This window comes from Littorina saxatilis, unplaced genomic scaffold (assembly GCF_037325665.1).
Source record: "Littorina saxatilis isolate snail1 unplaced genomic scaffold, US_GU_Lsax_2.0 scaffold_309, whole genome shotgun sequence".
NCBI lineage: Eukaryota > Metazoa > Mollusca > Gastropoda > Littorinimorpha > Littorinidae > Littorina > Littorina saxatilis.
Window position 1 is genome coordinate 20001 of NW_027127915.1, and position 107258 is coordinate 127258.

General features: G+C 42.2%; 4 protein-coding genes across 6 annotated transcripts; 1 reads left to right on the forward strand and 3 right to left on the reverse strand.

Moving 5' to 3' along the window:
• Window positions 1–3112: 3112 nt before the first annotated feature.
• Window positions 3113–46348, reverse strand: LOC138956282 (uncharacterized). Of its 2 annotated transcripts, none has more exons than XM_070327679.1 (10): window positions 46149–46348; window positions 16852–19666; window positions 15462–15830; window positions 13840–14138; window positions 12307–12460; window positions 11197–11378; window positions 9571–9631; window positions 8961–9086; window positions 8202–8326; window positions 3113–7673 (listed from the first exon to the last, which is right to left on the reverse strand). In XM_070327679.1, the coding sequence occupies exons 2-10, from the start codon at window positions 19652–19654 to the stop codon at window positions 7536–7538; spliced, it is 4257 nt and encodes a 1418-aa protein (XP_070183780.1). In that variant the 5' UTR covers window positions 19655–19666; window positions 46149–46348; the 3' UTR covers window positions 3113–7535. The 2 variants fall into 2 exon arrangements, with proteins under 2 accessions (XP_070183780.1, XP_070183779.1); XM_070327678.1 differs by lacking the exon at window positions 46149–46348 and adding an exon at window positions 31238–31322.
• A 3216-nt stretch (window positions 46349–49564) lies between these two features.
• On the forward strand, window positions 49565–75644 carry LOC138956283 (putative inhibitor of apoptosis). The gene is made up of 8 exons (XM_070327680.1): window positions 49565–49740; window positions 52550–52875; window positions 54224–54353; window positions 55634–55683; window positions 62432–62543; window positions 62888–63081; window positions 70437–70803; window positions 71128–75644. The coding sequence occupies exons 2-8, from the start codon at window positions 52591–52593 to the stop codon at window positions 71373–71375; spliced, it is 1386 nt and encodes a 461-aa protein (XP_070183781.1). The 5' UTR covers window positions 49565–49740; window positions 52550–52590; the 3' UTR covers window positions 71376–75644.
• Window positions 75645–78953: 3309 nt separating this feature from the next.
• On the reverse strand, window positions 78954–91806 carry LOC138956286 (3-oxoacyl-[acyl-carrier-protein] reductase FabG-like). 2 transcript variants are annotated; one of them, XM_070327685.1, is made up of 9 exons: window positions 91696–91806; window positions 90111–90244; window positions 88987–89079; window positions 88586–88671; window positions 85837–85930; window positions 83311–83380; window positions 82731–82767; window positions 82075–82138; window positions 78954–80795 (listed from the first exon to the last, which is right to left on the reverse strand). In XM_070327685.1, exons 1-9 carry the CDS (start codon window positions 91742–91744, stop codon window positions 80637–80639), a joined length of 786 nt encoding a protein of 261 aa, XP_070183786.1. In that variant the 5' UTR covers window positions 91745–91806; the 3' UTR covers window positions 78954–80636. The 2 variants fall into 2 exon arrangements, with proteins under 2 accessions (XP_070183786.1, XP_070183785.1); XM_070327684.1 differs by having other exon boundaries at window positions 90090–90244.
• An 8507-nt stretch (window positions 91807–100313) lies between these two features.
• Window positions 100314–102790, reverse strand: LOC138956281 (uncharacterized). The gene has a single exon (XM_070327677.1). It carries the CDS (start codon window positions 102693–102695, stop codon window positions 101133–101135), a length of 1563 nt encoding a protein of 520 aa, XP_070183778.1. The 5' UTR covers window positions 102696–102790; the 3' UTR covers window positions 100314–101132.
• Between the last annotated feature and the right edge of the window lie 4468 nt (window positions 102791–107258).

Sequence of the window (107258 nt, forward strand, 5' to 3'; positions counted from 1 at the left end):
GTGGTGTGTGTGTGTGTGTGTGGTGTGTGTGTGTGTGTGTGTGCGTCCTTTGCAGGCTCTTTGTTTCCCTTTATTGACTCGAAACAGACAGCTTAAAAATTCCGTGGCTTAATACGTACCCGTTTCACAGATTTGCTGATCATCACTATTTTATTTTTTGTTTTTTTTGTTTTGAGAATTGATTTGATCAAATCTCATAATGAAGGACTCTTGCAAGACTTATTTTCTATTATGGTTGTCCGTTTACGCTCAAACCAAGGTTACCTCTGGTATGGTCTCGCTCCTTTGAACGAAAACAGCTCTTGCAAAAAAAACCCAGTCTATTTCGTCCCCTTTATTGTGGAAAACATACACACCAAACAACGCTCCAAAGATGAATAGATGACCATTGTCTTCCTTAATGATTGATTTATTGAATACACGTAACAGCAATCACCGCAAAAGTAAATGCGTTAGAGCATTCAGCTGCTGCTTACGTAATAGCTAACACGCTCCATTAAAATGTAACGGTGAAGCCAGGTTTAAACAATCTCAAGCTAATTAACAAGTCGCGCAAGGCGAAAATACAACATTTAGTCAAGTAGCTGTCGAACTCACAGAATGAAACTGAACGCAATGCAATTTTTCATCAAGACCGTATACTCGTAGCATCGTCAGTCCACCGCTCATGCTCATGGCAAAGGCAGTGAAATTGACAAGAAGAGCGGTTTAGTAGTTGCGCTGAGAAGGATAGCACGCTTTTCTGTACCTCTCTTCGTTTTAACTTTCTGAGCGTGTTTTTAATCCAAACATATCATATCTATATGTTTTTGGAATCAGGAACCGACAAGGAATAAGATGAAAGTGTTTTTAAATCGATTTCGGAAATTTAATTTTGATCATAATTTTTATATTTTTAATTTTCAGAGATTGTTTTTAATCCAAATATAACATATGTATATGTTTTTGGAATCAGAAAATGACGAAGAATAAGATGAAATTGTTTTTGGATCGTTTAATAAAAAAATAATTTTAATTACAAGTTTCCGATTTTTAATGACCAAACTCACTCATTACTTTTTAAGCCACCAAGCTGAAATGCAATACCAAAACCCGGCCTTCGTCGAAGATTGATTTGCCAAAATTTCAATCAATTTAATTAAAAAATGAGGGTGTGACAGTGCCGCCTCAACTTTTACAAAAAGCCGGATATGACGTCATCAAAGGTATTTATCGAAAAAAAGAAAAAAAAGTCCGGGGATATCATACCCAGGAACTCTCATGTCAAATTTCATAAAGATCGGCCCAGTAGTTTAGTCTGAATCGCTCTACACACACACACACACACACACAGACACACACACACACACACACACACACACATACACCACGACCCTCGTCTCGATTCCCCCCTCTATGTTAAAACATTTAGTCAAAACTTGACTAAATGTAAACAAGTCGCGTAAGGCGAAAATACAATATTTAGTCAAGTAGCTGTCGAACTCACAGAATGAAACTGAACGCAATGCCATTTTTCAGCAAGACCGTATACTCGTAGCATCGTCAGTCCACCGCTCATGGCAAAGGCAGTGAAATTGAAATTGAGCGGGGTAGTAGTTGCGCTAAGAAGGATAGCACGCTTTTCTGTACCTCTCTTTGTTTTAACTTTCTGAGCGTGTTTTTAATCCAAACATATCATATCTATATGTTTTTGGAATCAGGAACCGACAAGGAATAAGATGAAAGTGTTTTTAAATTGATTTGGACAATTTAATTTTGATAATAATTTATATATATTTAATTTTCAGAGCTTGTTTTTAATCCGAATATAACATATTTATATGTTTTTGGAATCAGCAAATGATGGAGAATAAGATAAACGTAAATTTGGATCGTTTTATAAATTTTTATTTTTTTTTACAATTTTCAGATTTTTAATGACCAAAGTCATTAATCAATTTTTAAGCCACCAAGCTGAAATGCAATACCGAAGTCCGGGCTTCGTCGAAGATTACTTGACCAAAATTTCAACCAATTTGGTTGAAAAATGAGGGCGTGACAGTGCCGCCTCAACTTTCACGAAAAGCCGGATATGACGTCATCAAAGACATTTATCAAAAAAATGAAAAAAACGTTCGGGGATTTCATACCCAGGAACTCTCATGTCAAATTTCATAAAGATCGGTCCAGTAGTTTAGTCTGAATCGCTCTACACACACACACAGACACACAGACACACGCACATACACCACGACCCTCGTTTCGATTCCCCCTCGATGTTAAAATATTTAGTCAAAACTTGACTAAATATAAAAAGGAAACGTCCAGAAAAAAAGAGGCGAATAATAGAACGTGGTAAAAGAAAGAAAAAAGCGAAAAATCTTGTGTCCTGAATACCATTGCACATAATACTAATGTCTTAGTTTCGGGTATTTAAGTCAGTCCATGCACTAATTGGAAACATCTCTGCGCCATTGAAGCTAGTGCACAGAACTGACCAAAAATAGTCACTCCATTGGGTGTTTTTAACAAAAGACCAGAAAACGATCATTTTATAATTTTGAGGCATTGTGTATATGTTGTACGTAATTCAAGTAACAGATGGCATAATGGTCAGAAGATCTTTCACTGCAAATGCAATACAGTAATTCAAGCTGATGAAAAAAAAATACTATCATCATTATATCACAAGCTCTGTTTTAAGCATTTCGTATATCTTCATACTGATTACCAATGCACTGCCTATGCGTACACTAAAGTACGGAGAGAGAAAGGAGGGGGGGGGGGGGCACTCTGTTCCTCAACCATCCAGAATAAGTATTATAGTTACAGTCTCTCAGACACTTCTCACAGAAATCGTTTTACAGTAAAATAATGTTAGTGCTGCGTCACCGTTTGGTACGAACGTGGACATCGCTGAACACAAAATCCCAAAAGGTGACTGTTAATACGGCGTTTTCCCGATTGTTTTCAGTAAACTAACATTCACTAACTATTTTTGAAGTTGTGGCCTGAACGATGTCACGATTTCATACCAAATCTTTGATCTTTTCTAGATACCAGATAATAAGGATTACAATACAAGAGGTTTTCAAAATGTCAAACTACACACTCCAAACTATCCGACCAAACGTTCTTTTTCGTTTTTACTGAGTCCAACACACGAGTGTCAACAGGACACAAAATAGGTTTCTCGTGGATATTTCGCTCGACAAAAGGAACGTGTAACCTACATGTACACGTAACTTACAGGAACACAATCTCCCGGTATATAATCACATTAAGTATGTACAAATTAACCACTTTGGAGAAAATCCCAGATCATTACAAAAAACGTCAGTATTCTTGATATTTACAATGCAAGAGGTTTTCAAAATGTCAAACTACACACTCCAAACTATCCGACCAAACCTTCTTTTTCGTTTTTACTGAGTCCAACACACGAGTGTCAAAAGGACAAAAAATAGGTTTCTCGTGGATATTTTGCTCGACAAAAGGAACGTGTAACATACATGTACACGTAACCTACATGAACACCATCTCCCGGTATATAATCACATTAAGTATGTACAAAGCAACAACTTATGTATAAGTACTAGATTCAAACGAATATATATATGCAATGAAAGTCATTGTAAGCAAACAAACTTTTTATTGCAGAACCAATCATATTACACAAACATTACTCCGTGTTTGTTTGTTTACTGTATTTATTTATCTGATAGTAATCCTCCAAACTCCAAGAAAAGCAAAACAAACAATCATTGATACAACAAAATACCCAACAAATCGGTGATTTAAAGTGAACAAAGAGCAAAATCTTAGACGCTGGTACATCAAGCAAAATATCTGTAGGCCTACAGTCCCCGGCGAAAGAAACGCAACTCATTTGCGTCCGCTGTTGCGAGTGATTTTTCGTCATTTTCAAATTGTCGTAAAATATGAACCAGATAAGATAAATCAAAAAGAAAAACAGATTCGTAGAGGATAAATTACTGGCTGTACGACAAGTGCATAGTATTTAATCGCTTTTATCGTTTACTTGTTCATAAATTGTGTTAAACAGGGTAGGGGTCAAGCGAGTCGTGATTGCAGGCAAACGTGTCTCTTCAACATGCTGAGAAAATCGTAAAAATGCAACAACAACAACAAAAATTCTCAACAACACCATTTAATTAGAATTATTCGCCAAAGCGTTTAAGACTAATATAAATGAGCAAAGATCACTTAGACAGTGTTAAAAAGAGTTGTTTGGCAAAAGCTTATTCGCACGGAATCGACGTGATGATTTCTTTAAAAAACAGGTGTTATTTGTGGCCAAGAGTGTGTGTGCCTACGTGTGTGTGAGTTGTGGTTGTGCCTTCAGGCGGGCGGGCCGGCGTGTGCATGTGTGTCCGTGCGTCTGTCCGTGTATGTTTGAGCGTGCGTGCATGAGTGTTTGTGTGTGCGTGTGTCTTTGTGTCTGTGTCCGTTGTTTTAAATGTGAGAAATATAACTTTGGAGAAATAGTGACAGACAAACTGTTTGGGACAGCGATCATCAAAGTGACAGTTGGCGTCCATTTCAGCACTGCGTAGCGCTTCTGCACATCGCGACTTTGTTCGTTTATCTGTCTTTTCGTTTATCTGTATGGATGGATGTGAGTGTCTGTGTGTGTGTATGCATATGCGTGTGTGTATATGTGTGCATGTGTGTGTAAATATGTGTTGAGGGAGGGGGGACGTATGCGTTTGGCTTCATAGTATTTTCATACGAATCACTATCGCTAATCGATCGATGTAAAAAACAAACAAACAAAAAACGCACTTTTTTGTTTCTAGTTATAGTTTGATCGTGTAGATCAGACACTTGGCCACAAATAACACCTGTTTTTTTTAAAGAAATCATCACGTCGATTCCGTGCGAATAAGCTTTTGCCAAACAACCCTTTTTAACACTGTCTAAGTGATCTTTGCTCATTTATTTTAGTCTTAAACGCTTTGGCGAATAATTCTAAAGAAATGGTGCTGTTAAGAAATGAATTTCCTCCAAAAATGTTATTTTTTTGTAATTTTATTTGCATTTTTACGATTTTCTCAGCATGTTGAAGAGACACGTTTGCCTGCAATCACGATTCGCTTGACCCCTACCCTGTTTAACACAATGTATGAACAAGTAAACGATAAAAACGATTAAATACTATGCACTTGTCGTACAGCCAGTAAATTATCCTCTACGAATCTGTTTTTCTTTTTGATTTATCTTATCTGGTTCATATTTTACGACAATTTGAAAATGACGAAAAATCACTCGCAACAGCGGGCGCGAATGAGTTGCGTTTCTTTCGCCGGGGACTGTAGATCATAGACAAATTATCCTGGTTGTAATGTAGTCCTTATTTACAGTCATACAATAGTCACAACAAAACGTGAAAAGAAAACGTCAAAAACAACAACAAAACAATAAAAGAGGGAGAACATCCTTTAAGTCCCTCTCTGTTGTTTAAACGCAAAATACATAAATAAACGAGGTGCAGAAAGCGATACTGACAACACTTCGTCAATTCGCCAAATGAAAGACTGAAACTCAATTCCCACTGAACCGCAATACATCGAGTAAAATGTTGACTATATATATATATATAGGAAGGACCATGTAATACACAAATCGTAGTACTTTAATAGCAGACACTACAGCCCGATCAGTAAACTAAACATCGAAACATTTACAAACGTCAGCGGCCACAGAAGCTCCGTGCCATTTCGAAATCCGACCACCAGGTTAATGTTATGTCCAAAGTACTCAAAAATCAAACAAACAAAATGACACACAGACGCACACAAAAGTGTAGTGACACTTCTTCAAAATATACAAAAAACATCCTGTACACTAAACGAAAACATATTTCAAGAGGGTAATTTCTCGTTAAAATGATAATACTCACCGCTCAAACTTTTCACATTCATAAGAAGCAAAAAAGACTTGATTCATCTGTCTGTTGTTTGGTGATGGTTAGTTGTTGTTTTACAGTGTTTTAACGTAGGGGTAGTGGGTTGTAGTAAAAGCACAAGGGGGCAATGCTTAACTAAACTCCAGCATCACAAGTTGAAAAAAAGCAACAACAAAAGCAGTGTGCTCTTTAAGGCAATCAAATCAGACAAGCGATATTGACCAACGTAGTCTTTAAAGATACGAAAAGTTAAATGCCAAGATGTTTGAATCACAGAATATCCCTTCAGCTGCCAAACGCGTTATGTGGACACTTTTTGTTGTAGTTTACATCCGAGACAGATATTTACATCTGAGTATTTCGCATTTTAAAAAGGAGGAGATCGTTGGCAAGTCTTTGGTTCAGAAAAAGCCAAGTGCAAATGTTGTTAACAAAAAAAGGACATATATATCTCGACATTGTGCTCAAATGAGGTTAGACTAGCTAGCCTATGTGCATGTGCCTGTAACTGCCAATTTTGTTTTATCAGAAACGCACACGATGTTTGCATCATGTTTGAATTAGACGATCTACACCATTGGTTTTAATGTCGGTGCCTTATAGAAGTTTTATTGGCTGAAATGCCATTCTTGAAAACACAGCATGGCTTACGTCCCATTGCTGTAGAACGTCTAGGGGGTGGTTTTGTTATGCCGTTTTCTAGCAGCAGCTAGTAAGCGACATGATCACAAAAATGTTAAATCCCACAATGTTCTCACACAAAATTCTCTCAGCTAAAACAAGGAGAAATTTTGTGTTGTCTTTTTCGCTTTTTTTTGTTTTACTCTTCAGAACCACACTTAAGATGAGAAAAAATGACTTATTCATACATTTGACAACATTTGAAGTGTCGCTGGTTCTCTTATTGTTTCTTTCCAAATCGACCATGGAATTTTCAATCGAGCTGGTCTACCAAAATAGAAAAGGGTAGGCTTTATACGCGCTTTTCACTCACAAATTAATAAACTATCCAACGTAACATTTAGAGAAGTAGAGACACATTAAGGACAAGCTTAACCACCGTCTCGTGCAGTGTCCTCTTGAAGATGAAGTTCTCACTAGTTCTCACTTTTTTGACAATAACATTTATACGTGAATGCCTCTAGCCAATACAAGGTTTGTTATAATCCAAGACACACTCACACTATTCATAAGGCGAGTGAAAAGATTAGGATTTCAACGATGTAAACGACCCAAAATTAAGAAAAACTGTATGACGTTACAATGCTACTTTGAACACCGACGCTGTGCAGTGTTTTATCACATATGCATTTGTTTTTCGTTGTTTCAGTTGCCAAATTGCGCTTTAATTTTGGTAAATTTTTCAGTGACAGTGTTTCTTTGCTTTTCTTGCCAAAAAAACTGCGAAGGAAGGCACACTGTCTCATTACATTGACAACTCAAAGAGGGGAACATATTGCGTGCTCGGACAGTGAGTGAAAAATGTGTGTGCGCGCGTGTGTGTGTGTGTGTGTGTGTGGGTGTGTGTGTGTTTACGAGTGTTTATGCATGTGCTCGTGCATGTATTGTGTTAATCGTTCAGTTTCGGGCAAGGAAACCAAACGTTTTAGGCTTTTCGTTATGAATTTCAATGGGTAGAAGCAGCAGCTCCGCTTGGGGGTTGTTGTCTGGCTTCCTCACTTTCTCTTTTCTCATCCAGAAGGACACGCACAGATCCCCGCACAGGCTGGCGACACATGGCGCACGTGCGGAGGGCTGGTGCACACTGTCAGAGAAAATTAGAAACGCTGTTGCATTCTACTGTACAATGAACTGTACTCACCAAACATCGATAAACTTCCACATAAGGATGCAATATAATGAGCAAGTGAATTTTGAAAATGTAAACTGTTTATGCAACATAAAACACAGAGAGGGTGGTAGTAGTAAAAACGGCAACAGAGAAAGACGTTAACAACAAGAAAATAACAGAGAAAGACGATAACAAAGACTTGCTGACACAACAGACAGAATGATAAACACACTACAACAACAACAACAACAGAAAGAGCAAAAAGAACAAAGCGGAATCAGTCCTGAATGGCCCTCTCGGGTTCAAAGGACAAGTAAAGTCAACAACCAATCAATACAAAAAATAACATTTAAGCAAGGACAAGGTACATACTCGTCTGAAAATCAACAATCAATAAATAAGAATACCAACCAACAAAAACATTCACAAAAAACACACAATAGGGCATGGTCAAAGCATGTTCGTCTGCGAGTTTCACTGTCATCATTTCCTAGAACATACCTGTGCACAGGACACCAGGTGGCCACAAGGCAGGAAGAGCACGTTCACTTCGTTCGTCTGACACATTTTACACAGAGTGCTGCTCGTCAGCTCCTCATTCTCCTCTGCCAAGCGTTCCGCAACCTCTGTCAACAATGAAATGCTGAGTTTGAACACTCTCAAGAGGGGATTGTGCAGGAAGAAAAAAACAACAACTTACAGACAAATAGACAGACAGACAAGACAAAAAGGCGCATATATACATACCAAAAAGACGCCAGAACTTAAAATCTTGTGTGATCTGTGTTGTAAAGTTTCCACAAGTCTGTTAGCAGGATGTCAACATCTCAGAGACGAAGCATCCAATCAGAGAGACTCGAAAATAGGAGAGAGAGAGAGAGAGAGAGAGAGAGAGAGAGAGAGAGAGAGAGAGAGAGAGAGAGAGAGAGAGAGAGAGAGAGAGAGAGAGAGAGAGAGAAAGAGAGAGAGAGAGAGAGAGAGAGACAGACAGACAGACAGACAGACAGACAGACAGACAGACAGACAGACAGACAGAGAGAGACAGAGAGGGGGGGGAGAGACAGACATACATACAGAAAGACAGGGAGAGAGATGAAGAAAGGGGGAGAGAGACGGAGAAAGGGATAGAGAAAGAGAAAGTTAGAGAGAGAAAAGATAAGATAATACATGTACTGAAGAGAGAGAGAGAGAGAGAGAGAGAGAGAGAGAGAGAGAGAGAGAGAGAGAGAGAGAGAGAGAGATAACATGGTGACGTCATACCTTGCATGCTGGCCTCAGTGACGTCAGCGTCCACACGCAGACCAGTCCTGGCAAGAACTGCATCGACCGGATCAGCCGGAGCGTTGGGGTTGGGCAAATTCTCCAACAACACCACATCATCACGCACTAAAACAGGTCATTATCGTCAGTATTGGCCACATCTTTCAGGTCTACATTAATGTTTCTCTCATTTTCATAGCCCTGGTATACAACTGATTGGGAATTCTGATCGTTTCCTCAATGAGGAAAGCTAGCAGCAACCAGAGCTTTGGCTTCAGTTAACTTCAACAACTCGTGTACAAAGTTCGTCAATTTCACTGCTTTTGACGTTTTGACACTGGATGACATTCTCAATCACTGATCCCAAGTAAGCGAATGTGAGCGAAGAAAACCCACAGAAAAAAACCTATATCGGTTAAAATGTGCATGCAGAAAAACAGAAAGAACAAGGCTTCTTAAGGTTTTCTTGACCATATACGACTCCTTCGTGTCAAAACCGTGACTGGATATCAGATTTGCGTTGTCAATTATGTGATTTATGAAATTAAATGACGAGAATCACAAAGAGCCCGTTACTGAGCATGAAAGTACTGAGAATTTCTCGACTTACGACTGCTTCTTTCTTCGTCTTCCATTCTCCTGATTTCCACCAGAACGTCACTTTCAGTGATCTGAAACAATTACATATCATCCATACATATCTTCCGGAGACAATATATTGAGGTAAAAATTCAATCAAGCTGCTCTTGTTTGAGACGGTCAATAAATTATGTTGACGAAATTCTGCTCATGCAAGTCACAGTTCTGATCTGCATCAACACAAGCCAGAGTCCCAGAGTTGGAGCTTTACTCAACGAGATTAAACATTCAATCACTATGGCGTAGCATATGATGACAAATTGCAACTCCAGTATACTCAAAGTACATATGCTTCTTGAAAAATATTATCTGGATAACAGCAGTCCTTTATTTTGGCCAAATCTGATGCTAATCAGAAGGCATGTGTGAGTGAGGGGGAGTGGGTTGTGAAACTACGATACCTCTAAATGAGTAAATATTACATGAGTTAACAGCAATTACTACTGTGAACTAATGCCCATCAACCAGTTTACTTACGGCTGTCCTAATAGTGGAGCCACTCTGCTGATATTGCTGCTTCTCGAAACTTGGCTAGTTAGATTTATAAACCTAGAGATGCAGCAAACAAACAAACAAATAAAACGCAAGTACAAGAACAACCACATGCTGACACATGTGGACAAGCAAACACACTGACAAACACAGTCATGCACAGATGCAGACAGAGAAACGCGCACATGTAGACACAAACACACACAGAAACACACACACACAGACACCACACACAGAAACACGCAGACACAAACACCACACACAGAAACACGCAGACACAAACACCACACACAGAAACACGCAGACACAAACACCACACACAGAAACACGCAGACACAAACACCACACACAGAAACACGCAGACACAAACACCACACACAGAAACACGCAGACACAAACACCACACACAGAAACACGCAGACACAAACACCACACACAGAAACACGCAGACACAAACACCACACACAGAAACACGCAGACACAAACCCCACACACAGAAACACGCAGACACAAACACCACACACAGAAACACGCAGACACAAACACCACACACAGAAACACGCAGACACAAACACCACACACAGAAACACGCAGACACAAACACCACACACAGAAACACGCAGACACAAACCCCACACACAGAAACACGCAGACACAAACACACACAGAAACACACACACACAGACACAAACACACACAACACACAGAGAAACACACACATGCAAACACAAACACACACAACACCACACACAGACGTACACATATATGCGGAAACACACAAACTCCAATGTGGTCATGCTGCCCTCCTGTTCCAGACATACACACAGGAACACACACACCACACAACTCCCGTGTGGTCATGCTGCCCTCCTGTTCCAGACATACACACAGGAACACACACACCACACAACTCCCGTGTGGTCATGCTGACCTCCTGTTCCAGACATACACACAGGATAAGGAACATCATACAACACCCTTGTGGTCATGCTACCATCCTGTTCCAGACATACACACAGGATAAGGAACATCATACAACACCCTTGTGGTCATGCTGCCCTGCCGTTCTTGACATACACACAGGAACAAACACACCACCCCTTACCGTGGGCCTAGTGTCTGGGTCGTTCAGCTTCTGCACCGCCTGCACAAACTTCTGTCCCTTGCACAGCTTGATGAACGGACAGCGGGGGAACCAGCGGCTGTGTTCGATCCACGGCTGGTCAGAACTTTCCCATGTTTTCAGCCCTCCTTTGCAGTGGAAACATCTGACAAGGTCCGCATGGCCTGAAAATGGACGATCCAGGTATGACACAACCACCAAAGAAAAGACCATTCAAATGAGCAAGGTATTCCTTGCCTTTAGTGTCCTTTAAAGAAGTGTAAATTCGGTCAGTCTTCATATTCTACCACTTTAATGGCGAGATATCTCGTTTGTAATGACAAGAAAGATAAACCAAGTTGGAACTGGTATCTTAGAGTCTTCCTCGGTAAACACCGAAGCACCAAATAGAATAGCTGCTACCCGCTGAAACAAAATCTCATCAAATCAAGTTCTCACTCTTCTTCTATCAGAACCTTGTATGGTAATTTTGCCTTTCTAAACATTCACTGACATTGGGGAGGGAGAGGGAGAGAGAGGGAGAGAGAGGGGGGATGGAGAAAGAGAGAGAAAGAGTGAGAGATAGAGGAAGAAAGAAAGAAAATTAAGAGAGAGAGGGGAGGGGGGTGGGGTGGGGGGGGTGTATATTTTAAGTTAGGGCAGGTGGGAACCGAACTAACTGATTCGGATTTGGTATTTGTCATTGAGGAATTTTCTGAAGGGAATTCCGTTTTTTTCTTCTCTTACTACTTAGGATGGTGTGCAGCGATGGGTTTTTTAATCTTCGTTTGTTCGATGCATGCGTGTATTCCAAGCCCTGATACTAATTCGCTGTGAGCTTGGAATCTGTATCGAGTGCTTGCATGCACACAAGGGTGTCTGGCCACCTGGAAGAGTCTGCAGCCAGGAAATACGGGTTCTAACCCACGCTGACAGGGAGGAACTTACAGAGTCAGCGTGCTATCTTTCTTTATTTGGTGTTTAACGTCGTTTTCAACCATTCAAGGTTATATCGCGACGGAGCGTGCTACCGACTGAGCTACGTCCTCACAGAGGCGAAAGACTGAGAGTGAGAAAGACAAAACCCACCCGACAATGAAATCAGATATTTACCAGTGTAGTAGAATCCAGCCTCTGCCATCTCCTCCTTCGGGTGTGAAGCCTGGTGGGGCCAGCCTTCGAAAGTGTTGATGCGCACTTGTGTCACAGCCATGTCAGGTCGCTTCGGTCTTTGGGAGAATATGCCCAGCTCCTCGTATGTTACCAACTGTGTTTTTAGAAGAAGTAAGCATTTGTTGAAATTTGGCAAATATGATGTGGAACAGAAATGAGCACTCTTGAAAAATGTTTCTTTTTTTAAACTGGAATTCTGGTTGAAAACAATAAGGTGATGCAAGCATTTAAGTTGATTGTTAGCATGTAGGAGTTGAAAATGACGGTCTCACCTGTGTTCTTGCGTGTGATGGTAGAACGTCATTCTTGACATTAGTGTGGGTTGTTTGCGTTGTGATTTTTGTTGACATTTGTTCTGATCACTGCGAGTTTTGTTGTTGTTTTGTTTTTCGAACATGTAGGTGTGATGACAGCAGCGTCGGCAGTTTCTTGCGTTTCTCGTGGTTGGTTTCAGTGTACATTGTAGCAACTGGGCTCACTGTCAATTTTGACGACAGTTGTTTTGGTCACTGTTTGTGGGTTTTGTTTTGTTTTGTTTATTTTTTTATAAATGTGTGATAATAGCATCTTCGTCAGTTTGAGTTGCTTCGTTACCAGCACAGTATTGGTACTTCTTGACGTTGATGTGTTGCAATTTCTGTAGTTGTGGTTGTTTCTGTCGCTGTTGCAACAGTTGTTTCACCTGCTGATTTTGCCTTGAACATTTTCTCTATCAATTTTGCAACACTACTAGATCGAGGTATAATCTATACAACAGGAATCGATCATTCAAAAACAGATCTAAACTGCATGTTCAATCAGCCTTCCTTTTTGGATATGCTGACCTCTTATTGTACAAAGCATCCAGCTGCAAGAACAAAGAGTATGTTATTTTCCTAAAAGGAACTACTTGGACAAAAATAAATCAAACAGCACGCGCCAAGATAATTGCCACCACGTATACGTGTATCCAGAGCCTGGATGTTACTAGGAAAATCTAACAGACTAATTAAAAGTGCATTAGTCACCTCTGTGCCATATCAGAGCACACAGACTGAGACACAGTCACACAAACCCATGATAATTAAATTAACACTGTCCGGTCACTTGCTTCCTGTTACATCTGCTGGTATCATTGTGCAAAGCAAAAATATTCTTCAGACAGGTGGTTATCGACTAACAGAAAGGCCCTTCGTCAGAGGGTGCCAAAACAGATTTCCTGGTTAGGTATTAAAATGGAGACTGTGCGAGTGGCAGTCAGCCCTTCACAGCAGTGAACCCAATAGAGCATATGGACAGGATGTTCGGACACGTGGTACTGCTAAGGCTGAAAACTCCATAGACCTGTGTCCAAAAATCATGTCCAGAGTACAGCTTTTCGTAACACTGTGGGAACACTTTTCTTCTTTGCTCAATGACACAAACAAACTTTCAGTTTGGAGCATCGGGTTGTGTGCTTAATAACATAGATATCCTTTTAAAACCACAACTGACCTGTCTCTCCGTGCCGTTCTCAGAGCGACCACTACTGTCAGTGCCACCTCCATTGCCACTGATCTGGCTTCTTTCCACGCCCTCTGACCCTTGTGCAATGCTCTGGGGTGCTTCACGTGCTGTTCCTCCAGAGGTCACGGGACCAGCTGACACTGTGGCGGTTTGGTGTGGTCCGTTGGTCTGGTTGCTGGCTGGCTGGTTTGCTGTGGTGGTCTGGCTGGGTGTTGCGGTGCCAGAGCTGGAGGATTGGGGCTCGGGTGTGCTGAATGTTGCTGTTTGATAGGGCATTTCTGTCCTACCTGTTAAACACAGGAGCATCTATGCCCTTGTACTTCTGTCTAACTCAAGAGCATCTCTGCATAGACATCGGAGTTTCTGCTGTCTAAGCTGACAGAAAGTTGCCGCGTATGTGGACGCATATCCTTGAAAATGACTTTACAACATACCATATATATCTATTCCCAAGGCTCTTATCATTTTGTGCAGACATTCTTGCCACTGTAGCAATCACCAGAGGACAATTGTGACCTTTCATGCTATCATCACAGAACATTTTGCCCAGCAATATTGACCAAACATTTGCAACAAACACCAAAGGCCATTTTTGCCCTCCGAAGCAATCATCACAGGTCATTTCTGCCCCTTGAAGGAATCACCACAGGGCACGGCTGCCCATGGAAACGATCACCAAAGGACATTTCTGCCCATTGAAGCAATCGTCACTGGACATTTCTGGCCCTTGAAGGAATCACCACAGGGCACGGCTGCCCATGGAAACAATCACCAAAGGACATTTCTGCCCATTGAAGCAATCGTCGCAGGACATTTCTGCCCTCTGTGGAAATTGTTGCGGGACTTTCTGCCCTTTGAAGCAATCACCACAGGGCAAGGCTTCCCTTTGAAACAATCACTAAAGGATATTTCTTCCCTCTGAAGCTATCTTAACAACAGTATATTTCTGCCCTTTGATGAAGCAATCGTCACAGGGCATTTCTGCCCTTTGAAGCAATTGTCACAGGACATTTCTGCCCTGTGAAGCAATTGCCACTGTACATTTCTGCCCTTTGAAGCAATCGCCACCATACATTTCTGCCCTTTGAAGCAATCGCCACTGTACATTTCCGCCCTTTGAAGCAATCGCCACTGTAAATTTCTGCCCTTTGAAGCAATCGCCATTGTACAATTCTGCCCTTTGGGGTAATCGCCACTGTACATTTCTGCCCTTTGGGGTAATCCGCGCAAGACGTTCTGCCCTTTGAAGCAATCACCACAGGACATATCTGCCTTTGATTATTCAAGAGCTTTCTTGCCCTTCTAAAACATTTCGTGCCATCGTGCAGTAAATAAAAGTGCACTTTCACCTAGAATTTCCTCTACAATTGCCATTTACATTTCTCCTGCATGGAAGTATGAAATCATAATCAAGTGTGTGTGTTTGTGTGTGTGTGTGTGTGTGTGTGTGTGTGTGTGCGTGTGTGTGTGTGTGTGTGTGTGTGTGTGTATTTTATTCATATATTCTGCTGAAGTGTTATTGATGGTACATGTATGCTCTCTTCCTTTTCTTGCTCCAAGTAAGTGTACCTTCGATTATCACTGATAATAACATTAAATGAGCAACATACCGGCACTGGGCGCTGTCGCGGATGCTGAAGCAGCCAGATGACTTCCACCAGTACCAGCCGCCAAAGCTGGCCTGGAATCAGCCACAGTCTCTCCGACATCTCGAGAACCTGAACCTTGTGTTCCATCCCGCTGAAGTAGTGGTCCTGCTGTGTCCCTGAGCCTGCTACTGTCGTTGTTCCCATTAGGGTAGGCACCCTCTATGTCTGCAGGCAGGGAGGAGAAAACTGATCCAGGCTTGTCGGTCGGCAGAGACAGCGGGTAACTTGCAGGCTCCTCAGCAGCAGTTGGTTCGGAGTCGGTTGCCAGTACTTCGGCCAGATGATCTCTTCTTACTGGGCTTGTGGCGGTTTGGAGGCTTCTTTGGGTGGCTGCAGTGAAGAGGAACGATGGTTAGAAAGACTTAAATTACGAATGCAGTAAGAGGGATATAACACAAATAGGCAGAAGCACTGACAACACTTAGATCTAGTAGAGTGTTGCTTCTTGTTTTAAAGTCGAAGAAAAAAGGTGGTGAGGGGAATATTTAAGGAGCATTAGAATGGCTGACTGACTGCTTCATTGATTGATTGATTGAAAATTGAGCCACGGACTGAGGGTGCTACAAACCTCATAGGGCTACCCTTTAACATTCACCAATTGTTTTAGTGCTAACATTAAGATAACTTTGATAAAAATGATTTACCGGTCTTCGAGAAGTAAAATAAATACGAAAGAACAACAAAAGAACAATGACAAGAGCAGAGCAGACAAAAACAGATCTGACCTAAATGCAGTTTGCGACTTTAGGCAAACACGAGGAGACAGGTGGAAATGAACAAGCACAAAAAACAATTAAGAAAAGACGGAGAGAAATAGAAGTTTACTGAGTCTGGACGGGAAGAAGACCGACCAAACGTATTACGGTATAATCACCCCACATATGCTTTTAAAAAACGAGCGACATCAACACAACTATACAGACATACCACTACTATCACAGTAACGTACAGGAAATTGATCAGAATCAGTATAACAACAAAGAACATGTCATTTGACCAATTCATCACACGAAAAAAAAAAAAAAATCAGAACCCATGTATTAAACGGACTCATCAAAGCGTCAAGAGTTTCATACATCACTTTTTAGAAACCCAACCAGGATGGTTGCTTATTTCAAAGTGTCATGCATCACTTAACCGGACCGATGTCTTGCCTAATTCTTGCATGTTACTGTTTTATGTACATAGCATGTACGACATGTAAAAAGTTACACTGCAACTCGTGAAACCAATGCCAATTTTGTCCATATCAAAGTTCTGTCTTTATTTACTCATTATCACCACCATAACCATAGAGACCACCCAAACTATAATCCCAACAAAGAAAGTTTTATAAATTTACGTTACTCACCATCAGAAGCATGTCCTGCAGGTATTGAATACTTTTCCACGAAGACGGCACCTGAGCGCTCTGCCGCCTCAGCAATGGAAATGTTCCCGACGTCCTCTCCACGGACGAATCGACACTGTGGCTTCAGTTCAGCGTGAAGGGCCATAGCATTTCTGCCACAGAAACGCTTGATAACTACAACAACTGTGCAGAAAGCGCACTCTACTTTAGCGTCATTGCTGTTTGAAGCGTCGACTTCATTGACGAGAAAGAAGCCAGCTGCTGCGATGGGGATTAGATATATTCCTGCTGGAGCTTCATAGTGGCAAAAGGTGGCCAGTCGCTTCCATTCGCTTTTTAGACCTGCTGACACAGATGCGCTTTGCTGCATACTTTGGAACTGTTGTTTAAATGGGGATCGAACCATTCCAACAGCCCATTCGCGAAATTCAGGACTTAGACGTAGAGGTGGGGAGAAATACCGCCGAAGCTCATCAGACTTGTCACAGTCGCATTCTTCTGCGTCTTTCGTCGTTTTCTCATTTGTCTTCAGCTCAGCTGGCTGGTATTCATGAAGCTCGGCCACTTTCGTCTCCAAGTCCCTGACCGCTCTTTCGGTTTTCTGGACATCTTGCAAAACAAATTGTCTGATCTCTTTTTCCATGGCTCTCATTTCGGGGTAGTTCTGCGTCTGTAGTGGTGATGCCCGCGGCTCGCGGGGATCCTTCTTCAATGGCTGGTCTTCATCGTTTCTTTCTCCGGAATGCAAACCTTTCTCCAAGTAAGTTGCATCAGTAACGCCAATATCCGTTGTTTTGTCAACGCTGCCATTCTCTGCTTGTTCCCAAAGTCCATCGCTTCTGTAGCAAACAGGGCCGACTTTGAACTGATTCATGCCGTGTGCGCCAAATGTGTCAGAAATCTGTGAGTGTGAATAGAAGTATGGTAATGATGTAGGTAGAGAGTCAGTAGAGCTTGTTTCATCCCCATCCTTTAGGCCAGTCTCTTCGACCGGGAACACGTCAACAGGACTGGTGTTGCCTGCGTGAATCGGACTGACGGTTATAAGAGGTGAATCTCCACTCGAAAATACTTGAGGGCATTCCTTGTCATACTTATCGTCACCTACAGGACTTCCGCTATTCTGGTCTTCCCCTTCTTCACCTTCAACTCTTTTGTGAGGTTGACCTGCAGTTTGCTCTCCCCATGGGAAACCTTCGCTTGCATACAAGATTTCGTAGCGACTGTGCCCGTGGAAACCAGGGTGGTGAGTTAGTGTGGCTTGTAGTTGTACTGACGCAGTAGCTGTTTCTACGATATTTCCAGTGCACACTACATTGGTACTAATGCTAATGGTGGAGCATAAGGCAATATCACGATGTCTTTTACAAGCAGTAACATGTTCAAGGCATACCAAAGGCTCCTGGTAATGTGCATCCAAACCACACAACTCAGAATTATAATTCTCGGCAACTTCATATATCAGAAATGAAGTGTCATTACAAACCAGGGAAGTAAATGTCTGATTACAATCTCTAAACACTGTCATTGTTGGTTCTACGCCAGTCTCTCTGACGCTGCACATTGTGTCCGGACACATGTGTTGGCCTAACTTTAAAACATCACCTGAATCCCCGACGAGCTCAGCATCGAGTATCGGCTCGTCTCTGCCATTTCTGATTTGATGTGAGCTGAGTTCCGATTCCGATTCCAATCTTGAATACTGTAATACAGGATTGAAAGCGACTCCTCGTTTCGAACACGTAACATGCACAAAATGATGTCCTTCAACATACTCATCTGTGTCTGGACGATCTGGGAAAATCTTTCTCTTCTCTTGCTCTCTAATTTCTTCTTTGTCGAAGGCTCTTTCACTGCTCCAGCTGAATAGCAGGACGTTTATATGTCCTGGTTGCTGTGGCTGGTGTTGTGTTCTTTCTTCTTCATCTTGTCTGGCATAATGATTTATAGGAAGTAGTTCTCCTTCATCCTTTTCGTCTTGCTCTTCTTCGTCATCGTCTTCTTCCTCATCCTCTTCACCACTGCATTCTTCTCCTTTCTTGTCTTCTTTGCCATCTCTGTTGTCGTCGTCGTCGTCCTCATCCTGGCCGTTATGGCCAACGATATCAGATATTGTCATTCTCTCCAATCGGAGTTGTTGCTGTTCTTCTTCTTCTCCGACTTCTAAGTCTTGATCCTTTTCTATATCGTCTTCTTTTGCAGGTTTTTCCTCGTCATTCTCTGTACCTTCTTTGTGCATCTCCACAGTCAGATGTTGACGTTCACCGCCATCATTTGTTGTAGGCCCTCGCATTTCTGTGAACGGGCGAAACTTCACACACTCTCTGTAAGGTTTTGCATTTGGAAAAATAGTAGATTCGTGGTCATGGATGTTCACGCAAGAACTTTCGCCAGCAGAACACACGTCTTCCTTGTGAGTATGTTCACATGAATCATCAAACTTCTCGACTATTTGAAAGGTGGGCGAATCAGCGACGCATTTGTGGCTTTCCATTTTCATGTTCTTGTTGCAAAACTTTCGCATAATGGTTTTTATGGCAACATTGTTGCAATGATTTGATGTTGATCTCTCTTGACAAGAACAATTGTCTGCTTCTTCATTTGCTGAAATCTCCCTTTCACTGGACTCTTTCATCCCAACAGAAGCCATGAAACGCACAAAGTGGACGTACAGACAGACAACACCCAATTTTGGTATAATCACAAGAACTTGATTTGGGTCTCCAACAGCACACAAAAGTAACAGCGTTGTCAGCACAGGAGAAACTGGTAGCTTGAGTTGTAGTTGCTTCTTCGTTCCCATGCCCAGATTTGTCTGCGAATGAAAGAGAAACAATTGAGATAAAAGCAGAGTTTCGGTTTTAATCTATACGCCTAAATAGACAAACGAGCAAAACTATGTCATAGATCAGCACCTCACAACACACATGAAAAGAACTGTTAAACAAGTCGCGTAAGGCGAAAATACAACATTTAGTCAAGTAGCTGTCGAACTCACAGAATGAAACTGAACGCAATGCAACGCAGCAAGACCGTATACTCGTAGCATCGTCAGTCCACCACTCATGCTCATGGCAAAGGCAGTGAAATTGACAAGAAGAGCGGTTTAGTAGTTGCGCTGAGAAGGATAGCACGCTTTTCTGTACTTCTGTTTGTTTTAACTTTCTGAGCGTGTTTTTAATCCAAACATATCATATCTATATGTTTTTGGAATCAGGAACCGACAAGGAATAAGATGAACGTGTTTTTAAATTGATTTCGACAATTTAATTTTGATAATAATTTTTATATTTTTAATTTTCAGAGCTTGTTTTTAATCCAAATATAACATATTTATATGTTTTTGGAATCAGAAAATGATGGAGAATAAGATAAACGTAAATTTGGATCGTTTTATAATGTTTGTTTTTTTTTTACAATTTTCAGATTTTTAATGACCAAAGTCATCAATTAATTTTTAAGCTACCACGCTGAAATGCAATACCAAAGTCCGGGCTTTGTCGAAGACTACTTGACCAAAATTTCAACAAATTTGGTTGAAAAATGAGAGCGTGACAGTGCCGCCTCAACTTTCACGAAAAGCCGGATGTGACGTCATCAAAGACATTTATCGAAAAAAAGAAAAAAAACATTCGGGGATATCAATCCCAGGAACTCTCATGTGAAATTTTATGAAGATCGGTCCAGTAGTTTTCTCTGAATCGCTCTACACGCACGCACACACACACATACACCACGACCCTCGTTTCGATTCCCCCTCTATGTTAAAACATTTAGTCAAAACTTGACTAAATGTAAAAAATGAACAAAATAACTTTAAAAAACACTCAAGGCGGTCAGTCATTACGCTGAATACTTCAATCGAAGACAGTGCATTGAGCATTACTCTCACAGTAACAAAAGACAGTTCCGCTGGTAATGTCAGTGCGCTCCTACCTACTCTTTACCTGTAACTTACTAAAAAAAAAAAAGTTTTAAAAACTACAACAAAAACACCCACACACACATGTATACAAAAATGACAGCAATAACGTCCCATTCTGCACGCTTTAAGTACATTTGGTAAGTGTCCAAGTGGAAAGAAGAACATTTAAAAAAAATAAAAGCCTGGACATTTCTGTGGTGGTTTGAACGAACGTTTACAAACAGAGGAAGGTACCTGATATATATATATATATATATATATATATATATATATATATATATATATATATATATATATATATATATATATAGATGTATATATAAACAACAACAACAACAACAACAACAACAACAACAACAACAACAACAACAACAACAACAACAACAACAACAACAACAACAACAACAACAACAACAACAACAACAACAACAACAGGGAAACCAGAAATTATTTCCGTGTTTTGTTTCGTTTTTCAAGCACACCTACATCTGAAACACCAAACATAAAAGTAAAACTAATCGCCCAGAAAAGCAATCACCAATCGCGGAACAGTTTTTTGTTGTTGTTATTTTGTATTGGACCGAATGCTCTCAATCTCAGCAACATCTTTGACAGTGACACAAATTTAACAGGGAAAGAAGCATACACACACATGACGACCACCACCACCAAGAGCAACTGATTTGGGCTAACATTAACTTTAAGGTGAGAAAGCGCCCATAACAAAACCCTGACATTCTCACATCTCACCCCCCCCCCCCCCCCCCAAAAAAAAAAAAAATCCCCCCTACCCCACCCACTGGTTCAGAGAGAGAGAGAGAGTCGGCAGATCAACATCATCTTGAATAACACTCTCGACCTCCTTCAACCTGCATTGTATGTCACAATCATCGAAGGTGTTGACGGTAGCATTAACCACAAATGCGTTCTGTGTAGTTTACAATTTTAACCCATGTTCCAGTCTGGTGGCATACTAGCTTCAACAGTCTTGAATGTCATATGACATTACAGGGCGGGGATGTAGCTCAGTCGGTAGCGCGCTGGATTTGTATCCAGTTGGCCGCTGTCAGCGTGAGTTCGTCCCCACGTTCGGCGAGAGATTTATTTCTCAGAGTCAACTTTGTGTGCCGACTCTCCTCGGTGTCCGAACACCCCCGTGTGTACACGCAAGCACAAGATCAAGTGCGCACGAAAAAGATCCTGTAATCCATGTCAGAGTTCGGTGGGTCAGTATAGAAACACGAAAATACCCAGCATGCTTCCTTCGAAAACGGCGTATGGCTGCCTAAATGGCGGGGTAAAAAACGGTCATACACGTAAAATTCCACTCGTGCAAAAAACACGAGTGTACGTGGGAGTTTCAGCCCATGAACGAAGAAGAAGAAGAAGAATATGACATTACAATCCATCAGCTCTTGCGTAATTTACACTGCTGGTGTTTTTTTGTTAGTTTTTAAAGAAATACCATTGTGACCTTAGTGACAGACGCATTTTGGCTCTTGTAGATCTGCCCTGTACCCAGCACTTTGATACAATGCATAGTTAAATGAGAAAAAAAGAAAGAAAAAAATACCAACAGGGAACACAACACGAACATGTGTTATGCATAACAGTTTCGAAAACGAATTTTAGTTGTATAATCTAAACTAAAACAAGGATGTAAAATCGACACATACGTTCAGAATTCCCGGGCTAGATCGTGCGTCAAAAGGAAGCATGGCTGCATGGGCTGTAAAATTCACGGAAGTGTTGAATCCGTGATGACACGTCTGTCTGTCTGTCTGTCTGTCTGTCTGTCACTCTCTCTTAGACACAAGAACAGCGAGACTGACATAAACAGACAGACAGACACTTACGATACAGATAATGAAAGTAGCTGGCAAGAACAATGGTATCATAAGTGTTTGTCTGTCCGTACACTTAAAAGACCATTGGGTCATCTTTGTAATTGTTATGTTCGGTCATGAAGTAAACGTTCGAATAACTTACCAAACAGGGAAAAAGAAACAAAAGCGCAAAGAAACTGAACTAGGGGTCTTTAACGTCCTCACATGAAATTTTCGTTTTAGGGACATGAGTTGATGATACGCTAAGAGGCTGGTAAAAGCGAGGACAAGGGGAGGATGACGGGGTGGGTAAGAGTGATGATGATAAATCAAATCTTCTCCACGTAATATAGATTTTGTTGGGTTGGGCAAGAACCCAGTGTCTCCAATAAGCGTTGGGGGTAAAGAAATGTATAAGTATATGTTTAGTTTCGAATGAAATTCTTTTTTTTTTTTAAAGGGATAACATTTCAGAGCCACTTTTTAAAACCAAAGGTTAAAGAGTTGATTCAGATTTGTACAGAGAGAGCATAATAGCAATATATATACAGCACGTACGTCTTGTTATATTTACAGGTCTAAATATCTACGTCACAGAGACACACCAAACACGTACATTCATAAATTATGTAAAATGTTGCCCATTATGCGGAATCGGCAATTACGTGAATTCGGCACGACATATACATTCCCTGCGTACACACAAGCCCTCCAACTGCACTCCGGCAGGCAGGGGCAGTCAACCAATGGGAGTAGCACCTTTCGCGGCGCAGTCGGTGTGAACACAATATAAACTAGAAATAAGTAAATAGATAAGAGGATTGCTAGATGTCGCAACTACAGGACCTATATTGGTGTCATGTAGATGGGTTGCATTTGCAATTTTCTCTCTCTATATATATTTACATGATTAGTATAAAAAAAAAGTTAAAAAAATTACAAAAAGAAAGTAAAAATACTCACAAAAAAACCCCGCTAGAGACAGAGAGAGAGAGAACGAACGAACGAACGAACGAACGAACGAACCAACTTTATTTTTCGAGGGTAATGGAGTAGATACAGCAAAGATCTTTTTTCATCCAGCCCTCGCCCAAGAGGGAATTAATTAAGCAGTGCATAATATTAAAGCAGGAGAAGAAGCAAAACAAAAACATAAAAACATGGTTATTAAATCAGACAAAGAGAAAAAAAAGAAAAAAAATTGTTCATAGCATACATGCCAACATAGTCATTAAAACACATACTTTGACACACACGGTCACATGCACACAGACACACACAGACACACATGCACATACAGACACACACGCACACACAGACACACGCACACACACACATACACACACACATACACACACACACACACACACACACACACACACACACACACACACACACACACATGTACACATTGTACACATAATCATAATGTATGTGCAAAATCCATGAAGAGAACAACGTAAACAGAGAGAGAGATTATATGAAATGATTATACTAGTAGATCTTCATGTACTTATCAAACAGCAGTACCTGATCGCGGCATTAAGTGCCACACGACGATGAAAGCATATACAAAAAAGTATGTCTTCTAAAACTGGCAACAGAAAGTGGCTGTCTGAGAGAAACTGGTAAAACATTCCACAGAAATGGACCTGAGTATGCCAGACTAGTTTTATACAAGTCAATTCTAGGGAGGGGAACATTTAGTTTCTTCGTGCGGCTTGATGAAGTCTCAGTTAATAATATTCTTTTAGTTAAATAGTCTGGTACATGTCCAAGAACTATTTTATGCATAAACCTTGCCTTGTTAAACGCTAGTCTGGATGAAAGTGGAAGAATTTCAGCTTTTTTGTAGTCATGATTAGAGAGGCAGACCTGTTTACCCCCCCAAATGAAAATCAGGAATGCAACTGGTACTTTTCCGTAATTTGAGGCATCTTTGAGTAATCTTTTTTATCAACCATAAACCAGCTCGAAAACGATTAAACGAAACGTTAATTCGCGCGCTACCATGCAAAACAAGTACAAAATTGATAACCATGTTTAACAGTATTGTACTACACACACAGAAGCTTGATCACACACACCACAAACACACAACACAAGACACCTGATATATATGCAAGTTAACAAAGACAAGTTTACTTTATCTAAAAAAAACCAAAAAAACCAGTATTCAGGGGCGGAGCAAGAGAGCTAGAGTGGGGGGGGGGGGGGGGTACAACCTGGGGTCCGGGGGTTGGGGGGTCTGGCTGACGAATTTTAGCTATTTTATTAACAATGTGTGGCTTATCCTTGATTTTAAACATGATAAACTGGTGTCAGCAGCCACTCGTTATTTCTTTTAAAGTTAGTATTAAATAATGGCTATTTATCTTCATTGATATCTGCTCCGGACAACAACAAAAATTTCACACACAGAAAATGTTTTTGTTTGTTTTTTCCACAGACTGAATTTTTGTGTTTTTTGTTGCTTTTTTGACAGCAAGGGGGGGGGGGGGGTCAGGAACCCCTGTAACATTCCCCCCCCCCCACCCCCCTACTCCGCCCTTAGACTATTTACAGTCAAGATGCATGTGAACAAAACCACCTTACATTCTGTCACATCAGACATCCTGCATTAAAACCAGTCATAATAACTCGATCTCTCCAGAAGCTACCTTTAATTATAGAGGACCGATTCGTTTATTTCATTTAAACATTTTGTTGTAAGTTTTTCGATTCAAAGAACTGTGATCTTTGCTATATTGGAGAAATATTAATGGAGATCAGTTTTAGACTCAGAAAGACTTGAATTTCGGCAACAGCACAAGTCACTGATGAGCGCCACCATAGACCTACATCTATGTCTCTGGTGTGACTGACCGTAGTGAGAGATCGGTTCGCAGGTCTGGGAGACTGATTCTGTGGAAGTAGAGACCTAGGTCAAATAAACTCGATGCGAAGCAGGCTTATGTTTTGCCAAACATAATTTCGTGTTTTTGTTTGTTTCCATGTTCATTTGTGTACTGCATTTTGTTAAAACTAATGCTGCGTCTAACCTCGGGACACGTGCCGCGACGTGACTCTAGCTTTGTTGTTGCACTGATCTCAAGTCGATCACCAAAATGAATGTGGTTTGCTCTTCTTAAACTTCACCAGACACCGCCACTTGACTTTTAAATAGTTTTGCCGATATTTCTGTACAACTTTCGCTTTTTTGGTTGGCATTTCGTCCCCACAGAGATCGGACCAATGTCGATCTCAAAACCGCGGAATCCGACAAATAACTTGCTGTGCACATGCGCAGAAAAGGCTGTTTCGGTCAGTCTTGAAATCACAGTCCTGGTGACTACCACAATTTCGACTTCGAATTTTCACGCAGGAAAAAGGTTCTCTCGACCGCAATTTCCGGAATTTTCGGTAGATTTCCGTAATACCGGAATTTAGACCCCAAATCCGTAATAATTCCGGACAATCCGGGAGGGTAAACAGGTCTGGTAGAGGGTGCTGTTTTTCAGTAGAACAACTTTTACTCCGCCTCTGTGCAAAGATTTTAGGGGTCTTAAAGCTGCATCACTTGCAGAATCCCAAAGGGTTGATGCATAGTCTATTCCAGACTGCACATGCGCTTGAAAAAATGTTCTGCGCGCATCAAAATTTAGAGAGAGAGAGAGAGAGAGAGAGAGAGAGAGAGAGAGAGAGAGAGAGAGAGAGAGAGAGAGAGAGAGAGAGAGAGAGAGAGAGAGAGAGAGAGAGAGAGAGAGAGAGAGAGAGAGGCCAATAACCTAGTACACACCATTACAGCGTTGGCAGTGGGGACGTTTGCGATCATGATCAGTTTAATGACAACTTTATACCATAATGCTGACATAGATATATATATATATATATATATCATCAGAGATTCTTTTTAACATGACCGACGGAACACACGGTCACAATACGCCCATTACTTGTCTACACACGCAATTTGATGACTGCCTGTTTTTGGTGTGCTGCCAAAACACGTCATATATCTCGACATACATAAGGCTGTGCCAGGGCTAATCTCTCGAATTCCCGTCCTACCTCTCAGAAAGTCGATAATGACCTCAATGGGCTTGATACAAATGTCATTGTGTTCATAAAAACATGGGCCTGGCAAATTATTAATAAGACAATTTTAGAAATCGGGATTATCCGATGTGTGTACACAGTGAGTCACAATTGCGTGTTATTCTTGCATCAAGGAAGCAAAAGGGCCGGGCCCAGGCCTGGATCGTAAAAAACATACACGTAATTTTCACCGCATTAACTTGCTTATTAAGTTTAGCGTCCATAATCGGTGCTGGGTATTCACGGGCAAGGGGATTACAGCGGTGTTCGTTTCGCTCTCTGTTATCCAGATATCATGACAAAAACGCCCAAATCACATAATTTCTCTTTCTGTTTCAGTCAAACTTCAAGTGCGTGAAATGGGCTGACCAAGTCGACACTGGAACTGAAACTATTCCCACGTAAGTCATTAGAACTTTCTAGGATGTCTCAGTTTGCAAAATCTCACAGGTAAAAACATCTTCCGGAGCTGCTGGCAAATACCCAACAGCAAACTTCAGAGTATGGGTATTCGAAAATGGCCTTGTTTCTCAAAAATAAGCTTCTAGTGGATTTGCCTCCCTTCGATTGTTCTCTCTTGAACTTTTCACCGTTGTCTAGAAAAGCTAAAGACCATAAACTTTCGTACTTTGAATACTGCTTTGTGATACTTCATCGGATTTATTGCTTTAAAATGAGACGAAATGTGTGTGTGTGTGTGTGTGTGAGTGTGTGTGTGTGTGTGTGTGTGTGTGTGTGTGTGTGTGAGAGAGAGAGAGAGCGAGAGAGAGAGAGAGAGCGAGAGAGAGAGAGAGAGAGAGAGAGAGAGTGGATGTGGGTGTCTTAACATCTCAGCTATCACCCTACCCAAACGATGAGGTAATGCTGACCTCAGTCGAAGGTATTTCCAATATTAGACATGGGAATTTCCGAACTTGTCCTGTCATCGCGTGACTACTGGTAAGAGACCTAGTCCTGTTCAGAGGGGTGATGCAAGTGGTGTCTGTAGATAGCAATCAACACTGACACTGTCAGTGATTGGCACAAGTGTTCTGTGCAATCACGGCAAACAGTGAATGTGATTACAGTGGTAACTCCTATGCGCGCAGGTGTGAGGGTGTGCCTGTGTGTTTGTGTGTATTAATTAAGAGAAAACAAATGAAATAATGCGCTCAGTCCCATTGCTTTGGTGGTTGTATAATTACTGCAGGTCTTGTTGTTGTTTTTATGCCTGACAATCCGTTTCCATAATTTCAACAAAACCAAAACAACAGCTTCTTCATTAGACTAATGGTTCGAACAATTAATCAGAAAATGTCCTTAAATTTTATCAGTCTTTATTTATATTTCAGTCACCTGAACAGTCAAGTGCAAGAAGAGTCGAGTCATTCGTGGCCCGGCCTGCATGGTTTAAAGGTAAGGAAAAGTCAGTTGTATGATTCATCCCAAGGACTTCCGTATTTTAACCGAAATTAGAATTGGGAGTATTCAGAATGTGTTAGCTATATATAGAGACATGGGTGCAACCTGGAAAATTCCAAAAACCTGCAAAAGTTGGGGTCCAGGGGCCGGCAGGCCCCTGGCGGGGTACAGGGGCAGCTTTTTACATTAAGTCAAGTTTTGACTAAATGTTTTAACGTAGAGGGGGGAATCGAGACGAGGGTTGTGGTGTATGTGTGTGTGTGTGTGTGTGTGTGTGTGTGTGTGTGTCTGTGCGTGTGTGTGTGTGTGTGTGTGTGTGTGTAGAGCGATTCAGACCAAACTACAGGACCGATCTTTATGAAATTTGACATGAAAGTTCCTGGCTATGATATCCCCGAACGTTTTTTTCCTTTTTTTGATAAATGTCTTTGATGACGTCATATCCGGCTTTTCGTGAAAGTTGAGGCGGCACTGTCACGCCCTCATTTTTCAACCAAATTGGTTGAAATTTTGGTCAAGTAATCTTCGACGAAGCCCAAACTTCGGTATTGCATTTCAGCTTGGTTGCTTAAAAATTAGTTAATGACTTTGGTCATTAAAAATCTGAACATTGTAAAAAAAAATATTTTTTTTAAAAACGATTCAAGTTTACGTTCGTCTTATTCTCCATCATTTGCTGATTCCAAAAACATATAAATATGTTATATTTGGATTAAAAACAAGCTCTGAAAATTAAATATATAAAAATTATTATCAAAATTAAATTGTCGAAATCAATTTAAAAACACTTTCATCTTATTCCTTGTCGGTTCCTGATTCCAAAAACATATAGATATGATATGTTTGGATTAAAAACACGCTCAGAAAGTTAAAACAAAGAGAGGTACAGAAAAGCGTGCTATCCTTCTCAGCGCAACTGCTACCCCGCTCTTCTTGTCAATTTCACTGTCTTTGCCGTGAGCGGTGGACTGACGATGCTACGAGTATACGGTCTTGCTGCGTTGCATTGCGTTCAGTTTCATTCTGTGAGTTCGACAGCTACTTGACTAAATGTTGTATTTTCGCCTTACGCGACTTGTTTAGTATTTAAAATGCCAAAAAAAAACCTCTCCTGGAACAAAAACATACAAAGTAAACCATACTATTCATTCTAAAATTGACCGATTTTAACGCGGTTTTTTTTATTATGCTCGTCAACTTTTCAAAAACCGGCACTGCCGGCCAGCCGATGAAACCAAAAACCGGCTGCCGGCGTGTAGCCGGCAGAGTTGCACCCATGTATATATATATAATATACACACATAATGATGAACAGCCAGATCATTACTAACATACGGTAATGCAAGACTCACTGCATGATGACAGCAGTTTACACTGATTAGCTTGCAGCACTCACCCAAATTACGCACTTTTCTGCATACATATTCTGAGACACTGAAGCATATCTGTCCACAATCAAAGCCTTCATTTTCACTGACATGTTAAAGTTTTACTCTTTCTTCTTTTTCATCGGTGAAGGTTGTTCCCTGCAGTAAAATATATACAACACCGGGGAAAGTCAACTGGATCGAAATTTAGTCAGTTCTGTCTTGTTACACCACAATACCAAACCAGGACTGTTGTGAGAGTTGTGCTCAGTTAAATAACACGCCAGTAAATACAGCACCCTATACTCACGTGACATGAATGTGACTATCCCCCAAATTCGATTTTATTCGAAAACGCACGGTGCTGCTGATCGAATTTTGGACCATGTTTCCCCCCCCCCCCCCCCCCCCCACCCTCCCCCTATCCTAGTTTGTGATGATAAATGGTATTTTGACTTTGAAATTAGCTTCAACGCAAAATATTTCTGTTCATATTCAAGGGACGTAACCGCTCGGTGCGTTTTCGAATTTGGGGTAGAATCGATCGAATTACATCACAAATCTGCTTCAATTGCAAGATCTTGCCATGATTTTCTCCCTCAAGATAATTGTACCGCTTGAAATTGGCGAAAAAACAGTCAGTCTGAAGTTAATTTTACATGTCACGTGAGTATAGGGTGCTGTATTTACTGGCGTGTGTTAAATATATATATAAGATGCATATTCAGTACACTACAGTATGTGTGCTCTGGTCACAACTGATGAACAATGAAAACGCCATATTCTGTCCAAGGTTTCGAATAAGAAAACGGTTTTAGATTCTATTGTACAAAAACAAAACAAAAAGAGTTTACGAAGTCAAACTGCAAAAGCATTTTTTACTTTACTTTATTTGGTGTTTAACGTCGTTTTCAACCATTCAAGGTTATGCAAAAAACATTTCAGACATACTTACAGGGTTGTTGACAATAGTCTTCATTGCTTCTGACACAAACAAAATGTGTGATTTTCACAAAGATAGTTATATTTTTGCTGGAAATGAAGAGAGAGAGAGAGAGAGAGAGAGAGAGAGAGAGAGAGAGAGAGAGAGAGAGAGAGAGAGAGAGAGAGAGAGAGAGAGAGAGAGAGAGAGAGAGAGAGAGAGAGAGAGATAACGAACGAACGAACTTTATTACTCAAGGATGGAGATTTTAGGCTCACGCCTAGTCTTACAATCTGTCCCTGCTAAACTAACTTACTAAGACATAAAAATAGAGACAATAAAAGGACAATCGTCAATCGCAATCATACAGTATTACAAACTACAACATTACCTATACGAATACATAATGTAACAAAAAAACACCACATTGAAATGTACATGTATGTCAACAACAAAAAAAGGAAAAGAAAAGTCGACTCGCACACACACGCGCGCCGCATGCCTGCAATCACGTTCGCACACAATCCAACACACACACACTCACACACACACACATACACACACACACACAAACATACACGCACGCACACGTACACACACACACACACACACACGCAGACGCACACACACACACACACACACACGCACGCACACACACAACAACAGAGAGAGAGAGAGAGAGAGAGAGAGAGAGAGAGAGAGAGAGAGAGAGAGAGAGAGAGAGAGAGAGAGAGAGAGAGAGAGAGAGAGAGAGAGAGAGAGAGAGAGAGAGAGAAAGAGAGAAAGAGAGAGAGAGAGGTCCGGCAGTGTTCTGCCAAAGTAACGCTCTCGGCTTTGAAAAAGAGAACTGGTGAAAACTCTCACTTACTTTGCGGCACACTTTGAATATGTCAATCTTTTAAAGTTCCGTGGAACCACGCACACCAGTCGGTCGCACAACTTCCAATAACAAAGCAAGTTGGAAGGCGAACTATGTCATTACTTTAAATATCACGTGACGGTTGCCGTTGGGTACATTCAAACCTGTCTAAAACGACCACCCAACGGGCCGAAGAAAACTGGTCGTTATGGACAGGTGATCGCTATTGAAAAGTGAATCATTAAGGAAAAGTCTCGTCGGGGATCTTTTAAGGGTGTCGTAATAGGCAGGTGCTCATGATCAAGACGTGGTCGCAAAGGCAGGTTCGACTGTAACGGAACGGAACGACTTGAAACAGAATTGACGCGACGCAACGGCCAACGCGCAAGCTGTTGGAGTTCGTATTCGCTGCGCGCGGCGGCTCACCTTTATAAAAAAAGGTTCCGAGTTCGTGTCAGCCAGTCAGAGATTCGTGTTCGGGAAGAGATGTTCTCCACTTTTCTACTAAACGCAGCCTGCTGATTACATGTAGCCTACTCGCTGTTCGGTAAAAAAAAAATCTGACATGATATATTCAAGTTGTGCAGTAAAGTGAGTTTTACTTTTTCCCGAGCTTTACCACGTTGGCATATCTCTCTCTCTTTCTCTCTCTCTGTCAATCCGAGCTCACATTATTGAAACCTCAGTTCCTGTTCGTAGTATTGGTTGTAGTATAGCATAGCGCACGCAATACACAAGCTAGCTAAACAAAACAACCTTTTCTGGGTAGATAATTTATTCGGCTTTCTTCTCGCGCTCGTATGTAAACGTTTCAAAGGTTTGTCTATTGTGATTTTTGATGGATTTTTAATTGGGCCCTACCGTTTTTGTCCAGTCGATTTTGAGGGTACCCTTAATTGAGCGGCGGCCACGTGGTACCTGCAAACGAAATCTGTAATCCAAAAGGTGATCCAGATGGTCAAGTGAACGGCCTTTACTGGCATATACAGTTTGCATGAAATAACACGGGAAATAATGCTTTAATGTGGATGCGAAATCTGTTGCAATCATTTTTCGACCAAGTTTATGATAGCTATGAAGAGTTTCAGCATCTAATGTTGTAAGATTTAGGCAATATCTTTGTCTTTTTGAAATCAGTATACAACAAAGTATATGTGAGTATGAAAAACTAACGTATCTGTAATTCAATCGAGTTGGCGTTTTAATGAAACAGATCCTGTGATTGGTCAGAATGCCCCAACTCATTAAAAATTACCGGTCATTAATTGTCGATAACCACTCGCTAAAAAAGCCATTAACAACCTGCTGGCGAGGCGCATTGATACAACCTCAACTAGTCTCGGTTAGCTTTGAGGGTCATTTTACAAGTAGGAAATATGAAGTACCAACGAAATACCGAGACCATAAGGTATGCGAAGTGATGACGCCGAATACGTGACGTAAGTTGATGCATGAATTCTTTCGGACTACGTCAGTCAATTCCAAAGATCGCTTTTGTGATGAAAAGAATTTGTTTTTAATTTGCTGTCCAGAAACCCGGCAAAAAAGAAGGGAAAATGTATGTGAAAGAAAACAAAACAGGAGGAGAGTGATACGATAGGAATACAGAGACATATTTCTTGGGACTTGACCCTTGCAGGTAGGTGGACTGAAAGTAGTGTGTGAACAGAACAGAACCAATTCTGTCTGTTTACCATCGCATGAAAGCAGGAAAGAGATCTTCGTCAGATTGAATTACAATAACTTTAACACGCTTCCATTTGAAACTTCTCGGTCTTCATCGTGGATTGACGCCCTCCCAAAGGTCAGGCTTTTACACACAGTACAAACACCCTTTCATTTAAACACTCACCACTTGAGAACATCCTAGGTGCCCTTCGTAAAGAGCGAGCAATTTTCAAAGAATTTATTTTTGCGTGGTTTATCTTACCCCTGAGCCATCAAGAACCCGTATGATCCAGTTTCCTTTTTGGCTCACGTAAGTGTAGCCTATGCGATCGTAACTTTGTCTGTCTGTGCGTGCATGCGTATGTGCGTATGTGCGTGCGTGCGTGCGTGTGTATGTCTGTGGTAGAAACTCTAACATTTCGTCATTTGAAGACGTCACATTATGGCGTAAGAGGGTTAGACGTCACGCGAAGGAATGTCTCGGTCATTGTTATTTTGAGCGGGCCGAGACTAGTTGGCAGTCGTGTATGTAGAGGTTACATGCCGAGTCTCAGTGATTATTAAAAATAATGGTCGAAGTTAGCGGATCATGAAAAATGCGAGCTTCAGCGAGCTTTTTCATGACCGCGAACTGAGACCATTATTTTTAATAATCACTGAGACGAGGTGTGTAACCTCTTTATTCACCCTTTCTTCAGTTATTCAAAGAAAACAGGAGTTTTTGTGCGAAAGTTTGATCGAATCCGAATCACTCAACCAGTCAACCTGCGCAGGCGATCGATTAATGCGCGGTTGTATAGTTCCGTGCAAATCATTCCATTCTGTTAACACTTCTTGTCTGTTTCCCTGTTTTAGACTAAAATCAAGTACACAGATAAGCTGTTATTCTGCTGTGGCGGTAAAGGCAGATATTGTGTGTTCTGTTTATGTTTTAGTATCGCTTAAGATAATGTTCTTTTGTCAAATGGGACTAGCAGACGAACTTTTGCACCCGTGTTCCAACGTTAATTACTGTATGAAGTTCAGTTTTCTGGGGAAAATAGTGTATGAAACCGCTTTATGTTGTTTAAATTGATGAGATGTGTGCATTTGGTTGCGTGTGATCTGTTTATAAAATGAAATATTGTTGAAAACTGACCGTCGGATTGCAGTCAGTGTTGTCGAAGAAACTGCGTTAAAAGAAGGGGAACTACTCTTGTCGGCTAGCGTATGAGTTACTTGCCTTGGGAATTTGCTTGTGATGAACGGTTTGTGCACAGCAGATCTAGATTCAGAAAACAACCGAACTCATGGATTTTATATGGAGATTCATGTGTTCAGGCCTGTAGTTGTTAATTTAAATGCGGTATGTTTGTATTGTTTGCTCCAGAAATGTATACTTCGTACATTAGAGCGTTTGGAACTTTTCAGTCGCAAAAGTAGTACCGAAACAGAACAGCTTCTCAACCCATTGCACTATCGAGGATTCAGGCTGTTGCTGGCTCGTTATTTGTTTGGTTGCTGGGTCATTATCGAAAAATAACTAGCTCTACAAGTTTACAGAGGTAAAGAAGCAGAGGGGGGAATAAAAGTAGGTTACATGCAGACAGACAGATCTAGATCTAGTGTCTCGTTTTCTTGCACAGTGTCACCTATGCTTACTGTGTGTGTGTGTGTGTGTGTTTGTGTGTGTGTGTGTGTGTGTGTGTGTGTGTGTGTGTGTGTGTGTGTGTGTGTGTGTGTGTGTGTGTGTGTGTATGTGTATGTGTGACGGAGTGATTGAGTTTGTGTTACTGTTTGTCGATTTCTTACGTGAGCCTTGATGGCTTCGCCTCTTGTTTCACAATGTAGTCGTCTGTCAGTTAGTCATTTGAATGCGACTCGATGTGAGCTTATTTACAATAGCACGTTTTTATGCACGAAACAAACGGCTGTGGTTCACAAGAACTCTAGCGATGGCTTTTGACTGTTGAGAGGAACGGCGATATGCATAAACCGTCGTCTGCTACGACCCTTGCGTGATCCTGCTTCCGGGCTTTTCTTTTTTCAAACTTTCAAAACTTCGAATTGTACTGATCTTGTCTTGATGAAAAAAGAATTCTTTTATGATTAAAGAATGTTTGTGTAACAAGCTGTCAATTTATTATTTAGATTTTAAAAGTTAGGTCTAGCGCAAAAACGCACCACGGTCCAAAAACATTCTGATAATCATCGATCCACGGCTATCGCCAGTTTACATCGATAGAATGAGACCCGAAGGGAAGTAACTCATTTTTGACAATCTGCAAAATTAATTCTTTAAAAATTGCTCGCTCTTTACGTAGGGCACCTAGGATGTTCCCGTTTGGTGAGCGTTCAAATGGAAGGGTGTTTGTACTGTGTGTAAAAGCCTGACAGTATCTGTGATGGTTTACGGGAGGCTTACTGTCCGGGCGTGATTTCCGGTAAGTTGAATATTCACAACAGCCGTCCAGCACCAAAACGAGGCGCCATTGTTGTACAGCACCAAGTCTACGAAAATAAATTCTTTGGAAATTTCTCACGCTCGACAGAAAGCAGCCAGGATGTTCCCGTTTGGTGAGCGTTTAAATGGAAGTATGCTTGTACTGTATGTAGACGCTCGGGGAGCTCTGTGATGGTTTACGGGAGGCTTACTGTGCCTTTAACCAAAATTTAAACCAAACTGGTTAAAAAATGAGAGCTAAACAGTGCCCCCTCAACTTTCACAAAAAGCCGGATATGACGTCATCACAGATAGTTATCCAAAAACTAAAACAAATGTCTGGAGATATAATACTCAGGAACTCTCATGTTAAGTTTCATGAAGATCGGTCCAGTAGTTTCTCAGAATCGCGTTATACACACACACACACAAACACACACACACACACACACACACACACACACACACACACACACACACACACACACACACACCACACCCTCGTCTCGATTCCCCCCTCTACGTTAAAACATTAATTTTAGTCAAAAATTGACGAAATGTAAAAAAAAAACCCGTCTGGGGATATCAAACCCAGGAACTCTCGGTGCTGCTAGAACTCCGTAGAACTACAATTTACCTTCGACTTCTTAAGTACTGGTAAATTTACCTTTTTCAATTTTTACTGACTTAGGAGTTCACCTGTGGTGATGAGAAATTCGCTGGTGCTACTCCGGTTTCCCCTGTGCCTGGCCTACTGAGAGAGGGTTGCAGTTCTATGTGATAGCCATATATATATATATATATATATGTTGCAGTAATTTCTCAAAACCAGGAAATTTGCGAAATCCCTGAAAATGTCAGTAAATTTCCTGTTTCACTCAAGGATTTCATAAATTTCCTAAAAATTCTAGGAAATTTGCAAATTTCCTGAAACACATTTAAAAGGAAACAAGTGCTTGTGAACCATTTAATGATCCTGGTTTCCTTATATTAATGCAAGTTAGACACTCATATTTATCGCTCTCTTTTTTACATTTAGTCAAGTTTTGACTAAATGTTTTAACATAGAGGGGGGAATCGAGATGAGGGTCATGGTGTATGTGTGTGTGTGTGTGCCCGGTGTGTGTGTGTAGAGCGATTCAGAGTAAACCACTAAACTGATCTTTATGAAATTTTTCATGAGAGTTCCTGGGTATGATATCCCCAGACGTTCTTTTTCATTTTTACATTTAGTCAAGTTTTGACTAAATGTTTTAACATAGAGGGGGAATCGAAACGAGGGTCGTGGTGTGTGTGTGTGTGTCTGTGTGTAGAGCGATACAGAAAAAACGACGGGACCGATCTTCATGAAACTTGACATGAGAGTTCCTGGGTATGATATCCCTAGAAGATTTTTACATTTTTTTCAAAAAAAGTCCTTGATGACGTCATATCCGGATTTTTGTGAAAGTTGAGGCCGCACTGTCACGCTCTCATTTTTCAAGCAAATTGGTTGAAATTTTGGTCAGGTAATCTTCGACGAAACCCGGACTTCAGTATTGCATTTCAGCTTGGTGGCTTAAAAATTAATTAATGACTTTGGTCATTAAAAATCTGAAAATAACCGGCCCCCGAAGAGCAGTGGTTAGCGCACTGAGCTGCGGGCCGGGAGGTCGTGGGTTTGAATCCCATCAGAGTCATGTGGGCTTTTCGGGCTACGGCCGGCTCCTACACAGAGTGGAAGTGCTATGGTTCCTATGGGAAGGCTTGGATCACACATCCGAGTGTCATTCATTTCTCGAATGCGACTTTGAGGGTGCTCAGGTTCTGTATACCTGACCAACACCGCAGGTGCGGCAGTTCTCGGGCCTGGTTGACGCCAGGATATATTATGACAGTAAGCGTAGAGTGCTGCCCTGTCACGTAGTCTCAAAAACCAAATTGGAAATCCAAAGCATCATCATAATCATCCTCATCTCATTAATCATCCAAAATATAAATTGTCCTTGCTCTTGTGGCCCTTCATGCCCGGAGCTCTCATGGTGACCTTGGTCTCAGTGTTCCTGTTCGATCCTTCCCTGAATAGTAGTTCTGCTGTCAGTCTTCAACGTGTGACGTTCTGGGGGGTCGACGGAGGGACGTGGTGGCGGTCTGCTCTCTGGAGGGGACGCTCACTCAGTCTGGCTCCGCGACTTAAAGTAAATGTCGTTTGTAGGGGGCATAGTAGGTAGTGGGCTGTATTCGTTAGCTCGGGACAGACCCACTACTGAACACCGTCGAACACCCTCGAAGTGACTCAGCAGAAGTGCAGTGTCATCTTCCGAGGGTAGCCTACCGCAGCAACCCGACATCCCCCACCCCTCCACCCCCCCTCCTCCCCCTGGAGCGTCTGTAAAATCGACAAGTCTGGCAGCGGAACGAAATTCAGAGGTGGTTGGAACAGCGAGTGCAGGGACGGGGCGGTGTGAGAGCACAACGGGACAAAGGAACAGGTGTAGGGACGGAAAAAAAATAAAAAAATAAAAAAAAATCTGAAAATTGTAAACACAATTTTTTTTTATATATAAAACGATCCAAATTTACGTTCATCTTATTCTCCATCATTTTCTGATTCCAAAAACATATAAATATGTTATATTTGGATTAAAAACAAGCTCTGAAAATTAAAAATATAAAAATTATTATCAAAATTAAATTGTCGAAATCAATTTAAAAACACTTTCATCTTATTCCTTGTGGGTTCCTGATTCCAAAAACATATAGATATGGAGGATTAAAAACACGCTCAGAAAGTTAAAACGAAGAGAGGTACAGAAAAGCGTGCTATCCTTCTCAGCGCAACTAATACCCCGCTCTTCTTGTCAATTTCACTGCCTTTGCCATGAGCGGTGGACTGACGATGCTACGAGTATACGGTCTTGCTGCGTTGCATTGCGTTCAGTTTCATTCTGTGAGTTCGACAGCTACTTGACTAAATATTGTATTTTCGCCTTACGCGACTTGTTCTATAAATGTCTTTGATGACGTCATATCCGGCATTTTGTAAAAGTTGAGGCGGCACTGTCACACCCTCATTTTTTTTATAAAATTGATTGAAATTTTGGCCAAGCAATCTTCGACGAAGGCCGGACTTCGGTATTGCATATCAGCTTGGAGACTTAAAAATTAATCAATGGCTTTGGTCATTAAAAATCTGAAAATTGTAATTAAAATTAAAATGTTATAAAACGATCCAAAATTACGTTTATCGTATTCTTCATCATTCTTTGATTTCAAAAACATATACAATTTGTTAAATTTGGATTAAAAACAAGCTCTGAAAATTAAAAATATAAAAATTACAATTAAAATTAAATTTCCGAAATCGATTTATAAACAATTACATCTTATTCCTTGTCCGTTCCTGATTCCAAAAACATATAGATATGATATGTTTGGATTAAAAACACGTTCATAGAGTTAACAAGAATAGAGATATAGAAAAGCGTGCTATCCTCCTCAGCGCAACCGCTACCGCGCTGTTCTGGATTGTTAATTTCACTGCCTTTTCCACGAGCGGTGGACAGACGATGCTACGAGTGTACGGTATTGCGGAAAAAAACTGCAATGCGTTCAGTTTCATTCTGTGAGTTCGACTGAGCTTGACTAAATGTTGGTTTTTTTAGCCTTACGCGACTTGTTTCTTCTCTCTCTTATACTGTCATGTTTCATAAAATTGTTAACATAAAATCTAAACGAGTACATTAAAAGGTTCATTATGACACTCACATCTCTCTCTTATTCTGTCATGTTTCATAGAATAGTCTCCTGTCCGCCCAGCCGACCTTCCCCTTGACCCTGCTTGTGACCTCGATGTTTGATGCCCCCCCTACTCCCCCCCCCCCCCCCCCCGGCAAGGGGCACGGTACTCTGTAAGCACCCAAAACCTCAAAGAGATAACTGGCGGAAACCTTCCTATTGTTAAAAGATGTTCCTGATGTCAAGAAACACCATTCAAAAGGGTTAGATGAGTAGGTTGTACTGCTTTATCTTTGCTGATAGCCTAATATAAATGTGTCAATGATATTTGACGTGGAATAGATTGTACTGCTACGTCGTTGCTAATGTAGTCCGATAGACATGTCACATGTGTCAGAATTTGATTGTGAACTAGGTTGTGTTTCTGCATGTTTGCAGAAGACCTGATGGAAATGTGTCATTGTCATTTCATTTTGTAACCACTGTGTGTATCTGTATCCATTTTGTTTAGGGACGCATACTTTTGTTTAATTAATAAAGTTTCTATTTTGTTACAAAACAGAGAAACTTTCTTTGTCTGGGGGTGAGGGTGGGGGTATATGTACAATGCAAACTAATTCTCATTTTTGGCAATGTACACAACTATAGCTTTGTTATGTGTGTGTGTGCAAGAATTGTGAAAAAAAGAACATATGGTGTGTGGGGGTGAATAAGCATCTTTGAGTCAAAGGGAGGGGTATGTTTAGTTATGTTGTACTTAGATTTTGGTATTTGTTTGGTTATGGTTTGGTTATGGTTTGGTCTTTGGTTCGAAACATATTTGGTACCACCACTCTAGCCTCACCTAGACCTCATTCTTTCTTTCTTTATTTGGTGTTTAACGTCGTTTTCAACCATTCAAGGTTATATCGCGACGCGGAAAGGGGGGAGATGGGATAGAGCCACTTGTCAATTGTTTCTTGTTCACAAAAGCACTAATCAAAAATTTGCTCCAAGGGCTTGCAACGTAGTACAATGTATTACCTTACTGGGAGAATGCAAGTTTCCAGTACAAAGGACTTAACATTTCTTACATACTGCTTGAATAAAATCTTTACAAAAATTGACTATATTCTATACAAGAAACACTTAACAAGGGTAAAAGGAGAAACAGAATCCGTTAGTCGCCTTTTACGACATGCTGGGGAGCATCGGGTAAATTTTTCCCCCTAACCCGCGGGGGGTACCTAGACCTCATGATACTGATTAAACCTTATGGTAAACATCATTTTTATATTTAGTCAAGTTTTGACTAAATATTTTAACATCGAGGGGGAATCGAAACGAGGGTCGTGGTGTATGTGTGTGCGTGTGTGCGTGCGTGCGTGTAGAGCGATTCAGACCAAACTACTGGACCGATCTTTATGAAATTTGACATGAGAGTTCCTGGGTATGATATCCCCGAACGTTTTTTTCATTTTTTGGATAAATGTCTTTGATGACATCATATCCGGCTTTTCGTGAAAGTTGAGGCGGCACTGTCACGCCCTCATTTTTCAACCAAATTGGTTGAAATTTTGGTCAAGTAATCTTCGACGAAGCCCGGGGTTCGGTATTGCATTTCAGCTTGGTGGCTTAAAAATTAATTAATGACTTTGGTCATTAAAAATCTGAAAATTGTAAAAAAAAATAAAAATTTATAAAACGATCCAAATTTACGTTTATCTTATTCTCCATCATTTCCTGATTCCAAAAACATATAAATATGTTATATTCGGATTAAAAACAAGCTCTGAAAATTAAATATATAAAAATTATTATCAAAATTAAATTGTCCAAATCAATTTAAAAACACTTTCATCTTATTCCTTGTCGGTTCCTGATTCCAAAAACATATAGATATGATATGTTTGGATTAAAAACACGCTCAGAAAGTTAAAACAAAGAGAGGTACAGAAAAGCGTGCTATCCTTCTTAGCGCAACTACTACCCCGCTCTTCTTGTCAATTTCACTGCCTTTGCCATGAGCGGTGGACTGACGATGCTACGAGTATACGGTCTTGCTGAAAAATGGCAGCTACTTGACTAAATATTGTATTTTCGCCTTACGCGACTTGTTACCCTTAGTCAAGTTTTGACTAAATGTTTTAACGTAGAGGGGGGAATCGAGACGAGGGTCGTGGTGTGTGTGTGTGTGTGTGTGTGTGTGTGTGTGTGTGTGTGTGTGTGTGTGTGTGTGTGTCTGTGTGTGTGTGTGTAGAGCGATTCAGACTAAACTACTGGACCGATCTTTATGAAATTTGACATGAGAGTTCCTGGGTATGAAATCCCCATACGTTTTTTTCATTTTTTCAATAAATGTCTTTGATGACGTCATATCCGGCTTTTCGCAAGTACTACCCTGCTCTTCTTGTCAATTTCACTGCCTTTGTCGTGCGCGGTGGACTGACGATGCTACGAGTATGGCATTGCGTTCAGTTTCATTCTGTGAGTTCGACAGCAACTTGACTAAATGTTGTATTTTCGCCTTACGCGACTTGTTATTTCTTGTAAGTGTGAAGAAGCAAATGGTGTGTGAAATGCTGGTGCATGAATATCGAAATGACAATGTACATATTATTTTTATATCTAGTCAAGTTTTGACTAATTTTTTTAACATTGACGGGGAGATGAGTGTGTGTACTTTTCAGCTATTCTAAGAAAAATGATGTTCTACCTACCTTGATTATGCTTCTACTTCATCTTTCGACAAGAATGGTTGAAAACTATACATTTAGTACAAACATTTGCTATATCCTGTCTTAGTTTTCTCGAATGTCCCGTGCTGTGCACGGGTTACTGCTAGTCTTGTTATACTCCGACTTTGGGATTAAACTATATATATACTGGGTGGCCGAGTGGTAACGCACTTGCGCTCGGAAGCGAGAGGTTGCGAGTTCGGCCCTGGGTCAGGGCGTTAGCAATTTTCTCCCCCCTTTCCTAACCTAGGTGGTGGGTTCAAGTGCTAGTCTTTCGGATGAGACGAAAAACCGAGGTCCCTTCGTGTACACTACATTGGGGTGTGCACGTTAAAGATCCCACGATTGACAAAAGGGTCTTTCCTGGCGGCAAAATTGTATAGGCATTGATAAAAATGTCCACCAAAATACCCGTGTTTCTTGGAATAATAGGCCGTGAAAAGTAGGATATGCGCCGAAATGGCTGCGATCTGCTGGCCTGGCCGATGTGAATGCGTGATGTATTGTGTAAAAAAATTCCATCTCACACGGCATAAATAAATCCCTGCGCCTTGAATATGTGCACGATATAAATTGCATAAAAAAATTTAAAAAAAATTCCCTGCGCTTAGAAGTATAACTGTACCCACGGAATATGCGCAATATAAGCCTCATATTGATTGATTGATTGATTGATTGATTATAGCGACGGCACCGTGCGATCACAACCATCTGCGTACCCCGCATTCCCAATAGCTCGGTCTGACTAATTACTACGCGACCGCACGCGACCTTGCACTACCTTGCGCGACCTCAAACTAAAGCATGTACATGTAATATTTTTTATATATATAGTATCTTCACAACATTATCTGACTTTATACCAAGTTTTAAGTCAAAGAAATTAAAAATAACGGAGTTATAATGTATTTTGCGACGAGCTATCGAGCGAAAGTGAAAGCATCGTGGTTCAGCGTCCGACCATGTTCGCATTACGTAGGATCAACCTCAAACTAAATAATGGTCGGACGCAAAAATCCGATGTTTGCACTTTTGCTCGCTAGCTCTTTGAAAATGCATCAGAATTAACTTTGTTTTTACTTCTCTGGCTTAAAACTCGGTTCAAAGTATGATCATGTTGTGAAGATACTAGATATATAAAATATTACATGAATATTATTTAGTTTGAGGTTGAGCCTGCGTTCTTAAATCAATGCGAACATGGTCGGACGCTGAACCACGATGCTTTCACTTTCGCTCGATAGCTCGTCGCAAAATACATTATAACTCCGTTATTTTTAATTTCTTTGACTTAAAACTTGGTATAAAGTCAGATAATGTTGTGAAGATACTATATATATAACAATATTACATGTATGGAGGTCTCCCTTTTGCGTACTTCGGAGCGGTGTCACGTGATACGCAGAAATGGGTTGGAGGGCAAGAAGCGGAACGGCTAGTAGCGTTAGTGCGCCGCTCGATGATTCGGGAGTGTTTTAATTGAATAATGTCAAAATCAGGAACAAAAACGGTCGACCAGCCAAAAGAGAAGTACATTACATCATTGAGTGACGTTGCTAAAGTGCGATACTTGGAGAAATTGACCGAAGCTCTTTAGTTTCAGATTACATATAATTTCTGCTTCAGTGTGTGTGCATGAGTTTTCATTTTGTTATTATTCAAGAACTTGTAGTTCTATTTCTAACTTTGTATATTTATGTGTGAAGCTCTTTAGTTTTAGATTACCTATTATTTCTGCTTCAGTGTGTGTGAGTTTTCATTTCATTGTTATTCGAGAAATGGTATTTCTAACTTTGTATGTTTATGTTTGGAGAAGCGATTCTTTTTTCCTTTTTGGGATCAAGTCTGGTGTCTGCTTTAGTGCTTACTTTGATATTACCTTAGAACATTTATTGTGAACCTGTAAATGTGTAATGTGTGTGTGTGTTTTTTGTTCTTCTTTTTTATTTTTTCTATTTCGTTTTACTTTAGTGCTGCTGAAGACAGTAACTAAACATTTCCCTGAATTCAGTGTTACGTGTTTTTTGTTTTTAATTTTTATATATATGTTGACAATGACAGTTCAGTTAAATAAAGCGTTGAACACATTATATGTATTTTAATTTTTACCAATCTGTCACTCTGTGAATGTGAAGCTGGTGTGAGTGTGATATTTAACACATTACTTTTGATTTGTACCTAATCTCTGCCTTTGTTAGCTCCAGTAGGTGTGTTTTCAACAGTTTTGTTAAATTTTGTGAAACGTCACTGTTTTGAGACAAACCAGACACATATTTTTCCGTTTAGGACAGCTGGGCTCAACATATTAACTTTGTTGACTAAACAAAGGAGCCATTACACAGATACACACTCATTCTGACAATCACTCACCAGATTCTTCACAATTAAGAAATGTCTCAGATAAGACACACGCAAGCTTTAAAAAAAAAAGTCTTAAGAACAAAAACGTTACTGCAACAACAATGTATTTATTAGTTCTTACTAAAATCACATGCTTCAATAAAAAAAAAGCATAAACTGTACAGACATGCTAACCAGCACTGATTAAGGCACACACTTGGAGTCAAAAAGCTATGGCATCAACATAAGCAGTGTTGAATCTGTTTCAAATTGCACACTTCAGTCAAAAAGCTATGGCATCAACATATGCAGTGTTGAATCTGTTTCAAATTGCACACTTCAGTCAAAAATCACATGTCTGACAATGAGTGAATTAGTGTTTCCAATCAATGAACAGTAACTGTTTACATAGAAAAACTGACAAAAAAGTGAGAAAAAAAGAAAAGAACTGTACACACACACACTTGGCATCAGATCTCAAAATCAAATAAGGCCTAAAAAAAAAATAGGTGTGGTTACGGTAACCCGACCTACCCTATTTTTAGGGGCCGATCCTATAACTTTTTATTACATTTGTCAAAAAAACAAAAAAACAAAAAAAACCAGTGCAAAAAACGCAATGAAAGCGAAAGCGCCCGAGTCGCACACTTATTTCCCTGTCAAGTAGGTTTAATTTGTACACATTAGAAAAAAAAGTTAAAAAAAAAAAAGTGATTGCCTACCTACCTACCCTATTTTTTTTGGCTATGTTACCGTAACCACACCTATTTTTTTTTTGGCCTAAGGAATAGTGTTGAGTCTTGAAAATGCTTTGAATTATACACACTTGAGCCAGGAAGCAAAAAAAGGAACTACACTCATGCCAGCCAGCACAAGTCATACAGATACTGTACACAAGTCAAATCAATACTGTGTTTCAGGTTTGGCATCCACATAAACAGTTTTGTTTCTGTTTTAAATCACACACTTGTCAATAAACTATACAGACATGCTAACCAGCATTGATTAAGGCACACACTTGAGTCAAAAAGCTATGGCATTAACATAAGCAGTGTTGAATCTTGTTTCAAACTGCACATTTCAGTCAAAAAGCGAGTGAATCGGTGTTTCAATCATTAGCAAAATTAATACTGCTGTTGAGGTTTGGAATCAATGAACAACAACTGTTCACACATCAATACTGTCAAAGTGTAAAAAGAAAAGAACTGTACATGCACCCACATACTAAGCATCATATCTCAAGATCAAATAAGGAACAGTGTTGAGCCCTTGAAAATGTTTTCAATAATACACACTTCAGTCAGAAAGCAAAAACAAAAAAGTAACTACACACATTCCTGCCAGCACAAATCATATAGATACATAAGTAAAATTAATACTGTTTTTCTGGTTTGGCATCCACAGAAGTTATGTTTATGTTTTTCCTGTTGATTTTTTTCAGCCACGCTCTCCTTCTTTTCTCCAGTAAATCGTGTTCCTCACTCCAGCGTCGACTTTCGGAATTCTGAAAAATGCAAGAGCATTTTCCTTGTTGCTTCGGCTTGTGCAACCGATTATGCAACAAGTATTCACCATCTTGAATAAAATTTAGCCAAATCGTCGACGCAAATACGGAATCGCCGCAGCGAAACTTCGCGATCGGCACCACGCTTCCATGTTTTCGCTAAGCGGCGCGGTGGCTTCTTGCCCTCCAAGCCCCGGTGCGCACGAAGTGATGACGTCAATAGGGAGACCTCCATATGCTTTAGTTTGAGGTCGCACAAGGTAGTGCAAGGTCGCGTGTGGTCGCGTGCGGTCGCGTAGTAATTAGTCAGACCCCAATAGCTTGCCAAAAATAAAGTCTACTCTTCGGAGATTCCCGATTCGTCATCGCTCCGTCTGCTATTTTACAAAGAAAAACCAAAGCTGCTTTTTTTTTCCAGAGACTGTCTGTATAAGCTTACTATTTTTTGAAATACATGTTGTTCCCCCACTATCAGAAAGTCTCTTTTGCAAAAGCATGGAGAAACGGTCCTGAAGAAAGGCATTAAATCACACAGGAAAAGGAGTCACTTACCGTTGCACTTTCCCCATCTTCACCCAAACATCACGACACATGAACAAAATCACTCAGTAAAGAATACCAGCATGTTATGTTGAGCGCGGGTTAATTCTTGGTAACAGTTTCAACAGTTCAATTTACTATTCAAATCAAATCATGTTAATGTTTGATGTGTTAAATGCTGACTTTCCGGGTAAGTGTACAGCGGACTTTGTCAAAATGGTGGCAGCGGACGAGCCGTGTGTAAGTACGTCAGTTGCGAAGTGGTTTTCTCTTCTCTTTTTTTTCAAGTTAAACCTATTTCAAATTATGCAAAATACTCTAAAATGTTGTTGTTACAACCAGTACCGCAATGAAAACTTCTAAAATGCAGGACATTTTGACCCAAGAAAAGGTTTACTGCAGAACTATTTTTGACGCCCTCAATCGGAATAGATCGCAGCTGGGTGACTAAATGACTAACCAGTACGGGTACTTATTTTCTCCGAATACCCCCGAAAACCCAAAACCTCCGAAAAACCCATCTAAACTAATTAAATCTATCTTCAAAGTGAAGTTTTGGACATGCCTGAGAAAATTCATGCCTGATTCATGCTACAAGCACCCTTTTCGACGAAGTCGTCCGATGCAACAATTCAATGCAAGGGAGGTAAACTCTTGTTAAGATGTTGGGCGCAAAGTAAGAATCCAAGGCTGAGTTGGAATAATTGGGATTTTCCGAAACCTCATTTGATTTTCAACAAAGCGCCGCATTTCCGGAAACGAGCTGCCTCGTTCTAGAAATGGCTACCCTTCGACTGGCACAAAAAAAACCAACCTTCTTCCAGGTCATGAGTAAGGTATATGAAAAAGCAAGGTCTTATCTAATATAGGTCTATGGTCTTATACAGGGAAAGTCTTGAATTGGGGGTGTGTGTGTGTGTGTGGGGGGGGGGGGGGTACACTGTGTAACACTGACTGACTTCTCTCAGTGACACTCAGCGCATACAGCTAGCTAGTTGCTGCTGTCTCGATCTATTTTGAACACAATGATTTTTTTGTTCTCAGAGTAAAAATCAACGCGGGACCACTTACGTTTATCAAATAAACCCGGTCCCAACGGAGAGAAGAAGAAGAAGAGTAGAGTGTTAGTTTGTTACAACAGTCGGAAATCATCTTTAATTTGAATCAACATTTTGCAACAATCAATCACATCAATATAGCGCACAGACTTGCACATTACATTTCAAGAGCCTAGATTACCATGCAGTGACAAGAGCCTACTCAGTAAATTTAAGGGACGTAATGGAGTCTCTGCAGCCCAGAGAGACTGTGTGAGTTTAATATACAATCGATAGTTACCAGTGAAAAGTTATATCGGAACACTCTTGTTATGTGTTTTTGTTGTTGTAAAATGTAAGATCTGAAACGTTAAAAATTACGTAAATTGGTGCGTTTTGGTTGAGTAGGATGGGTCGTTGAACTGTGTTGTCACGAACAGCCCGCCGAAGTTATCGGTTGGTTTGGTGCGTTTTTCAAGACTAAGCATTGATCACTTTAAAACACAAAGATCATCATGGGCCATCATGACTTGTGTCATTTTACATCGCATTCTAAGAAAGAGCAGAATTCTCACTATGCGCGCGGTACATTTCTAGCGCAAAGTTGGAATTCCTACAATGGCGGCCATTGTTGGAATTCCAACCAAGCGCAGGTCATTTCCAGAAAAGCGCCGATGACGAGATGGGTCGCAACAAATCGAAAGCACGTGATAAGTGCTTCCGCTCCTTCGTAAATCCTCGCACAAACACAAAAATAAAGCCATGAATAAGTCATGATTTCAAACTAATATGTAACAAAACACGATCTGAGGACGAATTTTTAAAAGTTTTGATGAGGTTTTCAGGGGTTTTCGGAGACAAGTAGTCAGTACCGACCAGTACATACATGTGCATAATGCTCGCTTTCCAGCAAGATGCAGTTGTCGTACGGTGTTTTTTACATTTAGTCAAGTTTTGACTAAATGTTTTAACATAGAGGGGGAATCGAAACGAGGGTCGTGGTGTATGTGTGTGTGTGTGCGTGCGTGCGTGCGTGCGTGCGTGCGTGTGTGTAGAGCGATTCAGACCAAACTACTGGACCGATCTTTATGAAATTTTCCATGAGAGTTCCTGGGATTGATATCCCCGAACGTGTTTTTTCTTTTTTTTTATAAATGTCTTTGATGACGTCATATCCGGCTTTTCGTGAAAGTTGAGGCGGCACTGTCACGCTCTCATTTTTCAACCAAATTGGTTGAAATTTTGGTCAAGTAATCTTCGACGAAGGCCGGACTTCGGTATTGCATTTCAGCTTGGTGGCTTAAAAATTAATTAATGACTTTGGTCATTAAACATCTGAAAATTGTAACAAAAATATTTTTTTATAAAACGATTCAAATTTACGTTCATCTTATTCTCCATCATTTTCTGATTCCAAAAACATATAAATATGTTATATTTAGATTAAAAACAAGCTCTGAAAATTAAAAATATAAAAATTATTATCAACATTAAATTGTCGAAATCAATTTAAAAACACTTTCATCTTATTCCTTGTCGGTTCCTGATTCCAAAAACATATAGATATGATATGTTTGGATTAAAAACACGCTCAGAAAGTTAAAACGAAGAGAGGTACAGAAAAGCGTGCTATCCTTCTCAGCGCAAGTACTACCCCGCTCTTCTTGTCAATTTCACTGCCTTTGCCATGAGCGGTGGACTGACGATGCTACGAGTGATACGGTCTTGCTGAAAAAGTGCATTGCGTTCCGTTTCATTCTGTGAGTTCGACAGCTACTTGACTAAATGTTGTATTTTCGCCTTACGCGACTTGTTGATTTGTTTCGTGGTCCCTTGTTTACCTAATATAATTTATAATATATAAGTATGCGTACTGACCAATGCATTAATAATGTCGGAAACAGGGAAAAGTGTTTTTGACCTATAACTTATCACTTTTAACGAGTACAGCAACAACTACAACTACAAAAAACACACCACAAAAACACTATTCTGCACATTCCGAGTGGTGAAATAGTAGGGGCGGTAACGGAAAAACAAGTTTTAAAAAAACCAGTAGACAACCACCGAAAACACATATTTTGAAACTAATGCCAGAAAATCGTTTATCTATGATTCAAATTATGGGACTGCTAATTGTTGCCGTGTAATGGTACCAGCCATAGATTCGTCACAAGTTAACGGTCAAAGGGAAGGAACCGCAAGGAGCTTATGTTACGAAAGACAATATGCCGATCGAGAATACCAGCTTGAGCTTTTATATTCCAAATTGGTACAAGAACTCAGCGCAGACGCGGATGTCGATGGCAAACTACGCCCTTGCGTAATTATTGGTCACCCCACTTAGGCAGACGACAGATGACGAAGTCGAGGCGAGCAGGAAAGATGGAATATCACATAATATATATGTTTGTTTGACAGCTTTCCTCTGTCTTTTACAGTGGTTGTCTTTTACAGTGGTAGTTATGCTTGGTTAAAGATACGATCGCCGTGATTTTCTGTCTGACTTTGGAGAGTACAGTTACAGTGGCGAACTGTAGTTTACTTGGGTCAAAATTATTAAAAAGGTAAGATACCGATTGATACGAAAAAAACGAACTCGCTAAGTAATATTTTCCTTACAATTTGCCTGTGATATTTTCAGAATATGTAAAACAAGTGTTAAAACATTTGGGAAATTTGCCGGACAGACTTAAAATTTAATGATAGTTGATACAGACTTTAGAAAGAATTATGATATGACCTGCCATATCGATCATTTCAAACAGGGTTGGGTAAATGGATGGGGTATCTGATTGATTAATCAAAATCAAATAAAAATTTTAGCCCTGTAAATCCCTGGTTTGAGTTAAATTATTACCATGCAGCGACAATGAGACTGCATGTATGCAGTTAGTAGCTACATCTCTATATTATTAATGTGTCTAATATTTTGAATTATTGTTATGGTTAATTAACATGTCTTTCAGATATAATTACACATTAACATGCTTCCATTTGAAACTTCGAGGTCTTCATCGGGGATTGACGCCCGACAAAAGCTAATTGAAGCCCGACGGAGCGAAGCGACGGAGGGCTTCAATTAGACTTTGGGAGGGCGTCAATCCACGATGAAGACCGAGAAGTTTCAAATGGAAGCATGTTAATGTTATTGTAATTCAATCTGACGACGATCTCTTTCCTGCTTTCATGCAGTTGTAAACAGACAGAATTGGTTCTGTTCTGTTCACACACTACTTTCAGTCCACCTACCTGCAAGGGTCAAGTCCCAAGAAATATGTCTCTGTATTCCTATTGTATCACTCTGCTCCTGTTTTGTTTTCTTTCACACACATTTTCCCTTCTTTATTGACGGGTTTCTGGACAGCAAACTCTAAAACAAATTCTTTTCATCACAAAAGCGATCTTTGGAATTGACTGACGTAGTCCGGAAGAATTCATGCATCAACTTACGTCACGTATTCGACGTCATCACTTCGCATACCTTATGGTCTCGGTATTTCGTTGGCCTTCATATTTCCTACTTGTAAAATGACCCTCAAAGCTAACCGAGACTAGTTGAGGCTCTATCAATGCGCCTCGCCAGCAGGTTGTTAATGGATTTTTTAGTGAGTGGCTATCGACAATTAGTCACCGGTAATTTTTAATGAGTTGGGGCATTCTGACCAATCACAGGATCTGTTTCATTAAAACGCAAACTTGATTGATTTACAATGTATATTATATGGCTGATCAAAGCAAAATTATACATGACGTTTGTGTAAGATAAAATAAGATCAGTTTGTTAATTTACATAAATATATTGCCTTAAAAGGCTTAATCAACTGGCCGATTTTAACAGAAAAGGTATCCAATTGGAGAGCAGAGTCCACATACAAAAGGCCTAAAAAAAAAATAGGTGTGGTTACGGTAACCCGACCTACCCTATTTTTAGGGGCCGACCCTATAACTTTTTATTACATTTGTCAAAACAAAACAAACAACAACAAAAAAACGAGTGCAGAAAACGCAATGAAAGCGAAAGCGCCCGAGTCGCACACTTATTTCCCTCCCTGTCAAGTAGGTTTAATGTGTACACATTAGAAAAAAAAGTGATTGCCTACCTTCCTACCCTATTTTTTGTGGCTATGTTACCGTAACCACACCTATTATATGTGTGTCTATGGATGTTCTATTGCTGTGTTGTTTCTATAGACGCTTGGTCTGTGTACCTTTGAAGAAGGCCTGCTACGGGCCGAAAATTTGGAAACAAAAGATGAGACATTCTGGCTTGGTGTTGAACTTTTTATTGTGATGTATATTATTATAAATAAATTATAAGCGCTGGTTGCAATGTTCTGAATTTGGGATACAGAAAAGAGATACAGTGGAACCTCCAATTTAAGACTTAGAATTCCCCTTGAAAGACCTTGCTTTTTCAGGTTCTCTGTTCATAACGCCTGTAAATTTACCTCCATTTTGAGACTCACTCCTTTTTAAGACCCGGTTTCCTCAGATTTGTTTAGGTCTCCACTGTATTACTATTCTATTTGTATACCTTGATAAAGTTCAACATTATGATACTCTAAATCTAAACAAATCACTTGCATTAGGACGATAATTATTAATGTGTTAACCTTCACCGGATCATGCTTTGGACTTCTCAGTCCGGATCGTGTGGGTCGTGTACGACCCATACTTTCTAAAGAAGGATTCCACGTAAAAAGTATGGGTCGTACACGACCCACGCCATCCGAATAGAGATACACTCTTTACCGCCTCTTTGTATAGTATGGGTCGTACACGACCCACGCCATCCGACTAAGGATAAACAGCGTAAAATTCCTTACGTAATTATGGGTTGTCCACGACCCACAACATCCAGACTGTGTAGTGTGTAGTTCAAATTACGTCATTGTTTATTTGTTTGTTTACAAAGATAATCTTTCAAAAGTTGGGCAATAGGAAGGTCATAATTATGATGATTGGAGATTACTTGAAGTCTCAATTAAAAACTCCAAATAGTGTCAGAGATCAAGACGATTTTGTGAGGCTCTGGGTCGTCCACAACCCACGAAGCACGGTGAAGGTTAATGCAGTCATGTGAGTACCAGCTCTCAGGATTTCTGTCCATCCCCTCTCTTATTTTAGAGGAAGGAAGGGAGCAACGAGACAATAGCAGAAGTGTGCCCATTACTGCATTAGAATCAATAATTTGAAAGTATACTGATACATGTACATCCAATGATCATGACTGATTCAGTGACAGCAACACAACTTATGTGGGTAGAGATGTCATTGTTTTTGTTTCCTGTATGCTCGAAGTGCAAAGGGCAGAACTGCTGTGAGGCAATAGCTTTAACTAATGAAGGGCAAAAATGATCTCAATGTGTGCAGGTGGTAGCTGGAAGTTAGTAGCTGGAAGTTGGAACAAGAATATGTCGGATCAGACAGCAACAGTCCGCCCACCCGAGTCCCAACCCCAGCCAGCTAGCAGTAGCACATCTGTCTCCGACACTGGCAATGCAGCTTCAAGCCAGACCACCACAGCAAACCAGCCAGCCAGAAGCCAGACCAGCGGACCATACCAGACAGCCACAGTGTCAGTAGGCCCGGTGAGATCCGACATGCCCACCAGCACAGCACCTGCAGCGCCTGAGGGCGAGGAAAGGAGCCAGACCAGTGGCGGTGGTGATAGATCTGAGAATGTCCCAGAGACACAGGTCTGTTGTTCATTTGTGTTTTATATGCTCCACATCTCATTATATTGGAGGCATTATACCACCTGACGCCAAAAATCGCATTACTGTATTTGACGGGTTACAAGCCGCGACTTTTTTTCCAAAAAAATCGCATTGCGGCTTATAAAAAGCTGCGGCTAAAACGTTACCTAAACTTGAATAGCATTCACCTAATGAAACAAACTCACCTAAACTTGAATACCATTCTCCCAATGAACTAAACTCACTTCGATTTGGTCCCAAGAAACTAATATAATCAGATCGTGTCAATCAATCAAAACAACCAGGCAAACAAAAGTACGGTATCTGACGTTTGCTTTTGCACTGCACTGACACAACTGTACTGGATTTACGATGCCGAAGACCAAAAGAATCGGGTACGATGCAGCGTTCAAACTGAAGGCGATTGCACTGGCCGATGACAAGGGCAATAGGCGCGCTGCTTTTGAGCTTGGAATAAATGAATCCATGGTGCGACGATGGCGATCCGTCCGCCAGCAACTCTCGAGATGCAAGAAAAACAGGAAGGCTTTCCGAGGAAGAAACCAAATCGTTGCTGGGTATCGAATGACTATGATTAGTCGCTGGTAGTGGTATCGACATCGATGTTCATGTTTTGGGACCCCATGCTTTCGTTCGACCTCAGTTTGTTTATTTCAAACCTTAACCCACGAGTAGTTACGGGGCTTGATAAAACAAGCAAGAAAACTTTGCGGGTAATTAATTGAATAGAAAACAGGTTACCATAATCGTTTAAGGAAAGAATAACATTACTTTGTGGGCGGAATCAATCAAAACGCCAATGTCATTCCGGATCATTGACGGACCCGGACATAACAAAACCATCCTCCATATAACGACCAAATTTCGGTTACATTTTCAAAGTCGTTATAGAGAGGTACCACTGTACTGTATGAACAAAATGTGCTGTAAGTTTGGTAGTTAATATTTCCCTGTGAATTTCCAAGTGCATGGCGTTGATAATAGGAACAGAAGTTCTGTGGACCAATTTAATTAAAGGCAAAACAACAGAAAAATTAACTTTTATCACAATTTAAAAAACAAAATGTATTACACGTATAAAAAGGCACCAACCTTACTGACCCTGTATAGTTGTTTTGGTCTTGCCTAAGAACATACAAATTTGATACTTCACAGGTAACACTGTTTTCTAGTCTTATTTTCCAACAGAATTGACTCTGAAACTAATACTAGCCTCATGCATTAATTGACTCTAGAGTATACATTTGTATTCCGCCTCATTTTGTCAAGAATTTGCAAAACAGATTGATTTTAAAAACATGGTAAACAGGTGGGTTTTTTTATGCAGCTGGTAACAAATGACCAAAAGCCACATGACATGGCAGTGACACAAGTGCGCATCAACACCTTTGAGGGCTCGCCTCTCAACACTTCACATCCCAAGGAGGAAATGGCTGAGGCTGGTTTCTACTACACTGGTAAGGACAGATTTTCTGTGGCTGAATTCTCGGGGGTAGGGGTAGAGAACCAGATGGCTTCACAAGCATAAGGGTCAGTTATTAGCTTAATTTACTTACCTTGAACAGTACGCTCGACAAAACATACAGTACACAAATATGAACGGAGCGACTCGAAAACCGACAAGTGGATACTGATCCCCATGCTCGAGAAGTCATGTGAAATGTTCAAAGTAAAATTTCTCTTTTTACCTCTGATGTCCGTGAGCCAGGTTAGCTTAGTCAGTAGAGCGGCTGGTTGTGTCACACAAAACTTTGTTTGTCTGTTCACTTAAAAGACTGTTGGGTCGATATATTTGTGATTGTAACGTATTTTTGTCAATAACAGTGTTCCAACATTACTTACCTTTTTTTTGTATTCTGAATTTTGGAACGTTGGAAGTCTCTTTGTTTTGGGTTTCACTAAAGTAGTGGTTCGATCAGTCCTGCTGCCTCTCGGGCGTCATTAGCAGACCCATTTCGTGAATATGCGAATACACTACTCATTAAATCACTAAAGTTGTACTCGGGGAATTTGTAAACAAATCAAAATGCAATTGATTACACATATTCGAGAAATGCAAGAAAATCGATGGGGGACGTTTAGTGAAAACGCTAAAACCATCGGTAAATTTGCATGAAAATAAAATTTGTGGTCTTGATGTTTTGTCCTGATTCTGCATTTATTTAGTGATATAAAAAAAAAATTGGCCATCGTTACAAACAAGATTTAGAAAGTTATTTTTTCATCCAGATGTCAGGTTATGCAGTTACACTGGAAATACCCAACCTTGCTTTCAGAGGTGAAGACTGTGGTTCCCAAATCTGGAACATGCACTGTATTTGAATCGCACATTTTAATATTGCTGTAATGCTTGGCAGCTGGTTACGAGCAGCTCATGGGCCCACGTGGATCTTGCGGAGATTTGCTTGATGCTACACGAGATAAATGTGATAATGCATATAAACATCTATAGGGCTGTTTTCAGTATTGTTGATAACATGTTCTGTTTGATTAAGGGTATTCAGCTGGTATTTGCTTGTTTTCACTACCTATTTTATTCATGTTTTTATTACTTAGTTAGTGGAAGAATCTTTTGTAATGTATGTTTGATGGTGTATGCTTTTAATTAAGCGTTGCTGACTATGAATGTAGATGTAAATGCTTGTATAACTGTGTTTTAATTTTAAACGTGTCAAGCGCAAAGAGCATAATTGTAAAGTTATGATGTTGCGCTATATTTATTATTATTATTATAAAGATGCAGAACAACCCCCTGAACAGTCACCGGAATCTCTGGAACAGCCAGAGGTGAGAAGTGTGTGTGACTGTGTGTGTGTGTGTGTGTGTGTGTGTGGGTGTGGGTGTGTGTGGGTGTGTGTGTGTGTGACTCTGTGTGTATGTGTTTGTGTGTGTGACTGTGTGTGTGTGTGACTCTGTGTGTGTGTGTGTGATGTGACTGTGTGTGAGCAGAAAACTGCCGTTACTGTTCTGCTGAAAGTGAAGCATGCTACGTTGTAACAAAAATTGTTGCGCCAATCTAAACATTGATATGCTCAAACAAACGACCACAGGCAGTTGCAACAGTTCCTTACTTCTTGCGAGTTATTGGTACTCATTTCTGCTTCTCACTCCGTGTAGCGTTTAGGATTAACTCATTAAGGTCAGAAAACATTGTATAGTCTTAAAAAGTAGCTCTGACGACACTAGTGGGCATTACAAGGTCCCCGATTCCTTAATAAAGTGGGTTTTTTTTTTAACGGGATTGTAATATTAAATCAAATGCGAATGTGCAATTAAATTTGAGACATTATTAAATTACATAACTTTACCCAACTCACGTATAGCAATTAACTCTAGTTCAGTGCTGGTAACGCTGTACGCGTCCCCTTGGTAACAAGGGAGACCACTCTAAAAAAGAGAGTGAGCAAAATAATAAGGCCAGACCAACTACCGGTCCGACTTCCGTATGCGTGCGCATAAGCCGCCATTTGTATCATACCAAACTCAGCGGTTCAAGGTACTGGACGTGTTTTACGTACGCTCTGGCTGTGCTCAGCCTTACTCCTTCGTCTTTGGACTTGGATTTCGCCCCTTTGTCGCCGCCTGAGCCTTGCACCTATACCACTGCTGTATTTGGTGAGATCTTTCTGTTTTGTTTGTAACTTTAGCGACATTTTGTCGCTCATCTCGGACTTACGAAAAAAAATTCTGAAATTTTTTTTGTGAGTTTGTTTTGTTGACATGGCGGAAGCGGCGCTAAAAGATAGCGCTAAGAAAAAGCCTAGTGCGAGACAGGTTACTACTGATGCCACGCCCAGTAAGAAAGGGTCTCGTAAAACTAAAAGTGCCGGTCATGCCACTTCTGTAGTTTCTGACTTGTCCGCTAAATCCCCAGTTTTGGCGGAAATGCTTGCTTCCCCCGTTTTGTCTACGCAGATTACAGATAAGAGTACTCATGTGGATAATACTGTTGTTTCTGAGACTCATGTTGGCCCAGTTTTGGCCGCTGCGGACGTAGCGTCTTTGTTACTCACTTTGAGTTCACAGGTCACAAATTTGGCGGCTGAATTATCTTCAACTCGGGCGGAGATGCGCTCCCAGTCTCTTCCGGTGTTGCAGATCCTCCTTCTCTTGCCAGGATCCGGCCCTCTCCTTCGGCTACTGCTTCTGCGTCGACTGTCACTACGTGTGCTGATGTTCACGCTTCGCAGGACGGTGACGTTCGTCTGGTGTCTCTGCTGAACATGCCGGGTCACGGCAAAGGTATGTCTACCCCACGAGTAGCCGGGTTCTCCGGTGAAAGTGGGGTGCGTGTGCAGGAGGAAAAGGCGACAATGGCTGCAAAGCCTGCGAGCCGTAATAGCCCTGACAACCTGGCTGACCCCTCGCGCGAATGCGCCCGGTCGGTTGGGTCGACGGGCCCTGTGCGCTCCTTCCCCCTCCTTTGGAGGAATGCGGGGAGACGTATCGTCCTCTTCCGCCCGGGGGGCAGGAAGCGGTTGACCTAGATAACCATTGGATTGACCAGGAGAGTCTCTCTGGGGGTCACCCTCCCGATTGCGCTTTTGAGCAAGAGGGAGAGGCCGACAAGGGTACGTCCGCTATGGGGGACGACCCTCAGCTTAATTTGCCGTCGAGGTTGCCAAGCGCGGTCGCGCTGGCCGCCGAGACGGCATTTAGGTATTTCCCGGAAGGGGTGGCTGAAAGTAGGTCAAAGCTTCCTCCACCACGATCCGCTTTTGACGATTTCCGGTCGGCACGAGAACAGAAATCTCAGTTCCGGTTCCGCGAATCTTCGTCAATTGCCTACGAAATGGCAAACGTCTTTAAGACTAAACGTGGTCCAGCTGTTCCTCTGCTGTTGCAACATGGGGACGCACCGGACGATGTTACTGATTGGCTTGCGAAGCCTGGGGGTCAAGTTTCCGGTTTCTTGAATTGCAAGTTTGCCCCTCAGTCAGTCAACTTGATTGAATCGTTCGCCCTGCCTTCGGCCGGGCTTCCGGTTTCACCGGGAATGGCTGTGCTGCGTGAAGACGTGTACAGTAAGGACAAGCCTGTTCCTTTTACTGACGCTTCACTTGCGGCTATTGAAGAAGCGGGAAGGTCGTTGTTTGAACTTTCTTCCGTGTCTGAATCTTTACAAAGGTCTTTGTCAAGATGCATTGCCACATCACTCGATCCTTTCGAGTTCCTGTTTGACGCTTCGGCTTTGGACGCCACCACTCTTCTCTCCACGCTGGCTAAGGTTTCGAAAGAACAGATGTCCCTTTCGGCTAAACTCTATGCCCATGCAGTGCACTCCAGGAGATCTGCCTTCTTGGCGGGTTCCAGGATTCGGGATAGGGCAACTATCGAGAACTTGAAGGTCTCGCCGTTCTCAGACGGTGCCCTTTTGTGTCAGTCGTCCATTAACGCGTTCCAGAAAGAGTCTCAGGACGCAAGGGACATTGCTTTCTCCCATCTTGCGCTCCAGGGCTTCCAAAAGTCTCAGAATAAGCCGCAGACGCAGACTCAGTCTTCGTCTGGTGGCGGCGTGAAGACACAAAAGCAGTCTTTCTCCTCGAGGGGTAGGGGCCGCGGAGCTCCTTACCCTAAGAGGGGTCAATCTTTTGGAGGATCTAGGGTTACCCTAAGAGGGGTCAATCTTTTGGAGGATCTAGGGGGTCGGGGCACAAGCCTCACCCCCAATGATGCGTTCCTGAACCTCTCATTCCGGTAGCCCCCGCACTGGTTGTAGCGGGCGGCCCGTCCAGGGCCCTCACTTCCTGGCTGCAGCTAGTGGACAGCAAGTGGGTTACCGGGATAGTGAGTTCGGGATTCCGGCTTCTCTGGTCAGGGGAAAAGGCACCTCTGACCAGGATAATTCCGCCATGCAGGGCTCCAAAGGATACGGAGGCAAGGGCCGCCGTACAAAAGGAGGTGACTGCCCTTCTGCTCAAGGGGGCAATAGAGGAGGTCACGGACCTTCAGTCTCCGGGGTTTTACGGCAGACTCTTTGTAGTGCCGAAAGCCTCGGGGGCGTGGAGACCGGTCTTGGATTTGTCTGCCCTGAACAAGTTCCTACGGGTGGTCAAGTTCACTATGGAGACTACAACCTCAGTACGGGAGGCGCTGCGTCCGGGGGACTGGGCAACGTCTGTAGATCTCACAGATGCGTACTTTCATGTACTGATGCACGTAGCAGACAGAAAGTGGCTACGCTTCCCCTGGGGAGACAGAGCTTACCAGTTCAGGGCTCTTCCTTTTGGCCTGTCTCTATAGCGCCTTGGATCTTTACGATGATCAAGCTCCAGGATCTGATCCGTTCTCTTTACGGAGAGAATCGGGCCAGCGTACGGGCCCTGGCCTCGGTACTGGGCCAAATGGAATCGATGGCAACGCTCATTCCATTAGGCAGGGAACACAAGAGGCCGTTCCAGTCTGCTCTGCAGGCTCGTTGGGATCAGTCATCCCAAGGCTGGAATGTCCAGATAGCCCTGGGTTCGTGGTTTCTGCACACAACTCGCGTATGGTTGCTCCCTTTGTTGTTCCAGGGAGTTCCCATTGTTCGCCCACCGCCAGAGAGCGAGCTTTTCACGGACGCCTCTCTGACAGGGTGGGGTGCTCATCTAGACGAGCAGACGGTGTCAGGGGTTTGGGACTCAGCTCAGTCCTCCCTTCACATCAATGTGCTGGAATTGGAGGCCGTCTCTTTGGCCCTACAGGCGTTCAGGCCCTTTCTGGAGGGCAAACACGTCAGGCTCCACACAGACAACACTACTGTGGCGTCTTATGTGAACAGACAGGGGGGGACGCGATCTCTCAGCCTTTCAGACAAAGCGTGCGGCATTTTGACATGGTGCTACGCTCAGAACTTTCTGCTTTCAGCCGTGTTTCTGAGGGGCAGTCTGAACGTCCGTGCGGACACTCTGAGCAGAGGGGACAAGGTGGTTCATTCGGAATGGACTCTTTCACACCAATCCCTGCAGCGGCTCTGGGCTCAAATAGACAAGCCACTGATCGACCTATTTGCGACGAGGTTCTCTGCAAGACTTCCTCTCTTTGTCTCCCCCTTCCCAGATCCTCTGGCCTGGAAGGTGAATGCCTTGGAAATCGATTGGACAAACCTGACAGCGTATGCTTTCCCTCCGTTCTGCCTTTTAGGCAAGGTACTCAGGAAAGTCGACTTAGAGAAACCAGCGCTGGTTCTGGTCGCCCCGCTTTGGCCAAGCCAGCACTGGTTTCCCGGTTTACTGCGTCTAGCAGTTCGGCCCCCGATTCCTCTCGCCGTGAAAAAGGGAGACCTCGTTCAGCCTCGGTCAGGCATCCCCCACGAAAATCCGCGGGTCCTGAGCCTTCACGCCTGGATTCTGTCCGAAGCTCTTTGCTTAAGGCAGGGGCCTACTTCCACTTTGAGTTTTGTCATGCCCATAGGGAGTCCACGACTTCTGTGTACTCCTCTCACTGGGCGGCATGGTCTAGGTGGTGCTCTGTTAACGGGGTTAATCCCTTGTCACCTAGATCGATGCAGGTAGCCAACCACCTGTCTTGGTTGGCAGAGCAGGGAGCGATCTCCTCAACTCTGTTGCAACTTGGACATAAGATCTCACTCGGCGGAGTGATTTCTAACGTTATTAAGGGTGCCTCCCTTACGGCCGCACGTGCTAAGTCTCAGCTCCCTGCCTGGGATTTGATGTTGGTTTTGCGTTTTTTAGCCTCGGAAGAGTTTGAACCTATTCTTTCGGCTAGTTTGAATAATTTGATGCGCAAGACCGTGTTTTTAACTTTGCTCGCTACTTCTAGGAGGGGTAGCGAGGTTCATGCCTTGTCAGGATTAGAAAAAGACATTTCTTATGAAAAAGATGGATCTGTTTCTCTTAAGTTTACACCTGGCTTCCTCGCGAAGAATCAGAAGCCTGGTCAGATTTCGCCCGTTTTGCATATCCCACCTTTGAGCAAGATCCTCGTTCCTGGCGATCCAGATATTGTTAATTGCCCCGTTCGGTCGCTCAGCTGTTACCTGTCACGAACGCGGCACCTTCGTTCAGAATCACAAAAACTGCTGTTTATATCTCTGAACACAGCTAGGCATAAGGATATCGCAAAGGTTACGTTGACCAAGTGGGTCTCCACACTGATCAAACAGGCTTACGCCTGGTGGCAGGCTCAATCTGGGGATTCTAGGGCAGTCTTGCCTCTCACTGCTGCTAGGACACACGAGGCAAGAGCTTGGGCTTCCTCTCTGGCTGTCCTCCGGTCTGGTCGGTTGACTGAAGTGGTCGAGTCAGCCTACTGGCGTTCTGAAGATAGTTGGTCTGGCCTTATGGGATTGCTCACTCTCTTTTTTAGAGTGGTCTCCCTTGTTACCAAGGGGACGCGTACAGCGTTACCAGCACTGAACTAGAGTTAATTGCTATACGTGAGTTGGGTAAGTATATTAATTAAATTAAAATTTATTACTAAAATTTTGGAATACTCTGACTCGAACACCATTTGCTACGCTGAAAATTCCACAGAAAAAAATCCAAATAGTTTTACTTAAGGTTTAATTTGGTTGGCACTTCATGTGTGATAGTCGTACTGTACCTTTGTGTGTGTGCATTATGCTTTGAAATTTGTTTCTGTTTGCCTTACAAATTTTCCATTTGCTCTATTTTTTTAGTGTGCCTTATTTACACATTTTTTTTAACTCATCTGAGTTGTTAGTTATACTTATAATGAGCAGGTTTAAGGCTATAGCTAGCCAGCCACAAAAAAAAGAACAAAATCCAAGCTGGAGGCTCCAAATTTGACAAACTGATAGGTTTTTATGATAGATCTTCAGACATGACAAAACTTTGGCTTGTTTTTGTCAAATATCAAGGTCATGGGCATGTACATGTTTGCTGGAGAAGAATAATCATGACAGAAAATATCCACTGAGATGACAAGAAAATAAATCAGTTTCTTCATCTAGTTATAATGTCATTGCAGTTTGATTTTAGGTCACAGCTTAGTGTGTGGACTAATAATAATATCAGCTAGACTGTTCGTGATGTACTAAAAGTGTCAGACAGGAGGTCCTGCAAATGGCGTGGGTGCAGTACACAATTTTTTTGTTACCAGCCCAATCAATACCAATGGAGTCAGCTTGGCTGCAAGTGCTATAAATGAATGGCTGTGGTTCTTCTGTATTTTTTTTCCTCCTTCTTAAAAAAAAAAATATTGGACTGTACGTTGAGTACGAGGCTGATGCAGCAGCCAGAGTAGTTCCACGTACCATCAGGTAGTACACAAACAAGGGAAGTAACTCTTTGGAAGTGATGCAACCAAAACACTGACACAAATTAATTGCTCTTGCTTTGCCTTGTCTAAGAAATGTAGTCAAGGTTTTAAAACACTTGCAATTGCAGCAAACTGAAGGATAGTCTACGCTGAAGCATTAATTTGTGTAACGTAGAATCTTATGGTATAACTTTGAAAGTAATCTCTCAGGGCCTTTTTTCTCAGATATTATTTCTTTTGAGAAATTTAAACACATGACATGACATTGACAACGAATGATAATGTGTTTTCTTTGATACCTGTGCTTCAGAGGATGCGCATGTCCAGCCTAAAAGTAAAAGGTCACCTGCAGTCATTTCCTGCACAGAGGGATGATGAAGGAAGGATAGCTGAATTGGCAGAAGCTGGATTCTATTATGTTGGTGAGTTGCAGAATCAGTGAGATTTCTGACCCCCCCCCAAAAATTAAGATATTTTTTTCAGGGGTATGGTCCAATTGTTAAATGGCAGTATTTTGATCGAAATCAAAAATCTGGATCAAATGTTCAGATTTTTTGATATGCTAAAAAATTGGCCCATTCTTCAGAAAATGATTGAGTACAATATGTTTCTGGTCTGACCAGAATTTCATCGCCTAATTTATTTTATTTTATTTTACATGAATGATTCGCTTGAACCGTTTTGTCTCCTTTGTAGCTGCAGGTTGACCATGCAGTGTTTAAATGACTAAAGTGCTTCTCTTACCCTCTGTGATATTTTGTTTCAGACCAAGAAAAGGCTGTTAAGTGCTTCTGCTGTGGTGGAAGACTTGAGAACTGGATTTCTGAATATGACCCGTGGATTGAGCATAGCCGCTTGTTTCCAGAATGCAAGTTTGTGATCCAAAAAAGGGGTCAACCTTCTGTGGATGCTGTTCAAAAGATTTGCAAGCCTTCTGAAAATCTAGAGGAACAACATTGGGTGAGTGCGAGTTTTGAACAAACATCAAGATATGTGTTTTTGCTGCGAGCTTATGTTCTCCTATTGGAGCTAGAAAAAACTATCACTGTTTTGTTTTCGGTTTTTGAAACCAAGTTACAATTAAGATAAGCTAGGTTTACTTTAATTCTGAGGGAACACTGTAATGTATTGAAGGTTAAATCAGAACACTTTAATACACATGCACAATGAACATGTTTTCTTAAATTTTCAATATTGGGATTGTGTGCCCAAGAGCTTAAAATGAGCTCTTTCCTTGAGGCTGATTATGAAGCAAATGTTGACAATCCCAAACCTTTACCGATTCCCTGCAGCTCAATAAGTGGGTGGAACAAATTTAAAACAAGACGAGAAGTTATATTTTAAGCCTATTTAAACATAATTTCTGAGTGACCTTAGTAATCTATGATTAAATTACATATTATTACCCAACTCACATATAGCAATTAACTCTAGTTCAGTGCTGGTAACGCTGTACGCGTTCCCCTTGGTAACAAGGGAGACCACCCTAAAAAAGAGTGATCCATCCCATAATATCAGACCGATGTCCGGTCCAACATCCGTATGCGTGCGCATACGCCGCCATTTGTATCATTCTCTCTCAGCGGTTCAACTGGGAAGGACGCTCCTGATGTACGCTCCTGCTGTCTTCAGCATTTTGTCTTAGTCTTTGGCTTTGGCATCTCCCCTTGGTCGTCGCCTAACTGTTCACCTTTACCTACGCTGTGTGGTGAGATCTTTCCGTTTTGTTATAACTTTAGCGACGTTTTTTCGTCGCTCGTTTTGTACTTGTGAAATTTTTCTGAAATTATTTTTCTTTGAAATTTTTCGTGAGTTCTTTCGCTATGGCGGAGGCTGCGCTTGTTGATAGCGCCAAAAGGAAGCCTAGTTCGAGGCAGGTTTCTGACGATACGCCTCCAAAACGTAGCTCTAGGAGAGAGAAGGGCGCAGGAAAATCCGCGTCTGTTTCTTCTGATTCAACTTCTGTTAAATCTCCCGTGTTAGCAGACGTCAGTTTAACTTCCGGTCAGGCTTGTTTACGTTCTGGCAAGAGTGGTGTTTCGGGCAAAGCTTCTTCTTCTTCTGCTTCTGCTTCTGCTTCTGCCTCAACTTCAGATGGCTGCCCTGGGTTAGCGCCAACTGAAGTTGCGTCTTTATTGTTGACTTTGAGCGCTCAAGTTTCGACACTTGCGTCGGAATTATCTTCCACTAGGGAGGAATTACGAGCGCTTCCGTCTGGTGTTTCTGATGTTCTCTCCTTAGCACAGGTACGGCAGTCTCCTGCAGTTCCGGCTTCGACTTCCGCTTTGCCTTCGGCGACTGTGACTCGGGCGGATGTCCATGCTTCGCAGGATGGGAGTACCAAGTTGGTGTCTCTCCTTTATGGGACACCAGTTCAAGGTATGTCTACACCGCTTGCCGGTGTGCGAGCTCAGGGGGCTCTCTCTGGCGTTGGTAGTCGTGAGAGTTCCCACGAGCAGCGAAAGGACGAACGCCTCCGTACGTCTCTTTATGAGAATATCGGGGACCGTTTTAGTCCTCTTCCGCCCGGGGGGCAGGAAGTGGTCGGTTCTGCCGACGATAAACTGTCTGATGTTCTGCCTCCTGGCTCCGAGCTTGATCTCGAGTCGGAGTGTAGGGCGGAAGACGGGGATGCCTCAGTGGTAGAGGATTCCCAACTGAATTTGCCCGTGAAGCTGTCAGCCGCAGTGGCGCTGGCGGCGGAAACGGCGTTCAGATACTTTCCGGAAGGGGTGGTGAAGGACAAGGCTCAGCTTCACCCACCTCGTTCTGCTTTTGACGATTTCCGGAGTGCTCAGGAGCAACGGCCTCGCTACCGCTTCCGGGAATCGTCAACTATTGCCTATGAAATGGCTAACGTCTTGTGTGGTAAACGCAAACCGGTGGTGCCGTTGTTGGTTCAGCACGGCGAGGCCCCGGAAGACGTTGTCTCTTGGCTGGCTCAGCCTGGGGCTCGGGCTGCTTCCGGTGTTCCGAAGTTCAAGCTCACCCCTTATCCTGTGAATCTGATTGACTCTTTTGCTCTGCCGTCAGGGGCACTTCCGGTGACGCCGGAACTTGCTGCTTTGAGAGAGGACGGGTACAATAGGGATAGAGTTGTCCCATGTACTGACGGTTCTCTCACAGCTGTGGAGGAAGTTGGAAGGTCTTTGCTGGAGCTCACGTCCGTGTCGGAGTCTCTGCAAAGGTCTTTATCCAGATCGATTGCCACATCTCTTGATCCTTTTGAATTTCGGTTTGATGCGTCGCCGACAGATGTTTCAACACTGCTGGCTACTCTGGGCAAGGTGACTAGAGAACAGGTTACTTTGTCTGCCCGGCTGTATACTCACGCGGTGCTTTCAAGGAGATCAGCCTTCTTGACGGGGTCCAGATTTCGGGACACCGCGACTGTGGAGAGGCTGAAGGTCTCCCCTTTTGCTGAGGGGTCTCTCTTAGGGCAGGCGTCTTTCGATGCACTCCAGAAAGAGACGCAGGACGCGCGGGATGTAGCGATCGCGCGTTTGGCTTCACAGGGCTTCCAGAAGCCTCAGGGCAAGTCTCAGACTCAGGCGTTTTCTTCTGCTAAGCCTCAGACGTCTTCGTCAGGTGGTGGGAAGGCCCAGAAGCAGTCATTCTCCTCCAGGGGTAGGGGGCGTGGAGCTTCATACCCTAAGAGGGGTCAGTCTTTCGGGGGTTCCAGGGGGTCGGGGCGTAAGCCTCACCCCCAATGAAACTTCCCCGAACAACACATCCCGGTGGCCCCCGCGCTAGTTGTAGCGGGCGGCCCGTCCAGGGCCCTTTCTTCCTGGCTGCAACTGGTGGCCAGCAAGTGGGTCACGGGGATAGTGTGTTCGGGGTTCCGGCTTCTCTGGTCAGGGCAGAAGGCTCCCCTGGTCAGGATAATCCCGCCCTGCAGGGCGCCAAAGGATTTGGTGGCACGGAACGCGGTCCAGGAGGAGGTCTCGGCTCTGCTGCTCAAGGGAGCTATAGAGGAGGTCTTGGACGCGCGGTCCCCGGGGTTTTACGGCAGACTTTTTGTAGTGCTGAAAGCCTCGGGGGCGTGGAGGCCGGTGTTAGATCTTTCTCCTTTGAACAAGTTTCTGAGAGTAATCAAGTTTACCATGGAAACTCCAACTTCGGTTCGGGAGGCCTTACGGCCGGGAGATTGGGCAACGTCGATCGATCTTACAGACGCTTACTTTCACGTCCTCATAGATGTCGCGGACAGGAAGTGGCTTCGCTTCCCTTGGGGCGGCAAAGCTTACCAGTTCAGGGCTCTGCCGTTCGGCCTGTCTTTAGCTCCGTGGATTTTCACGATTGTGGTCAGGCAGCTTTGCGCTCTTGTGAGACAGGAAGGCATCCGTCTCAGAGCATACCTGGACGATTGGTTAATCCTTCACCAGAACAGGGGGCTTTGCGAGGCTCATACGCACAGGGTGCTGAGCCGGGCGGCACAGCTGGGTTTCTCTGTCAACCTGACAAAATCCGAGTTGGAACCATCCCAGACGTTTACTTACCTGGGCATGGAATTCGACACGCTTCGGTGGTCTGTCCGTCCGTCTCAAAGGCGGATCGACAAGCTTCAGGGTCTGATTCGGTCTCTCTACGGAGAGAATCACGCCAGTGCAAGGGTTCTGACTTCGGTTCTGGGTCAGATGGAATCCATGGCTTCCCTCATTCCGTTGGGCAGGGTTCACAAGAGGCCTTTTCAGGCCTCCCTGCAGTCAAGGTGGGATCAGACATCCCAGGACTGGAGTGCTCCGATCGCACTGGGAACTTGGTTTCAGCAGACCACAGGTGTTTGGCTTCTTCCGGATTTGTTCCGGGGTGTTCCCATTGTTCGTCCACCGCCGGAGAGAGAGTTGTTTACGGACGCATCTCTGACGGGGTGGGGTGCTCATCTGGACGAGCACATGGTTTCGGGAGTTTGGGATTGCTCTCAGGCCTCCCTACATATCAATGTACTGGAGTTGGAGGCCGTTTCCCTGGCGCTTCTAGCGTTCAAGCCTTTTCTAGAGGGCAGTCATGTACGTCTTCACACCGACAACATGTCTGTGGCGTCGTATGTGAACAAGCAGGGGGGGACTCGGTCTCACAGTCTTTCCGACATTGCATGTCGCATTCTCAAGTGGTGTCACGCCCAGCACATTCTGTTGTCAGCAGTGTACTTGAAGGGCAGTCTGAACGTCCTTGCAGACACTTTGAGCAGAGGGGACAGGATTGTTCATTCAGAGTGGACTCTCACACACCAGTCTTTGCAGCGGCTTTGGTCGCAGATCGACAAGCCCAAGATAGATCTCTTTGCGACGAGGTTTTCGGCGAGACTTCCTCTCTTTGTGTCCCCCTTCCCGGATCCTCTGGCCTGGAAGGTGAATGCTCTGGAAGTGGATTGGTCAGATCTTCCGGCGTATGCCTTCCCTCCGTTCTGCCTCTTGGGCAAAGTCCTCAGGAAAGTGGACTTAGAGAAACCAGCGCTGGTTCTGGTCGCTCCTCTGTGGCCAAGCCAGCACTGGTTTCCCGACCTACTGCGTCTAGCAGTTCGGCCCCCGATCCCTCTCGCCCGGAAAAGAGGAGAGCTCGTGCAGCCTCGGTCAGGCGTTCAGCACGAGAACCCACAGATCCTGGCCCTTCACGCGTGGATTCTGTCCGAAGCGCTTTGCGTAGGGCAGGGGCCTCTTCCCCTACTCTGAGATTCGTCGGACATGCACATAGAAAATCGACTTCTTCGGTTTACTCATCGCACTGGGCCTCTTGGTCTAGGTGGTGCGCGCTTAACGGGGTTAAACCTCTTTCTCCTAGGTCTATTCATGTAGCCAACCATCTGTCTTGGTTGGCTGATCAGGGGGCTTCTCCCTCTTCTATTAGGGTCCGGAGGTCGGCGATCTCTTCGACCCTCGCGCAATTAGGCCACAAAATTTCGCTCGGAGGGGTTATCGCTAGTGTTATTAAGGGGGCTGCCCTTTTAGCAGCTCGTTCAAGATCGCTTCTCCCTGCATGGGATTTGTTCCTGGTCTTACGTTTCTTAGCCTCGGATGAGTTCGAGCCTCTTTTGTCAGCCACTTTGGCCGATTTGACGCGTAAGACTGTGTTTTTAACGCTTCTCTCTACTTCGAGGAGAGGTAGTGAGGTGCACTCTTTGTCGGGTTTAGACAAGGATATTGCGTTCGAGAAGGATGGTTCCATTTCTCTCAAATTTGTTCCCGGCTTTCTCGCGAAAAACCAGAAACCTGGCCAGCTTTCTCCAATCTTGCGCATTCCACCCTTGAGCAAGATTTTGGCTCCTGGAGATCCCGATATTGCAAATTGTCCTGTGAGAGCTCTCCGATGTTACCTGTCTCGAACTCGGCCTGTTAGGTCAGAAAGTCAAAAGCTTCTTTTCATATCTTTAAACACGGCTAGGTGTAAGGATATAGCGAAGGTGACTCTGGCCAAATGGATCTCCACTCTGATCAAACGAGCATATGCCTGGTGGCTAGTGCAGTCGGGTGATGTTAGGGCAGTGTTGCCTCTCACTGCGGCTAGAACCCATGAGGCGAGAGCCTGGGCATCCTCAGTGGCAGTTCTTCGGTCCGGCAAGCTAGCCGAGGTACTGGAAGCTGCGTACTGGCGCTCTGAGGACATATTCGTCAACTTTTACCTCAGAGACGTCGCTTCTGTAAGACAGGATGGAAGCTCCGCGCTGCCTGCCATGGTAGCGGCGGGACAAGTCCTGCATGCCTAGTTTTTGGTAAGTACCCACCACCTATAGTAGCAATCTGCTATATGTGAGTTGGGTAATAATATGTAATTTAATCCAAAATTTTAATAATAAATTTTCATTTAATTAATATACTTACCCAACTCACATCGTTTAAACCCTCCCGCCTCCCCGCTGTGGTGGTATTGGGTTCTAAAAAAGTAGTGAGTTGGGCTTCGTTCGAATGATACAAATGGCGGCGTATGCGCACGCATACGGATGTTGGACCGGACATCGGTCTGATATTATGGGATGGATCACTCTTTTTTAGGGTGGTCTCCCTTGTTACCAAGGGGAACGCGTACAGCGTTACCAGCACTGAACTAGAGTTAATTGCTATATGTGAGTTGGGTAAGTATATTAATTAAATGAAAATTTATTATTAAAATTTTGGATTTTTACATGTTTTAGTAATGATCTTTCTGTGAACTTAACGTTTTTGAATTTTGAGCTTGAAACTGCACACTTCTAGGGCTTGATGACCAAAGTCTGGTTGACCCTCGTCAAATTTTAGGAGTCGCATGTAGCGTGGTTGTGTTCAGGTCATACAATGGAAAATTATTTATTAATCAAATATAGTTGAAACTATCGAGCTTTGAAAGTGTATTCACTCATGGGGTTTGATGACCACCCAATGTGACCCAAGTCGAGACAGCTCTCATCAAATTTCAGGGTCACAGCTGGTTCAATTTTGATTCGTAGCAATTGAAAATAATCTTTTTTTTAATGGGGTATATTGAAACTAGAGCTTTGAAACTTGACACATTTCTAGGTTTGGATGACCTTTCAAAAACACAGCAGAGTCTCTTGCTTTAAAGGTACTGAACTTGTCAAATCCAGGTGCACGGAGCCGGCCCCTGGGGCTTTTAGTCATACCTCAGGCAGCTATCCGTTAGAAGAACTACCAAGTTTCATTGACTTGCACCCAAAGAGTCAAGAACTGCGATTTTTTTACGAATTAATTTCGGACCCGGCTGGTCTTGACCTATTTTTGGATCTAAATTTAGATCAGGTAGATCACCACATCATGCACAAAAAGACATGTCACTAGCAAACTATGTCAGACATCATCATGAGTTTGTGTAAAACAAAATGGAGGCCGGAATCACTCAGTTGATAACTAGGTTAATTTATGCACTCACGTGAACAAGAAACTGTCGAGCTTCACAGATGTCGTCGTTGGGTAGTTTTGGGTTTGTTTTACTACCATAGGAGGATTTTTGAACTGTAAATGCACTCAGCTGCAACAAAAACGCAAAACGAAGGCTGTGAGCTGCACTGTGCCTTTAATTTGGCCAAGGTTTTGACACCTGCATTTCTTTGTTTACTGTTCAAGGTAACTTATCAATTGGAAGGTCTTGAAAAGGTTATTAGAATGCCCCAAAATGACAAAATCCGACACTTTCAAAGTGGGACATTTGACACATAGCTACTTCCATGTTTTGTAAGAGCATGTATGCTCATTGGAAATTAAATTTTTTTGATTGTATTTCTATGAGTATATAATGAGGATTTGCTCAAATGAGTTTGCACCCAAAACATGTTTGAATATTTATGAACAATTTGAGTTTTAAAAGTGGCGTGTCCAATTCAACAGACTCATGCTGCCGAGGCGACACCAATTAGCTCAGATGCTGACATTTCAGTCAGCCCGGCATCTCAGGTGCAAGCTACATACTCCTGGAGTGAAGGTCAAGTAATTGCACAAGAGACAGAAGGACATGCAGGGTCGTCCAGCACAGCCAGACCAGCCTATTCAGTTAGCACAGAGGAGCCAGCAAAAGATCGATCTGCAGCCGGTTATGTTAACGGAGAAGGAAGGCCGTGGATGTTGACTCTTTCCCAACCTGTTGAAGAGCAGCATGACAACCAACAACTTGGAGAGGAGGAGCTCAGTGATGATGACTCGCAAGTTGACCAGGCTGAAGATGATGGAGGGATTGCAGACATCAGTCTGATTGAAGGTAGGCCGATTTGTGTTTTCCTGAAATAAGACACCTTTGTCATGACTTGTTTGAGGGCAGCTGCCAATGGCATAAAACCATAAGATAATATTCAGTATTTTCTCTGTCAGACATTTCGAATCTCACTTTGTACGTGCAAGTCAGCTGTCATCATCTTCCTGGAGATGAAGAAACAGTGGCATGCACGTTCACACAAACACACACACACACACACACACACACACACACACACACACACACACACACACACACACACACACACACACACACAATCGTGCGCACGCACACAAGCTGCATTTTGTATTGTCATGTTTTGTGTTTCAGGACGACTGTGTCTGCACTGTAAGAGGTGGGAGAGAGAGGTGTGGCTGACATGTGGACATTGGTTTCTGTGTGGTAGCTGCTTCTTTTGTCCTCAGTTCTGGCGTTGGCATCTGGACGACCATCATGTACCCATTTGTCTGGTGTGCCAGGAACCGTTTGAAGATGTAGAAATACCTCGCCAGGTTGTGATTTATTCACGTAATCGGAGAAGGACTGGGAGATGTTCTTGTTATCAGAGAAAAGGGTAGATCCCAAAACAACTACAACTCCTTTGCCGATGACACGCAGCTCCAGAACAGCGCCAAGCCGGAGGACATTGACCATCTCCTGGGATCCATCTCCAGTTGTTTCACTGACATCAAGAACTGGATGACTGAGAACAAGTTGAAGCTGAACAGTGAGAAGACGGAGGCCTTTCTCGTTGGAGCACGACAGAAGATTGCTGCCCTCACTGTGACCGACCTCCAGCTGGATGACGCGACTGTTCCATTCTCCCCTGCTGTCAAGAGCCTTGGCGTCTTTCGACTCCACTCTCTCCATGAAGACACACATCTCCATCATCAAGACCTGCTTTTTCCACTTACGACGCATCGCCTCCATCCGTCGCTACCTCACCCACGACACCTGTGTCAAGCTGGTTGTCTCCCTCATCTTCAGTCGTCTGGACTACTGCAACTCCCGTCTGGCTGGCCTCCCCGCCTCATCCATTCTTGGCCTACAACGAGTCCAGAACGCTGCTGCCAGGCTGACGTTGAGGAAGACGAAGCGAGACCACATCACCCCCCTACTTCGCTCCTTGCACTGGCTCCCTGTCCACACCCGAATCTCCTACAAACTGTCCACTCTGGTCTACAAGTGTCTCAACGACTCTGCTCCCGAGTACCTGCAATCCTCCCTGGACCTGCACACCCAGCCCTCCGACCGTCCCCTTCGTTCTGCTGCTGACCCTCTCCGCCTCCACATCCCTCGCTCGAAACTCGCATCTGCTGGTCAGCGTGCATTTCCCTCCGCGGGCCCCTCCGTCTGGAACTCCCTGCCGCTTGAGCTTCGCCAGAGCCCCTCTCTTGACGCGTTCAAGAGTTGGTTGAAGACTCAGTTCTTCCCGTAGCTGGCTGCGACTTTCATGTTAGACGTGATGTGTTGTGCCCCAAAAGACATTCTTGTACTGTGCTCTGTGAGAGGTGTTTTCTTTGTGCTTAATATTATTTTGTCTCTCTCTCTCTCTCTCTCTCTCTCTCTCTCTCTCTCTCTCTCTCTCTCTCTCTCTCACACACACACACACACACACACACACGCACACACACACACACACACACACACACACACAGACACACACACTGGATATATCATCGGAGATATGACGAGCAAAATCGGTCTGTTCGTCACTAAGTTACATCACTCGTCATTTGTGAATTGACATGACGATTGAAGGCAAATTATTACCAAAAAAATGTATGTCTTGTTCTTAGGACATTGTAAAAAATATCTTTCAGAAACATTTTTACCCTGAGATTGTACAATTAGTTGCAACACAAAATCACCAGTTGGCCTTTGTTAAAGACTGTATTTTACTGTGTGGTCAGTACCAGCAGCAGGGCCCAATATTCCAGGTGGCTAATGGCACTGCATGTACGAGGCTGCAAACACGCAGAAATGGCTCCTGTGGCACATCTTAACATAGCCTGGAATATCTTTGCACACAAACGTGTGTGTGTGTACAAGAGAGAGAGAGAGAGAGAGAGCTAGGGTTGATAATTTTTTGCAAAAAATGCACATTCCTTGACCATAATTTCAGCTACGTATAAAATGTATATATGTAAAATCAGTGGTGTTTTAGATGTACGTTTTGCTGCTTTGGTGATACATGTTAAGTTTTGCTGTTTGGAGAAAGAGAAAAAATGTGATTCTGCTGTTATGTGATGTGTGTTATTGTTCTAGATCATTGGGTTCTTAACAGAAGCAGCCTTTTACTTTAAGTTTTGTTTTTATTAGCCTCATTGTATGATAGAAGTTTTAAAGTTCAGTAAACACAGGAAGTCTGAGTCAGTTGTTGTTTGCACCTTGCAATTTGTTGAGAACGTCAAATAACACTGGTGTCCGCAATTTGTTGAGAACGTTGGATTGACCAAGGTGTTCAGTGCCACTTTCCACCTGGGAATGTGTTCACAACATTAGTTTACAGAGGTGTTGGCATTTTTTTTAGGACGATCTAGCAGAGGTGTTCAGTGGATGTTTCCACCCTGCAGTTTTTTGACTCACATGCGAAGCAAAAGTGAGTCTATGTACTCACCCGAGTCGTCCGGCCGTCCGGAAAACTTTAACGTTGGATATTTCTTGGACACTATTCAGTCTATCAGTACCAAATTTGGCAAGATGGTGTATGATGACAAGGCCCCCAAAAACATACATAGCATCTTGACCTTGCTTCAAGGTCAAGGTCGCAGGGGCCATAAATGTTGTCTAAAAAACAGCTATTTTTCACATTTTTCCCATTTTCTCTGAAGTTTTTGAGATTTAATACCTCACCTATATATGATATACAGGGCAAAGTAAGCCCCATCTTTTGATACCAGTTTGGTTTACCTTGCTTCAAGGTCAAGGTCACAGGAGCTCTTCAAAGTTGGATTGTATACATATTTTGAAGTGACCTTGACCCTGAACTATGGAAGATAACTGTTTCAAACTTAAAAATTATGTGGGGCACATGTTATGCTTTCATCATGAGACACATTTGGTCACATATGATCAAGGTCAAGGTCACTTTGACCCTTATGAAATGTGACCAAAATAAGGTAGTGAACCACTAAAAGTGACCATATCTCATGGTAGAAAGAGCCAATAAGCACCATTGTACTTCCTATGTCTTGAATTAACAGCTTTGTGTTGCATGACCTTGGATGACCTGGGTCAAGGTCACATGTATTTTGGTAGGAAAAATGTGTAAAGCAGTTCTTAGTGTATGATGTCATTGCTAGGTTTAGCTGAAGGTCAAGGTCATGTAAAGGTCAAGGTCAAGCATGTGAGTCGTATGGGCTTTGCCCTTCTTGTTCAGAATGTATTTTGAATTTAACAGTGGTTCTGAGCAATTTTGGAGCCAAAAGGAAGGGATAAATTATCTTTGCCTGGTGTTTTTGCCTGCTCTTATCACAGTGAACCTGGAATGTGTACCTTTCACACATGTAGCATAAAATAAACTTGCCTTTTTAATATCGTTTTTCTTTGCATAATCATGTATTTAAATTTTCCAAATTCGGTAGTGAATGTACATAACATGATGCATATTATTTTAAGCTCTTGAACATAGTTTTAATGGGTTGTTAAAGTAGTTTATACATCCGTTTCTACATTTTTAGGGGTGTTTACAAGATTTTTTCATGTGCCAATTTTTATGTGCCTTTTCATGTAATTGTGTTAAAGCTCTTAGATTTACTGTGTCATTTTGGCTTTCGTTTGTAAACTTGCTTGAAGAATGTTTCAATTTCTTGTGTTAATAATTCGATATAGCATATCTCACAATGCGTATTGAGATGTACAAAAAAAATCATTTTATTGTGTTACTCTTTAGGTGTGTTCATGATCTTTCATTCATTCATTCATTTTTATTCATTTATATATTTATTAGTTTGAACAAGGTTGTTTTTTTATTGTACATAAAAGCGTCATTGTTTGCTTTGGACTTTAAAACTATTCAATTTTAGAACAGGAATTTCACCAGGGAACACTTTTTCTAATGACATGTATTATTTTAGATGTTTTAGTTTCAAATTGTCAATAGTATATATACCACAGCTTTTATAAATGTGTTCAAACGGAATTATAGGTTAGTATTAAGAGTTTTAGGGGTCACTGTGGGTTTCTAATATCATAATCCCTTTTTTGCCTAACTCACAATGAAAGAGATCTTGCACAGGTTTAGGTGTCTGAGTCAGACTCTGACCAGCTTTCACTCTGTGCATAATTTTAAGCTACAATGGGGGATTCCACTGTACTGGTGTGTAATATCTTTTGCTTTTTACTGCAAATGATATGTTACTGCATATTGTTCTTGCCTGGCACATATAGGGACGCTTGGTTTGTTCCAAGGGTAACCTTTCACCACAGGTACCACTGTACGTAACATGTTTATTTTATGCAGAGTGGATCTTGTAAGCTGCACATGTGCAATTTCTGGAAGGTGCTCAGTGCTGTTAAATGTTAACAGTGTTGCCTTGTATCTCCCTTTATGCAGGGATGCCTTAAAATGGGAGATAAGATCCTCTCTGTATGTCTTTTCTCTGTTAAGCTAATATGCACTGTTGACGAAAGTCACTGCTTTTTGGAGGTTCATTTTGTTATTTATGTAAGTAACATGAATCTATGTATAAGTGCCATTAGTGTACTTGGACCAAACAGTCATGCTTCATTTTTTGATGCAGGTTTATATGCACTGCAGGCATGCTTGACCAAATTGATTTTGACATACTGGATACATGGTTTACGTCTTTTTTTCTCAAGATTGAATAACAGTCGAATAAATAGAGCTCGTGTTTTTTGCTTCTTGGGTTAAAAGAATAAAATGCACAGAGAGGGAATGTGTGTGTGTGTGTGTGTCCATATGTGTGCGTATTGTGTATATAGACATAAGGAAAAAGCTGACATTGATAATCCTCATGTCGAATAAATCGTGATACCCATTCCTTATACACCTGCAGAAAGTACACACACTGTAATGCCTTTCTCCCAATACCATTATCTACGGAAAAGACACATATACCAACCAACTATTGTGCAAGCAGGAAGCATTTTGGGAACATACAAGGTGCCGGGAGATTGGTTCCACATAACTCATTTACTCTAGTTGCACATGTTCGCTATACCATGCAGTCCCTTTGTTCCTTATAACTTGTGCCTGGTTATAACAATAAAAGGCAAATGCAGTCCTTCGTGTGTAATGATTTCGACTCCCCGCCTCAAATACTGCCAGGGTTGTACATAATAAACATATAATAAGGCGGTTCTGGTGAGGTTATGCCCCTTCTTTCTTTTGGCTAGTAACAGGTGGAACCTCGCGGCAAAATCACACGAGAAAGGAAAAAAACGTGCATTGGTCCCAAATAGCATGTCGCTTTGGTAACAGTTCGTGTGTAAGTCGTGCATTTTATACGGTAAAAAGAATGGTAACAGGAGGAACCTCGCAGCAAGATCACAGGAGTTGTCTCGGCCCTTATCACCCCAGAAGCGCTCATTGGAAGCTCCATGGTATGCCTGGGTACGATTTCTGTGCAGAGTTTAATTTTTTGTTTAAACAATTTCTGAAAAGCCACAATATTTCATCGGCAACATTCATTAATAAACAAAAAATGCACAGGAAGTGGTCAGGGTGTTCCTCTTTGGCACTGTCAAGTGGTGGGATTATGCACAGGTACTAGACACGAGGTGAGCAGGCCAGTGGTATAAGTAGACAAGACAGTAGATCTTTATCATGCACCCCTCACAACGTGCCCATGCCACCCCATATGTGTGCCTGTGGGAGGGATGGTCTTATACCATGTTGCGTAGCATTTCGCAGATCTGGGATCAGGGATCAACATCTTTTCAAGCGAAGGACTGTGCCTTTAAGATATCGCCATACATGGCTCATTTCTAGAGCAGGGACATGCAGTAGCGAGTAGCTATAGGTCTTCATTTCTTACCCATTACACTTTGTACAAATTCAGCAACTTGAGTAAGACTGAACAAACTGTTTGCTGTTGGGGGTCACATGTAAATTACAAACCCTACAGCTGACAGTATCGGGATGCATTAATACGTTTTAACAGAAGAACACCTGTTTGTGACTATTAGCACAGTCGGGTACACGCTTTTTAATGCCCTTTCGTGACAGCTATCTATTCAATGTATATTTGGGGATTATCTGTGCAAGTCGCTGTGGAACAGTATGCGTATTAGTTGTCAGCGTTACTTTTAGTGAAATAAACTGAATGTCCAAGGACAACAAAAGGTGTCCCTTCATAGAAGGCATCCTCTCATCAGAGGTACCAATGACACGAAGCAAATGCATGCGCACAATTTATGCATTATTTTGTGTAGCAAGAGAGAATGAACCCATTTCTGTTCATGGTTTTCCAAAAATCAAATCAAAAGTAACTCAATGCCTACATATTCAACCCAGTGGGTCAATCACTACCGAGATACGTGAGGGCATTTATATCCTTCCACTTGAATATACCAAAACTCAGCAGCCTGGCTACTTTCTTTACAGGAGGTGTAACATTTATGTAGAATCAATTTAGTATTAACTGACCGTAATCAAATGAAATCTATTCAACACTAAAAAAAAAATTAAAAAAAGCATTAAAACCACTGCACAATATAAAGGCAGCTTAAGGCTTGCTGGTGATTTTTTTGCTATATGGTGTTAAGTGAAAGGATGCTCTCATTCTGCGAAAAAGCCTTCACAGATCTGTCTTGGCAGTCATGGTGGTTTGGGAAGGGCGAATGTATATATGTCGTGCCGAATTCACGTAATTGCCGATTCCGCGTAATGGGCATCATTTTTGCCCATTTCACGTAATCGGCAAAACGCTGCCCAATACGTGAAATCGGCTGCTGAATTCGCAAAATAGGCAAGTCTTTTAGAGGCGTTTACGCGATTTCGGCAAAACGCTGCCGATTTCACGTATTAGGCAACGTTTTGCAAATTACGCAAAATGGGCAAAAATGTTGCCCATTACGCGGAATCAGCAATTATGTGAATTCGGCACGACATATATATGTTCTGCGCGAACTTAGAATCCGGTTTCATTCTAGAATGGACCGGGTCCAGGTTGGAATTCTAACCCTGCGCAAGTACAGGGGTGCCATTCTAGAATGAAACCCTTGAATAAAGGGGGCCGTAATGTTTGTAGGTAAGACTGAGTTGTCTTCCCTTGAATTATCTCCACCTGCACCTTCCCCGATGATTTGTCTACCCCTGAAAAAAATCCTTTGGCGATCTTGCGATGTCATGTCATGTCAAGAAAGTTGACACTCCTGAGTACGCAATAAACAAAGGCAGACCATAGCAAGGGGGACTACCAGGGCGGTATTGTTTGCAGGGCAGTTGTTTTTGTGATGAGAGCCGGTTGCGGCCGCTTGCAATGTCAACGCTGTCTCCCTCTCGGAAATGTCCGGTTTTTTGACAATTTTTTTGACAGACAGACAGACAGACGGTCAGACCGACTAACCGACAGACAGACCAACAGAAGGACAGAGTGTTATAGAGCTGTTGTCACAGGTTTTAAAAAAAGTTGACATTATATCTTCACAATTCAGAAGACCAACTTCATGTATATGAATAAGATTAAAAGTTACAAGCGAGATCGGCAAAACACTGTCAGTCCGGAAATTTCCGTTCGTAGCGATCAGTGCTGAGTGTCTCTCAAAATCGTAATCACTTTCAGAACATCACAATCCCAATTCACGATGTCTTTGAGTAAAGTGTAAAAAACCCGAGAAAAAAAACACCAACCAAACACACAAAAAACAAACAGAAAATCCACATTTGTGGCTTTGGCTGTGTGATAGTCTAACTGAAATGACTATTCCAACTTGGACCCAAATTCCAACCTTGCGCACGGCCGATTCTAGAATGGACCAGCAACAAGGGTTTCATTCTAGAATGGCACCCCTGTACTTGCGCAGGGTTAGAATTCCAACCTGGACCCGGTCCATTCTAGAATGAAACCGGATTCTAAGTTTGCGCAGAACATATATATGTTCAACAGTTTTCTGAACTTATGTGTATCTTTCTAGCACAAGCAGACACTTTTAATCAACATTATATATGCAAGCAGCACACCCAGCAGTATATTCAGATGCATGTTTTATTATTTTACTTAGTCAATTGAAAATCCTCATTTCATAGTAGAGCAACATATTCTTAATTAAACATACATACAGCAATGGTATTCAGTATTCCGCATACACAAGTTTGCACCCTTTTAAAAGAATGTATTATTCAAAAATCAGAACGAATGAAATAAATTGATGAATACTTGACTAGGTATCTGTTTAGTAAATGCCTTAATTGTCTGGATATCCTCTTCAGAAATTATAAACAAAACTCTTGGATTTGCTAGAAAAACATTTGTAAGTAATAGCAAAGTCAACAGCGCAAAGGGCCTAGCCTTACTACTGGGGGTCCGGGGGCATGCCCCCCCCCCCCCCCGGATTTGTTTCTCTCCAAAGAACCCAAATGATGCAATTTGATGTCATCTGACCTCCAATATTGCCATTAAATTCAGTTTTTAGACCATTTTTGTCTCCCCCGTTATTTTTTCGGCGGACGCTTTTGCTTTTTCGGCGGAAAAAAACCCACATTCGGCAGAAATTTGCCTTTTGGCGGACAATTCCCATGCCTGACACACAAAAAGAAAGAATGCAATTGTGGGTTTTGAGGTGTTTTTGGTGAGTGGGGATAATTTTTTTTACTAATAAACAACCCTGTCTTCATAAAAAGAATGCGACCACCAAAAAACATTTTCACAATAAATCAATTATATAGACATTCTCAGAAAGTTCATTGCAATAATATTACCTTCAGTTTGCTCAAAAATTACGATAAATATAACTGTTTCAATATCACACAAGAAAACATACTCAGTCATAATTGTGAAGAGCTGTAACTGTTTCAGCTTTTTTCATATTCTGACATAATAACACGTATGATGTTTCTTCCACAGATACTAAATGGAGTTAGCTAACATGCATAGATGGCAACCCAACAGTTCTTTCAGCTTTACACAAAACTTATCAACACTATGCAATGTATGGCCTGCTTTTTATACCACAGACATGGAAAAATCAACCGCATGTGTACCTCTTGCCATCTTCAATTCCCTCACCTGAGCAAAACATCGAATAACTCAAACACTGAATTTACAATCTTCACCTTATAATCTACATCCTTCAGTGCCATAAAATCAATTTAAACAAAAATCTTCCTGAAAGCCTGGCCATTAATTATCACTCATAATAAATTAAGCCTGTCAATGCTGATAACAAACAATCCAGATGAAAGGATGGAGGTGGCTCACAATCATGAACCATCACTGCCAAATGCTAACAAAACGATCACCCATGATCATCGTAATGATGTATAAATGCTGTTATACCACAAGGCAGGCACAGTCTGGTCAGGAATAAATTCATCACAGAAAAGTGAAAGTTCAGGTTCAAGATCATATATTTGAATACCACCTCTGTTTTAAGACCTAGCTATTTTCTCAAGATGTCCTCTACATGAGGAAGGAGTCTGAAAGTTTACTTGACCTTAATGAAATTTTTTTTTTTTTTTAGATTTCACGAGGTCCCAAACAAAGGTTTCTCTGCAGTGAAACTCCGGTTATTCAAACTCATAAACAAATTATGCCCAAATGCTGACAAGATAATCATCCACAATCAGAGAAGCACGTGAAATAAATGCAGATATGCTAAAATGCAGACAACTCTTGCCAGGATTTGTACTGAGCGGTAGAGTCTGCGGTGGTTTATCTAGGGCACATAGCATGTCTCCCGCCATCCACAGGGATGGAAGCACCAGTGACAAAGGACGAGTCGTCAGACGCCATGAACGCGATGGCTCGGGCAACCTCTTCTGGTTGCCCAGGGCGACCCAGTGCGTGTGTCTCTTTTGACCTTTCCAGGAACTGAAAGAAAATGTCACATTTATCTGAAAATGTTGCATCAACTATGCAAGCAACCATCCAGGTAATACAAAACATGTAAGTCCTATTCCTTCGTCCTCCTGTCCAACTTCCCCCTCTCCAAAAGAAACAAACAGCAAAAGTTTCCTCAATATTGCATTGCATTGCTTTTTACATTTAGTCAAGTTTTGACTAAATGTTTTAACGTAGAGGGGGGAATCGAGACGAGGGTCGTGGTGTATGTGCGTGTGTGTGTGTGTGTGTCTGTGTGTGTAGAGCGATTCAGACTAAACTACTGGACCGATCTTTATGAAATTTGACATGAGAGTTCCTGGGTATGATATCCTCAGACGTTTTTTTCATTTTTTGGATAAATGTCTTTGATGACGTCATATCCGGCTTTTCGTGAAAGTTGAGGCGGCACTGTCACGCCCTCATTTTTCAACCAAATTGGTTGAAATTTTGGTCAAGTAATCTCCGACGAAGCCCAGACTTCGATATTGCATTTCACCTTGGTGGCTTAAAAATTAATTAATGACTTTGGTCATTAAAAATCTGAAAATTGTAAAAAAAATATTTTTTTCATAAAACGATCCAAATTTACGTTCATCTTATTCTCCATCATTTTCTGAGTCCAAAAACATATACATATGTTATATTTGGATTAAAAACAAGCTCTGAAAATTAAAAATATAAAAATTATGATCAAAATAAAATTTTCGAAATCAATTTAAAAACACTTTCATCTTATTCCTTTTCGGTTTCTGATTCCAAAAACATATAGATATGATATGTTTGGATTAAAAACACGCTCGGAAAGTTAAAACGAAGAGAGGTACAGAAAAGCGTGCTATCCTTCTCAGCGCAACTACTACCCCGCTCTTCTTGTCAATTTCACTGCCTTTGCCATGAGCGGTGGACTGACGATGCTACGAGTATACGGTCTTGCTGCGTTGCATTGCGTTCAGTTTCATTCTGTGAGTTCGACAGCTACTTGACTAAATGTTGTATTTTCGCCTTACGCGACTTGTTCTTTATTCAAAAATGAAAATAATGTAAAGCTATTGAAGTCCATACCTTCCACGTTATGAATTTTTAACATGTAAACTCCACCGCAGAGGAGATAGTACTCCTACCATTAACTCAACAATTAACAGCACATAGTTTCAGTTGGCCAGGAACTGTTCTGTACTGACTGGTTACATACGAAAACGATTGCAACAGTGTTTGCAAATGAATGCTGTCTTTGCAAGAAAACAAACAAATGAATTTACGTGAGTACCTTAGCATAAGCGGCGTCAGTCAGGCCGCCTCTTTTCTGCAGCTCCGTGACCACAACACCAGGGCTGCAAAACACATAAGGATAAATGAGATCTTTTGTTAATTGCTTATATTGTGAATCATTTATATGCGCCTGTCTTCATGACAACAGTAAACACTTAGGTCACACACACACACACACACACACACATGCATGTACGCTTGCTTACACGCATTTGCATGTACACTGTGACACACACACACACATGCATGCATGCTTGCAAGCATTTGCATGTACACTGTCACACACACAATGTATGCATGCACACAAACACACATGCACACACACACATATAAATGCACATACACACACACAACACACACACACATCAGTGGGAAAACTCACAAGCAGTACAGAGAATGTGACTGAAGCAATTAAGCTGACAGTTGAATTAAAACCATGTGCCTTTGTTTTTGGGTTTGGAAAGCATTTTGAAATTGTTGTTTTTCTCAAAGTTACACCTGATTGTGTTATCGTTAACTCAGCACAGTGTAATGTGTGTGCATGATCCACCAAATCACAAGTAATTCAGGACTTCACTGACCCAAGACAATTTACATGGTATGTATAGACAGATTAAAAAACATAATTATGTTCATGCAAGCTTATAAACTTACTTCACGCTGTTAACTCTCACTTGTTTTGGAGCTAGTTCTGCAACAAATTCAAATTGTCATAAACAATTAATGTGAAGATACCAAAATCAAATTTCGTAGGATGGAAATACTAAATCCTAACTCAAAATTATTGTCCTACCATCCAAACATATCTAACGTGCAATCATAAATATCTGCTGAAAGGTATCTCAGCAACAATTTTCAGAATTAACAAGCTGGTCTGAGTTAAACAACTGAAACAAGAGTTACTGAAGTACGTACAACATGCAATAACATTGTATTGTATAGTACTGTATGTATTGTAATACTGGATGTATAATGCACCAAACATTAAAGAAGAGTGAGCTGGCATATATTCACAGGGTATTACAGTTGTGACAGGGATATAGAAGGAGACAGAAAGACGCTAACAGCCTTGTATGCCTTGAGGCATCTTTACACACTAAATGCTTTGCAATATAGTGTCAAGTAGATTACATGTATAGACCAGCTAGGGGGCTTTTTTTTTTTTTTTTTTTGCTAGGGGGCTTTTTGGTAACCAAGCTTTCCTCAACTGTGAACAACTAAAATCAAAACTTACCCAATGCAACACAGCGAGTGAACTGATCTATTGCACTCTTGGACATGTTGTAAGCAAGCACACCTGGAAACTGGAACATAATGGAATCATAATTATCAATCTCTATCATCCAGTACAACATTCAGACCAATTAATTGTGTACCAGAGGTAATGAAAACATGCATGAACTAATCCTATTAGCTCCTCCAATTGTCAGCATCCTCACTGTTAGCTATTTTATACATGATATGTTCCCATGAGCAAGCTTTTAAGTTTTATGATCTTGAAAAGTTCAGCTATTTTGGTTCTCAACAAACTTTATTATTTGTGCTGCCACATCAATTGTTGTAGTCACTTGTTATCATCTTGAAAAGTTCAGCTATTTTGGTTCTCAACAAACTTTATTATTTGTGCTGCCTAATTGTTGTAGTCACTAAGTCTTGTTTAGTTGTTACCATGTTACAATCTTTTCTAACCTGACATGCACAGGTGAGGTGTATTACAGATGCATCCTCCTTCCACCATAAACCCTACCACCCCCAAGCATTACATTGATCTTCTCCTGAAATCATTTCTGAATATCGGTACAGTGGCCCCCCACCCCCCTTTTAAGACCGGTGTCACGAACTAAAAACGCTGCCTGAACAATCCTTCTCATTGCGGTCAATGCGCATGTGCTAACATGGGGAGATTAATCAGGTCGTGAACAACCTAACCCTAACCCTAACCCATGGTTCGTTCGGTCAAAGGGTCGCATTTTTTAAGTCCAAGATTGGCGCATGCGCATTGACCGCAATGAGAAGGATTGTTCAGCAGAGGTTTCAGTTCGTGACACCGGCCAGGCCCAATTTAAGACTTCTCCCTTTTTAAAGACCTTGATTGTTCAGATCTTCTGTTCTTATCCCCTCATACACAAAAAATGTCAGTCACGCATCTACTGCCTTCAGAAACTTAGGAAGTTGAATGTGAACTCTTCTATCCTTCAAACTTTCTACCGCTCTTTCATCGAGTCTGTCATCACTTTTGGTTTTGTGTCCTGGTATGGAGGTCTGAGTGTGAAGAACAGGAATGTCTTAGTGCGAATGGTGAATGTCAGTAGCAAGGTGATTGGCAGGCAGCAAGCAAGTGTGGAGTCCCTGTATGAAAAGCGTGTGGTGAGAAAGAGTAGGCGGATAGCTTCAGATAGGTCCCATGTCCTAGCCCACCTCTATGAACTCCTTCCCTCTGGCCGTAGACTTCGCACGCACAAAACTAGGACACTCAGGCTGCAAAACAGCTTCATCCCCAAATCCATCACCCTTAGCAACATGTAAACACATCCACATACCCGACTCAGCCCCTCTTCTGCCAGTGCAATCAGTAGTAATGTTTGTTTTTATGTACAACCGTATTGGTTTTATGTACAACCGTATATTTCCTGCGATATATTGTATGTTATGATATTTTGCAATGATGTTTAGCCATAGTTCGTTATACGCGTAGGTGTGCGAGAATATGTAAGCGCAGTGCTCTAAAGATGTCCATGTTATATAGTGCTATATGTTTTATGTAAAATCAATGTCTTGTTTGTATTATTGTTATGTACCACCCCTGAATTTCTCTATGAGATAATAAAGTATTCTTATTCTTATTATTCTTATTCTGACGGCTCTGTAAATTAACCCCCATTTTAAGACTCCCTCCTTTTTAAAGCCTTAATTATGCTGATGGGGTCTATGTCGACCAAAAGAGTGGGATTCCCTGTAGGTGGAGTTCCTGTAGAGGGATTCCCTGTATACAGGGAATCCCATAGGTTAGAGTTTGTCAATAAAACTTGCAAACCATACTCGAATTTCTAAGAATTATCACTAAAGATTGAAAAACATCAATTTCTACCAATGTCGCTAAGCATCACGTGACTTTCAGCGAAACACTACTGGAACTAGACCCTGTGGGATTCCCTGTATACAGGAAATCCCCCTACAGGAACTCCACCTACAGGGAATCCCACTCTTTTGGTCGACATAGACCCCATCAGCCTTAATTATTTTCTCAAATGTGGGGAGGTCTTAAGGGGGAGTTCAGCTGTGCCCGATTGACACCCACATTTCTTTCCATCCAACAAATCTTCTTCTTCTTCTTCTGCGTTCGTGGGCTCAAACTCCCACGTACACTCGTGTTTTTTGCACGAGTGGAATTTCACGTGTATGACCGTTTTTTTTACCCCGCCATTTAGGCAGCCATACGCCGTTTTCGGAGGAAGCATGCTGGGTATTTTCGTGTTTCTATAACCCACCGAACTCTGACATGGATTACAGGATCTTTTTCGTGCCGCACTTGGTCTTGTGCTTGCGTGTACACACGGGGGGGAGTGTTCGGACACCGAGAAGAGTCTGCACACAAAGTTGACTCTGAGAAATAAATCTCTCGCCGAACGTGGGGACGAACTCACGCTGACAGCGGCCAATTGGATACAAATCCAGCGCGCTACCGACTGAGCTACATCCCCGCCATCCAACAAATGAAACAACCAATTCTGCAGCATATTGACCGGATGCAAAGACTGACCGATCTGATGCCATTGACGCTGGAGACGTTGACGATGCTGCCTTTTGTTTCCACCAGGTGCGGGACGGCCAGCATGGTCAGGTGGTATATAGACCTGTCGACCGCAAGCTGTAAGTTTAGTTTTATGATTCTATTTAAAACCTTTATTTACAATGGTGCAGTGCGTCGTGTCCTCTCCCTCTCCCAATATATATATATATATATACACCCCCCTCCTTCCCCCTCTGGGTGGTATAGAGACCTGTCGACCGCAAGCTGTAAGTTTAGTTTTATGATTCTATTTAAAACCTTTATTTACAATGGTGCAGTGCGTCGTGTCCTCTCCCTCTCCCAATATATATATATATATATACACCCCCCTCCTTCCTCCTGTGGGTGGTATAATTTATAGACCTGTCGACCACAAGCAGTAAGTATAGTTGAAAGGTAAGTATAGTGCATTGGGACAGTGGTATACAGAGTCATCTCCCTCTCCCCAGTCCCCGTCATCCTCAGGTTGGTTTAAACACCTGCACAACAACAACTATACTGTATAGATGAAATCATAGCCAAGACAGTGGTACAATACATGCCATGCACTTCCCTCCTCCTCACCAACCACACACCCCTGCCACTTGCAAACACAACCCCCACCCCCTTTCCCCCATGCCTACCCCAGATGAAATTAATTGCTGCCTTATTCTCGTTTCCACCAAGTGAGGGCTTCCAGCCTGATATAGTTAGGCAGCATGTAGCCTCTTAGAATGAAAAGTACTAAATGTTTTAACCTATGTTAGTACAGTATCCTCTCGATCCCTTCTCACTTCCAAACCCCTCCCCCCTCCCCTTCCCCAGACGATAGTGCATTTTGTTTCCACCAGGTAAGGAGCTGCCAGCATGCATGTTCATGAAGACATGAAGATCAGCAACTACAGTCCCATCAGTGTTGTTCCCAGGCCTCAATCTTCGGTCATTTACACATACATGTTTCATCTGAGACATTGTTCCAACCCCAGGACAATAGAATGTCAATAGCTTTGACACGTTTGATGTCTTCTAGCGGACACAACAATTTCTTTGCAGCCAGGACATTCTGACCATTATATTATATACTAGCAGTTAAGCCCGGCTTCGCCCTGGAGTAAGCGGAGCCCTGTAGCAATTTAAGACGCTCGCTATCCCATTATCATTAGCTTTACCTCCTTTGTTTGGATACAAAAAAAGAGTTATCTCCCTTACCTTCTAGAAATTTCCGGAACTGTCCAGTTAATTTTTCATTCTTCATTTCTTCCCCTCATAGGAGCAATAGGGAGTCTCTAATATCACTGGCATGATGTGCTTGCTACAGGTGAACAGTAGGCACTGAACTGGTCTTGCACCATATAGGCTGTATTCAATAAATGGGAGGTCCATAATCTGAGAAAGGAAACAATGAATCAAGAAACTAAAACCCAGGTGCACATCTGCGGCACCTAGAGAGTGTACGTGCACACTATCTTGTTCCTGCCTCTTGCCATCTCAGAGGTATGGCGACCATAGACAAAAAAGAGTTATCTCCCTTACCTTCTGGAAATTTCCGGAACTGTCCAGTTAATTTTTCATTCTTCATTTCTTCCCCTCATAGGAGCAATTATAGCGAGTCTCTAATATCACTGGCATGATGTGCTTGCTACAGGTGAACAGTAGGCACTGAACTGGTCTTGCACCATATAGGCTGTATTCAATAAATGGGAGGTCCATAATCTGAGAAAGGAAACAATGAATCAAGAAACTAAAACCCAGGTGCACATCTGCGGCACCTAGGGAGTGTACGTGCACACTATCTTGTTCCTGCCTCTTGCCATCTCAGAGGTATGGCGACCACAGACAAAAAAGAGTTATCTCCCTTACTTTCTAGAAATTTCCGGAACTGTCCAGTTAATTTTTCATTCTTCATTTCTTCCCCTCATAGGAGCAATAGCAAGTCTCTAATATCACTGGCATGATGTGCTTGCTACAGGTGAACAGTTATCTCCCTTACCTTCTAGAAATTTCCGGAACTGTCCAGTTAATTTTTCATTCTTCATTTCTTCCCCTCATAGGAGCAATAGCAAGTCTCTAATATCACTGGCATGATGTGCTTGCTACAGGTGAACAGTAGGCACTGAACTGGTCTTGCACCATATAGGCTGTATTCAATAAATGGGAGGTCCATAATCTGAGAAAGGAAACAATGAATCAAGAAACTAAAACCCAGGTGCACATCTGCGGCACCTAGGGAGTGTACGTGCACACTATCTTGTTCCTGCCTCTTGCCAGCTCAGAGGTATGGCGACCACAGACAAAAAAGAGTTATCTCCCTTACCTTCTAGAAATTTCCGGAACTGTCCAGTTAATTTTTCATTCTTCATTTCTTCCCCTCATAGGAGCAATAGCAAGTCTCTAATATCACTGGCATGATGTGCTTGCTACAGGTGAACAGTAGGCACTGAACTGGTCTTGCACCATATAGGCTGTATTCAATAAATGGGAGGTCCATAATCTGAGAAAGGAAACAATGAATCAAGAAACTAAAACCCAGGTGCACATTTGCGGCACCTAGGGAGTGTACGTGCACACTATCTTGTTCCTGCCTCTTGCCATCTCAGAGGTATGGCGACCACAGACAGACACACACACACACAGACAGACACTCTCTTTTATTTATATGTATAGATCCAGGTCCAATTGACCTACTGTCCTCTGTCGCTGGGAACAACACTGGCAGTATAGTTTTATACCCATGACACACCTGACGTTGATGTTGAAGACACGATCATACTGCTCTAGGGATGTGTTCTCTATGCTGCCGAACTCAATGACTCCTGCACAGTTCACCTGCAATACAATATGAAACAAGGGATTGACCATACAGTGAGATGGTGATATGTGTATACTGTATAGCCATACAGTTCTCTTCAAAATGAAATTTAGGTTTACAGATGAGTTCCACAAATGTATGTCAGTCCAGTACGCAATCCAAGTGTGGTAAAATGATCTGCAGGGGCTTTTCTCTTGCCTTCAAAGTAAATGTGCATGCACTTCAAGTACATTTATACATTCATTCAGACACCTGAAAAAAGAGACTGTCAAGAAACACACACACACTAAAAAAATAAAAAGTCGATAATTTACAGTTTACGTGTACTATACCAGTATATTCAGCTTTCCATATTGTTTTATCGTCTCATCCAACACTAGCTTTGTGTCTTCCTCTTTACTCAAGTCTCCCACCAAAAGCAAGGGCTGCAAAAAAAAAAGAAAGATCTTGATATTATTATAAATGTCAATTAGTTATTCGAAACACAAACACAGAATACCCTTACAGAAAAGAGGTTGCAGCAGCCTCGCCACAATGTGAAGCCATAATTTAGCAGGATATTAGATCTGCTGCAACCCACTGGCCGCTGCTACATACTTTGTGACCTCCCCACAGGTAGGCATTTGGTCAATGTGGACATTCTGAACAACAAACTTATAACTGTGGAAATTAAAGTAGAAATGCGACACAACAGTTTTCAAAAGTCATAAAAAAAATAACACTTATACATGCACAAACGCAAAAACACTACTGTAACAAGCACTAAAAAAGTTGTTACAAAATGAATCTACTCCAAAAAATGGAAAAAACATTTTTGAACAGCATCCACTATAGCACAAAACACAAACAAACAAAACAAAAACACACACACACCAAAAAAACACAAGTCCATAAAATATATATAGTTAAACTTCAAACCCATTAGTTTGTTAAAAAAATGACTGTTTTTGTCAGTTGCATTCATGAGCATTGAACAGCTATTAATTATTATATGTTAATCAGCAATACAAAACAAAGTTAGTCAGGATCACAAAGGGTGACAAAAAGCCTTCGGTTGAGATTACAATGCTATCAACAACAACAAAAATACATAAGAACATGTAAGTCAAAGCATAAAAAAATGAATCAACAGAAATCAGATAGGAAGAAAGAAAAAGCTACATGCAAGGTACACTTATAAGCCAGATATATATATAACAATATCCAAGTGGTGTTACTTGGAGCATTAGAACCTGCCTTGACTGAGTTTATTATCTGAATTCTGATGCCACAAGAACACAAGGAACCACAAATACAATTGCAACAAGAAACAAAGTGTTACTGAATTTTGTTTACATTCTATTAGATTAAGCACAGCCAACACAAAGCTAACATGCAAACTCAGTATACATGCACCTGAAGCCACCAGAACTTTCTGACAATAATTCTTACGTACTTTACAATTCCCAGCTTGTACCTTTTTCCCCACAGCTTGTTCACACTGGCTCCCTACTTGCTGCAGATTCTCAGACTTCCGCCCTGTTAGCGCCACAGATGCACCAAGCTTGGAAAACAGCACTGCTGTAGCAGCACCAATGCCAGAGCTTGCACCTGCAATCAGTTGGCAACCCTGTCAAAAATACTGTGAAACACACTTTTAAGACCTACACAAATCAGAGAACTCACCCCAGCAAGCAGTCAGGGTGTTAATTTTTGGTATGTAATTTTTTGTTCTTCATTCCATTAACTCCATTATCCCAATGCTGGGAATTCGGGTCGCTTCCTCCCGTGGAAAGCTAGCAGCAACATGAGTTGCACTGCCCAGGAGTGTGGGTGCTTAGGTGTAATCAGCCATCTGCACTAATGACAGAATGACCAAGGTCTTTTATGTGCCACTGTGGTGAGTACTGAGTGTACCTAGTGTCTCTGAGTCTGCACATAAAGTTGACCCATATCCCTCCCTGCCTGGATTTTAACCCATGACATTAAGATCACATGTCCAGTGCTCTACCAACTTAGTGGAGGGATGGTCTTATTTCATGTTAAAGACTGCATGGCCAGATCTTAAACAGTCAGAGTTAGCCTTTCACAATATTAACATTGGTGTCAATATACTTATTCAGCTAAAGATTCCCATAGTGCACAGAAAGAAGCAATGCTGTAGATATTTGGTATGCAGAAGAGTGCTCTTAGTCTTATTGCAGGTTACAAGCCTTGACAGAACTATTTTGGTTAACACAGGAAGAAAAGTACCTTGCTGAATGTAGTGCTCAGTGACGGTACCACCAGTATGAATTCCCATGCCAATTCTATTTTCAAGAGTGTTCTGTTTCATGTGTTCCTTTATTGTTTCACTGACAATATCGCCATACTTTACTTAATGTTAAGATCGTTAATTTTTCATTGCAACAAAGCTGATTCTGATTGTTTCTCACTATGTCTGTCTCTCTTTTATGTCTTGGTTTGTCTCTCTCCTCACCGTCTCTGTCTCTGTCATCTTTTGATTCCTAAGGAAATCCCTATGCAGGGCAACTACCCTCATTATGGTTGCTGCGCCCAAGGTCCCCAGAGTGAAAGATAGGAGTGGATAGTGTACCTATTGAAATAACACAAGGGTGTGTCGGTAGGCAAGCTACGGTTTTTCGCAATTCGCCCCATAGAGCCTATAGCTTCATGCCCTGAATGGGTCCCTGTCAAAATAACACACATGCCAACATGGCAACAATGATACGCGGTATAGTAATCTTTCTGGGTCAGATATTATGTCTTACTAACCATGTAGTTTCGTGCTCCGAAATGCACAGCTGACCTCAATTGCAAGGTGTATGCTAGCGCTAGCCACAGCATTTCATGTGCCATGAAAGTCATTCTTGCTTACACTACGTGCCTACACTACAATCACAATGTCTATGTACACCGCCCCCAATCTGGACAATTATTCTTCCATGCAAAGACAAACGCGACAGCTAAATCGACAAGCACGAAAGTACCGATCAACATCTTATGCAAAATAAAATGCTACGTGTTATGCCGGTTGTTTGTTGCGTTTACCGAAAACCCACCAGTTATAAGCGCAACCTTGCCCGTCAAGTTTCCTAAGGAGGCCGCCATCTTGAAGTCGTGTACCGTCAAAAAGGTGGATCGGCTCTCCTGCTCGATGTTGACTAAACCAGCAAAATGATCATTAAATTAAATTTGTGGAAAAAGATTTTTGTGTGTTTTGAATTGAGTTGTTTCTGTAACTTATCGGCAGTCGAACGACTCGAATAAATATATTATCAGTTCCAAGCAGAGGAGGAATTTGACAGCGGCGCCGCGGTACAACGGCTCAGTGACTGATAAACAATTAGCCTAAGCCGCTGAGTCTGAACCGTAACCTCATAACGGTCAGTTCCTTTCTTCTATAAGCTTTCTCGGTTTGAAGATGGAATGGGGCTTGCATTTTAACAACGATATTCAAAAAAGTCTATCAATTTGCAAAGGCGGAAACTGGAACTAAAATAATTTTTGAAACAAAAATGAACACTAAAAAAAAATCATAACGCCGAGGGGTGTTAAAGGCCTTGGTTTGTCCCTTTTAAATCTCAGTACATCGTCGATCGTTTTCCAGTCTATTTCTCATTAAGTCTATCAGTTACAGTTTCAGCTTGATATAGCTAGCTATCTTAACTCTGTTAATTCATTTTGAAAAATGAAGTGGTCTGGCGCCGGCAGTTTCTCCGATCCACATCATTGTTCCGCCCAGAAACTGTCAGATGACACGACATTTTGGTCCACAACGTTCAAAGATGTCTTTCGGGTTTTCAGAATTTTAAGGAAATGTGCACACCTTAGAACCATGATGTGATGCTAATCTTATATTTGTCATCCTCTTCCTTGCAATAAAGAGATGATTTTCAATGGGATGTTGACGTAATTGTGAACACTTCAGACGGTGTTTTCTCACATAATTTAGATTCGTTTGTATTTTTAGCAGAAGCGGATTAGGGGTGGGTGGGGGGGGTGTTACAGGGGTTCCGGAACCCCCCGGCTGTCCACCCCCCCCCCCCCAAAAAAAAAAAATTCTGTCTATGAATTTTTATTTTTATTTGTTTCTGTCTGTAAAGCCGGGGAAAGAGTTAATTGTTTAATTGTCACAGTTGATCATGTTTAAAATCAAGGATAAGCCACAAATTGTTTATAAAATAGCTAAAATTCTTCAGTTTCACGGGGGCTTTGTGACCCCTGGACCCCAGGTTGTGACCCCCCCCCCCACCCTCCCTTAACTGCTCCGCCCTTGTTGAGCACCATGCAGTGCCGCCATCATAGGGAAATACTCATGTTTATCGCAAGAAAATCAGATGAAAATAAACAAGTGTTGACCTTAACGGGGTCAATAAGCCGCCCATGGTAATATGGGGGTGGGACATGGATTTTTGATCGAGACTTAATGTAAATCTGAAGCACCATAAATCGTTCATAACGACCGATTTTTGAAGAATTATTCCGTAAATAAACAAATAAATAGTGACGTCATTTGAACTACACAGTCTATAATTATGTGGTGGTTTGTGGACGACCCACTTTTGAATTAAAGAAGGCATTTTACTTTGTTTATTTCTATTTGGATGGCGTGGGTTGTGTCAAAAACTTCCCAATTTAAAGTGTTTTTTTTCACATTTTAACGTTACCTTACAAGATACTATTTTTAAAATAGTTCAAAACAAAGCGTCTGATAGTAACTAATGCCTTTGCGGACCGAATCACGAAACACTGTGATTCAATTAGAGAGAGAGAGAGAGAGAGAGAGCCCGGGCCGTATTCTAATCCGCGACCAAATGCTAGGTTTTACTGAAGAGAGAGAGAGAGAGAAACAGAGACAGAGAGACAGACAGACAGAGACAGAGAGACAAACAGAGCTGGCGGAACACCGCTTAACACAAATTACGCATGTAACCTGCTTGAAGCAATCTCCAAAAGGCATGACTGTCAAACAATTTCATACGTTATTATGCAAGGACCTTACAAGATACTATTTTTTGAAATGGTTCAAAACAAAGCGTCGCATCAAAGATTGTAAAATCTGATAGTAGCTAATGCCTTTGCGGACCAAAGCACGAAACTCTGTGATTCAATTAGAGAGAGAGAGAGGGAGAGGCCGGGTCGTATTCTAATCCACGATCAAATGCTAGGTTTTACTGAAGAGAGAGAGAAACAGAGACAGACAGACAGAGACAGACAGACAGACAGATGGAGGGAGTTCTAATCCAACGCATGCTGTCAGTGATAGAACGAGACTCGAAGGGAAGTAACTCGAAGTTCTGGGTGCGGGAATTCCCGCAAACCTATGGGTCTGTCAGTGGGTTTCGTCCCCTGGCTCGGTTTGTAAAAGTGTTAAAAGCCAATATCTTCCGTTTGACTACCGTTAGGAATGTAATTTTTTGCATACACCCTGTCTAACCCTATTCCTAACAATTTCACGAAATTTGAGCTTAATTGACCTAGAGATACAAGTCTTACCCGACAAACTCCGACCGACTGACCGCCCGCCCGCCTCAAACAAACAGACAGAGCAAATCCAGTAAGCCCCATTATACTAATGGCGGCTTAAAAAAAATCACATACAACCCAAAATCGGCAACGAGCCATAATCTGAGAAAATTGTCTCCCATAATCGATTTTGTAAACGCTCCAAATAATTTAACTAGAAAGCAAAACTGAGATCAAAAGAACTATAGATTTAAAAAAAAAAAAAAAAACTAACCACCACATTTTTTGTATCTACCGTACATGCGCCATGAGCAAAACATGTCGTGCTGACATTATAAATGCCGTGAATAACAAAATACACAGCTTAGAACAGAGTATATTTTTTGCTTTGACCACCATACAATATCACAAGTGTAAAGAGATGACATCAGCAGGAAACTCCATTATTTTTTCTACGCCTATCACGAATACACGCTAGCAGCCAATATCAAGATATTTTTCGGATGATAAATCATGCAGACGGAGATGCCGGAGCGATTTTATTTCCCTGCGATCAGGTGTTACTTTTGTAAGATACAATCTCGGGCAATAGATTATGAAATGTTGGGCCGCTTCTGTTATGAAGACCTCTTCAAAGAATCACTGTGGCAAAAGGGAAAGCTGAATGATGAGGGCCCCAAAGGGTTTAAAATCGTGATCGTGATTGGTGTTTTTTGACCTTTCTGTGACCGTGATTGCCGAAATTTCCATTTCTGTGATCGTGATGGGACTTTGCCCGTGATCCGTGATGACAAAAAAATCAAGTCTCGTGATCGTGATTGTCAATTGTTTTCGTGATCGTGATGGGCATTATTGCAAAGCATTTTATTTTCAACGTACATTTTTCTCAGCTGTATCACTCGATGAGTATGATCCTCTATTCGTCAAGGAACTAATCCCGATTGAAGGGAAGCAACAACACATTCAGAAATATGATTTTGACAGCGATTGCTTCCCTTTAAGAGAACCAATCACACAAAAAAAGAGATCCAATCAGAAGGCGAATTGCAAAAGTCTGCCAAACTTCATCCAATGGAAGGGCTTCGTGCTAAAGTTTTGAGTGCATGCAGTCAAATTCGAATTCGAAAATCAAAAATGGCGTGCAGCGGTACTGTCATCGAACTTCTGTTATATTTTGTGGATTCAAGCCAGACCAAAGCAGGCGGCGAGAATGCCTTCCTTGGTGGAAAGGTCAGGCTACGGGTCCGTCTTTCCGAAGACGAAATGTCAACGTATGTCATCTATCAGGGCCGGACTAGGTAAGTACTAGGGGGGTGGGGGGGGGTGGTTACAGATGAGGGTCCAGGGGGCAAAGCCCCTTGGTGGGGGTCCTGGTGACGAAGCCCCCTTGGTGGGGGTTGCAAGGGGGCTTCGCCCCCTTGAAGCTGAACGTTTTTTGATGTTTCTGGAGGGAAAGGAAGCCCCTCCTTGAACGAAAAAGGTAAATTCGACAGCAAGCTGTATAGGCAATGAAGAAGAATTGAGATTGTTGAAGAAAAATGTCTTTCGAAAGGGGGTGAGAGGTGCGATTTCTCCTCGGATGTTATGATGATCCAGATGCAACCCCCCCCCCCCACCCCCACCCCAAAAAAAGCGTTTTGAAGGTACATGCTTAGGCGAGGGGGGGGGGGGGTTGCGCAACCCCTGTAACCCCCCCCCCCCCCCCCCGTAGTCCGGCCCTGTCTATGTTGCTCTATGACTGTTCTGAATGTAGGCAAAGATCTTGAAATTTGTTCAAGATCTTTGAGTTTGATTGAGATCATTGACATTGTCGACATTGCCACGTCCGGCTGTCACTCGCTCAGTGTGACCTCGACTGGATCGAGTCTGATCGAGTCTGCGTATAGCCAAAACCGAAACTAGAAATGTGTTTTTCATCCCAGCAACGTGGACACGCTTGGCATAGATTCTAATTGTCGCTTCTTTGCATTAAGCTTGGATTTATTTTAGCGCCTGTAAACTTATCAACAATGGGTGAAATTCAGGAACTATGGCGGGCAGACGTGCCAGTTTGGGTCACTTGATCCTCATGGCAAAGTCGACCAAAGTCATGTTCGTTGGGGATTTTGTTATTATAGACTCTACCATCACACATACATGTACTTTAATTTCAATTCACCCAATAGTTTTTGAGAAAATGGGTTTAAAAGATTTAGCTCTGGAAATGTGAAATTGTGCAAGTATACATTCATGTGTGTGAGTGAGGGTGTGGGAGTTGAATGTGTATGAGTGTATATTCCTTCACCCACCTTCATGATTCCTAGACTGACCTTTAGTCAGGATTATAGACTCTACCATCACACATACATGTACTTTAATTTCAATCCACCCAATTTGAGAAAATGGGTTTAAAAGATTTAGCTCTGGAAATGTGAAATTGTGCAAGTATATATTCATGTGTGTGAGTGAGGGTGTTGGAGTTGAATGTGTATGAGTGCAGGGGCGGATTAGGGGGGGGGTTACAGGGGTTCCGGAACCCCCCCCCCCCCGCCCCCCCGGCTGTCAAAAAAAAAATAATAACTTTAAAAGAAATATTGAGTGGCTGCTGACACCAGTTGATCATGTTTAAAATCAAGGATAAGCCATAAATTGTTCATGAAATAGCTAAATCTCTTCAGCTTCTGGGGGACTAAGCCCCCCAGACCCCCCAACGGGGCCTTGCCCTGGATCCCAGGTTGTAACCCCCCCTCTGGCTTAACTGCTCCGCCCCTGGAGTGTATATTCTTGTGAGTGTCTGTATGAGAGAGAGAGAGAGAGCGAGAGAAAAAAAACAATGAAAACAACATTCTTGTTACTGATTACAAATCATGATATGTATTTCTATGTGTGTATGAAAGAGAATTTAAAAAAAAATAATAAAAAAGTGCAACAGTTGTCACTTTGTGTTGAATAAACAATAGATCCAGAGGAGCGAATTACTGTGTGGTTGTGTTTACTTTGACACGTGCTTTCTGTACATGCAACTTTTACCGTGACCGTGATTTGCCACTGGTGTTCGTGATCGTGAAAACAAAAATCAAGGTAACTGTGATCGTGAAAGCTAAAATTTCCCTTCCCGTGATCGTGATGATACCCCCCCTTTGGGGCCCTCACCATGATTGTTATCTTGTCTGACGTGTCTGGTATGAACACAGCTCCGTCACGCATGACATTCACAGTCTTTAGAACTTTCACGGGGTTTGCATAATGCGCACTGACACCGAGCAAACACAATTAAGCTCAGTGTCCAATCAGTCCTGCTCTAGCTGCCGCACACTTCCCCCAACCCCCCTCCTCGTGCCATCTTCACCCCCCCCCCTCTCCCCACCAACACATACACTAACTTCGATAATGGTATAGAAGTACAGCCGACGTACATAAGACCAAGCCCTTGAGAGCTTCAGTCAACGCTTGAATTTTGCAGTGGTAACATCCGGTTTGCTCTCGCAGAGCTGACCATACTTGTCAAGAAGGATCGAGTAGAAAAAATAAACGACTTGGCAGGGCCCTTCGAACTCAAGGCCTCGGGGACTCGAAATGTCGGGGCTGATGTCTTAACCGCTAGGCCACTTCACCAGTGTTGTCAAAGATAAAAAATTGATAATTTTATATCATTCTACGCTTGAATTACCATTCATGCGTTGCAAAAACGTACAAATTTACATTAAAATTTGCCTTTATTTGCAAACATGTTTTATGGAATCGCAGTACATGTTTACACCGTCATGCTACACGACATTCGCGCCATGCAAATAGCTGCGATATCTCTATTTACAACATGCAAGAAAATGACAAGAACAGTAATTGAATCTCTCCAAAGGTCTGTGCAGTTGAAACCAGACATCTAAGAAATGGTTATACATGTATTCACTTCCGTGACCAATGGGCGGATAGAGATATAATTAAATCATGGTGCTTCAAGAATAACATAACATGAATTCATATCAATGTTTTTCCTTCTTTTTCTCATTCTTTGTACCCCCCGCCGGTTAGGGGGAAGAATTTACCCGATGCTCCCCAGCATGTCGTAAGAGGCGACTAACGGATTCTGTTTCTCCTTTTACCCTTGTTAAGTGTTTCTTGTATAGAATATAGTCAATTTTTGTAAAGATTTTAGTCAAGCAGTATGTAAGAAATGTTACGTCCTTTGTACTGGAAACTTGCATTCTCCCAGTAAGGTAATATATTGTACTACGTTGCAAGCCCCTAGAGCAAATTTTTGATTAGTGCTTTTGTGAACAAGAAACAATTGACAAGTGGCTCTATCCCATCTTCCCCCTTTCCCCGTCGCGATATAACCTTCGTGGTTGAAAACGACGTTAAACACCAAATAAAGAAAGAAAGACGTTAAGTAATTACCAAAGAAAATTAGTATTCCATAGAATTGTTTAATTTGATTCAGCAAAATCCTTTTGTAGAAAATCCGCAAGCTTGTTGTTAAAATCTTTCTCATTTATTTGTTCTCTGAGAACTTTAAGTAGGCCTAGTGAGTTTCAGACATCGCTGTCAGAGAAGTTCAAGCTTGATTTATACAGATCTAATCGGGGGAGGGGGACAAGACATTTATTTTGGCGTCGTGGTTTATTGATCTTCTTCTTTCTTCTTGTCGACCGCCTTTACACTTGGAGTCTAGCTCTGGATATGGAGCTGGTGGTCTTTTGTAGAGCTTCCACGGGACCGTGCAGCTTGTCTTGGAGGGTCGTCGGCCTGGTTCAAGCCTCTGTCCTCAAGGGCTTTTTGATATTTTGTTGTGTTTTTCGTACTCGTTTTGTATTTTTTTTTCGTTTTTGGTATTGACACAGATTGTGTTCGATAATTAAAACAAAAGTGTTCCTTATTGTTTTTCTCTCTTCTTTTTTCAAAAAATGTGTCGCATTGATCATATTCCGCCATGAATTTTCAGGCATGTTTATGTGAGCACATATCATAAGTTTTAAACTTGTTGTGCTCCGTTTTAATGATGTTGTTATATTATCATGTGTCTGTTTACGAATAAAATACTGTTCAAACAACAAAAAAGGGCTTGAGGTTCTTGCCGTCCTGTAGGACGTGGGCTGTGTCTTGTTCTGCTTCTCCACAGGGGCACATGGGGGAGGGCAGCTCGCAGTTTCTTGTGCATGTGTTGTTGCAGTCTGTTGTGCCCTGTTCTCAGGCGGAAAATTGTTACATGGTGGGTTATTGATTACAATATAAGAAAGAAGGGTTGGGGGTGCTCTTTTGTTCATAATTTTGTACAGTATAGTTGCTTTATTGTAACGTAATCTCCAGTTTAGAGTCAGCATGTTTAAATGTTTGTAATGTTTTGTTAGAAGTGTAGTATGTTTTAACAGTCATTCATTTTGTTTTTCTCGACGCTATCTATTTAAAAAAAAAAACCCACCTCTAAACGAGAGGGATCAAGACAAAGACAAAGAAGCAGCTGTCGAAAGCAAAAGGTGAATCTGTGAACATCAGAGAACATGCTGTTTGGTTTACTTAATCAGGGCAGGTGTGTGTGTGTGTGTGTGTGTGTGTGTGTGTGTGTGTGTGTGTGTGTGTGTGTGTGCGTGCGTGCGTGTGTGTGTGTGTGTGCGTGCTTGCGTGTGTGTGTGTGTGTGTGTGGTTGTGTGTGTGTGGTTGTCTTTGTGTGGTTTTGTGTGTGTGTGTGTGTGTGTGTGTGTGTGTGTGTGTGTGTGTGTGCGTTAGCATGTAGGCGTGGTTTTTGTTACTCTTTTATACTAACCACGGTTTTACTCTCACTGTCTGACAGTACACAATTCGGAGTGCACACATTTAACACATTCGAGAATGACAGTCGCGTGCTCATTTCAATGATTCGTTCCGGTGCCAGGAGATTAATTTCGCATAACTTTCACTCAAGTTACTCTAATGCATAATTATGTCGAATGCATTTAGAGCGCTTACTTCCCTTTGTTTCTCAGATCACACATTACCTTATGTCCTCCACCTTCCCATCGTCGCCTCCTCTCAATCTTACTACAAACAAAATCGTGTACACTGTTCTAGCTTCCTGTACCAGAAAAGGTACATTCGGCTTTATTGCACTCTCTCTTACTCTGTTTAATAATAATAATGATAATATGGGAGATTTATAGAGCGCTTGACGTTCTCTAAGCGCTTTACAATGAATAACATTCATATACATACAAAGCGAAGCGAAAAAGCATGTGCAGCAGCATTCCGCACGCAAGTGGAGAACGAAACACTGTGTAAATACAAGCTGCAAGCATACTAACACAGGCAAAACATTCAAACACCTGATCAAAAATGCACCATATTGAAACAAAAAATAATCAAATTACTGTGTGAAGAAGTGTGTTTTAAGGTTTGATTTGAAGGAACAAAAAGTTTGGCAGTGTCGGATTGAGTAAGGGAGAGAGTTCCACGCAACGGCTGCTGAATGGGAGAAGGCTCTCTGACCGTGCTGTTTGCGACTGAAAGAAGATAGACGGAACATTCTAGTGTCTACAGAGGAGCGGAGGTGAGGTTGTGTAGAGTGTGAACAGGTCAGACAGGTAGGATGGGGCTGAGCCAGATATGATTTTGTAGCAAATACAGCAGCACTTGTATTGGATTCTCAGCTCTACAGGGAGCCAATGAAGTTTCTTAAGCAAGGGGGAACAGGACTGAGACCGAGGGGCTTTGCAGACAAGCCGGGCTGCAGAATTTTGAACGCGCTGCAAAGGATGGATGACAGACTGAGGACAGCCAATGAGAACAGAATTTCCGTAGTCTAATCGAGAAAGAATGTAGGAAGAAACAAGGGTCTTGGTGGCATCTTCGGTAAGGTATGGGCGGATAGAACCTATTCTCTTAACAGTACAAGATCCCTGAACAATTTATTGAGCAAATACTGTGGAACTCTGTATACATAACAAACACGTATATATTTTTGGTGTGTGTCCAAATCAAAGGATGCTTTTATTTCACGTGGAAGCTTGAACATGTTGATGGTCAATTTTACAATCGTTTTCTCGAAAATATAAGTGTCTTGAAGTCTCATGATTATGCATCACAACCTTGTCACTTTAGTCACATTTCCATTGGCAAAATGAAACAGGTTCTCCACAGTGCCACGAATCAGAGCCGCGCGCGCGCTGAACATACTGTTTGACGTCACTAACACGTCACACTGCGTAAGCACATGCTGGTCGAGGAGGGCGTATTCAAAGCCGAGGCACGCCCTCTCCTGGTCCCTGTCTCCTCGAGTTTTGTCCACGTGCAGAATAACCCCGCCCGTATCGTGGTGAGCAGACCCAAACTTCTTCCGGGACATCTCCCTCACATCCGGGTTGTCCGTGGCCAGAAACACGTCACTTCCGTTGCTGACATAAGCTTGGAGAAAGTCCCACAGGGCTCCCAATTTGTTGACGTCGTTTCGCTTCTCCGTGTCTTTGGGGTTGTACTTGCTGACTCCTATTCTAACGTGGGCACAGACGAAGGGTTTGGTTCTGTTGAAATAACGACACTGGCGGAGAAAGTCCTCCGCGTGGTCCTGAAGATGCTGGGTGGGCTTCATCAGCATGCTCCACGCCTCCTTGAAGAACCAGGGCCTCCCGTGCAGCGCCAAAGGCGGCAGCTTCTTCTTGTAGTGGGGGTTGCCCCGAACTGACCAGAAGTGCTCCACGTTCGTCCTCACGAAGATCACGTCTTCGGGGTATGCTTCGTCAACGTCAACTTTCAACAAATTTCCATGGAAGGCTCCTTTAGCGTCCATGCTGTCGATAAACCGAACTGATTTGTTTTGTATATCGCTCTCTGTCACGTTCCATGCGACTTGGTTGGGCTGGTAAAATCGGTTGAGGTTGCAGGGATTTGTCATGTTGATGCCGAACCGGCGTCCGGTGACGTAGGCTATGAGGAAAGTGCTGACCAATCCTCTTTGTCTATCTCCCCAACCCGCGCATGGCCGGCGCCCATCGCACAAGTAAATCAGATACTTCTGTCTGTGTGGGTTTGTTCCGTTGCTTATTCCTGTGCTGTCTGTCTTTCTTCCGTTTCGTATTGAAGACCTTGTGCTGTGTGTGTTTATATGTTGCTGAGAAGTAGAATTTGAATCGGGTTGTCTGATATCCTTTTTCTTATTTTCGTTTTTGACAACCGTAGACAACTTAGCAGATGTATTCTGGCTTGGTTTCAGCGTTGAAGCTGTCTGTTGCTTTCGGTCCACCGTAGTTAGTTTCTTGACTCTTTCCGCTTTGACGCTCATAATCTTTGTATTCTTGTCATCTGAAAACGTTACTGCCTTTTTGGCTGTTGGGTCGTCACGCATGTTTACATTTCCTGACTTCTGTCGCCGCTGGGCCACCATAGAAACATTTCTTGTCTGTGCGCGTGCGTGGTCGAAGACACCGGGTGCGGCTAAGCTGTTCCTATTAGCTCTTTCCCCATTGGCTCTCTCCCTGGTTGATCTTTCCCCATTGGCTCTCTCTCCATTGACTCTCCTTCTAGAGGCTATCTCCCTTGTGGCTCTCTCCCCCTTCATGTAGGCGTTCATTACGAAGACAAAGATGACGACCAGGCAGCATAGACCCACCAAAATGGTCGCAGCTGACTTGACGATCTGTGGACACATAGAACAAGTATAACTCCTTTTTGACTAAATGTATTCCAATAGGCTTAGAACATTTTGTTGCCTGTCACATTGTTTCATCAGTGAATAAAATCATGTATGTATGTATGTATGTATGTATGTATGTATCAGGGCCGGACTAGGCGAAGAGGAGGGGGGGGGGGGGGTAAGCTGATGGGTAGGTCATATTCTGAGATAGGAAAATGGTCGCTCCTTGCATGAAGCGGCATAAAATAAACAATAATAAAAATGTTTTAGATAAGTGAGGTACATGTTTAGGCTAGGGGAGGGGGGGGGGGGTGCGCAACCCCCATAACCCCCCCGGTAGTCCGGCCCTGTGTATGTATGTATGTATGTATGTATGTACTAGATGATTACCCGCTTCGCCGGGTACCGGCTTCGCCGGGAGGAAGTAGAGCCGACTACCAGGCTGCGCCGGCGCACGAAGGAAAGGAGATAAACGCGCAAAACACTGGAGACCTTCTAAAAATAGTAACGTGCAGTGACCTTCTAAAAATAGTAACGTAGTAACGGGAATATGGATTGACGCCACACGGAGGAAGGGAGAAAATCGCGGCTGAAAACACTGGAGAAGATAAGGAAGAGTTACTGGAAGTGGATCCCGACAACAAAAAAACAAAAACAAAAAATCGGTTCAGCGCGCACAGCGCTGCGCGCTGAGAGCACGTGTTGAAATATCTCATCGATGAGGTTGTGTCCGGGGTGTAGCTGAATACGGTGTCCAAATTTGAAAAAGATCCACCGAGAACTTTGGCCGTGCATCGCGAACAGACAGACAGACAGACAGACAGACAGACAGACAGACACTAGTCGTATATATATATAGACTAGATGATTACCCGCTTCGCCGGGTACCGGCTTCGCCGGGAAGAAGTAGAGCCGAATACCAGGCTGCGCCTGGGACCCGGCTGTGCCGGGTGTACGCCGGCTCCGCCGGCGCACGAAGGAAAGGAGATAAACGCGCAAAAAATAGTAACGTAGTAACGGGAATATGGATTGACGCCACACGGAGGAAGGGAGATAATCGCGGCTGAAAACACTGGAGAAGATAAGGAAGAGTTACTGGTAGTGGATCCCGACAACAACAAAAAAAACAACAAAAAAATCGGTTCAGCGCGCACAGCGCTGCGCGCTGAGAGCACGTGTTGAAATATCTCATCGATGAGGTTGTGTCCGGGGTGTAGCTGAATACGGTGTCCAAATTTGAAAAAGATACACCGAGAACTTTGGCCGTGCATCGCGAACAGACAGACAGACAGACAGACAGACAGACAGACAGACACTAGTCGTATATATATATAGACTAGATGATTACCCGCTTCGCCGGGTACCGGCTTCGCCGGGAAGAAGTAGAGCCGAATACCAGGCTGCGCCTGGGACCCGGCTGTGCCGGGTGTACGCCGGCGCACGAAGGAAAGGAGATAAACGCGCAAAAAATAGTAACGTAGTAACGGGAATATGGATTGACGCCACACGGAGGAAGGGAGATAATCGCGGCTGAAAACACTGGAGAAGATAAGGAAGAGTTACTGGTAGTGGATCCCGACAAAAAAACAACAACAACAACAAAAATCGGTTCAGCGCGCATAGCGCATAGCGCTGAGAGCACGTGTTGAAATATCTCATCGATGAGGTTGTGTCCGGGGTGTAGCTGAATACGGTGTCCAAATTTGAAAAAGATCCACCGAGAACTTTGGCCGTGCATCGCGAACAGACAGACAGACAGACAGACAGACAGACACTAGTCGTGTATATATATATAGATGTATGTATGTATGTATGTATGTATGTATGTATGTATGTTTATGTGTGTGTGTGTGTGTGTGTGTGTGTGTGTGTGTGTGTGTGTGTGTGTGTGTGTGTGTGTGTTTACTTTATTCGTATAAAACTGTATGTTAAAATAGACACGTGCTTGAAATGAAGTGTAGCGGCCACAGTCTGTCAATGAGAGCATGGCTAACTATGCTTGGCATACGAGGTGTCAATATGTGTCCATTTTCAGAAGGTAAATATTGTGTTTTTGTATACTATTTATCACTGTTTTACTGAATAAACATTGCTGATATATGTATGTATGTATGTATGTATGTATGTGTGTGTGTGTGTGTGTGTGTGTGTGTGTGTGTGTGTGTGTGTGTGTGTGTGTGTGTCTATGGGTGTGTGTGCAGGGCCGGACCAAATGAGTTGTAAGGGGGGGGGGGGTTCCTCCTTTTTTGGGGGGGCAAATCAGCGAAGTGGCGAAGCCACAAGCGCGCGCCTGCAAAGCAGGCGCGCGAACTAGGGGGGTTCGGGGGCATGCTCCCCCGGAAAATTTTTGAAAAACGGTTAAAATCTGTGCAATCTGGTGCATTCTGGGCCTTGTTTTGAGGGTTAAGAGCAGCATTGTTTTGGTGCTAAAACTAGTAAAAAAAAAAACCCACTCAAAGCAAGGTACATGCTTTTTCAAGGGGTGGGGTTCCGGAACCCCTGGAACCCCCCCCCCCTGGGTCCGGCCCTGGTGTGTGTGTGTGTGTGTGAGTGTGTGTGTGTGTGTGTGTGTGTGTGTGTGTGTGCGTGTGGGTGTGTGTGTCTGTCACTGTCTGTCTGTCTGTCTGTCTGTCTCTCTCTCTCTCTCTCTCTCTCTCTCTCTCTCTCTCTCTCTCTCTCTCTCTCTCTCTCTCTCTTTGAAAGTTCATACATTTCAGTCCAACTGTGATAGCAAGAGAAAGACGAATGTATTTTCATTTTTGGTGTGTTTTGGTGCGTCTGAGTGACAGCATTTTAGAAAAGACCAAGCCTTTAAGTCTTAATCATTGCAGAATAAAGTTCAGTTCAGGTCGTGTTTAAATAGCTCTCTTTGTAATTTCCTTCTTCGTACTGGCGCATGTAGCTTACCAGAAGATGATGTCGAGCTATTTGCAATTACAAATCATGAAAGGAGTTGAAAAGTTGAACAGATCAGACGCGAACACGTTTCTTAAATGTCAACCTAGGTATTACACATGTCACATGACAAACGACTCTATTCAACGCCAAGATTAAAAGCAGTGGAACCGGAGACGGAGGCGTGGGGGGTGGGGGTGGGGAGGGGGGGGATGATGGTGATGACAGGATGTTTATGATGGCAGGGGCGGATTAGGAGGGTGGTTACAGGGGTTCCGGAACACCCCCTCCCCCCTCGGCTGTAAAAAAAATAAATAAAAAAAAAAATAAAAAAGTTGTGAATGTTGTTGTTTCTGTCTGTAAAGCCGGGGGAAGTGTTAATTATTTAATCAGTATCATTTTTGTACAGTTTTAACTGCCACTCCTATGCGACATGTCTTTCTTCTAACCATACTATATGATGTCGGTGAATACAGTGGCAGTCGACAAACACAAATAATTCACACAAAAATGAGACTTAGAATTAGTGATCTAAAGAAAGACTTAGTTGAGCGACACCTTGCGGAAAACAGCGTATGCGACTGTGGTGATGGAACAGAAACTGCAACACACTTTTTACTAGAATGCCGTTTACACTTAGCTGCAAGAAACAACACAATCAACAAACTAACCAACAACCTCATACACACAGATATTCTACTTCATGGAAACCCCTCCTTGCAAACAAAAATTAACAAAAAAATCTTTTTAACAGTACAGGAATTTATTGGACAGTCCGGCCGTTTCGAACAGATAAACATGTAAAGTGAAAGCACAATCGATACGTCTACTCGTCTCTCTCTCTCTCTCTCTCTCTCTCTCTCTCTCTCTCTCTCTCTCTCTCTCTCTCTCTCTCTCTCTCTCTCTCTCTCTCTCTCTCTCTCTCTCTCTCTCTCTCTCTCTCTCTCACTCTCCCCCTCTCTCTCACTCTCCCCCTCCCTCCCTCCCTCTCTCCCTCTCTATCTCTTACTCGCTAATACCATAAATATTATATATGTATTCTTAAACGGATTTTTGTTTTGATGTACAATTTTCATTCAATTTTCTTTTCATGTTTGCTTGCTTTTCATTTAAACTGTACAATAGCCGCCATTTATATGTATTTTTCTAGAAAACTGTAAACACCACTATGCTTGTTGTTGTTTACTCTATATGCGTTTTTTGTAAATAATGCACAAACGTTGAATAAAACAGTTTAAACCATATTCTTTATATCGATTAACATGCACACGTAACCCTGTTATTCCACATCGAAATCTTGACATACTCATTTTTACCAATATCGCAGAACAAAACAATAGCAAAGACTCAACAGTAGCAAGCCCAAAGAATGTGAAAACGAAACCCACTACACCATATCAACGTATGTGCCATAATGAGTTTTACCAATATCGCAGAACAAAACAATAGCAAAGACTCATTAGTAGCAAGCCCAAAGAATGTGAAAACAAAACCCACCACACCATATAAACGTGCGACCAAAATTACAAATACGGCATCGTACAAAGCCAACACACATCAGCAATACAGACAATGGCACCACACAACACCAACACAGGCATTGCCAACACACAACATCAATACGGAGAATGGCAACACATAACATCAATATTCAACAGTAGCACGTACCAAGAATGTAAAAGC

Coding starts and splice junctions, on each gene's coding strand:
- LOC138956282 (XM_070327679.1), bottom strand. CDS start 19,654: ATGGGAACGAAGAAGCAACTACAACTCAAGCTACCAGTTTCTCCTGTG. Junction 15,831..16,851: donor TGCAGGACATGCTTCTGATG/GTGAGTAACGTA, acceptor TCTTCACTGCAG/CCACCCAAAGAAGCCTCCAA. Junction 7,674..8,201: donor ACCTGGTGTCCTGTGCACAG/GTATGTTCTAGG, acceptor TTTCTCTGACAG/TGTGCACCAGCCCTCCGCAC.
- LOC138956283 (XM_070327680.1), top strand. CDS start 52,591: ATGTCGGATCAGACAGCAACAGTCCGCCCACCCGAGTCCCAACCCCAG. Junction 54,354..55,633: donor GGCTGGTTTCTACTACACTG/GTAAGGACAGAT, acceptor ATTATTATAAAG/ATGCAGAACAACCCCCTGAA. Junction 62,544..62,887: donor AGCTGGATTCTATTATGTTG/GTGAGTTGCAGA, acceptor ATTTTGTTTCAG/ACCAAGAAAAGGCTGTTAAG.
- LOC138956286 (XM_070327684.1), bottom strand. CDS start 91,744: ATGGCGGCCTCCTTAGGAAACTTGACGGGCAAGGTTGCGCTTATAACT. Junction 88,672..88,986: donor ATGGAAAGCTGAATATACTG/GTATAGTACACG, acceptor ATTGTATTGCAG/GTGAACTGTGCAGGAGTCAT. Junction 82,768..83,310: donor CACTCGCTGTGTTGCATTGG/GTAAGTTTTGAT, acceptor AATTTGTTGCAG/AACTAGCTCCAAAACAAGTG.
- LOC138956281 (XM_070327677.1), bottom strand. CDS start 102,695: ATGTGTCCACAGATCGTCAAGTCAGCTGCGACCATTTTGGTGGGTCTA.